General features: G+C 39.8%; 6 protein-coding genes across 14 annotated transcripts in view; 3 read left to right on the forward strand and 3 right to left on the reverse strand.

Moving 5' to 3' along the window:
- The first annotated feature begins 25,899 nt into the window (after positions 1 to 25,899).
- On the forward strand, positions 25,900 to 31,098 carry znf414 (zinc finger protein 414). Of its 4 annotated transcripts, XM_053427724.1 has the most exons (6): positions 25,900 to 26,075; positions 26,302 to 26,412; positions 27,000 to 27,105; positions 27,199 to 27,740; positions 28,703 to 28,777; positions 30,619 to 30,739. In XM_053427724.1, exons 1-5 carry the CDS (start codon positions 26,027 to 26,029, stop codon positions 28,747 to 28,749), a joined length of 855 nt encoding a protein of 284 aa, XP_053283699.1. In that variant the 5' UTR covers positions 25,900 to 26,026; the 3' UTR covers positions 28,750 to 28,777; positions 30,619 to 30,739. The 4 variants fall into 4 exon arrangements, with proteins under 4 accessions (XP_053283699.1, XP_053283628.1, XP_053283547.1 ...); XM_053427653.1 differs by lacking the exon at positions 30,619 to 30,739 and having other exon boundaries at positions 28,703 to 29,157; XM_053427572.1 differs by lacking the exon at positions 28,703 to 28,777 and having other exon boundaries at positions 25,901 to 26,075; positions 30,619 to 31,098.
- A 1,484-nt stretch (positions 31,099 to 32,582) lies between these two features.
- mtch2 (mitochondrial carrier homolog 2) lies at positions 32,583 to 47,250 on the reverse strand. Its single transcript, XM_053427914.1, has 13 exons — positions 47,095 to 47,250; positions 46,015 to 46,099; positions 45,290 to 45,396; positions 42,734 to 42,760; positions 41,492 to 41,548; positions 38,229 to 38,286; positions 37,970 to 38,021; positions 37,827 to 37,886; positions 36,234 to 36,327; positions 35,568 to 35,615; positions 35,427 to 35,494; positions 34,404 to 34,479; positions 32,583 to 33,405 (listed from the first exon to the last, which is right to left on the reverse strand). Exons 1-13 carry the CDS (start codon positions 47,179 to 47,181, stop codon positions 33,319 to 33,321), a joined length of 906 nt encoding a protein of 301 aa, XP_053283889.1. The 5' UTR covers positions 47,182 to 47,250; the 3' UTR covers positions 32,583 to 33,318.
- A 2,219-nt stretch (positions 47,251 to 49,469) lies between these two features.
- Positions 49,470 to 53,302, reverse strand: LOC128445172 (hatching enzyme 1.2). The gene is made up of 9 exons (XM_053428004.1): positions 53,234 to 53,302; positions 53,041 to 53,129; positions 52,592 to 52,666; positions 52,313 to 52,468; positions 51,578 to 51,698; positions 51,313 to 51,491; positions 50,937 to 51,018; positions 50,671 to 50,795; positions 49,470 to 49,549 (listed from the first exon to the last, which is right to left on the reverse strand). Coding segments are annotated over exons 2-9 (810 nt in total). The 5' UTR covers positions 53,111 to 53,129; positions 53,234 to 53,302; the 3' UTR covers positions 49,470 to 49,547.
- Positions 53,303 to 63,117: 9,815 nt separating this feature from the next.
- On the forward strand, positions 63,118 to 67,595 carry LOC128437457 (low choriolytic enzyme-like). Of its 4 annotated transcripts, XM_053419636.1 has the most exons (10): positions 63,167 to 63,295; positions 64,107 to 64,137; positions 64,218 to 64,283; positions 64,572 to 64,724; positions 65,209 to 65,326; positions 65,478 to 65,656; positions 65,907 to 65,988; positions 66,486 to 66,610; positions 66,791 to 66,848; positions 67,257 to 67,595. In XM_053419636.1, exons 1-10 carry the CDS (start codon positions 63,191 to 63,193, stop codon positions 67,261 to 67,263), a joined length of 924 nt encoding a protein of 307 aa, XP_053275611.1. In that variant the 5' UTR covers positions 63,167 to 63,190; the 3' UTR covers positions 67,264 to 67,595. The 4 variants fall into 4 exon arrangements, with proteins under 4 accessions (XP_053275605.1, XP_053275620.1, XP_053275628.1 ...); XM_053419630.1 differs by lacking the exon at positions 64,107 to 64,137 and having other exon boundaries at positions 63,118 to 63,295; XM_053419645.1 differs by lacking the exons at positions 64,107 to 64,137; positions 66,486 to 66,610 and having other exon boundaries at positions 63,118 to 63,295.
- Positions 67,596 to 82,407: 14,812 nt separating this feature from the next.
- LOC128437484 (hatching enzyme 1.2) lies at positions 82,408 to 87,695 on the reverse strand. Its single transcript, XM_053419664.1, has 8 exons — positions 87,611 to 87,695; positions 85,534 to 85,608; positions 85,255 to 85,410; positions 84,520 to 84,640; positions 84,255 to 84,433; positions 83,879 to 83,960; positions 83,609 to 83,733; positions 82,408 to 82,487 (listed from the first exon to the last, which is right to left on the reverse strand). Coding segments are annotated over exons 1-8 (810 nt in total). The 5' UTR covers positions 87,681 to 87,695; the 3' UTR covers positions 82,408 to 82,485.
- A 9,992-nt stretch (positions 87,696 to 97,687) lies between these two features.
- LOC128454843 (low choriolytic enzyme-like) overlaps positions 97,688 to 102,046 on the forward strand; it is a 4,478-nt gene continuing 119 nt past the window's right edge. The window contains exons 1-10 of one of the 3 annotated variants that reach the window (XM_053438521.1): positions 97,737 to 97,865; positions 98,677 to 98,707; positions 98,788 to 98,853; positions 99,142 to 99,294; positions 99,779 to 99,896; positions 100,048 to 100,226; positions 100,477 to 100,558; positions 101,056 to 101,180; positions 101,361 to 101,418; positions 101,827 to 102,046. The exon at positions 101,827 to 102,046 is cut by the window's right edge and continues 119 nt beyond it. In XM_053438521.1, coding sequence (XP_053294496.1) covers positions 97,761 to 97,865; positions 98,677 to 98,707; positions 98,788 to 98,853; positions 99,142 to 99,294; positions 99,779 to 99,896; positions 100,048 to 100,226; positions 100,477 to 100,558; positions 101,056 to 101,180; positions 101,361 to 101,418; positions 101,827 to 101,833 — 924 coding nt within the window. In that variant the 5' untranslated portion in view covers positions 97,737 to 97,760 and the 3' untranslated portion in view covers positions 101,834 to 102,046. Of the gene's footprint in view, positions 97,866 to 98,676; positions 98,708 to 98,787; positions 98,854 to 99,141; positions 99,295 to 99,778; positions 99,897 to 100,047; positions 100,227 to 100,476; positions 100,559 to 100,751; positions 100,891 to 101,055; positions 101,181 to 101,360; positions 101,419 to 101,826 lie in introns of those variants that run through there. The other 2 variants (XM_053438448.1, XM_053438598.1) reach the window with 2 other exon arrangements.

Genomic DNA, 102,046 nt, shown 5'->3' on the forward strand with positions numbered 1-102,046 from the left:
TGATTTCCCTATAGATAAATGACAGACTATTTTTACAAATAGTGGCCAGGCTTTTTGGAAGACATTGATTGATATAATCTGGCAATTATTTATATATTCATATTACATTCATTTGTAATGCCATCAATTTAACAAAGGCAAAAACGTATACTCAAAGTAAAACCATATATTTGTTTACTGTTGTTTAATGTTTCTTAAACATTTTAAGGAAGGGATCTTTGTGTGCTACAGAAATAATGTATGCGTACATGTACTTTTGTGTACGCACAGCATGTTTGTGTGCCTTCAACTTACCATTATTCAACAAGGTATTTATAACATTAACATTGTAACATTTGTAAATGGTTTTAAATTTATATAGCGTTTTTCTAGTCTTGATTACCACTCAATGCGCTTTACAGTACAGTTTTGCATTCACCCATTCGCACACACATTTATACAGTGCATCTATTTGCAGCACTTTGTTATTCTATCGGGGGCCGTTCGGGGTTCAGCTTCTTGCCCAAGGACATTTCGGCATGCAGATGGGTCAGACTGGGGATCGAACTGCCGACCTTCAGTTTGGAGGACGACCACTCTACCCCTCAGCCACAGCCGCCCAGTGATAAAAATGTGGAGTACACTACGTTAATTTGTGGTAACATGGTTACAATTTTTTCTTGGTAACCTAGATACAGGGGGTGGCTCATAGTAGCCACTGGTTTGACTTATCCCGTTGTCCCCTACTGTAAAGTGCTTTGAGTGTTCATCAACTAGAAAAGTGCTAGTTTTTTTTTTTTTTTTTTAACAATGTTTTTTTATTTATTTCCAGTACAAAACACAAAACAATACAAAACACATTGACACATACCACACAAGTTGCACAATGAAATGCAGGTGAACTTCACTGCATACACATACATACAAAAAAATTAATAAATAAAGAAACACGCACACAAACTTACATACCTACGTAAAATAATAACAATAATAAATAAAATAAAATAAAAAAGGAAAAAGTCACACTCGATATCCCTACAGATAGATATAATCTACCGTTGCCTGAGAAAGTCCATTAAGGGTGCCCACACTTCTTCAAATTCCTGTGCTTTACCCTTGATTACATAGGTTAGCTTTTCTAATGTAACATACATTGCCATCTCTCTAATCCAAGATTGTGTAGACGACACTTCAGTCTCTCTCCAAGATAAAGCAACCATCCTCCTGGCCTGCAGGAGGCCAAAGTTAAGCAATCTGGGTATATCCCTAAAATACAAAGTTTTGCTACGCAGGGTATCTGAATACTTGTGATTTTACTTAGAGTTTGAACAACCATTTTCCAAAAAGACAAAAGACATTCCCATACACAATGGATCAAGGTACCTTTCTCAGTCGAACAATTCACGCAAGTATCTGGAATGCCAGGGGACCATTTATTAAGTTTCTCAGGGGTTATGTATGTCCTCATTAACCACTTGTGTTGTAGAAGTTTCATGCGAGTATTAATGGTTTGTGTTTGAGCTTTTATACAAGCTGTCGCCCACTCAGCTTCTTCGATATCTTCCTTAATATCTAAACTCCATGCCCTCCTTTTGTCATGACTAGATTCCTCATCATGTGAGGCAAGTACTGTATATAATATAGAGATTTGGCGTTTCCCATTCATGTGTTTTAACACAATATCCTCAAGGCAGGACAGCGGCGGTTCTTTTGTGTTCTGATGACACTTTGATGAAATGAAGTGCTTCAATTGTAAGTATTTAAAAAAGTGTTTCTTTGGAATTGAATATTTCAAACAAAGGTCGTTAAATGTTAGTAAAATGCCCTGAACATATAAGTCTCCAATTTTTTGCACCCCCCTGTCGGCCCAAACCTGAAAACCACCATCTGCCCGGCCAGGAGTGAACTGCGCATTACTCCAAATAGGTGAAAATTGAGAGATGGGAGGTGTATCACCAACATGTCTATGAGCTTTGAACCATATATCAATAGAGTTTTTAAGGAAGGGATTTGTAGTTTTTTTCTTTAAAGTTTTAAAGTCTGCTGAATATAAAAATAGGCTTAGTGGGAGCTTAGATATTGACGCTTGCTCAATATGAACCCATGCTGGAGGGGAATGTGTGACAAAATAAAACATAACACTGCGTAGCTGAGCGGCCCAGTAATACCACTGTAAACTGGGCATCTGTAATCCACCCCTATCATATGGCAAATACAGTAATCTGAGTCTTAATCTAGGTTTTCGATTGTTCCAGATAAACCTACAGAATGCATTATTAATTTCTTTAAAAAAGGATTTTGGCAGTGGCATTGGAAGTGATTGAAACAAATATAAGAATTTCGGCAAGATAGTCATTTTAATTATGTTGATCCGGCCAATCAATGATATTGGCAATGTTGTCCATTTTTCAAGTAAATCTTGTATCTCTCTCATCAACGGGTCATAGTTTGCTTGAACAACTGTATTAATTTGGGGGGTAATCTTAATTCCAAGATAGGTAAAGCCTTCCCTCGCATTAGAAAAAGGTGTAGTTATAACTGGATTAGTTCTTTCATCCTTATTCAGGAAAAGTATAGAAGATTTTGCATTATTGATACTGTATCCAGAGAACTGACCGAATCTATTAATTAAATGTAATTTGTAAGTTTGACAGAAAGACAATCACATCATCTGCATATAACGATATCCTATGTTCTTGATCACCGATTGTTATTCCTGATAAATTGGCTTCGGCTCTAATGGACATGGCTAAAGGCTCAATGGCCAAAATAAACAATAGTGGGGAGAGAGGACAGCCCTGACGAGTTGACCTCTCTAGCGTTAACGGGTTTGATAAGTTGTTATTCGTCATTACTCGTGCTGTAGGTTTGGTATATAATAATTCTATCCATTTCAAAAACTTTCCCCCGAGTCCATATCTTGGTAACAAATTGAACAAATAATGCCACTCAATTCTATCAAACGCTTGTCTAGCATCTAGAGATAACAGCGCTGTATCCCTGGTATTATTTTTAGAGTGGATTATGTTGAGAACCCTTCTTATGTTATGAAATCCCTGACGAGTCTGTACGAACCCATTCTGATCACTGTGCACCAAAAAAGGGATATGTGGATCTAGCCTTTTAGCCAGAACTTTACACAATATTTTGATGTCCACTCCCATAAGACTAATAGGTCTGTATGAGGAACAATCAGTCGGTATTTTCCCAGGTTTCAAAATAAGGATTATTGTAGCGAGTCTTAAAGTTGGTGGTAATATACCATTATTAAATGACTCGTTAAACATATCCAAAAGTGGGGTCAGCAACTGCTTTTGGAAGGTTTTATAGAAATCTATTGGTAGGCCATCAGGCCCTGGAGCTTTGCCTGAGTTAATACTTTTAGCGGCCTGCAATAGCTCTTCCATTGTTATGTCCTTATCCAGGTCCTCTTTAACCTCTTCTGTGAGCGTTTTAAACTGAAGCTGATTAAGAAAAGTATCTCTATAAGTGGGCGTGGGGGAGCATTCTGACCTGTACAGTGATTGATAGAATACCTTAAATGTATTATTAATATCTTGAGGATCGTTTGATATTTCGCCTGATTGAACAGTTATGCCATTTATGGCTCTTTCAGATTGTATTTTTTTAATTCTCCAAGCTAACAGTTTGCCGGCCTTTTCCCCCTGGTCATAAAAGGCTTGATTCAACCAGAGTAAGCTTTTTGCTGCTTTATCAGATGTAAATTTATTGTATTCCGTTCTTAAAATTAGTAACCGTTTTTGTTTTTCAGGATCATCTTTATTATTTATATCTATTTCCAAAGATTTTATTTGCTTCTCTAATTCATTAAGATCTGCTTTTTGTTTCTTGTTTTTAGTACTAGTAAAACTAATTATTTGCCCTCTAATATACGCCTTGAAGGCTTCCCATCTTATGCATGTGTTTGTTTGGTTAGTGTTAGTCTGAAAGTAGACGTCAATCTTATCTTCTAGATATTTAACAAATTCAGGATTTTTAAGCCACCTCATTTGTAGACGCCAGTTAGGGGGAGAGTGTTGAAGTTTCTCCAATTGAACAGACATAGAAATGGGGGAGTGATCACTAATGACTATACAGTCATACCAACAATTCTTAATTTTGGATACCAGTTCTTGTGATACTAAAAAATAATCAATGCGAGACCTGGACTTATGTATTCCTGAATAGCATGAGTATTCCAAATTATCTGGGTTAAGTTTTCTCCAGATTTCAGATAGGTTTAAGTCCGTGATATATTGTAAAATTGTTTTTCTAGATTGTTTTTTGTGGGGATCACTTTTTGTAGAGCAGTCTACCGACGGGTTCAAAGTGCAATTGAAATCCCCACCAACAATGTTCAGGCCATACAATGAAGACAAGGTTAAGAAGAAATTATCAAAAAATTTAGGGTTGTCCTCATTAGGACCATATATGCTGACCAAATTCAATGCGAGAGACATGATCCTACCCTGGGCGATTACAAACCTCCCTTGGGGGTCCTGGATTGTATTAGTAAGTTGAAAAAGAATTGTTTTGTGGATAAGAATTAGTACCCCCCTAGCGCAATTGTTATATGTGGCATGTACAACTTGACCAGGCCACCTACGTTGTACTTGTTTAATTTCAGTAACTGTTATATGAATTTCCTGAAGAAAAATGATTTTAGAATGTAGGTTTTTAAGTCTGTTCATTACCTGTTTCAGTTTAGTTAGCTTATTGAGTCCCCTGACATTCCAGCTTGTAAACCTTAAGTCACACAGTTTTGAGCTTTCCATGTTGTTACAACTAGTGCAGTGAGATACATGACCATGTTGAGTGTGACAGAAAATAAAATAGAATAAATGAAAATAATTACAACTGAACTAGACATATAAAAACACGTAACCTTTGAAATCCCGCCCCCCCTCCCCTTACTTAAACTAAACGATGTGAGGACAAGAACCATTCCACACTAATGAGGAGTGGTTTAACTGTAGGCACTTCCCTTAGACAGCCCACATACTCCCCCCCCCCCCCCCAGCTCTGCATCCCGAACATTCAAACACTTACTGTCCTAGAATGATAAATATGAAGCATAATATTATAAACGCTTCTTGGTTTGACTGCCTCAGCAGCCTGAGTCAAATAAACGAGCACATCAGCCTATAGTAGGTGCATAAAATAAAGTGTCCACCAAATATGGTAGTAGTAGCTCTGCAAATAATTAAAATAAATTAGAATATTACAAAATGTATATAAAAATAACTTAACGGAACCTGTAATAAGCTACAGTGCACCTATATTGTTCATATCAGACCTTTTGTAGTTATCTATACTCCACGGTGTTTAGAAGTTTAGGAGTTTGGGGAAAACTTCTCAGCTTCTTCTGGTGTGGAGAAATGGATGATCTTTCCATAATGTAGAGCCCTCATCTTGCAAGGCCGTAGGGTGAATCCCAGAAACGTTCCAGCTTCAATGAACATTTTCCTCGCTGCATTAAATGGGCTCCGTGCTTTCATGGTTTCCGCTGATACATCTTGAGCAAAGAAGATTTTGTGACCATCGTGAGTGAGCGAGCGTTGTTTGGATGTGTTGAGGACAAACTCACGGTCTTGAAATCGTAGGAAACTAATGATTACAGCTCTATTCTGATCCGGTCTTGGTCTTGCCAGCGTGCGGTGCGCTCTCTCCAAGGTGAGCGATTTGGCGCCGTCAAGTCCCAACCAGACCGGCAGCATGTGCTGGATGTAATCGATCATGGGCTGGGTCTTTTCAGCGTTTTCGGGGAGCCCTACCAGCCTTAAGTTCTTCCTCCGGGCACGATTTTCCAGATCTTCCGTCTTGGACTCCAAATAGGCGATGCGTTTAACGGCGTCAGTCATCTCCTTTTTCACACTCTGCAGGCCGTCTTCGGTGTCTCCTATGCGCCCTTCGGCCTCCACGAGCCGCTTAGCATTGGTGGTGATATCTTGTTGGAGGTCCGCAAAACTCTTTTGCACAGCATCGACAGAGCTATTCATCACAGCTATGCGTCTCTCCACGTTATCGAGTTTTGCCCCGAAGCCATCAAGGGTGCTTATCTTGCTGTTAATCGCGGTGACAGTGGTGCGAAGTGACTGTAGCTCTTTTAGCACCTCAGCTAGGTCACTCTGTGGGCTGCTCGGCTCGTCTGCAACATCGGTTACCGGAGTAGCTTTGGTTTTCTGAGAGCCACGGGATCTGGAGCTGCTCTTGCAGTCGTTAAGCGTCGTTTGTTTAGACATCTTTTAGAAGTAATTAGAAGCGTTAATAACTAGGACTTTGTAAACTTTTAGCAGAGCTGTGAGGAGACCCCACTCTAAGCTGCCATCTTGGTCCGCGGCTCCACCAACCGAAAAGTGCTAGTTAACGATTTTGCTCTCTATTTTGAAGGTGACGGCTGGAAGTGTATTTTCAGTGATATTATGTGGGGCTTGATGGTTGTGTATGTAAATGTTCAGCCACTGTACATCAGAGCAGCAAGTTAGACGTGAGATAGGAGAGAAGCCCCCGATACATCGAAAACATGGAGGACGACCTGGTGTCTGAGGACGATTTCTGTAAGTAACGATGCCAAAGAGAGCTCGTGCGTGCAAATGAGTGTTTGTGTGTCTGTATGTGTGTGTGCGTGCGTATGTGAGGGGTGGGGGCGCACTGCAGTAAGATGTCCCTGTTGACCACTTTGGGAAAAACGGCATACAAAAGCCATGTATGTGGCCTGTATTCCACTATTGTTTCCCACTATTGTATGCCTTGTGTTGTGAATAAAATGCTAGATACCAATTCTGAACAACAATATTCAAGTTCTGTTAATCGAACAATTACCAAACACGGTTCCTTCGCGAAGGAAGTTTAAGTTTCCTCAGTGCACGACAAGCTGACTACTACACCAACGTGAGGAGCTGCATCAACAACCAGCAAACATCTTTTATGCACAATATATTTGTGCTTGACTTTTGGGGAAATTGCCCAATGAAATAGTAGTGAAGGGTAATAATTGTTGTGTAATAGTGCTTAAAAGTGTTACCATAGAATGGTGTGCCTTTAGGCACTCAATCAATTTGGTTATCAAAATAAAATGTAAAAAATTAATATTTAAAATATTAACATTAGATCATAACTTTGGTTGGTTAAAGTTCTCGCGGGTCACCACCCTTCAAAGAAGGGAAAAGATAGCCAATTTATTGATTAAGATCAGTCTCATTTAGATCTAGTCCAATTAGAAATCTCAATATTTACTATTTAAGATTATATAATGAACAGTGAAGGTTATGGAGTTCTTAACAGTGTAACGGTTGGCAAAATTCACTTATGCAACATTAATGACAGAACATTTGTGAAAGAAAACATTTATTATGAACATAATAAAGTATAAAAAACACAAATTACTAAACAAACTTACTGACTAACAAGGATCATTTACCTCCTGTTCCATGGCTTCTGTGCTCTGACAGGCAAGGTTGATTTGCCTGTGGAAATTTAGAATCATACATCTTAACAATGGACCCTTTGATGCTGTGTGTGCATCACACCTGTCATTAAGTAGAGAATCTATTTCTTTATTACACTCATTGAAGTTCAACTTGTTGATGAATTCAGGATAGCCAGGGGTCAGGCTCGGGGCTAGGGAAGAAACAAATTGTTCTACACAGGGGTTCTCCATTGCTGGATCTGAAATCTAAGGATTAGATTTAAGTTTATAAATCAAAAACAGTGTGGCTGGCTTTAGTGTTGCGATGGCAGACACCTTGTAGTGTGGATTTGATCATACACTAGCCTAACCAAAACCATGGTGAGTAAAACAGTTCACCAAACTTTTAATCACACTAATTGATATGCAGGTCAGTAACAGTTAGGGGTTGTATAAATTCACAGGGCTTAATTCAAAAGCATTTAATCGTTACAGGCAATTTTGCAGCTTAACCAGTTGACCACAGGGGCGGCTGTGGCTGAGGGGTAGAGTGGTCGTCCTCCAACCTGAAAGTCGGCGATTCGATCCCCAGTCTGACCCATCTGCATGCCGAAGTGTCCTTAGGCAAGATGCTGAACCCTGAATGGCCCCCCATAGAATAACAAAGTGCTGCAAATAGATGCACTGTATGAATGAATGTGTGTGTGAATGGGTCAATATAGAACTGTACTGTAAAGAGCTTTGAGTGGTCATCAAGACTAGAAAAGAGCTATATAAATACAAAATCATTTACCATTTAACATTGAATGTGATATTCAAATGTTAAAAGAAATTATTAAAATTTCATCAAGGAACATTCAACTAGAATTATTAGCAACTATAGCATATTTTAGGGTAACACTATGGGGACTTAAAATGGTAGTTCTTAATAATTAATTATGAATAAACATTTAATTTATGAGTAAATTAAATTCCACCAAAATGCACTTGTTTGTAAATACGGTTGAATGTCTACTCCGGTGGCAGACTAGTGGAATTGAATTCAAACCTTTGGCTTGACTGAAAATTCCAAATTCACTTATTTCTGGCATTGGCCAAAAATGAAAAACACATTAACATTGCATAGTCATGAATTTTTGCCAACTGTACTCTGCCTCACAGGGGTTGTACCATTTATGTTGTGCAATTGTGCTTAAAAGTGTTACCGGACTTCCGGCGTTGACACTGGCGCGCACGGCCGCATAAACAACACCTCCCGGCCGGTCGGAGTTTATTCCCCAATTTTACTTCGAATAACTTTTGAAATTGGTGCTCAATAATGATGGAAGGGGAAAAACACAAGAAGAGCAAGGGAAAGCCATACGGAAAAGTGGATAAAGCTTGTAAAACAGCGACCGAAGGGGCCGCCACGGACGAACACCGAGAGTGTCATGGCGGACGCAGCCTAAACACCGAGCTAACACTAGCTGCGGAGGACATGGAAGGTAACACCGCCGCCACACGTGAAGACTTAAGAAATATGGTCACGGAGATGAAGTCCGAATTGGGCAACTTCCGAAACGGAATCAGAGAAGATTTGAAAAATGAGCTAACTGACATACGAGAGGAAATTCAACAGAAGCTGGGCGAAGTGGTAGCCGACCTCAAAGCCACAACTGACAGAGTGGGTGAAGCAGAGACGCGCGTAGCCGACCTGGAAGAATGTCACGCTGACTTCATGGAGGTGCTGAGCAGGTCACTACAAACTCAGGAACGTTTACAGGTGAAGCTTACGGATTTGGAAGCTCGCTCGAGGCGTAACAATGTTCGCATTTATGGCATCCCAGAGGGGACCGAGGGAAACAACATCCAGCAGTTTATTGTTAATTTCATTAAAAAAGAGTTGGAGCCCCTCGCCGAAACTGAACTTGGTATACAGCGATGCCACAGAGCGCTCGGCCCCAAGCCACCCAATGATGCGCAGCCCAGGTCGGTGATTGCATACTTCCAGGAGTTTAAAACTAAAGAACTGGTGTTACACTCTGCATGGAAGAAGAAGGAGATCTACCACAGCGACAGGCGGATCTACTTCGACCACGATTACCCTGCTGAAACTTTGGCAAAGAGGAAGGAGTATGCGCAAATAAGGAGAATTCTTCGGGAAAAAGGAATACGATTCCAAACACCACCGCCAGCCAAGCTACGAGTCTTTTTCGACGGTGGGCCGATAACTTACGGGAGCGCGGCAGATGCGGCACGGGACTTAAAGACCAGGGGAATCTCCGTCGAATTGGAGAAGCCTGCTGATGAGTTTGAGATCCCGGAGAAGATGAGGAGGACCTGGCAGCGAGCAGGGACTACACCCAACCGACAGACCCGCCATGAGCGGATTAAGGAGAAGCTGCGAGGTTTTCAGCGCCCAAAATAGAGAGACGGGGACGGGGGGTAACGGACTGGCACACGTCTGCTCATATTAAACGGCAAAGAATCGGGTAAGCAAGATTACTGCCCAGTTATGGACATTTATTAATGTCTTTTGTTGTAAGGGATGGAACTGTATGCCCTTGATGTGCCTGCGTGGGGGCTGTCTGTTGCTTCCCCTTCAACCTCATCCATCCTACTAAGAGGAATTTATTTTTCCTATAAACAATATAAGATCATTTTATTATTTTTCATTTGAATTACATTGGCTCGCCCTTAGCTTATAGAGTGAATATAGTTGACCGAATATGGGTAAGGGATCTGCTAACACACAAAGTGCACAAAATACACTCATTAAGTAGGGGTATTATAGTTTGCACTGAAGGGGGGCCCTGGGGGTTAACTAGACTACTCCCCCCACCAAAAGAAGTGGTTTTCTACTTCCAAATGGAGGTCTACCTGAGTTTTGTGATATGTTTGTTTGTTTTGTCTTGTATTCACGAGTTGAGTTCATTCTATGGTTCAAGAATAGTTCAAGTTTGGTCACTAATGGTACATAACTCTTATGTTAACAGTGGATTAAATGCAATGTCAGGAACAGGGGCGTCGTTAGCCCTGGGCGTCCGGGGCTTTAGCCCCGGATGTTTTATGAATAGCCCCGGATCAATTTCGCATCAATTTTTTTTTTTTTTTTTTTTTTTAATTATAGCCCCGCGATAACATTCGCTGATTATAAAGCAAACGTTTTTCCAAAGCAGTCATGTATGTTTTAGAAAATTTAGATGAATTGCTCCAGTTTCTCCCCTGGCCATAGAACGGGCAGCATATCCACATTGCGTTGGCATAGATAGCAACCATCTCTAAGTGAGGAAAGCTGTGAAAGTTGTATGCTAATTTGCGGTGAAATACCATACTGTATCTGATGATGCTATAACAAACCAAGCCAGGTAAGGCAAGATAAGCTAGGACTGATGCTCTCTTTTTTAGCAACTGATTAAGTAAAAGACAAAAAAGCAGAGAGACATGACAACCACCGTTATGTGGTTTAGTTAGCCTACATGAAAAGCTAGCCTAGATTTTATGCAACAAAAAAAGGAAAACAGACACAAAACAAAGACAAGCAGGAATTCATTGAGTGTGAGGGTGATGAAAGGCGGTGTGTGTGTGTGTGTGTGTGTTTGTTTGTGTGTTTGTGAAAAGGGCTTTTAGGTCCCGCTAGCTTCAATGCTAACTTACAATGCATTCTCAATGTACAATGCTGCCGCGATTAGCATCGCCGAATTTAAGCTACAATTAAACATTCAGAAAATTAACAAACATACTTGCTATGCCACAAAAGTGATTTAACTCCTTTAAACATAAATACTCAGGGACTGAGACTCTCTCAGGACAACAAAGATGAGAATTAACTGACATGCTGTGCTCTCTTGCTCAAACTAAACTAAGGTAACACAGGAGGGTCAAAAAACACAAATCACACATGCAATGCAGTTTTTAACCACCAAGCGTCTACAGCAAAAACTAATTGTGGTGCAGAACAGTAGTTCAAAATCATTTACTAGTATTTGGAAATTTTCACTTTAAAATAAAATAAGATTGAAATTAACTGGTGTGGGTAAATGTAAAAAGCATTGGACTATACTTTTAAGCAAAGCCAAAATTGTAATAAATGAATAGATAAACGACCCTCTATCTAAGTGTGTATTAAAGTATATTTGTCAATTCCACATGGAGTTTCAGGAAAGTGTCAGTTAATGTTGAAATGTATTATGATAAAATAATTTCAAGCAGTTTAATAACAGTTAACTTTCATTCACAGTTAGTGTCGTCATGAGCAAGAGGAAAGGTGGAAGTGACATTCGTCACTTTTTTGGGCAGCCCCAGAAAATAAGAAAAGTAAGTTGAGAGCAGTGAGAAAATGTGTAATAGGCTTATGTTAGAAATATACAGAAGTGCAAGAGATGAGTTTATTTAGAGTGATATAATAATCATTGCTGTTTAGTTCAGAAATGCCATTTTGACGAGACAAATCACTTTGATAAGATATCTTTATTGTTCACTCTGGTATGTTCAGAGTAAAGAGAGAGAGGGAGAAGGAGAGCTCGATGATGATGAAAGGGCAGGACGAGCAAGTGAGGTGGAGGTGAGTGAGAAAAAGAGAATTTGATTGTAAAGTCTGAACAATGACACAACAACACTATAGTAAGTAGTGTATCTTGTGTATATTTCAGATAATACAATCAAGCAGGGAGAGTGAGTTTGAGGCAGAAACAGAAACACACACAGAGAAAGGACAGGCAGTTGAAGACGACAGAGAGGGAAAAGACAGGCCAAGACTTGCCCAAATCAGGAAAAGACAGGAATGACAGATTTAGGAAACACAGAAACAGGTCCTAAACAAGTTAAAGATATCCAGTTCCCCTTTAGACAGTTTGGACTTCAAAAGAGGTGCTTCCAGAAGGGCTGGTACGACGCTTTTAACTGGCTAGAATATTCAGTAAGCCAAAATTCAGCGTTCTGCTTTTGTTGTAGATTGTTCAGCAATCAGCTAGGTAGGCAGAACAAAGATGGTCTGGCCTGCACAGGCTACACAAACTGGAAGAGGGCTCTAGATTCCTTTAGGGACCATGAAAAAACTTCACTGCACAAGGCCTCAATGGTGGCATGGACAAGCTTTAAAGCCACCAAGGTCCATGGGGACATAACTGAGCAGCTACAAACTGCAAGTGTAGTGGAGATAACTGAAAGAAGGCAGTATCTCCAACGCATTTTGTCAGTAACTACCTTTCTGGCCAAACAGGGCCTTGCTTTTCGTGGCCAAAACGAAAAGGAGGACAGCCCCAACCGAGGGAACTTCCTTGAATGCATGAACATGCTGAAGAAATTCGACCCTTTCCTGCAGAGATACGAAACTCCAGCCAATACAACATACCTCTCACCTTCTTCCCAAATTGAATTGATAAAATGCTGCTCTACCGAGGTCACAGCCCAGATAATTCAAGAAGTGCAAGAATCAACCATGTATGCAGTAATGGCAGACGAGGCTAAGGATGGGCACACAGAACAACTCTCTGTGTGTGTGCGTTATGTTGCACCAGAGGGTAACATCAAGGAGCGATTTCTGAGCTTGAACAAACTGGATGGCTATGGTGCCGAAGCAATTACAAACGCGGTGGAGCAGGTTCTCGTGTCAAACAATATTGCTAACCTGAAAGTTGTGGCACAAACTTATGACGGTGCGGCGGTTATGAGTGGATCAATTCGAGGGGTTCAAGCCCGTTTCAGGGAAAAACACCCAGAGGCTGTCTATGTGCATTGTTATGCACATGAACTGAACCTTGTCCTTTGCCACACCTGCAAGGCGATTCCTGAAGCAAGAGATTTTTTTGATCTGCTGGAGAACCTCTACGCATTTTTTAGTGTGTCTATAATCAACCACGATCAGTTTGCTGCTGTTCAGAGAGAGCTCAACATCGTGCAGGAAGAGCTTGTGCAAATATCAACAACCCGATGGTCATGCCAGTTGAACTCAGTCAAGGCCCTGCTGAAGAATTTTCCTGCAGTAGTAAAAACGCTTCAGATAATCAACACGCCAACAGCGATAGGTCTGCATTCCAAGTTATGCAAACTGTCCCTGGTCTACATGTTGGCTATGTTCAAACAGTTGCTGGGCATCACTGAGGGGTTCCACAAGTTTCTTCAAAAAGAAACTGTCGACCTGGCGCATGCAATTCAATACAAAAGTGCTGTAAATGAGACCTTGGTCAGCCAGCGAACATCACAGGTGGCTGAAGATATCTATTCCATGGCAAAGAATATTTGCCAAGAGAACAACATCGAGGAGCCCTCTCTCGGTCCCAGAAGGAAACAGAAGAGGATGGAAGACTATGTTGTGGAGGTGTCATGTGGGTCCAGCTCAGACCTGCTTGAAGAATCATCAGAGCATCTCAAGCAAAGGCTCTTCTACCCCTGCATTGATCGAATGACCAGTGAGCTGGAGAATCGTTTTTCCAGTGTTGGGAGCGATGTCATGATTGGCATCCAAGCATGTCACCCTGCCTCCAACACCTTTCTGTGCATGCAGTCCCTCGACAAACTAGCCTCGCATTACAACATCCAGCTAGCCTCAGAAGAGGTCTTGGTGGCGAAAAGCTTTTTAAGCAGGAAGGGGCCAGAAGCCATCCCGGACATTCTGAGTGTGTTTAAGCTTCTAGATCCCATGATGTTCCCATCATTGAAGGCGGTCTTGCAGGTGGCCCTTACCATCCCAGTCAGTAGCTGCAGCTGTGAGAGGTCATTCAGTGCTCTTCGCCGGCTACACACTTGGCTCCGGCGCACCATGGGCCAGGAAAGACTCAATGATCTGGCAGTGATGTCAATTGAGAGAGAGTTGGTGGGAGGCATCAATGATGACAAAGTGATCGACCGATTCGCCAAACTTAAATCAAGGCGCCACACCCTGCTGCTTCCTCACCAGAGAAAATAGAACATATTGTACTGTTGCTTTTCCAAAGCCTTAGCAAACAAGTAGGTTTCATATTTGCTAAAACAGCAAGAAACACAAAACTGTCAAAGGTCATGAGGTTGTTACTTTAAAATTATTGTACAGTGGTCAGGTGATATCTTAATGGCTTTTTGTCCAGTACCATGAGTGTTTGTTAGTTAAGTGTTCACAGTGGAGCAACTGTTGTTTTTCCGGTTTGTGATCAGCAGTATGAGATGTATAAAAAGATTGATTGCATGTAAAGTTGTGCTGCATCTAGAGGGAGCTGGTTCCTAATGTACCTATAATTCCTTAAATTGAATTTGACTGTATTACTCACCTGCTTCACATGTTTCTTGAAGGAGAGCTGTGAGTCCACAGTTATTCCTAAATATTTAAAATGTGAAGCAGGCTGGATCTTTTCTCCATTAACAATAATATCAGGCTGATTTCCATTTGTTCTATTTTAAAAGTACATGCATGCTGTTTTACTGATGTTGAGTGTCAGGCAGGACTTTGAGAGCCAATCAGTTAATTGATTCATTGTTTTTCATAGGCATATACGAGATAACACAAATATGTAGACTGCATTTAATTTTCTATTCCAATGTACCTTTTGTCTCTTGGATGTTTATTAAAGACAAACTGTTCGATAAAGCTGCCAATATATATTTTTTTTTAAACACGGTTTATCACAATAAGGGGAGAATAGTTGGCACAGCCTGTACCCTGTATATGTACACACCCACACCCAATGGTCTGCATCCAATCAGCAGGCATTTGAGGACTGACATTTTTATTTTAACTATTCTACTGCACCAGATTGATGGATTTAACTAACTGACGTGCAAAATTTTCTCCGGGGGGGCAACCCCCCCGGACCCCCCTTAGTCAATGTTCGCCCCTGGGCTAAGCCCTCGATGTCTCATGATCCTAATAACGCCCCTGGTCAGGAATATAGGGTAATTACCCTAAATGTAAATGGTCTACACAATCCAATAAAGAGGGGTAAGGTAATTGCAAAGATGAAAAAGGAAAAGCTGCATGTAATGTTCTGGCAGGAGGCTCATCTTAACTACACAGAACATGAAAAGTTAAAAAAACTAGGGTTTAAAAATACTTTTCATTCATCTTATAAGAAAGGGAAAAGGAGAGGGGTGGCGATACTGATCTCAAACAGAGTAAATTTCAAACTGGTCTCTAAATTCTGTGACGCTGAGGGTCGATATGTCTTTGTTAAAGGATATCTTGACCAGAAAGAAGTCACATTAGTCAATGTGTATATTCCTCCAGGGCAGGATAATTCTTGTATTAGGGAAATTTTTGATCTGATAGCTTCTGAGGCCTCTGGTGTTTTGATATGTGGAGGGGATTGGAACATTCAGTTACAACCTAAGCATGACTCTTCTAATACACTTAAGAGCCTTACTCCTAATGCCAGGATAACAAAAAAAATGCTGATGGAGCTGGGACTGATCGATGTATGGAGGGACTTCCACCCAAAAGAAAAACAATTTACATTTTATTCAGCAAGTAAAAGGGTATACTCAAGAATTGACTATTTTTTTACTTACAACTCAGACAGACACAGACTTAAAGATTGTAGGATAGGGGTCAGAGACATATCAGATCACTCAGCTGTTTATTTAACTATGCATCTGGATAATAAAAAGAAAAACATGCTTTGGCGACTTAATACAAGCATCTTGAATGACAGGACATGCAAGGAATATGTGCAGAAGGAACTTAAAGATTATATGGACAATAACAATAATGGAGAAGTATCGCCAAGTGTTTTGTGGGACGCTGCAAAAGCAGTGATTAGAGGAAGGCTTATAGCACTGACCTCACATAGAAAAAAGGAAAGATATAAAAAACTATCTGAATTAGAAAAGAATCTTAAAGTTTTAGAGAGGGAACACATTGAAAGTAAGGAACCCAATATTCTAGACCAAATAAGAAACGTCAGAAAAGAAATAAACAAACTATGTGAGGAAGAATTAGAGAAAAGAGCCAAATTTGCAAAGCAGAGATATTATGAGAATGGACCAAGGGCCCTGAAGCTTCTGGGATGGAGGTTAAGGAAACAACAAGCAGACAGCTCCATATATGAAATCAGGGACTCTGAAACTAAAAAAGTATGCCATAAATTAGAGGATATTGAACATATTTTTGAAAATTACTATAGAGACTTGTATAAGGAACCAAATACAACTAGCCCTCAGGAAATAAATTCATTCCTGGAGTCATTGGATCTACCCTCTATAGGTGAAGAACAGAATAAAGCCCTGATGGCAGAGATTACTATGGAGGAAATAGGGAAAGCAATCACTAGATTAAAAGCTAATAAAGCGCCGGGTACGGACGGCTTCCCAGCCGAGTGGTACAAGGCCTTTAAGGATCAAATAGTGCCTATGCTTTTTGAGTGCTTTAACTATACACTTAAAAAAGGTGAACCACCAGGTACATGGAGAGAGGCAATTATTTCGGTTATTCCTAAGGAGGGAAAGGATGGACTAGAATGTGGCGCATATAGACCGATTTCTGTACTCAATATAGACTACAAATTGTATGCGTCAATATTAGTAAAAAGGTTGGAGCATATAATAATAGAACTAGTGGATCCAGACCAAACTGGCTTTGTGCGTGAAAGACAGACACAAGATAATATTAGACGGGTGCTACACGTTATTGACCATGTGAATAAGGAGAATATTGGAGCCACATTGATTAGCTTAGATGCGGAAAAGGCGTTTGATTCGGTTCGCTGGAAATATCTGTACTTGTTGTTGAGAAGATTTGGTTTTAAGGAAGATTTTATTAACTGTATCAGAACTCTATACTGCTCACCAAATGCCAGAATAAAGATTAATGAACACCTCTCTCAGGTTGTCCACTTGGAGAGAGGCTGCCGCCAAGGCTGCCCCCTCAGCCCCGCCCTCTTTGCTTTATTTATAGAGCCCCTGGCACAGTTAATCAGGGATGATGAGGTGATAAGAGGAGTCATGATTAGAGGTTCAGAGCAGAAGATTTGTCTATATGCAGATGATGTTTTGCTCTTTATTACGACACCAGAGGTCAGCATTCCCAGACTGATGTCCTCGCTAAAAGATTTTGGAACTTACTCTGGATATAAATTAAGCGTGCAAAAAACGCAAACTCTAAGTTATAACTACACCCCTCAGAAAGACATGCTAAATAGATTTGGTTTCAAATGGAACTCCCCAGACATTAAGTATCTGGGAATTCAAATACCTAAAGACATTTCCAAAATATATGATCGCAATTATGGCCCCATAAGTAAAAACATCAAGGCAGATATCGACAGGTGGTCCCAACTGCCCTTAGAAATGCATAATAGAATAGAAACGATAAAAATGAATGTACTCCCCCGACTCTTGTACCTCTTTCAATCCTTGCCGGCTGTAGTACCACTGCAACAGTTTAATGAATGGGATAAGTGGATATCAAGATTCATATGGGGTGGTAGAAGACCAAGAATTCAATTCAAAACACTGCAACTTACCAAAGAAAAAGGGGGTAGATCATTACCATGTTTGACAGACTACTACAAGGCGGCGCAATTAAGACCACTAGCATGCTGCTGTAACCCAGTGTATATAGCAAAATGGAAAGATTTGGAAACTTCACAGCTAGATATACCGTTACAATCCATATTGGGTTGCAGAATCTTGTACGAGCAACATGTTAAAAGTTTAAATCAATGGACAAAAGTTCCTCTTAGAATCTGGTTTAAGGAATGTGGATCACCACTATTTGAAAGACGGTCTAGACTGTTGAGATGGGTCGCTTTTGACCCGGACTTTAAGCCGGCGGGGATTGATGGGAGGTTTAGATATTGGCATAGAATTGGCATCACTTCTTACTGTTCAATTTCATCAAAGGGAGAACTGGATAGTTTTCAGAAAATGTCAGAGATGTATGGTTTAGAAAAGCTGGATTATTTTAGGTATTTACAAACCAGGTCCTATTTTAATGATGAGATTAAATCCAAGGATAAATGTGGTGTCAATTTAATTGACATATTTATTGACATGTATAAAACAATGGACAACAGGAAACTTGTTTCAAAATTATACTCAAGTATGCAATCCAATAGAAAACACTCAACAGATAAGGTTAGATTAAAATGGGAGAAAGAATCTGGACTTGTCATTTCGGAGGAGGACTGGTCAAATATGTGCTCTATGCAGTCCACTTCCACCAGCTCGGGCCTTTGGAGGGATTTCTGTTGGCGTAATCTGTTTAGATACTTCATAACCCCCAAATTAAAACATGCACAAACAGGTGAGGCAGGAACGGGTCTATGTTGGAGGAAATGCGGAGAACAGCTGGCAGATCATTTCCACATTTTTTTTGGAGCTGCCCAGCCATTGGGCCATACTGGCAGGTGGTAATACAAGTAATAAAGACTGTTTTTGGAGATGGATTTGACTGTTCCTTTTCTACAGTCTATCTGGGCAACATCGCAGCTCACCTATTGGTGCAGGACAAATATTTGGTAAAGATACTGTTAGCAGCCAGCAAGAAAGCTGTAACACGAAAATGGCTACAGACCGAACCTCCAACAGAGACCGACTGGACAGATATTGTAACTGATATTCAACATATGGAGAGAATGACTTTTTCGCTGAATCTACGGTTTGATACATTTTTGTGGTATTGGGAAAAATGGATTGTGTTTGTGACCTCACAGGATCATCACTGATCTTCTACTGTGTAAAATGACATTTACTTCCATCAGTGTACCAACAGTTTATAATGTATAAGTGACCAACTTTCTGTTCCCTGTATGTATGTATGTATGTTTCAATGTATCTTTGCTTCTTTAAAAATAAAGTATAAAAAAAAAAAAAGTGTTACCATAGAGTGGTGTGCCTTTAGGCACTCAACAAATTTGGTAACACTTTTAAGCACTATTGCACAACATAATAACAAATATTATTAATCATAAAATTATGATTATAATTATGATCATTGTTGTTATCATTATTGTTATATAATAATAATAATAATATATAAAACATACATACATACATAAACACATGCATAAAAACATAATCAGGAAAATAGACAGAACTCAGCAAGAGTTTGTTGAAAAGTTTGTTGAAAAATCTACAATTGTACTTGCTTAAACCAAATTCTTGCTCCTCAGGAGGACCCATCAAGGTTTTCTCTTAGAAAAAAAACAGCACAAAAGAGATGAAATAAAAATTATATGAACGTGAGACAGATTCCTTCAATAAACAGCTGTTGTGTGTCCCCTCTGAAGACTGATGGTAGGAGGAGTACTACAGCTTTGACAATCTTGCCTGAAAGAAGCAAAGACTTTGCAAAAGACAACGGTGATATTCTCAATAAAAATAGCCATGGAACAATAATGTAAATTCATTTATATATATATATATATATAATTTTGTTTTGATAATGATTACTTACCCTTTCTTGTTAACTGATGCAGCTGTGCAGACTGCAGGTCAAACAGCAGTGCAGAGCTTCAAGCTCCTCCATGATCTGCAGTAGTAGTGATAAATTCTCGAATAGTTCATTACACAGTTAGAGCAAATCTGGCAAGAAATCACACTGATAATTATTATAACAATATAATTGTAAAATATAACACTATAATTGATCTTATTATAGTACAATATGCATTTGCTGTTCTCTGACAATAAAAACAACATAAAATAAGGTACTCACAATTAACTGAGAATCCACCACAGATAAATAATTTCATCACATTGTTTGACTGAATTTAACGTGACTATAGATGCAGACCTTAGGGCTGGAAACAGACAAAATGGCAACGTTAAATTCTTCCTCTCTCCAAAAAAGTGATTTAACATGAAAAGGTTCTTCCAAGGACCAAAAGTGGACTTACATGTGTTTTGAAGAACTCTTCTCTTGAATTCAGCTCCACAAAGAACCATAAACAGCAAAACAAGGTTCTTTAGAGAGAAAAGGTCCCCCAGAGCACTCAAAAGTTCTCCAGAGCACACAATTATTGATAGATTGTATAATATTGTATTGACTTAACCTTATGTAGAGTGCCTTGAGATTATATACATTATGATTATCATGCAATGATTTGCAAAGCTGTACAATACTTTCTATATTTATCTTCAAGGTGCAATGTACTAATGTTTAGCGCTTCATTTCACTACAACCCATAATATACAGGTGTAATGTTCAAGTCTTACATAGCAAAATCAGGTTACAATGAAGTATCATTTCTTTGAGGTTTCTCCTGCATGTACAAAACCTGGGGCCTGTACTACAAAGCAAGTGTAACGTACCCAGGATATCTTTCCAAGATCCTTCTGGACTTAACCTAACAATCACAATCAGGCTAAGCGGTCACACGAAGCTGTTTATCATCTCGATAAGTCAACCCAGGTTTTCCTTATCAAGATCTGAACTCATGCACATAAAATGGGTGTTTTTTACTGTATATGACCAATCACACACATGGACAAGTGAACTGGCAGCAAAAACGCATTTTTAACAGAGAGGATCAAACTGTTGTATAATATAAATAGTAGAAAAACATCTCATTATCCAGGCTGAAGGAAACACAGTTACAGCTGCTAAATTCAGGAAGGACAGCTGATTGTGTGAATGTGTATATTACGTAGAGCCCCCGCTGACCTTTGAGGTACGAATCTGGGATTCATCCATATGTTCGTACCTAGATTTGTTCGTACTCGAATAAATTTAGAACTTCCTCAGACCATGCGTACGCACAGATGAAGGCCTGGCTGTCCTAGAAAATGTAAACACACACCCTTTTAACTAAATTCATAGCATAGTAAAACTCCATTTATAAAAAAAAAATGGTAGATAGATAGCAATAATTTAAATTATTCATGCATTGACCAAATCTATTACAAACCTATGAAATTGACGCCTTTTCACACTCATCACCTCTATAAAAACCTGCTGAATTCATATTAATGTTTATGGATAAACGTGGCGTCGCTTTTTATGCAACAATTAAGTTAAAACACTGCGTTAAGTCGTAATCTGCGGGAGGAACTCTTCTGTCTGCATGAGCGTGTGTGTGTGTGTTCGTCTCTGTCCCTATTTGGTTATTAATCCATGATGTCGATTAATGTCTTCGGATCGTTCAGTCACTACAACCCGGATGTCCTGACTGTGCGCATCACGTTACGTCTCGTGTTGTGTAGCATGTTTAAACATGTGCCTCATAAACCCTAGAGGGAATCAAGCAAACACAAAGTAAACATCAGTCCTGTTCATGTCCTAATTACTTGTGATCAGTGATTGTGTTTATTGTTAAAGTGTAAAGTGAGCAGAGGGAGTGAGGAAGAAATAGACGGAGTCAGACAGAGACACAGGACGACCAGACCTTTAATGTGTGTCTGTATGATCCTGAAGCAGCGGTGTTATAATTGTAGCCGAGCGTTTCTCTCGCTTATACTGTAAGACATCAGCCGAAAGAGGACAAGAGAAGTGCTTATTGAATCGGGACAACACACCCGTTTATTTTCCTTCCCTCGTGAGCTCTCTTTTGATAGATCAGAACACACTTCCGTTAGAACCCATTCATAACAAGAGTCCCAACCTACACCCTGCTTATAACAGGAAATACCCACCAACCTTCCAAAATAAAACCACTAAATAAAATAGCTTTTATCTTGATGTCCGTCGCCGCTGGGGTCCGAGGGAGTGGTACCAGCTCCGATTCAACGGCTGACAATAACTCCCCCAAATGCATGACTTCTCTTTGCGAATAACTGGACGTGATTATGAGTATGAATGTGTCTCCAGCCCCGGTCCCCAGAGCCTGCACGGCCGCCTCAAACTGTCGAGCCCAGCAGGGGAAACTTTATTTTCCTCACCAGTGAATGGTAGCGGGAGCTCAATCCTGACGTTGCTTGCTAAGGACAAAAGTATTTAACTATGTCTAGTTATCTCACCGCTAACACACAGTACATAAATATCAGTAAATCCCACAAGTAAAGACACATAGAATGCTGCAGACAGTCTGTTGTTATGTTCGGCTCGAACAGTTGACAAGGGTTTATCGTTCCCACTGATGGGAATCTATATCTTTCATTAAGATACTCATCAGTGTAGGTAAAACGATTTGTGGGTTTTGGAAGACCCTTGTCCTCCTCAGAGACTCTTACAATCCACACCAGCTCCAGGGGATCCACTAAGAACGGTGATGTCATGTTTCAAAGCGATTGATCAGGATGAATTGATTAGTCAGTGGGCGGAGCTTTTATACTGTTTGACCCCTTATCTTCAACTTAACCTGCTCTGGACCAGGTTAGCCGTTCAGCATAAGTTACCATGGTTATTTAATATGGTGAATGAGCTTTGTAGGACTTGAGACCCCGATATTAACCTGAAGTTACCCTGTTAAGTGCAAATCCAGCTTCGTAGGCCAGGGCCCTGGTATGCACATGGAACAAAACTTACAAATAAACCAATTGGAGCCAGGTCCTAAACCCACCAGGAAGTCAGACATTTCAAAATTAGTCTTAAATGTAGCTGCAACTGTAACTTTTCATTTGAGTCAACGTTTAGAGGTGTCCCGGCGGTCTCCGCCTCGACGATCGGCATGTTTATGCGGCCACTTAAGGCTAAAGTATGCCTCTCCGAGTCCGTTACGCGCGGACGGATCAGACATACTCTTTTTCATTTATGGTTCTACGAGCTGTTTGTGCTGAAAACAATTCACCGCCAGAACAGTAGTTGGCGCAACGAGCCCACCAGGAGTTGACCAAGATGAGACAAAATAAGATTTGTCTTATTTTCTTGGTGCTGTCACCTAATCCCTTCTTACGCCGGGTTCACACCGGACGCGGAAGCGACGCCGCAGCGTGGCGTAAGCGCAGCGCCAAGCCTCTGGCTCCCATCCACTCCCATGTTAAACCTTTGTGCCGGTCACACCGGACGCTGAAGCGCTGCGCCACGCCGCGGCTGCCTAGCGCCGTGAAGCGATCGTTTCGGCGTCGAGTCTATTTTTTCCGCTTGACGCGAGCGTATCGTGACAGGAAACAGACTGAAAAATGATTTTAAACGATATAGATGACATATTTTATATGATATAAATTATCAAATATGCATCCCATACTTTGAATTCCCCTTCTGTTGTCCTGGAGTTTCAATTTTACCACTTTTACCATTATTAAATGTCCCCCTCTGCCCATCCACTACAGCCACACAAGCAGTCATAAAGATAAAAAAGAGAGGGGGGGGCTACGTATTCTCCACATAGGCTTGAGTGAAGAATACGTCATTTACCCTCGACACCCGACATTTACCGGAGCAAACAGCGGAGAAGTTCTTCAACATGGATGACATTAAATTAATAATTGAAGTGGAGAAGTCACTTGAGTTGTATGATTCTCAGCATATGTTGTATAAAGACAACACCAAAAAAGACACATGTTGGGAAGCTGTTGCAGTAAATGTTGGAGCAACAAGTAAGTATATGCTTGAAAAAAATTATTAAATGCCGTTTATACTGCCGGCTGATAGCAGCAGAAGTATGTGATATTATTAGTAATGCGCGGCGCTTCAGCGTCGCTTCTGCGTCCGGTGTGAACCCGGCGTTATGCAGAATTTTTGGTGTATACAGAGGGCAGTATACTGCATGTACAGCAGCTACTGTGTATAACCTGTCTCTTTGACCAGTCAGGGAAGAAAGCTCTTCATCTGGTTGCTGAACATGGACAATTTGAAGTGGTTGAGTATCTGATGGAACACACACACACACACACACACACACACACACACACACAAACAATGTCAAATCAGTAGTTGTGCTCAAATCAAAAGCAGACACATTTTATTTATTTCAGTGTTTAATCATTAGGCTGCCATGCCCCCACCTTGGACAAACATTGCACGGTGTTTAAATAATAAACAAATATCATAAACCAGGATGTACTTCTAGAAACTAACTCAATTTTTTTTTTTTTTTTCCACTACTGCTTGGCTAGGGTAAAACAGATATGATAATATCCATCACATGACCAAACTGAAATTGCGACTATGCCAGTCAAGATGGGATATTTCGGTTCCATACAAATTGACCTGTAGTGCAGTGATCGTTATAAGATCATGACTACACAATGTCATAGTATCACAATACAGTAATACAGAAAAATCTCAATTATGATTTTTTTATTTCACAACACGTAAGGCTTGTATTTCCACATTATGCTATACTTCAGACTTTCACTCTGATATATTTCAGAGGTTAAACTTTTGATCAGCTGATGAACAGCCTACTTCAGTTAAATTGTTGTTTTCAATAAATTGCCTGCTTACAATTTTTGGTCTCTTGTTCCCATTTCTTCTTTTTGCATTTTGAAGCTCTACTTAGAACCTTCCTAAGATCCAACAGTGCAAAATGCAAATTCATGCAATTTTTTAACTGGTCTTAAGATTTTGATCAGGAGTGTATCATCATACAGAAATCCTCTAGAGTTAAAAATACAAATTAATGGGTTAGAGTGGAGTATCTCTGGCATTGCAAAAATTTTAGTTTTGATTTGATTTATTTGAAACAGAATCACTTCATCCTTGAAAGAACCAAAACTGGTCCTGATCTCTCTTTCCCCCTCGCTTCGAATTACTCCTCTCTCTCTTCTCTACCTCCTTTCCACCAACCTCCCTGATTGTACATGTTTTGCATGTCTTTTTATGGCTTCATTCACAATTGAATTGGGTTTAAAATAATTGCATGATGTGTATTAATATCATTTCCTCCAAAGTACTTTAACAAAGTAATGACACAGGTATTTATAATGCTTGAAAAATGTAGCGGATTTATGAATTGTGTTAGGCCTATAGTTATGACATTTAACATGAATTCCCCATACTCTGAATATACACCATCAAGAACAGAGTGTGCATGTTAAAATGTTTGCTGTCAAACAGCCCGAGTATGTATGTGTAGGGTATACATCTAAGGCATGGTCAATTTATGTGCACAAAGTCACCTTTAAAAAAAGTCTAGCAGGTCCCAAATGTATCACATGTATTAGAAAATATAGGAAAAGCAATAAGGAAAGTGGAAAAATGGTCTTAACTTACATACATCAAGCTATCAACAAGCAGGTCTTGATACATTATGTTCACTAATAAATGCTGAGAAGCTAACATAATACGGTCAGCTGGAGATGGTAAATTAATTTAAGTATCATGCTTGATAACAAATATACATGGAAAGTATATCAACCATCTAGAGACAAAAACTGTGTGTTTATCCCTGAGTTCAAAGTATCAATCTCCAAAAGAATATTCAAGCATCTATCTGTATTCACAGCAGAGATAACAGCAGCCATTATTTGGCTACAGTGGGTGTAGGTGAGACCGGACAGGGTGGTATTAGGCACCGACTCAGCTGCTGTTTTAAAAAGTATACAATCTACAAGAGAACATTTTATGAGATCAGAAGGAGAGAGAACAAGAGACATCGGGAGGCAGCCTCTAATTTGTTATGACAATGTGCTGATTTGAGAAATTTCGTAAGTTACGTGTTGTGATGTCATGTTAATCACACTTGTACAGTAGGTGGCGGTATGCACCTTAATTTGTTTGCAATCTGACAGTAAATCGAGAAGAAGAAGAAGAAGAAAAAGAAGAAGAAGCGTGTGTACGTGTAGGATGGTATTCGTAGTGCATTGTGGTTCTTGTAGTCCTTCCATAACCTTCCTCCATCGTTACTGCTGGGAACCTACTCTACGACTGTAATGTCTTCAGGCAGCACAGTGTTGCAGGCATCTGAAAAGGAAAGTGGAGGTTTGTAATTAAGCTCAGATAAAACAGATTCACGCCAAAGTCATCACGCACTTTCATGCTGACGTATCCTAACAACATAAGCGATGTGGCGAAGCTAGCCTGCAAGCGAGTTAGCATGCTAACTACAGTGCCGTTCTGTCGTGAATTTATCATAATTTGTTATCCTACAGATGTATTATTAATACACGTACGTGCAACATGTTCAAGTACCGTTCATTTCTTTCAGGGAACAAGAGGACGTCGTGTCCGTATCCCGGCTGTAAGAGAGTGTACACAGACACTGGTCCCCTTGACCGTCACATCCAGGACCATGAAATCCCTGCTCAGTCTCTCCCTGGTGAGATTCTCTGTTATGTTGTGGGCAGCGAAAAAGACACGTTGGCGTTAAATGAGTACTTATGTCACAGAGGATTATTTCTCTTGCATTATTAAATACTTGTCCAGGGCAGGCAGGGGCAGATCTTTCATCTCAATGCGGGGGACAATAATCAGAAATGTCTCAAGAGCCATTCCTAGAGGGGACAACAATGGGGACCAGCTAATGTACTTATAAATATATATATATATATATAAATGGCATAGGTATGAGTAGATAATGACTGAATTTTCATTTTGGGTGAACTATCCCTTCAAGGGAGATTTTTGCTACCGAAATTTGACTAGACCTTGTCCTTGAGTATAGGTCCCAGACAAATTGTTCACCTATCATTTCAAAGTTGTTTCAGGCTCTATGTGTATCAGTGTGACATCCCCTATAAAAAAGTAACAGCATTATGAGTGTTTATAATGTTAATATTGGAAAATTAAAATTTTCACCAAAGTTAGTTAGTTTTTACTGGATATACATTTTAGTCCAGGTGTGAAGAGGAGATTGTAAGATGTGGTCCAACACATGACATTAGGGGAACACTGTTCTCTCTTTAGGAAAGATCTTGCTGTGCTCCACTGTCGGCTGCAGTGGTTCCTTCCCTAACATGCAGAAACTGATGGAACACATGAGACATCATCACAAACCAAACATCTTCTACTTGTGAGTGGGTCTTTTTTTTACTCGCAGCTGAGATGCATGTACACATTAGTAAATTATCCTTAGAGTAATGCAACATTGCCTCCCTTTATGAAGGTGTGAGAGCTGTCGCACAAAGTTGCGATCCTACCGTGGCCTCCTGACTCACCTGCATACCTGCTCCAAAGTACCACGGGGGAAAACAAAGCCAGCTGAACAGACAGCCCCTCAGCTTGCTACCGTGATCAACCCAAACATGGTCTCCATTTCCATGGACCAGAAACCCCAGTGGAAGGATTCAATGTCTACACCCCTGCAACCTTCTTCTCAAATCCAAAACCAAGAGGGTTCCTTCCACATTGCTGTTCCTGAGCCAGACTCTGCTGTTCACCCTCTCCTTAGTCCTCCTTTCTCATCTCACCAAGATCCCCGCCCTCCTCAACTACATACAGAGGCAGTTCCCCAGTCATTGCTAAAAGATGGAGCCTTTAATGTGCCTCTAACCCTTAACATGGATGGCCCATCAGCAGCCCCTGACCTCTCTGAGGCCCAGGGTCAGAACCAGACACAGAGCAGGTCTCCCGAGCCCATCCACCATGCTCCTGTATCAACCCCGTACTCTCCTCCTGGGTCATCAGCAATCTGGAAGAAGAATCAAGGTGAGCCTTTTCTTCACCTACCTTGTTTGGGACTTAATGATTTTCAGTTGAATCCAGACAGAACAACTTTTCAAAGGTGGCTTGGACAAGGACTGCACGATATGAATAACGCGATTACGATAGGACGCAGAGATCACAGGACTTGACTGCCCGAAAGAGAAGGCGCACGCATGCCCAGCGCCACTAAGTGCACACACAGTGTTAATTTTGGTACTTTTCATACATGTTTGGACCTTGTGAAGTTATTGTTTTTACAGTTTTCAGCAGTTCACACCCCTGCCTGTGACTCCATAATTTAAGCCTTGCACTGCGCCAACTGCATCAACTGCGCTGCCATCTCCTTTAGTTCGACATACAATAATTAAGTTTAGAGATTCTGCGGTTTTTAACCGGTCTGAGGTTATACACATGTCCGATCACACTGTGTGTGTCATTGGGAGAGAGAGAGAGGTCAAGAGTGAGCGGGACGGCTGATGAATGCGTGCGCTGCTCTGATGAAGGATTGAACAAATCAAAGTATCTATTATAAAGTGATGATCAGTGTTGATATTGTAGCTACAAGCAAGTTTCCACATTAGAATTTGGTCTGGAGGAGGCACCGCTAGAATTGATCTGTCGGGTGTGTGTGAAATGTACTCTTTTGTAAACTTTTGGAATCAGTCCATTACGTCACCATTGCTACATTTTCCTATCGGGCAATTGTAACAGATTTTCCACAAAAAGTGCTATAATATAAGGCTTTACATTTTATTCAGAGGTTGTCTGGGATGCATGTGGTGACAGCCTCTCACCCGCTACAGTTTCACAATGAATTAAAAGTAATTTTACTCTTCTCAGGGCCATATAGTTTCTTTGCAGTCAACCCCACATTAACAACTCTGACGATTATATTTCTCTTATTATTATTATTATTACAATTATTTGTATAGACTCCTTTAATAACTGGAAGAAACCTCTGGCAGATCCAGACTCATTGTGGGCGGCCATCTGCCTCGACCGGTTGGGGTGAGTGGAGAAAAATGGGGAAGAGAGGAGAGGTAGGTGGAAAAGAAGGGAGAGAGACCAGTAGCAGTTGTGTAACCATTAAGATTCCGCTCTTTGATACAGCTTTAATTTGTAAATCATAAAAAACAATATAAAATATATTGTTATATATTATATATATGAATTATAATAAAATTGATTTGGGAAATCAGTGGCAATACCATGCCCTAATCATGTACTTAAAGTAAAAGTGCACAATAGGCCGATTTCAAAATAATAATTGACAGGTCATCAACACAGAAAAGGATTAAATCTACACTTTATTTTGTTTTAAAGGTAAACCTTATTTTACTTGAAACGAGAATTTTATTTGATTATTAGAGTACCCTCAAGTTCAGTGTGAAAATTATTAATAAACTTGGTTGAAATATTAGTGAAATGTACATACTTTATTTTATTTATAGTTTGTCAGTTTCTGACTTCAAACAGACATTGATAAACTACTAGGCTGCTAACTTGAATTAAACGCAGTGTTTATAAACATCCAGATTGTTACTTGAATTTTACTTTGGTTTTCATGTCTTTTGTTGTTGGACAGCTAACTAGATAAATATATTCTATTATATAAAAAATCATTGTAATATTACTCTAAACATTTTTTGTTAGATTAATTGATAAGTACAGCCCCACTTTATGCACAATGTTCTTATGTACAAAAGTTTTTTAATTGATCGTACAATCATCCTGTGCCACTGCCCTTCTAAGACATTTCATACAAACCCCTATAGAAAAAACGTTGTATAAAATGTACTTAGTCGCATTACTCTTAAGGTCAACAAGTGACTCTGCTCCTATGATGTTTTCTAATCACTCATTCGTAGAACAGATTTGTACAACCTCCTGAATTCATATTTACGTTCCTGGATTTACATCGCTTCTCCCTTCAACAAAAAGTTAAAACACTGCTTTACCTCATAATCTGCCAGAGGAAACTTCTGCTTGTGTGCGTGTGTGTGTTCCCATACAAACAGATAAACATGGGATAATCACCATCTAGTCCTATATTGTAAAATTGTTATTAATCGATGATGTTGGATCATGACTCCAGATCGCTCCGTCGCTTTAATCCTCATGTCCTGGTTGTGTGCACCACGTTAAGTCTTGTGTTGTGTAGCAGGTTCAAACATGTGTCTCATAAACGCTAGATGGAATCAAACAAACACAAAGTAGACATCAGCACTGTACATGTCCTAACAACTTGAGATCATTGATGGTGTTTATTGTTAAAGTGTGAAGTGAGCGCAGGGCAGAGGGAGTGAGGAGGAAGCAGACTCTGACACAGGACGACCAGACCTGCTAAAACATTAAACGTACGTCAAAACATTGATCGATTTTGATCAGTGACTGTATCAATGAGTTGTTCACCTCTATTCAGGAGCCCAAACATGAGCATGTGTGCTGCTGCTCTTCCTCCTACACTCTGTGCTGCGTGCGTCACCTAACTTGACTTGGATGTAACTCTATTCCAGCCACATGATTGGTTTGGTGATGCGCTGTTCTCATTAACATTGGTTGTACGTGTTGTCTGTCAAAGAAGAGTAGTTATGAGTAGATAATGAGTGCATTTACTCACTGAACTATCCCTTTAGTAATATTAGCAACAGTAGTGGGAGCTGGTTCCACAGGAGAGAAGCCTGGTAGCTGTAGTATCTACCCCCCATTCTACTCTTACAGATTGTTAGAACCACAAGAAAACATCTGTTTTGGGAGCGAAGTGATGTATTTGAAATATATGGTGTAATGAGCTCTTTGATATATGAAGGGGCTCATAGGTCATGATCTTTTTGAAATGATTCCTTTTGTTGAAAAATAAATTTGCCTTTTCTTATGTTAGGTAGGGTGTGCAATAGACGCATCCTTTGGGAGCACACTAAAGGATGCTACACGTGTGTGCAGTGTGGTGTCACATCATTCAACCGCAAGGACATGACTCAACATATCAACGATCAACACAGCGGAAACAACCATGCAGAAGATTCTGGAAGCTCAGCCAACAATACATAATGAATAAATATGAGACTCTTCTCATTTGTCTGCATGAAACTTATGATGGAAGGGACAGGTTTAACCAAACAATGATCATGGTTTATATTTAACCCATCATTCTGAGGGGAGAGCCTCCAGCAGTTAGGTGTTCACTGATTGTTGGTTTTCATTATAAACATTTAATTAAATTGTTCTATTGCTGCCAGCCCCAAAGAGACTTTAATTTCACAAACCTGGATATACTACCATTAAAATGAAATACCACAAACAAACATAACATGTAAAATTATAGTGTTATATTTCAATAAATCTTGATATTTTATATGTCCATATGTTTCATGTATATTATGAACTTGTTTACTTTTATTTCCAATCGACAAACATGGTTCAGGTTCCACCCCATTGCCGTGTGTGTCAAGGTCCCTCCATAATATGGTAAATTCACCCATTCACAAACATTCATACATTGCATCTTTGGGTAGCACTTTTTTTCTGAGGCTATAAAAAAACTTTGAACAAAAATAAATAAAAGGTATATTTGGTAGTTGCTAATTTTACTAGCAGGTATGTGTAGTCAATGCATCATGTAGTGAATATAAATCATAAATTCAATTTAAATGTGCTTTTTAAATGTATTTAAAACTATATTACCCGTTTACTCCACTCTGCATCTGCCAATCGGCTTGTAGATCCCTCATCAGGTCAGCAGCAACTCTACACAGCAGACTAAAGACATCTCTTCAGACTATACCTTGAAAAAAAACATAAAATAACTCCCATAAAAGTTAAGATTTAGTAGCACTTTTATGGCATTTACCTATTTTTTTGAAGGAAATTGCACTTCCTTGATTCTTCTTCTGGGTTTGTACCCTCATAGTTGAATGCACTTATTGTTAGTCGCGTTGGATATAAGCAGCTAAATTAAATTTAAAAGGGCAACAGCTTCCACAATGTTAATTGATGCCACAACTAAAACAATATCACGACATGACAGTGTCATTTTATTTTAATGTTAAATTACAGGGAAAAAGCTCATTCGTAAAGTGCTTCTTTCTCTTGCTACTAAAGTTCACACACACACTTCACTTATACTTTAAATTAATTATTTTTTTCTTCCAGCTCAGCCACTGCTTTGATTCTAGTTCATAAATGCATAATTACGTAGTCACATGGAAAGATTTTAATTCCTGAGGCAACAGGGACAAATAGAAATGACCCCAAACATACCAATAAGTTGTTTTTCCGTTGATACTGGACCACACTGGTGCTGAACTAAACACAGGAAACAGCTGCAGGAGGCAGAAGCCAAGCGGGCCAGAATAAATAATCAGATCAGTGGTTCCAAACATGCAGTTATCAGTTTCAAAACCAGTTTGTGATCTGGGCAGCATAAGCACTGGTTTATTAGGCTAAAATAATAAAGACGACATGTCAAGAATGAAGGGCTGTGTCTCAGCTGTGTGTACGGCAATAGTGTACTGTGAACCGCTTTGAGTTGTCCAGACTAGAAAATCTAAAATATATATATAAATACAGAGCATTTAGTCTGTAGTATACGGATTAGAGGATGAGGCTGATGTAACAATGTGTCTCCTATCAACATATCCAGCAAAATCCTCCAACAGTGTGTGAGTGAGATTGTGACGTGTGAATAAAAGTGACACTCATGGTTGGCTCTGTTGACCGTAAGAAACAGAACCTCCCCAGTCCTTCAGCTCATTGAACATCTGTACCCAAGCAGCTCTCCACATAGTACCCTTGTTTTAATAGTCTTCCAAAAACTACATCAAACACCTTTACAAGAGAAGCAAGTCCAAAAAGCGTATTTTTTTATTTGGGTCAGTCAGGATGAGCTTATACCAGCACTTAAATGTTCAGTGTCAGAGATTTTGGTCAGTATAGGCTCTTCTCCATGCCCCTGTACAAGAACATATGCTCCTGGAAAACCTCCACCTCAGAGTTTTCACCTCCTTTTCATAAGCATTACAAGCCCATCCAGCAATAAGCTTTAGAATGACTAACACAAGAAGACAATACCACATGACAAGAGGTCCCACTTGATCATTAGTGTGAATTTTAGAAATTACCACATGCAGACTGAAGTGCTTTTTTTCAACAAAACAATCCCATCACACGGAGGAAGGGGAGTTAATGATATATCACTATAGATAATAAAAACATGGGGGATAACACATTGGTCTGTCATAACAGTATGCATGGGTTGTTGCAACTACAAGTCATCCTCCCATTTTTTTAAAATTACATGTGGGTTTCAAAAGAAGAGATCCTGATCCATCTCACTGTATAATGAGCCTGCAGTTTCAATCCGTTAATACATTTCTATTAATAAAACAACCTGATAGAGGTAAACTGGAAACTTTATATTTTTCTTTAATCACAATGTGGCCAGTTTTAGGGAAAAAAACCTCAGAGTAAACAAGTGCATACAAAGAATAACGTGCCGACTGTCCAGCACGAGTTCAGGCATTGTTGATTTTTTTTTCTGTTACATTATCACAGCTATGTTCAGCTTAGCTCTCTTGAGGCTTCAAAAAAATCTCTTCTGTTCAATTGCGTACATCTTTCCTGCAGGACGTTTCCGAAAAAATAAACTGTTTCCTCTGCTCATGTTGCCCTGGAATGAAGAGAGGAAACAAGTGTTTAGTGGTGATGTTACAGTGTACATCTATACTAAAGGCCAATCAGTCTCAGGTCTGTAAATCATGAAAAAATAACTTTGTGAAGGCATATGAGGAGATGAACAGGCCTTTTAACCCCACATTTGAATAACTGAGTGCATCAAATTCATAGTTACATTAATGTATCATAAACTTGATTAGTTGATTTTTTCCTTTATCAGACCAGTGCCTTGAAGTTGTACATTTCTGGATAGAATACCCTAGTCCAGAAACCCATCCCTTCGTGGCTGAACTTCACAACTGACCAAAACCTGATTTTAATTATCCTTCTTTGATAGCACAGTAGTCAGGACTACAGCTAACATAACACCATAAATATTCATACAAATGACACACCAAACAGATTAGGCGTGAAAGCACTATCGCATACAAGATCTGGTCTGTACATAAGGGAAGTACTATTGAATTTGAATTCCTGGACAACCTGTGGTTATACTGTACTGCAGGGGTCTTCAACGATTCTCAGGCTAAGGACCCCCAAACTGATGGAGATGGAGCAGGGACCCCCTACTATACATATGTGTGCATTGCAGACTGAAAGATTACATGTTCTGCCTCCATTAATCCGTTGGCTACAATATGTAGGATTCATGTTAATCTGTATTTAAAGTGATTTAAATGTGTTTTTTTTATTACAAATATATAAAAATTCCATAATCAACCTAAAATGTCACCACCCCCTGTTGAAGACCTCTGCTGTACTGCATAAAAACACAAGTTACAAATCATCATTACAGAAGCTAAATTGACAACTTTTATCTTCTTAAAGTTTGTATAATCTGATGAGCTTAAATTTAGACTTCTGAACAATAAAATTGTAAAGTGAAAACCATGTACAATGTGAAAAGTACTGAAGACGATAACATGCATTGATTTATGTGATGGTTGTATCTGGAACATCTCTATCCAGCTGTTTTGTTTATGATGCAGTTACCTCTCTGCTTAGATGTCTCCAGCAGTCCACCCAGGTGGGATATATTGATGCATAGGGAGGCAGGCCTCCAGCGAGCCTGAAGAACAGTGGAAATGTAAGGCCCAATTCCATTTCACCCTTTCTCCCTACCCCTTAAGGCCGGCGCATGCTTCTGCAACTGCGTCTGCGGCTTTTCACACAGCTGTGTCGAAGCACTCGTTATCATTCATGCTTCTCAAACCGTTGCGCGTGTTACAAAGCAATTCCCCGCCAGAACACTAGGCGGAGTTACCTTTTTTGTTGAAGACTGTTAGAGACGCCTTCTTTCTTCTTCGTCGACTGTTTATTTACATCGCCACGGCGGCTTCTCTTTTTCTTTCTTTTTCTGGCGGACAAATCCGCCAGTTAGTGACGGGTTATACAGGTGAACATACTTTCGGATCTCTTCTGCCAAACGCTCTTCTATTTGGTCCATATTCGTTCTTCTAAATCTTCCGTTGTTTCTGCCGGTATTATGTGGCATGAAACCGGAAATGCGACTCCGGAAAGGATGTAGTGAGCAGACCAATCACAGCCTTGTGGGCTGCGTGAGGCTTACGGAGCTTTGTCTATAGTTAAAAAAATTGGGCGACGCACGTAAAAAGGGATACATAAGCACCTAAGGGGCCCGGAAGGGCTCTTGCGCTTGCGGGCCCGTGAAAACGCAGAAGCATACGCCGGCCTTTAGCTTTCCCTATTGGGATGGAGGGGGAGGGCCAAGTGTTAAGGCTGAGATTATTCAGACCCACACATCAAACCAAGTGCTATGAGAATTTCCCAGAATACCTTGTGAATCACCGGCAAAATAGGAGATAGACCCATAAATGTAGTATTTTCTCCATTAATAAGGAAACTTACGCTAATATTGTATATATATATATTTTACTTTCTATATATATATATATAGAAAGTAAAATCGTGGAGTGACGGGTGCGGAGAAAGGCGAGTCCGGTGTGAACAGCCAGGCGTTATTCTGTTTGATCGGACAATATTATGTGAACTCACCCGCAGTTATTGACAGCCATGAGGTTTGACACCAACACAAAAGGGTATGTGAGCATACTGGCAAAGAACTGAAAGAAAGAGCAGAGATGACCAAACAAGCTTCAAACAGGTGGACTAAGATCATGCACGTGTCAGACTCACCCCTGTTACAGCCTGGGAGCAGTTCTTAATTTCGCCTGTGTGACTCATCTGAGCAGAGGAACAGATTCATTGTTATATATATATATATATATATATATATATATTCAAGTTGAAAATCATGTATGAGGTACATTGGATAACTTTGATACCAAAATAACGTAATAACAGTCAATGGAAACGCAATCATCAACCTAATGAGTACTGGATAAAAAACCACAGAGAAAATCTAAGTAAAAAATTTAAATCACGAACTGTTCCAACTCATAATGTGATTCAGTAAAGTGTATGGCAAGGGTCGCCGCTAGAAATATTGGGCCCTATGAAAGAATATAATACTGGAACCCCCTGACAAACCGAAACCACCCACCAGCATGGAAAAACATTTGATAATCCCTAGTTCGTTAATAAAGAAAAAAAAACTACAACAACCCGACATGAGCATACAAAATCCACATTACCAAATCTCCATGTATCGTCCATCTCAGGTTACATTGTTTTATCTCCTGCATTATAGTGGGAAGTGTTTCTGTGCATTTACCCTTCATGACAGCCCTATTACTCCAAGTGCTGCCTGACAGTTTGATCACAGGGCAATCAAGTCCTTAAAACCTATCCCCTACAGAATACAGAGCCCCTAAATGATGTGATATACAAGAAGCAGCATACCGAGTCATCAATGGCATATGTATTGATGAGGTGTGCCAGTAGGTTGCAAATCCACAGGGACAGCACATCACCGAGCAGGCGAGGAATCAAACCACTAGGGTAAAAAAAGCAACATAATATCTGATCAAAGAAACTTACATACTGGATAAAAGATCGCAGACAAAGTTTAGGTTACAATTTAGTTAGCCACTGATCCGGTTCCCCGCCAGGCTTTCTTTCCATGTTATGAGACCTGCCAGGTTAATTTATACTCATCCCATCGATCTCATGTGTTCAAATTTGATATTAAAATGTGTCCTGAATGTGACAACTTGAGATCTAATGCGACTTCCCTATTAAATATGCAAATAATAATGTGTGGAATGTTTGTTCACGAAGATCAAATTATGTTGTTTTGACCCAGTCTGAGATTACAGATGTGTCCAATGACATTGTGTGGGTAGCGTTGTGTGTTCGCGAGAGAAAGAACATTATGCATTGGTCAGTATTGATAGTTTGACAATGGCAACAAACAACATATGGGCACTGAGAAGTACAAAAAATACTGATAATACTTTCTTTTTATTGTGAAACTGTAGCAGGTCAGAGGAAATCAGCTGAGTCGGCAGTGCTTCATATGTGGCCCATATGCATTCTGCCGATATTCACATAGAAAAAAGAATGTGGCCACATCCATCCCAGAGCACCTCAGAATGTGGTTTCAGGGATCAGATCAGGACGCACTCAGATGAGCACTTAGCTCAGATCATTTGTTATCAGATCACTCACGATGTATATTAATACAGACCACAATAAATAGTGTTCCACAGGCCTGTCAATACAATTGGCCCATCTGATGGAGGCCTGCTGCCGTAGATAATAAATTCTAAGATATTGAGATCATTGTCGGAAGAAGAGAATAAAGACAATAGAGAGAAATGAAAAAATGTCTCTCTATTGTCTAATTATTCTCTTCTTCCGACAATGATCCGACAATAGAGAGAGATGAGAATTTTAAAACAGAGACTTGATGGTATATGTATGTAGAGCTGGAGGAGATGGCGGTGCGCTCAATTTAGTTTGATGCAGTGCACAGCGCGAATGATGGAGACACAGAGAGGTGCAGCAAATTACTCAGAGAGCCACTAAAAACTGCCAAATAATGAAATGTTTGCATTTCAAATATGTATGAAAAGTCCACAAATTAACACTGTAGGTGGACCTAGGCCTAACCCTGTTTGTTTTCTCCATTAATAAAGATTTCAAAATTAAGATAATGACTAATATCTCAGTTTAATATAATTTCAATATTTTATGGTCAGTTTTTCAAAACAACCTTATAAAAAAAGATTGCAAGCACACCAGGGTAGCATGACAGTGATAAAAGAATAACATTGGTTTTAGGATCTCAACAATGTTCTTAAAATGACATCTCTGGCAAACTGTGTCGTCTGTTTACATCGACGACTACTGACGATTGGGACTCCCTGCTTGTGTTACTGGAATATAAAAACTATGTTGATGGGACATACTGAGCTTTTGTACTGACTCACTGGACTCAACTTAAGGTTCACCATTAAAGAGGAGAAAGAGAAAAACGAGTGTCAAACTTACGCAAAGAAACCCAGTACGCCTTCTTCTCTGTAGACTGTGATGATGGAGTCAAACACACCACTGGGAACAGATGGAGAGATGAAAAGATCTTTCAAGTTTGGCTCCTCTCATTGTGACATTTGTCTACAATGTCAAAACATTACCTGTATTTTGTTTCTCTCCCAATAAACTGGACCATACACCGCAAAGTAATCACTGTAACACAAGTCAAGGAAAACATACTGACATAAGAATTATCTACCCACACAGATACGTATGCTAACATTAAGAAAGTAAACACCTGAATATCTCACAACTGAACCACATCATTGCTATCATACATCCCTACACATCTAATGAACACAGTTGAAGTGAGTCAGGTAAAAGCATCCGTTTGAGCTGTTGCACATATTCATGACATACCATGAAAGGGATGTGTGACAATCGTGGCACAGGAACGAGCTATCATTTCTTTAGTTGTCTGTGGAGACAAAATGAATTTGTCAGTAACACTTAAAACTAAAATGTTATGTATAACATATCGGAAAATAGTTTACGCATATTTAATGTAATAATGAAAGTTTATGTTGTTTTTGCAAAGACATTTCGCATACAAAGGTAAAAGGTGCCCTCTGGAGGTTCCTTATACACAAACAAGTTCTTTTCACATTCAGTATTTCTCACTAAAACACAGTATCCTTGTTAGGGGTCATGCGTTTTAAATACCATAAATGGTGCATTATTTAAATCCAGGTTTTCTAGCCAGTGCTTACATCTTATTCACCGTCAAGTGACTATGCATATTTCTAGTAGTTATGACTACACACCATATAGATACCATTTTGAACACCATTTATCACAGTTGAAGCAGTCTTTGGCGATTTGTTCATCGCACATGTTGATATCGCGATGATACATTTTCGATATATTGTGCAGCACTAGGTTTAACAAGCATCCACTTTTGGGTCAAATTAGTCTTAAGTCGACAAAGGTTATTATTAACTCCGGCTCAGATTTGCAGTGATGGACAGGTGACACCCAGGTGTACATGCTCATTTGGCAAGACAGCTAGGTGAGACTGACTTCGGCTTTCGGTGTGTTAACCCTCGTGTTGTTCTTGGGTCGAATTGACCCAGAGAGAGTGAGTGTGTGTGTGTGTGTGTTCAATCCCAAGCCCTGGCTGTTCAGGTATGGGGTAAGGGTAACCCAAGGATTGTTATTATCCAATTCTCCTGGGTGTAGTTGAGACAAATGGATTGTGATTCTCGATTCTTCTGGGGGGGCCAATTAGACCCCCAGGGAGGACACTGGGGTGCTGCAATGTGGGGTCAGTCAGACCCACACCTGATTCCAATTGTAATCTAGAGGGGTTTATAGAGAAGCCAGTATCCCATTCACCGCGTGCCACCCTCCCTAACCATGCCACGATATCACGTCGGCGCGTTTGCACGATTGAAACAGCTATTATCCGAGGATCCCTCCTCTGCTCCCGGAGAGGACGCAAAAGAGCCAGACCTAGAACGGACGGACAACCAGATGGAGTAGCAGACCGGGAAGAAGACAGACGACTTTGAGGACGACGTGGAGGACAACTTGGATGATAAGGTAGAAGACAACGTAGATGACAAGGACTACGACCCAGTGGGTGATGCTTCTGCAGATTTGTCATCCTTGGACGAAGAAGAGGGTCAAGACCACGGCTGAACCACCACCCCCACCCCCACCCCCACCGGACGCTTGGAAAGATGGACCTTCAAGTCAAGAAACGGGGAAATAATGTGGCATCGCGGGAGGATGGCCGAGAGGGGAGCCGCTGCTCCTCCTCCGCCGTTGATGCTGCTCTCAGCGGGGTTTGTCCGGGCCCCATGATGCAGACGGTAGAGAACATCATCCTGGAGGTGACGAACCGGGAGGGTCGTCGGAAAATACGGTGACGCATGGAAAGGGATGGATCAGACCGACCTGCGTGCATACGTAGGGCTGCTGATCTTAGCGTGCGTGTACAGGTCCTGGGGCGAGGCCGCCACCAGCCTGTGGCACCCAGAGAACGGCCAGGCGATATTTCGTGCCACGATGCCCCTAAAACTCTTCCACACGTACTCCAGACTGCTGTGCTTCGACGGCCACGATACGCTGGAGACGAGCCACGGACAAATTGGAAGCCGTGCGAGGAGTCTGGGACACGTGGGTGGCGCGGCTACCGTGTCTCTACAACCCGGGGCCCGAAGTGACCGTGGATGAGCAACTGGTTCCGTTCAGAGGTTAGTTTTTATATTAGATTATAATTATTATGTTATGTTATGATGTCATGTACATAGCGGCTGCTAGTCCTCGTCTCATCTCCTCTTCTTCTTCTTACGCCGGGTTCACACCGGACGCGGAAGCGACGCCAAAGCGTGGCGTAAGCGCTAATCCCTGGCGCGCCGGCGCTTGGCTGTTCACACCGGATGCGGTAGAGACGCCGAAGCGCCACGCATTACTAATAATATCACATACTTCTGCTGCTATCAACCTGCAGTAAAAACGGCATTTAATAATTTTTTTCAAGCATATACTTACTTGTTGCTCCAACATTTACTGCAACAGCTTCCCAACATGTGTCTTTTTTAGTGTTGTCTTTATACAACATGTTCCGAGGATCATACAACTCACTGTACTTCTCCACTTCAATTATTAATTTAATGTCATCCATGTTGAAGAACATCTCCGCTGTTTGCTCCGTTAAATGTCGGGTGTCGAGGGTAAATTACGTATTCTCCACTCAAGCCTATGTGGAGAATACGTAGCCCCCCCCTCTCTTTTTTTATCTTTATGACTGCTTGTGTTGCTGTAATGGATGGGCAGAGGGGGACATTTAATAATGTGGTTGGTAAAAGTGGTAAAATTAAAACTCGAAGACAACAGAAGGTGAATACAAAGTATGGGATGCATATTTGATCATTTATATCATATAAAATATAGTTTAAAATCATTTTCCAGTGTGTTTCCTGTTGCGATTCGCTCGCGTCAAGCGGAAAAAATTGACTCGACGCCGAAGCGATCGCTTCACGGCGCTAGGCAGCCGCGGAGTGGCGTGGTGCTTCAGCGTCCGGGGTGACCGGCACAAAGGTTTAACATGGGAGTGGATGGGAGCCAGAGGCTTGGCGCTGCGCTTACGCCACGCTACTGCGTCCGGTGTGAACCCGGCGTTATCCTTCTCCATAGGCCAGTGTCCTTTCCGTCAGTACATGCCCAGCAAGCCGGCAAAATACGGAATCAAGTCGTTTGTGACCTGGGATGCAAAATCCAGCTACACTTGAAAGTTGCAAGTGTACACCGGAAAGCCGGGAAACGGACGCCCAGAACGGAACTTGGGGTTGAGGGTAGTGCTTGATGTAACGGAGGGACTACACGGTCGTAACGTCACATGCGACAATTACTTCACCGCCTACGAACTCGCACGGCAGATGCTGGAGAGGAAGATCACCTAAAAAGGCAAGAAGTCAGTTTGTTTACCCGTATTTAAAACACATCTGAGTATACCTGTTAATTCAGGGTTTAAATAGGTATAGGTGACATTCATAGTTGTCCCTGTTGTGGGGTCCCTGTCAAGTTGGAAGGTGAACCTTTACTGAGGCCAAATAGTTTAATCTTTGTCTTGGTGTGTTTCTTGCCGGCAACATCTCATATCTGTACAAGGATCTTACCTCATTAACAACATGCTGAAGGGAGCCCTCCACCGCCTTCTGCTGGATGCCCAGTACCTGGGTAGAGACAAACCTTATGATTATCTATCGTTTGTGTTTTTTCCAACTTAATCTTTTTCAGAAAGAAAAACTAGACAGATGACATGAATTTAGGGTAGAAAGACTGGGGGAAGGGGGCAAAATGAAAAAAACAATTATACACGTAGACGACACAAAAGAAGATGTTAAGAAGTATCTGGATGCTCCACCTCTTGCCTTAATAATGCAATATGTTGCTCTACATAACATGACAGGGCTCCAGAGTGCGAAACTTTTGGTTGCATGTGTGCAACAATTTATTTTCCTTGGTCTCACTGGTGCGCCAAACATCAAGACGAATCGGCTTTCTCATCTCATTAACTCTCATCTTCTCTGCAGAGTTTACAATTACACACACAGGCCTCCCCTCACTCACCCACACACAGAGACAGACAAACGTACAGTGAGGTCGAGATAAGAGAGGAGACTTCAGCAACGTGAACGTGTATTTTTCAAACAGTGGCGACAAACTGTTTAATACAGGGTTTTCATGACGGACCACTGGAGCAAAACAATTAGCATTTCAGAGCAGAAGCAGCATTTGGTTTGTACACTCCTGTTTCATTTAAACATATTGAAAAAAAGTCCTACAAAGCATAGCCATCCCATCCTGTTTGAGCCGGTAACATATCCTGTGACAAATGTTTAATATTGTTGCGTTTGGTTAATTTTGTTCATGTATTAAGGATATCTTAACATTTCTTATTGTAATTTGTTGTCATGACAATCTAATAATGTACCAAGTTAGAGGTTTACTTGCACCTAGGGGTGGGTGACATATCAAATATACTCAATGTATTATAGCTTTTCCACGTGCACCCCTTTCACATCGGACATCTCACCCCCCTGCCCATCCAAAGAACTCTCCTGCACCCATACGTATTTTTGTATCAGTAGAGGAGGGAAGAGACTCAGAGCATGGAGAGAGTTCAGAGACATGTTCATGTTCATTGTGAACGCTGAACCAAACGAATCAGTTTACAAATGATGAACCGGAGCGACGTTCACTCCAGCAAGAGTGGATACATTTTGTGTGTGGGTCTGTGCTTGGAGCAACTTGGAGTTTACACAGACACATAGGACCTGGGGCTCTGCCCCCACTCACTCGGCAACACAGTGAGATACGAGGCGTACAAATGATGAATAAGAAAAAAAACATCTTACCTGAGATGTGCCTTGTTCCTGACACCACTGTAAGACATAAGCAGTTCACATTTTAAAAACTTGTGAAATAACAGTTGGCGAGTTCTATTTAGATACATAGACATATAACCCTTTTAACACTACTAAAATGCATCCTTAAACAAATAAAACCAGATGTGAAGACACCAAAGACTATCAAGGCCTGAGTCAGTAGTTGTCAGGTGTAAACACACATGTGGAATCTAATCTCCAATAGTACACATTACACCCACTTCTATTTGTGTTGCCATATTGCATGTTGAGCTGCTTCTTGCACAAAATACACTGAATTTGCCTAAAGTAATAATTCATTAAAGCCCCATCAAACTAATGATCTGTATTGAGTGACATTAAATAATGTAAGACATGCAATCATAGAAAAAAACAACTCTTATCTTTACCACAACATATTCAAGCCGAAGCAAAATGTGGAGATGCAGCCCGGCTCATAAGGCCAACACAAAACAGCAGACACACCATCAAAAGTATATTGACTAATCCAAGTGGAGTGTGAGCCATCAGTGTCGGGTGTGTGTGTGAGTGAGTGAACATGATCTGTTGCAAGGTGCATGTAAACCAAAGGGTAATAATCCAACTGAAGACAACTAAGGCTGCAACATAACCAACCGGGGGCTGCAGGAAGGAGATGGACAGGGAGACTGTTAAGGCCGGCGCATGCTTCTGCAACTGCGTCGGCGGCTTTTCACGCAGCTGTGTTGCAGGACTCTTTGTCATTCATGCTTCCCCAAGCGTTGCGCGTCTTACAAAGCAATTCCCCGCCAGAAAACTAGGCGGAGTAATGTTTTTTGTCGAAGACGACCTTAGAGACACCTTCTTTCTTCTTCGTCGATTGTTTATTTACATCGCCACTGCGGCTCCTCGTAGCCTTTTTCTGGCAGACAAATCCGCCAGTCAGTGACGGGTTATACAAGTGATCATACTTTCGGATCTCTTCTGCCAAACGCTCTTCTATTTGGTCCATATTCGTTCTTCTAAATCTTCCGTTGTTTCTGCCGGTATTATGTGGCATGAAACCGGAAATGCGACTCCGGAAAGGATGTAGTTAGCAGACCAATCACAGCCTTGTGGGCTGCGGAGGCTCGCGGAGCTTTGTCTATAGTTACGAAAATTGGGCGACGCACGCAAGCACGTAAGAAGAGATACATAAGCACGTAAGGGGCCCGGAAGGGCTCTTGCGCTTGCGAACCCGTGAAAACGCAGAAGCATACGCCGGCCTTTAGCTTTCCCTATTGGGATGGAGGGGGAGGGCCAAGTGTTAAGGCTGAGATTATTCAGACCCACACATCAAACCAAGTGCTATGAGAATTTCCCAGAATACCTTGTGAATCACCGGCAAAATAGGAGATAGACCCATAAATGTAGTAGTATCTCCATTAATAAGGATTTAAAAATTACGCTAATACTGTGTATATATATATATATATATCTTAGTTTAATATCATTTCAATGTATTATAGTCATTTACTTTCACAACAACCTTATATAATTATCTTTACAAGTTGCACCCCCCCTCTTTGAAGATACACAATGCACTTAATTTAATTAGCATATAGCAGCGATGTTACTGAACTTAACTGCTTTTCTAATATCAAAGCATCCTGGCATGGTTGTCTACAAAGGGAAGACACTTGTGAAGACCATCATCATTTGCCCCAGAACATTGAACGGCGCATCCAACAACCAGCGGAGAAAGTAGAATCGTGGAGTGACGGGTGCGGAGAAAGGCGAGTCCGGTGTGAACAGCTAGGCGCTATTCTGTTTGATCGGACAATATTATGTCAACTCACCCGCAGTTATTGACAGCCATGAGCTTTGCCGTATAGTTAGAAAAATATAGCGACGCACGTAAGAAGAGATGCATAAGCACGTAAGGCCTGTGAAAACGCAGAAGGATGCGCCGGCCTTTAGTATAGGCCACACTTAATAGACTGTGGACACTGGGTCCAGCTCCTCCCACCAGGAAACCCACGTAAACACAGGAGAAACTGAGAGGGAGGAACAGGAGTCTTGGAAATATCTCATTCAATTCAGCTTTTCCTGCATAAAATCGCATTTTAATTTCTCAGTGCGCCTCATGTTTTCCGTCTCTGTTTCATATTCTTGCCTCATCTTGCAAGAACAATCTGCTTATCTTTCACACCATCTAGTTTTAACAGAAACAGCTCTTTCTGTGGCTCAAAAGTAAGCCAACTCCAAGCAGTACCAAGTAGGACGGACGTGTCTGTCTGTCAGACATGCAAATCAGACATTTCAGTGTGTCAGAATCCCCTGGCCTAAAGAGATGTGGGAAACAGTGATATAGTCAAATGAGTCCTTTCCACAAGTTGTTAAGTACATGTGTGACATACACTAAGAGAACAGTACAGACATGAATTACTGAGAGTTTTAGAGTTAAATAAATTGTTTTCAGGCAATACCAGTTGCACTAAACATCATTGAATCCCTGTATTAATCTGAGCAAGAAGCTGTGGGTGTAATCAAATATATACATGGAGAACTCAATGTAGTCAGACCTACCTGCAAAACTTTGCTGTGCACAACAGTGCCAATGGTGCCTGCACAGAGCCTTGGACCAAGTCCTTTGAAGAGCCCCGCTTTTCCATCAATTTGGATTATGTGTTTTGCTAAAAGATTCAGAAAATAGGATAGAAGGATGTTAAAAAAGTTAGTTAAAAAACAATGTGATGGGATTTTAGTTAGATAAAAACTGTGACCTAAGATCTGAGCTGTCACTGTAAGAGATATACAACACAAAGTGGTCAAATACAAGTCATACAATATTTTTTGGACTGGTACACAAGTAAACAATTTGTGTTTCAACGCAGTTAACTGCAATGCTGAGAGTATCTAACAGATACTAGAAAAAGTTACTTGCATTTCTTAGAACCATTTTCCTATTAGCTTTGTAAATCTTTAAATATGTTGTTTTCTTTCTACCTTGTCCACTGACATAATAGTACACTATGATAATTTACTAAGAGAGCTGAAATTAGCTCAAAATAGCTAACTCGTCTTAATGAAGGACACATTTGCACTGATTTAAATTGCAGCATTTAAAGAGTGTTAATGACAACATTATCCCGGCATTCTATGTAGTGTGCTCAGGTGAAGGTTTATCAACATTCACAATTCAACATTAACCATGATCAGATCTGCAAAACATCTACTACTGCCTTCTTAGAAGCATTGAAATAAATACAAATACGGATTTCAATTGTGAAAAGGCCTCGAGTCAGACTCACCATAAGCAAACAGTCCAGGCAGCTGGTAAACTTGTCTGCCAAACAAGTTCCTGCCCATGGTGGGAGGGAGCGGCTCATGTCCTACCTACCAACACACACCATAGTAACAAGTGAAAGACGTGTACAGTAAGAGATCCGTGTAGCTGCTCATTGAATGAATCTTCATCATATCTCTGCACACTGTGACTCTCCACTTCCCCCTCTCTGTTTAGTTAACTTTGTAAGTTGCAGTTCATTCCACACGTTTGCCTTAAGATGCTTGTGTTAGCTAGTTTAGTGGGCCAAAGGTGAGAGAGGCCCGCAGGTCCCCATATACAAGGCTCTTAAAGAGAGATTACAAAAATGTATCGCTATGTAGGATTAACGGCTAAATTTGCATAAAGACAGAAGGCAAACCGCAGACTAATAAGACAACTGTTCATACAAATAAAAGCTAGCGAAGGGAAATGTATCGATTCCTGACCCTTCACTATGAGGGGACAGTACGAATCACTTCATGTCTTCATAAGCGGCGGCAGCCACACTGAGGCTGTGAGGGCGGACAGCAAGACGGAGCTGCTAAACTGTCAGCTAACTAGATCTCATCTCTAGCAACTATTACGCTTTGACTCGCTAGACACAATGAAACCGTTTACGTGAATATGTCTCGGGGCGATTGATTGTTGCTCAACATTGTGCATACACACATTAAAAGACACAGCACTGCATTTCGGTGAGAACTTCAAGAATGCGTTCAACCGCGTCGCTTCCGCCCACTACAGAGTGTTTTGGAAACAGAAGGTCATTGGGACAAGAGCCGCAGTATAATGTAGTTAGAATTTGTGCTGCTGTTGTTCACAAAGATACTGAATTTAGCAGTCTGTGATTGTGATTCGTTAACAGCCTTAGGCCATTGTACGTGCTTTTAACGATAAGCGGACCAACATTAAACTGCGGTATTTTCGATGGACTTTGATACTCTCCTCTTGCTAGCTTACTGGCTAGTTGAGTTATATAGGATTTACAAAGGCGAGCAAACAGTTATTAAATTAGCTCCTGCAACGTTAGCACGAATATTCCCCCCCCCCCCCCCCCCCGTACCTGGATCAGGACTTTGATGTACATCAGAGGCTGGGAGAGGACGGTGAACCCTGATCCCAGCAATACTTGGCCACACGTGTCCGCCATCTTTGGAGAGCCAGGGGAGACAGTCAGGAAGCTCTTCTGGTTCTTCTTGCCGCCGAGAAGCCCACAGCGCCTATGTTGCGTCTGATTATAACGGTACTGCCATCTAGCGTTTACAGGCAGACTCACTCACTGGCAGAACTTAAAATGAACACTCACAACGATAACATAAAGGTTAAATAACGTGAAAGTGAGAGTACTACCTCTAAATCAGAACATAGTGGTGAAATGATTCAACCAACCCGAAGACCAGTTATTGTATCTGTGGATCTCTGCCTTGTTTTTTTTACCTTCCTGATTTATTTCCAAAACAGTATTTTTTGTGTCAAGATTCTTGCTTTATCCATCAGCTGCCATTCACCCTGCCTCTGCTTATTCAGCCCCAATCAGCCAGCCATTAGAGAAGGAACATCATAGAAACCACTATGACATAAAACCAAATTCATTCAGTTGTGTCCATTCATCCTGCTTTGTGTTAATCAATATTTAGCTTTTTAGCTACTCCTGTGTTCCCCACCAGTGTTCAACACATTGAGTCCGACATTCTACCATATTAAAAAGCCTGCAATATGGAGAGGCAGTGGCCGCTGAAGCTGTGTCCTGAAAAAGTCTTAGAGCACAATATGAAAGAGTGCATGGACCATTAAGCTGCAAACACACCACTCGTCTTCATCAGCATTCCAGAGACATTTACCAGACATTTAAAGTCACCAGGAGGTTCAGCAGCTTTGCATCCAGATCACGCCTATGTCTGAAAAGCCTAATCAACCTCTGCACTTCCCACAGTATGCAACCTCATGATGATGATGGTTCAAATAATGAATGGTGACAAAAATAACCAACAACAAAAACAAATCAAATGACAGTTTCAATGCACTGATTAATATTGAACAATGTATGTAGGCTCTTCATCAAGTTATTTAAATCCTTATCGGTAGGGGGTCCCATTTAGCCAATTTATAATGAGTGACATAATATTATCTTTTTTTTGGAAAACAACTTGTGGTGTACATTTAAAAACTGGCTACAGAATGACATGGATACATTAATACATGATTGTTACTACATGGTTTATTGTTGTTAATAAAACTATACTGAAGGCAGATAGAAAATTGAGATTAGTCAGGGAAACATCCAACCTCTGTGCTATCTATGACTTCCAGCACCAACTTTTTGGATGTGTAAAGTAATTTGATAATTCCTGTCACGGGTCAGTCTAAATACTACAGAAACACTTGTACATGTCAATACAATACAAGACATGTCGCTGTATGCACTATATGAATGTGTGTGAATAGGTAAAAACAACTGTACTGTAAAGCCCTTTGAGTGGTCATCAAGACATTAAAAGCACACAATAAATACAGATCACTTACATTTACTCTGGTAGTCAAAAAACATTCGGTTTGGGTTAATTGGAAACTCTAAGTTGCCCTCAAATGTGCATATGAGTGTGTACGTCTCTTTATGTTAGTCCTGCAATACACTGGCAAACCTTTTGCCTGTTGACAACCAGGATTTGCTCCAGCCACCCTTAAAGGATAAGCAGTATAGATAATGGATGGATCGATGTAATGTGTTGATTAGATGTGTAATCTATATCATCTTAAAATTTGTTTGAACTGAATGTGAATACTGAATTCACTGTTGTGCATTCTACCACATTGTGAATTGCAACATTGGAACCATGAGAATGTTTTTTTTAAAAGCAACACCCTCTGAAAGAGGATATGTGTTTGAAAACCATTTTATAAATTCTCGCTGAGGTATTATTTTTTAGAGTGGAAATTCTTTAAGCTATTCGGGTATTATGTAAATCAAGTACAGGGAATCACAAAAGCCAATCACATGTAACAAAAACATATTCTGGTCTATGTCAGGGTGAAGTCAGGGTAAAGGATTCACAGGTAGCTGTTATGTGTCATTGTGGCCAAGCATCATGGCCAAAGACAAGACAAGTAGGAGAAGAATGTCCCCCAGCCAAAAGAAATGGGGAAATGATAAAGATAAGCTGATGTGGCCGTTTTGTTTGGACAACCTATACTCCTGTGAGAAGAAGTCTGGTTTTGATATGACAACCCATTTGTTTTTTATGGGAACATTTTTAAATATGTTCATCTGAATGTCATCTATCAACTTGAGATAAGATAATGTTAACATTTCATGTGAGATAATGCTAGAAATGCAACAAGTTGGTGTTATAAAAGAGTAGATGATGAATGAATGTGCCTCATTTAGTTGAAGCAAAATTAAATGGATGCTATGAAAGAATGAACGCAGTCTGCTGTGAATCAGTCTCAATACATTTATTAGGTGATGATTGAATGTTGTGCTGGTGTCAACAGGTCTATAGAACATCTGGGCGTGCTTCCTGTAAAACAAAAAAGCAAAGGCAGCAAGTGACATTTTATTTCCGCTGCATAGGTCACGTGATTATATTTAAAGAACTCCAACACCGTTGTTAGCTCTTATCACCACAAACTCTATTGACATCATATTGAATCCAGAGGGTGATTCCCTGCTGTGTTCTCACATCAATTTTTTCCTGGATTTCTATAGACTTTATACTCTGAGGTCAGGTGAAGAAAGTCCGTAGAAACATGTGGAGCATCTCATTCTGACATTTGCGTTCACACATGGACTTCCTCTGGAGAAAATACGGAGGATATGCAGAGTCTAGTGCATATCTGAGACTCACAGCCAGGACAGCAGTGTTAAAATGACTGGATCGATCTCGATTAATGATCCAGCACCATTGATTATTAAGTAAATAAATATGGTTTTCAGTTTATCAGTCTCCCCTTCATATCAACCAGTGTTCCAAGACTTAGACATATTTTCTTAATCAAAACACTGATTATTGTAAAAAGGTTTAAGTGATGAATGAAAATAAATAAATGGGATTCAGCAAATTTTGGCCTAATCTGTAGAATATGCCAAACTTTTCAATACCTCTAAAAAGAGGGTTAGACGTAAAACCCTTAAAAAATCATATCTTTCTGAGCCACTGGTGTGGATTCCAGAGTAAATCCATAGAATATACAATGAACACCAAATGGTTCTTGATAAATCCCCTGGGTGGATTCCAGATTAAACCTTCTGAATAAAAAGGGGTATCATAGAACCCCATATTTTAGTTCCACTTGAAATTCTTGATTTAAAAAGGATCCTCAAGCGAGGGTTCTTAGTGGAGCCATGAAGCCATAGAAATGTTATCTGTAAAACCTCACATAGGGTGAGTCTCTGGGTGGAACCTTTCACAGATGGTTCTAGGTATAACCTTTTATGATGGGTTTTTGGTAGAAACCTTGGAAAGGGTTCTAGGTTGCACCTTCTAAAAATATTCTACCAGGGAAAAAAATGGGTTCTCCTGTGGACAAGACAAATCACCATTTATGGTTCTACTTAGCACTTTTATAAGTAAGAGTGTGCAACATGTGGAAAAGTATTCAACACAAACTGGAGACTGGCACTATGCATTTGGACACTCACAGCACTTGTAGAGCGTGTTGAGCCTGGCAATGTCATTGCGGCTCATCTCCCTGGCGTTGCCAAAGGACACATTGGAGTTAGGGATTGGGACCATGGTGGGCTGGTTGTTCTTAGAGAAGGCAGTCCTACAACAAGACAGCAGCAGTTAGGTAGTTAAACAGCATCTGCTGCACACACACACACACACACACACACACACACACACCAGACACACACACACGTATAATAAAACATGACAGGGCTGATGTTCAACCAGTTGTTCTCACTTGTGGTACTGCATGACTGAATTGTAATCGTAGGGAGTGCCCTGATTGAGGGTGGCAATCTTCCTGAAGTTGTGCTCCATTCCTGAAAATGAAAAAGGTTGAAGATTATCTTTGTTAGAAACCTGAAGTTGAACAATGAGCATCAGTATCATGTATGATTAAGATTCTCTGATCTTTGATTTCAAACTGTTTATTTCTTTGACTGGATTATACAATACCAGTGTATACTTGGCAGCGTTGTCTATCATCAGTGTTGCTTACCAGTTATTTATTCATGAAGTGCACATTATATCTGAGTTTATTTGAACTTATCAGTTTGCAGTTTACTTAGTTCCCTCTCTATCTCACCATTGGGGAAAATGAATAACTCCATTACCAGACTGAACATTGTGCAGCAGGACTTTGATGTGGTTGTCCCTGTCAGAGCGGGTTTGTTCATGGTTGAATCCCAGAGCATGGAGCAGCTCATGCTGGACGGTTCCATGGTAAAGGCATCCGCTACGGGCCAGAGACACCACCTGCTTACCACCAGTACGTCCAACAAAGGAGTAGCAGCTGGACAGGATGAGACATAAGTTGAAGATCAGTGAAGTTTGACAACAGCTTTCAAGTCAAACTCTTCATTTATATCAATTTCTTACCCATTCTGGGACTCAATGCTCAGCCAGTCACGGTCGCTGCTTCTGCTGGGCCTGAAGTTGATGCAGGAGAAGGAGGAGAAGGACTCCAGTCCACGGGTGATGATGGCCTTCTCTCGGGAGGCTGGTAGTATGGTACCACAAAGCAAGTGCAAAAACTCTTAACAAATGATCATAACATAATCACATTCGAAATAAAACAACAATGTTTACTATTTCAGTATGTAGCTCAGGCACCACGTAGATGCAGGAACATTTGCTTTATGATTCGGTCCACCACCCAGTAGGTACTGGCTGTGTAGGAATTTCAAAACTCAACCCTCCTTATATGTTGAGAAAACTTTGTCTGGGTATCTCACTATCAGGATGCTCATATTTGGGCTAATAAGGTATATGTTTAAGGTATTGGGACACTGACCCGTGTTACAAGGATCTGCTCAAAATTATACTTAAGAAAGCTGTTTTGACAATTGCTTAACACTGTAATTGACAGTTTTTCATTATTCCTTATTATATTGTCTTTTATCTTGTGCTGCCTACTGTTTGTATTTTAAATCATAATTTTTTTTTAAATGTAATCATTCAAGTCATGACTCCAGAGGATGAGAGTGATGCAGGAGTTTACAGTTGATAATTGGCAGCAAACATGTTTGACGCTGGTAAATGAACTGTTTGATCTATGGTCAATCTAACTCAAACCTTTTGACACTGCAGTTCTACTTTTCATCTGATACTCACAGAAGTGATTAGTGATGTAATAAGGAATGTAGACCTTCCCGTCAGTCCACTTGCCCCACATGCAGCCTCGGCTGGTGCAGGGGTCAGCATTTTTCTCTGCCTCGCTGCCAATGGCAATGTCTCCTCCAATCAGGATGGGATCATTGTTGGAGCGGACTAAAACACATCATGTAACATGATACAATTTCTTAAAAACCTGTTAAAGTATCACTAATAAATAATGAGTTGAAGAAATTTAAGCATCAACAGTCTACATAAAAATCATCAGCTCAAACTCACTCAGATTACTGTTGGCTCTTTCTAGAAGTTCAGAGACAGAAAGCTCCCCTGAGTCCACCTCTGTAATCTCCTCTGCTCAGTGAAATCATCAACAGCAACACAATTTTATTTTGCAGAAAAATACAACAGTCCTAATACAGTGCATATCAATACAATAGGTCTGATTGTACATACCTGCCTGCAAATAGGAGAGAAGAAACAAACATGTTAAGTTATTAGAAAAACAACATGGAATTACAGTCAACAAACTAACTCAGTCAAATAACCCCAAAAATGTGTCTTAAAGATGTACATTCACGTCAAAAGTAATAAAGACAGGAGGTTAAGAGATGCCCACTTTGCATTATAGAATATAAAGTTATTGTACAGTTCAACAACAGTCTAGAGAACCAGCATTTAACGAGTAATAACATATATACTGCGATAAAATGGGCCTTTGGATGGGCTTACCTCATTGCTGGCCCAACAGCAGGCAGACAGAAACAGTAGAGTCAGAGCTGAGACCTTGACAACAGACATGTTAGACCTCCTAGCAGACCTAAAGGAAAAATAAAGCATTGAGTTTCTCTTGAGTGGAAAAACCGAATCAAAACCAAATAATCAAACTTTGATTCTGTTGTAGTCATTAGCAGCCTAGCTCACCTGTGATCCTCTATGTGGACTTGTGTATCTGTGGTTTGGCTCCAGGTTTTTATAGATATTCAGGTTTGTTGGTTGGACCAAATATGGATTGTCTGAGTACAGTCAAACCTGTAGAGTCAGCAGAACTGGCAGGCTTATCAGTCTCATTACAAATAGACAGATATAGAGACAGAAATACCCCAAAAGCGTAATCAGTGGGAAAAATAATGTTTGTTGCATTTGCCCTCATAACAGGTGGAGAACTGGATGAAAGTCACTGATGCCCTCAATGTTTTCTCAGTATTCTTATTTAACACAGTGTGATGCGTGTTTATATCTCAGGGGACCTCGGGTATTTTATACTTTATTAATGAATCCATATTCATGTGCTTTAATCAAAAAGATAACCATATAGTATGACACTGAAATTATACCAACATATGAAATACAGCTTCTTTCCATTTTTCCACCTCCTATAACGGGACTAAGTAAAAGAAGAACTATATAATCTAAGGCAGTCTGTTACAAGAAAAACTACAAACTGAATTGTTATTTAATACATGGCTCATTCCATAAAGAATGCTTTACTGGATACTATTTGTAAATTCAAAATATTTACAGGATTAAAAGGTGACTTGTTCTTACAGGTGTGTTTGTTTATGTGGCCAGAAAAAGGCTTATCAACCACAGTGCTACATTTGATTACTTGTCTTTCTTTACCCAGCAGCTGCAGTCGGTTCTGTTAATGAAGGCCAACAAGCTGAGAATGATAGAAAACGTGGATTTAGCTGATAACAGGCTATAGTTTACTCTGAATTCCATGTTGAATTGTTATCTTGTTTTCTGATAATAATAAAAAAAAGTTCAAATCGTGTTGGGTTTAATGCTGGTATATCACCCTAATCTTTCCACATTAAAATATGTACATTTAGTGGCACACAGAAACAGACTGACAGGGTTAGGTTACTTGGATATGCCACTTAATCAGTTTAAGCCTTCGATCAAGCTTGATGGATGTTTTTAATGTAAGTGAAATTATGATGATAGCATTTCTTGTAAGCGCCACATAAAAGTCAGGAGTCACAATGAACAACATACATAATGAACTTATAGTTCACAACATCATCATCTGTTCAAATGTTCTCCACTTAAATATAAGGATTTCTCCTCGTATATTCCCCACATTATTAGATTATTTCAACATTTGAGTCATGTATATTTTATTTCATTATTTTAAATTAAATCAGTTTAATGTTATTTCCTGAAAGTAAGTGACAATTAAATTTTTTCTCTGTATAAACTGAAAACGTATTTTCTCCGGACATGTCATTCTGTTTTAAACAGGAACCTTTATAACTGAAAGCACACAGCCTATAGCACTCTACATGTTGTGCTTCTCTTCTTTTATAAATAAGGTTGTATTTAAAAAAAGCCAAATGTAAGTGTATCGGATTGTCTCTGCACCTTGGTTCTCCTTTTCTAACTCCTACATTAATCAATCAAGCAATCTGCAAGATCAATTGATTCATTAATGTAAGTGCACGTAGAATAGGCCAAAGCTAAACTTGAATTATAGTCTACACATGCACTCAATTTCTTATTACTCACTGATAATGAATTAAGAGATTCTCCCCAAAGTACTTGGTCATTCGATGTCTGTGTATGATAGTGTTAGATTGTATAAAAATTAGTGTATGTAAGATATTGAGTGTAAGCAAATCAGGATGAAATATAAAAACACATCAAGTGATCTGCATTAATACTTTCCATCATTACAGTTTTACAGTTTCTAAATGCAACTGGATCCACTTGATCATCATCACAGCATTTTTCTCTTTTTCTTTGGGTTTACACATTCTAGACCGATCTCATACAAAGACCCAAAGCTCTATTGATTTAAATGTGCTTAACCAAAGGAAAACATCTAAGTTGCACATTGTATAATTCATGATTCATTCAGTATGAATATCTGAACCAGCAGTGTGAAGCTCCTTATTCAGGTATCACTGTGTCTTTATCCACCTATAAAAAGTTTTATGGAGGACCATACATGACTTAAGTATAAATAAATAAATAAATAAATAAATAAATAAATGTATAAATAAATACATAAATAAATAAATAAATAAATGAATAAACAAAAAAGGAAATAAATACAGAAATAAATAAATAAATACAGAAATGTATAAATAAATGTCTTGAATATATTTCCACATTTAGTTATTTCCACATTTCTGTGTCCGTATGCTAATTGGAAAGGCGGGCCTAAGCGCAGTCTCATGCAGGATTGGTCACAGGAGTGTAATGATCCAGCCCTTCTACCTCTGCCTCTCAATGATGACTGGTGTCCAGCATCTGTTTGCAGCGTCGAGCCAGTTCACACTTAAAATGAACTACTTCAAGTTCAGAGGGTTAGTTAAGGTTATTTTTTATTGGGATGATTTAGGTGTCAGTAGTTCTGATTGTGAGCGCCACGTCTCGTGTTCTACTGAGCACAATGAGCGAGCCGAGAGGAGGAGGAAGAAACAGAAACTGCAGCTCGGTACAAACCACCTGCAGCTTCTGATCTGATCATGAAGCCGCTGATCTCTGAGCAGATGTGACCAGAGAAACTCTGTGTTTCCACTGTTCTATGTAAAGACATTTATTTATACATTTCTGTATTTATTTATTTATTTCTGTATTTATTCATTTATTTCTGTATTTATTTATTCAATTATATCTGTATTTATTTATACATTTATTTATTTATTTATAAGCTCACACTCACTCAGAGTACAGTTGGCTCTTTCTAGAAGTTCAGAGACAGAAAGCTCCCCTGAGTCCACCACGCTCAGTGAAATCATCAACAGCAACACAATACTGTATGCCTTGGAATTCTCATTGATGGTTTAAGTACACTATTTGTCACTTTTTCGCGTATACACCGAGATTTCACTAAATGTTCGGTCATGGAAATTTGGTTTAAAGTTATTGAAAAGTCATGGAAAAGTCATGGAAATCCATTGGTCAAAATGTGTATGAACCCTGGATCTCCTATTCCAGAGCCAGAAAGAGTGGAGGTTGGAAGTCATTTGTGGACTGTAATGGGGAGAGTCCGGTGGTGGAACTGGTCAGGTAGTTGTGGGAATACTCCACAGGAACTGCCTGAACCAGGATGAGGAAGTCTAGAAAACCAGGCAACACAGGGCCGTCTGCAACTCCTGGTTGACTCGTTCCGTCTGAATATATATTATATTGAGACAAGAGGAAAGACTGACTGTGGCCCTCATAAGGGCCCAGAGTGCCAAGAACTCCCTCCAGACGTGGATGTGAACTGGGGTCCCTGGTCATAGGCCATGTAGACTGGGAGGCCGTGGAGATGGAAGACATGCGGCAACATGAAATCAGCCATCTCTTTTGCTGAGGGAAGCTCGGGCAGGGTCACGAAGTGTCCATAGGATGGTTGCGGACCGGTAACAAGCTCTTTTGTACTGTATTTCAACAGAGCATCTAAAACTGTAAAACGTGCAGGAGTAAAAAATAGAGATCATGCAGTGATATGCCTGTTTGCCTTTTCTGGCACAAACTATAAAGACAGTAAGTCTGACTGATTTGTAATTATTTTGTAGTTTAGTATAATTTGTGAAGGTAACATGTCTGTCTTATGTACAGTTCAGGGGGAAACTGAGTTTTTGATAAGAAAACAAACATCTCATGTGTAGTTGCAATCAATATTAAGATAAGAATTTAGAGCAGAATAAAGTCACTGTTTCAGTAAAAATACGATCCAATCAAATACCTGAACATTGATGCTCTTAAATGTTTGATGATGATCACATAACGTCCTTCTTGTTCTCATTTGGCACTTTAACAGCATCGATCCTGTGGAAAAAAATATGCATTATATGTAGGTCTGCTACTAAACATATTTAACTATTTTTATACTGCAGATGACCTGCATCGCATAAACGCCTCTTTGATCTGGAACAGCTTCTGAGTTTTTGATCAGAATGATATTGATCTGATATTGATCACATGTTCAGCATCACTGATGGAACACATTGAGTGTTCCGTGGCATAATGGCGAGACACAGTTTGACAGTGAGGACATTTCTCTGATGAGTGGCATTAGAGACGTCTGGTCCTAGAAGTTGTCAAAGAAACTGAATTCACTCAGATGAGAATGTATTTGTTTCATTTATAACCTTATTGAATCTATATATTTAATGCAGAAGATGATTAAATCTTTGTTTCATATAGAACATGATTAAGAGGAGACCAGTGGATCTTTAAATCCTGCAGATGGAGCATCACAATCCTCCGATACCAACTAAGATTTAAGATGGCGGTGCCTACATATAGTACGACCGAGTTAACTACAAACAATGCAGCGTAAATTGCCATGGCATCATATTTTGGTTAAACCTAACCTCCTTACATAGTACCAGTTAACCATGAAGTTACTCCTGACGTCACAGAGCTACCCTGATGAGCCAGTAACATTGCTTCGTAGTTAAGGCCAGGAAAACAAAACTAACAATTTGGTGAATGAGAGTAACATGCTAACATCTAGAGCTAGCCAAGGCAGACAGTGAATGGTTGTAAAGGGACTAACTGAGTTACACCTGACTGGGGAGAAACCTGAACAACATAAAAAATGGTTTCTCCCTTTATCATCTCCCAAAGATGTTCAGTATTCAGGGTAAGCACAGCCGAAACCCCAATCAAAACGATATGTTATCAATCCCCACTAACTTAGCTAAAAGAAAAAAGAGAAAATTTAGTTGATCATACTTGCTTTGTAGAACTATTTACAACATGTACAATTATTTACAGAAACAGAACAGGATACTCAAATCTGCTAAATCCACTAAAAAACTATCAAACAACAAGACATGGTCAGTGGTCAGAGAAGCAAGAAAGAGAGAGCTGACATTTTTTTAAGTTGGCGCCATCAATTTCTAGTCCAGTCTCCAGCCGCTAAAGCCTGGAAGAGAGCAGACGACAGTTAAACAGTACAATTTCTATACAGCTTCCACATGGGGTCAGAAGGAATAAGATGAGGATCATGGCAAAGTGTAACCTTCTTGTAGTGATACAAAATTGAAATGAAAGTTAAATTCCAATCTGCATTGCCATATATGTTCAGAATAAATGGGACGGGTCCATAAATAGACAATATATTAATTTCTCACAAATGGTAAAAAATACTGAAAGAAACCGTACCAATTGTGAATTAAAGCTATAAAGTAACAAGGTTGGAAACGTGCATGATTTTGTGAATGATTTTGTTGTCATTAAAAGCAATGCATATAAAGGTGTATTTTTTATGAATGTTTGTGTGAATGGGTGAGTATGACTTGAACTTTAAAGGCCTTTAAGTAGTAGCTAAACAAACCAGTCCATTTACAGACACAGATTTCTTAATTTTTGTAGAAGGATGTTCTCATATATTTTTTCCTATTTATAAATCCAATGCTATTAATCCTATATTTACATCTATAACACTTACAAAAATGTTTATTAAAAAGTATTTTGGTTCACCTGAGTAAAGAGAGAAGAGTAGGCCTTTGAATCAAAACAGAACATATGATGCTGTACTGGGGCAAGGTCTCAATAGTTCTTACATCAATAGACATGTCGAAACACAAAACCACAGTGTCTCTATTTAGTAATTTCTTGGTCTCATCTTGAAATATGATGAAGATATGTTGCAGCAAGCTCACATGAGATCTGCAGTGCTTGAAGAAGTGTGGTCTATAATACAAGGCAATGACATACCTATGGTTCCTGAAATTAAAATGTATTATCAAGTTAGTAAGCTAATTTACTTAATAGGAATTACTTTTATAAATATGTGATATAGTACCTATTTTGTTTGTTTCTAGGTATCTACTTACAATTGCACATAGCCATCACATACTTCAATAGATAACAGCAGATACATATTTTATTTCTTTGCAGTACATTTAAAGTGTTCGTCAGTCCTCATGTCGAGGAGTCTGTCAGTCAGAGTAAAGATTCTTGTAATAGTTTTTAATGTTCATACTTATTAGCTTGAGTTTGCATTAAGACGGTCTCAAATGATGTCAAACACATGGCTTTACGCAAAATCTAAATGCAAAGCAATTGAGTTTCTTCTAGTTTTTTTATTCCTTTGTTCCTTTTTTTGAAAGACTTTGCAAAACTGTGTATACCTACCACATAATGCAACTGTGTGCAGTTTGGAGAAGTTGTAACACATAAGCTTTTGCAACTCTTAACGTCTGCTTTTATTCACACTGGGTTTGTGTAAATGTGCAAATCTTATTTTAGTAACAAACATGAATGGAAATAATTTAAATTACTTTAATTTAATTTATGTTGTAGTCTGTACCTGTAGATGTTTTGTGTATCTCAGTTCAGTTGTGCACCACTTTATAAAGGTTAAAATTCACATAAAAAGTTACATACTAAAAACATAGAGCAGTTCTGAAAATGTGAGCTTTGATTTGTGATTTGAACATTGTGAGATTAGTGCATTCTCGGATCTGTTTAGGATGAGAGTTCCAGAGGGAGGGGGCAGCTACGGAGAAGGCTCTGTCGCCCCAGGTCCGGTGCTTGGTCCTGAGTGGATGAGACAGGAGGTTAGCATCAGAGGAGTGGAGCCGACGGGATGGAGTGTGGTGGGGGGAGCAGGTCGGTGAGGTAGGGGGGAGCCTGGTTATGGAGAGCTTTATGAGTGAGGAGAAGGTCTTTGTACTGGATGCGTTGTGGGATGGGGAGCCAGTGGAGATAAACCTTAGAACTAAATGTAGCACCAGATTCTTATTTAGACAACATTTCTACAATACATTTTTCTGAGCTGACTTAACTAGTCCCTTCGTCTAAACAATCCAAGTTTTTCCTTTAATCACCAGTTTTACTGTATATTAAATCTGATTAACTATCTATGTAAGGTAGCAGTAATTAAACCGCTGCTTAAGAGGCCCTTTCTTGACCTAGATGTTTTTTAGCTAAATATAAACATATATCAAACCTTCCCATAATTTCTAAAATCCTTGAATAAGCTGCAGCTAACTCGTGATTATTTTCACAAATTTTTTTATTTAGTATCCATCACAGTAAAGAAAAGCATTATTGTAAGTCAATCTACTTGTCTCTATACTTGTATAGAGGAGGAAGCATTTCTTAGTGCTGCATTTGACAACGTAGGTCACAAAATTTTGTTACACAGACTCAAACAACATGTAGGGATTAAACACTAGGCTGGTTTAAACTGTCTTTATCAAGTAGATTACAATTTGTTAATCTTTTTTTTTTTCATCTTAACAATGACTCCTCCATGCACACAACAGTTATCAATCAATCAATCAAATTTTATTTGTATAGCCCATATTCACAAATTACAATTCATCTCATAGGGCTTTAACAGGGTGTGACATCCTCTGTCCTTAACCCTCAGCAAGAGTAAGGAAAAACTACTAAAAACCCTTTTAACAGGGTAAAAATACGTAGAAACCTCAGAGAGAGCCACATGTGAGGGATCCCTCTCCCAGGACGGACAGAAGTGTAATAGATGCCACGTGCAGGAAAACATCATCAAGATTAAAGTCTTCAAGATTAAAGTCTCTAGCAGCATTGATGAGGGTAAACATCCCGAAGGACAACCCCAACATGACATGCCAAGCAATCCCGCTGCAATCACAGTCCATGGTCAGCAACCAGCAGGACCACCAGGACCACGATCCACCATCCAGACCAGGACGCCACTCCAGTCCTCAGTCACCGTCCACCGCCACCCACCACGAGCCGCCGCCGCGGTCCTAGTCCAATGCCCGTACCCGATGCCAACGCGACACAGGGTCCGTCACCACCACCACGATCAGCCCACAAAACACAGAATCCGCCACCCTGGATCCACCACCGCGACCCCCGGTGCGCGATCAACAAACCGCAATCCATGGTGCGGCCACAGAGGCCCTGGATCTGCGGGTGATAAAGCAAAGGGATTCCGGGGAAGGGGGATAGGGATGGAGAAGAGGAAGGAGAAGCTGGAAAAAGAAGCTCCGTTTGTCATGTGTCATAAAATAGAACAAGTAACATTCTGCCGCACTAATTAGCTCTAACTATAAGCTTTATCAAAAAGGAAGGTTTTGAGCCTACTCTTAAACGAACAGATGGTGTCTGCCTCCCGAACTGAAAGTGGTAGTTTATTCCACAGCAGAGGAGCTTGATGGCTAAAAGCTCTGGCTCCTACTCTACTTTTAAAGACTTTAGGGACGACAAGTAGGCCTAAATTCTGGGAGCGGAGTGCTCTAGTGGGTTTATAAGGTACTAACAGCTCTTTAAGGTAAAATGGGTTCCAAAATTCTGCATTAGCTTGGCCTCCAGGTTTACCTCTGAGGTTTACCTCTGAGCTCTCTTTAGGATAGCCTTCATCCACCTGCACAATAAAAAGAAAATTAAAAACATTTTATCTCAAAGAGATGCTGAGAAATCCGCCCATGCTTTTGTTCTCTTGACTAGATTATTGTAATTCTTTTGTCCAAAATGCCAAAATGCAGATGGCAGCCCATAACAGGTCTGGTTCTTCCAGAGGTTTTTTCCCCCAACAGTCGCCAAAGTGCTGCTCCTTGTTGGAACAAATATGCAACTTATTAGATATGATATTTTAATGCTGTAATGAATGGTGTTGTTCATTAAGAAATCATTTTTGAATTCAGTTTTATTACACCGATTATTTGTGATAGTATGAAAAAACGTATTAATGGGTTACAGTTTCCGATAAACATAAGTCATCTGGATGTATAATTTAAAGTATTTAAGGCCGTTTGTTTTAGAAAGTGAGATTTTTGTGATTTACTTATAGTAAACTCTGGGTGCTATATAAAAATTGTGAAAGTGCTCAATCAATGGAGAGATGCACACAAAATGTGCATACCGAGACCAGTTCATGGCCAGGGGGTATGCTGGAGTTCAGGTGGGATTCTGCCCTTCACATACCATATCGTATCAAAATTAGATTGAGGATGAGTACTGTGTAATGGTATTTGAACTGATTTGCAATATATCTTAAAATATTAAATTTAAATGTCCATGTGCAAAACACTGAATTCTCAAATTGCCCGTGATGGATATGGCATCCCTTTGTGAATGATCTGTGGTAGAAAGAAAAAAGCTGCATGTAGAAGCACTGTATGAATGTGTGTGTGAATGGGTAAATGTGAACTTCTATCCAAATCCCATCTGACATTGAGTGAGTGAATGTGACTTAGTAGTGTAATGTAAAGTGCTAAATCACTGCAGTCCATTTACCATTAACTGACCATAATATTGCATGTTAAATAAACATATTTTATATTAAAGTGTATTCTAGATTGAAAGTGTTCACAATATAATCCTTATGGATTCTGTAAGTGTTAGCTTAATTAAGGGATTTTTCAACAAACATTATCTCTTCTAATTAACTCTGCTATGCAAATGAGCATAAACTTGAACCCATTGTGTGTTCTGGTGCATTTTTGAGTAACTATGTGAATTTTCTGGGCTCTTAAGTGTGCAGCAGCAGATGTTTTAATATTTGTATTGTAAGGCTTACTACGGTGAATTAGTAGGACAGGCAGATTCGTCCATTTATTCAAGTCAAGTTTTATATAATTGTGTCAGGATTGAAATTTCTTTAAACATCCGTTAATTTACTGTCACAGTCATGTTTTTGTGTTTCCATTTTACTTTTCCCCATTTGACTCTGATAACCTTAATCACTCAATATCCAGAAATATTGTTAAGCAAAGGAGGTAAAAAGCAGCATTTAGCGTATTAATTGTTGAATTTGACCTTTTAATATCAATGCTGCTCACAAAGACAAACAGCAGAAGATAACATCCACGTCTTACACAAACCAAAGTCTGTCTTAAGTAATAACTGCCACTTCCAGTTGAGGTAAATTTGCCAATATGTCTGTTGAGCAGTTGACTGGTCTTCCCACCTATATATGTTTGAACACTCCTTCCAATGAGCATTTTCTTGGTGCGCAGCTGCTGCCTTCAACCAGCCATGATACTCCAGACTGCTGGTCTCAGTGTGTTCCTCTGCTCTGTCTACAGCTTCACTATACAGGTAAGAATTTATAAATGTGTCCATGTGAATATGGACAGATCAAGAGTTTATCTTTTCATCAGAATTCAATTTAAAGTGTGCACTCCTTGTAATATCTTGCCCAATTTAGGTTTTGTTAAAAGGTTCAGTGTGTACAATTTTGTCAATCTAGTGTTGAAGTTGCATGTTGCAGCTGAAAACCCTCACCTCACATTCTCCTTCCAAACATGTGAGATGTGTCTTCAATCATTAAAACCACAAAGGTGTTTAGTTTGTCCAGTCTGGACTACTTTAAAAACATGGCAGCTTCCGTAGAAAAGAGTATTTAAATATGAAGGGCCCATTCTAGGATAAAGAAAACAATAATTTATATATTTTACATGATTACACACTAGCTAAAGCATCACTAGGATTATTTTATATAAAATTTCTGCCAGTAGATCCCTTTCATCTAAATCATACATACTTGACCTAAATATATATATACACTACATATATGTATGTAGTATGTATATACCTCAAAGAATAAGCTGACTTATCTCTTAGCTGTAAGGAAATTGAATTGGAAAAAATTAATTACATTATATTTGATACCTATTTCCAGAGTTCATTACAATCTATTTTGATGCCAGAGTGTAAACAATAGAAAGGAGAAAAACATTCACACCATGCCCTGTGTCCCTTTACATTATGTATACAGGACCTTCTCTTCCCATGAAATTAAATTTCTGTGGAAACTTAACTGTCTCTCTGAACCTATTTCTGATAATATCACCTTGGTTCCTCCTTCACTAATCCAAATCTAACAAATGTTTACACTGCCTTATTATAGGCTTCACTGGAAAAGACAGATGAATACTCTGGTAAGACTTAGCTACTTTTCATAACTAAGGTATTAGTTTTGTCTAATGCAACTGATACACAAACACATTTTTTTCCACAGGCAACACCATTGCAGATGATGAATTCAGCATTTCAACACTGTTAGAGAAGGCCAACTCTAATATTGGTAGGTTCATGTCTACTGCATGTCAACCGGCATACTGTATGTACTGTATGTATATTGAGAACCTGACAAAAACAATCAAACCATTATAAATAGTACTAGATATTCATTAAGATGTAGCATAATGCTGGTATTACTAACTTTGAAGTATACAGTAAAGATACTTTCAAATAGAACCCTCTGTGTGGAGCTTGTTTCAGACCCAGATATGATCTGCCCTTAATACATCACAGCTGTCAAGACAATGAAATATAGAACACAAAAAAAGATCATCCTTTTGGGGTTTTGTAGGAAAGAACTTGGATGAACCTCTGGTGATGTTTGGAGACATAGCAGTGCCGACAGGTCTACAAAATGCTGATCCCTGCACAGCACGCGGCTGCCTGTGGCCTAAATCCTCTGATGGCAATGTGTATGTACCGTACCGCATCTCAGGACAATACTGTAAGTTTACGTAAAACATGAAGGACTTTTCTTTTGTTTCTGTAGCAGTGAATATAACTGACTAAGATTCACATAATAATAGCAGTACTATTAAGGTTGTGGTAGCAGTAAATATCTGGCTAGTAGCAGTCACTGTAGCAGCTATATTGTAAAATAATTAGTTGTAATGCTAGTGATGGCAGTACTTACTTAATATAATTAATGGTAGTAATAGTTGTAGTAGGCTGGTATAAGTTGCAATAAAATTGTTAAGAGCAATAGAAATAGTGACTACATTAGAAGTTGTAGCAATAGTGCTGTTGCAAGGCAGCAGTAGCAGCAGTAGAAATAGTAGTAATGGTAGCAGTGGTATAGTGGTTATAATGCAATAATAGCAGTTAGTATTAGTACTATCTAGAAGTGATGGTATTTTACTGCTAAACACATTATATTTAGTGTGATGATAGAATGAATGCAAGTCACAACATTTTTTTTGTCTCTTTAGCCCGAAGAGAGAGAGATACCATTATTGATGGTCTGAGGTCATTTGCTCAGTCTACCTGCATCCGATTCACTCCCCTGCAGAGGCAGAGGGACTTTGTGGACATCAAGTCTCTGTCAGGGTATTGACCACACAGTGCATTTACCACATATGCATACATGACTACACTTATAGACCCTATTAACACCTAAGGATGACAGGTGTTTCAGGTCAAAGGACACAGTGTGGGATGTTCTCAAAAGATCCTTTTTTTATTTACTGTTCACACTCAGGTGTTACTCATATGTTGGGCGTCGTGGTAATGCCCAGACAGTGTCTTTGAGTCGCCGGGGGTGTGTCTTCCGTTCAGTTATCCAACATGAGCTGCTCCATGCCATGGGCTTCAACCATGAGCAGACCCGTTCTGACAGGGATGACCATGTTCGCATCCAGTTGCAGAACGTAATTCGGGGTTGGTAATGTTCATCAACTATTTGAAATTGTTTTTCATAATGCAGAGTACAACGCATACAATATATAAATTCAACTATCATACTTCATACTTATTTCGGCAGGTAAATGTATATGTGAAATATCTGTAGAATTGGCAATCATCTACAGAAATTATGACATACCTAATTCCCTGCAGATTTAAGTCACAGGTCTGACAAACTGTAATGAAAACAGAGATGTATTATGATTGTCCTTCGGATCCCCTGCAGGAATGGAGCATAATTTCAGGAAGATCCAAACAAGGAACCTTGGTACTCCCTATGACTACAACTCTATCATGCACTATACAAGGTAACATGTTAGTTCTCCCTCTGAACCTACTAATAATATACATAGCACAATGCAATAATGAAATCATGTGATATATACAGTTTAGCACAACTTAACATTATAAAGTCTCATAAGATAGCACTAAAAGCACGTTTATAGTTCAATTTGGCCATTTATCCATTAGGACAAATTCATGCATTGCATCTATTTGCAGCACTTTCTCCGTCACAGATAGCTCATACACTGCTGGCACAACTGTCAGGGGCAATTGGGGTTTGCCTGAAGACTCTTTGGCATTTGGAATGGGGAAGATGGTGATCTAACTGTTCTGTTTAGTGGACAACACACTGACTGTGAGTGTAGCTGCTGCTGCTATTTTTTAAGCAGGAGTTGAGACAAAAACAGAGGTAAAAGGAGAGTGGCTGCTGATATTTTAATGATGAAGTGGACAAATGAGCAATTAGGATTTATGGTGAACTGTTGAAACCTCTCTTTGTGACTGCTGTTTTGTACCATAGGTATGCTTTCTCCAGGAACAGGGAGCCAACCATCGTTCCAATTCCTGACTCCAATGTAGCCATTGGCAGGGCCAGCCAGATGAGTCCCACTGACATCATTCGAGTGAACAGCCTTTATCAATGCAGTACGTAACATTTTTACGCATTTAACCGACTACCCCACTTTGTTATACTCTCTCCCTACTGTACTGACTAAATGAATAAAAGTATGAACACAGACCTATTTACAAAATGCACATGATAGCGGTGCCATAAAGAAACCAATCAGCTTTTACAGTTTTGCTGCCTTTTGGAATTCATTGCAGATTCAACTGTCTCCAGACCTGGTGTGCAACCTGTGCAGAGAGACCATTTGAAATTAAAGTAAGTGGATTCAGAAAAATATGTATATTAAGTTTTCAGATTGAAGTTTCCACCCCTTTAATCTGTACAGATACAGCTACAGACAGGACACACAGGAAAATAATGACGTCAATTTATTGATATGCAGCGAAGGGATAGTTCACTGAAAAAAGAAAATTCACTCATTATCTAATCACCACTATGCCGATGGAGGGCTGGGTGAAATGTTTGAATCCACAAAAAACTTCTGGAGTCTCAGGGGTAAACTTTGTTGTAGCCGAATCCAATACAATTGAAGTAGCTGGCGACATCTTCTTCAGATTTAATTTAACAACAGAAAAAACATGCCTCCATACTGCTAGTGTGTTTCTGTCTGTGTGTGTGTACATGTACCTAAGCATATTTATCAAAATCTCTTTTTTCCCACAGGAAATGAAGCAGAAAGGAAAACTGATGCAGCTTTTATCTACAAGCAAACAGTGACGTTTGTGCTTGATGAACATGCTTTGAGTCAGAATACGATCTAATCATAGCTTTTGTGCTGTTCCAATAAGAAATGAAGAGAGTAGCAGCTTTCCAGTGTTACCATTATATTAACCCTTAAATGAAAAACTGCTTACCAGCTTGATTGAATGCTAAAAATTATTAAAGAGGCATATTCACATATCTTAATCATCTCAGCCTATTGCTGTGTGTCACTACATGTTAACCTGGAAAAATAAAGGGGATGTTCCAGTATTTGACTCCACAGAAAAGGATAAACATTTATCTTGAAGTTGGTTGAGTTATTTACATTTCCTGTTATTTTCACATTGTTGCCCTTCATGAACCGGGCAAAGCGTAGCTGTTTGGTACACAAACACAGGTGATTAAACATGGAACGTTTACTGATAAGTCTTTTTTTGGCCTTGCTGGATGCCAGATTCAGCAAACAGAGTTTGTCCCCATAAACAAATACACCTGTTAGAACAAGTCACTTTTTAATTCTTTTTTGTCTGCTTTAATGAACATTTTTTTTTTCAAAATCTTCTATTCATTCATAACACCACGGGATTTTCTAGCATGATTTCACATTTAATATTGACACTTTAACACTGCACAAAGTTGAGCCAAACTTTGTATATTGGTGACCTTGATACTTAATAATAATGATAACTTGTCAGGACTTTACAGGCACAAAACGTACGACATTTTAAAGGAAATGGGGATATAAGTCACATTGTCATTATTAATATCGTTTGTCATGTATTTTCATCCCAGAATGACATAAGACACAAGGGTTAGGGTCTGAGAAAAAAATTTGAGGGATTACATAAGACACAGTGTGGTTAAATTTTTTACAGAATTCAATAGAGAAAACATGGAGGATACACTGGAAACATACTTCTGTTGATGGTGGCAAATAGATAATCTTTACCATAAAGACATTTTGAATATCCACATCAGTGATTCAAAAGGCAGTATTTAAGTCATAAAGTCATCAGATTTAAAATACAATTAAATTAAAAGAAACTTAAATTCAAGCATGATTGAAATTAATGAGTCAGCCGACTTAATTTCCTCTACCAGATTGTTAAAGAGCCCTGAAACCCTGATAGTAAACATTCCGTCCCCTATAGTTAATTTTTTTAGCTTAAGATTGGGACAGATAAAGTCTTCTGCTTGAGAATGTCAAGATATGAACTGGTGAGTAGGATACTAAAAGATGTATAAAATGGAGACAGGCATTGAAGAGCCTTACTGTCAAACAAGAAGCAAAGATTCCTTGGAGCTGCCTTTATGTGTTTTACTAGGGAACCATGTGGTATCATTTGTTTTGCCGTTTGCTGTAATACTATGTAGTTCTGTTTTGCCTGAGTTAAGCTGATATTTTTATCACAGCCGCGTCACCAGCTATCGAAAGGTCAATAGTAACCTTCAGCAGGGTAGTCTCATTGCTATGGTACTTCCAGAACCCAGATGGAATCTGAAAAAATAATGATAATTTTTTTTATACTAAACATACAGTTGTAATCAGAAATATTCAACCCCCTCACCTCAAAAGACAATATAGAGTTATGTGGATGAAAGATAATGACAATAAAATGACAAAAAAACAACAAAAGATAAATTATTGATATATATGTAACATTGAAGTTCAAATGAAAAATGTACCTCTTTTAACACATGTGCATGAGCAGTATTATTCAACCCCCAGCTTCAGTACTTTGTGCGCATCCTTTAGCTTTTATAACTTCTAACAAACGTTTTCGGTAAGTGCGGACAAGCTTCTCACACCTCTTGATCAGAATCTTTGCCCATTCTTCACGTGCAAAAGCCTCTAGCTCAGTGATGTTTGATTGCGTCTTTGCTGCAACTGCCTTTTTTAAATCCCAACAAAGGTTTTCACTCTGATTTGAATCTGGTGACTGTGAATGCCACTCCAGGACGTTCCGGGATCTTTTTCTCAACCAAGCTTTGGTTGACTTGGAGGTGGGCTTTGGATCATTGTCTTGCTAGAAAGTCTAATGATCACAAAGGATTAATCTATCAACAGAAGGCATCACATTCCTCATTAAAATAGCCTGGCATTTCTGAGAATCCATGATGCCAGGTACATGATCAAGATTGCCAGTCCCTGCAGCAGAAAAACAGCTCCACATCATCAATGACCAACCTCCATGCTGGACTGTGGGGATGGTATTCTTCTGGTCATAAGCCTGGCCTTTCGCACGCCAGACATACCGCTGGTCCATATGTCCAAACAGTTTCGAATTTAGTTTCATCAGTCCATAGAACTGTCACCCTAAACTCAGTCGTCTTATCCAAATTCCTCCTGGCATATTCTAGTCGACTTTTGATGTTCCTTCTGGTCAAGAGCTGAGTGAGTCTTGGAGTCCGGCCATCAAGTCCTTGTTTATTCAGTGCACGTCTTATAGTTGCCACTGAAGCACTTGTACCAGCCTTCATCAGGTCATCCTGTAGGTGTCTTGTAGTCACACAGGGGTTTCTCTGAGTTGTTCTGACTAAGTTGCTCAGGGCCCTTGATGAAATGTTGGGCTTTCTTCCACGGCCAGGCAGGTTTGCAGCTGCTCCATACGTTTTAAAATTCCTTATAATGCTCCCCATGGTGTCTCTTGGAATATTATATTTTTGGGAAATCTTCTTGTACCCAAGGCCCTTCAGCTGTGATGAAATAATCTCTTCTCTCAGCTTTTGTGGAAGCTCATTTGTCTTTCCCATGATGCAACTCACCTGGAATACATTCATGGGTGGGGTTTATTTGCATCACAGCTGAAGCAAATGAAGGATCATTATAGAGTTCCCAAAGGCTTAATAATGTTTCAACTCCACTTTAGGCCATAAAAACTGTCAGACAGCTTTAAAAACAATGAATAATTGTATCTTAACAAAATATACTGTTAAACGCAAATACTATATCATGCATTTTTTGTGTTGATTTTATCTATTAATCAACTCATAGAGAAGTCATCTGAAGCAGAATCTTGCTCTTTGAAAAAACTTGAATTGATAAATCCTTAAAATCTTTTGGGGGTTGAATATTTCTGATTGCAACTGTATATTGGAGATAGGTGCATAGTTTTTGCTCCCTTCATCTCTGTCAGACCGTCTTTTGTATTGATACTTTGAACATTGATACATAGAAACTGAATGCTGCTTCTCCATGTCTAGTTTTGTCTGTGGGGACAGAAAGCAGACCTGTTCCAGACGACCTGAGGAGGATCCAGTGTTAAGATTCACCTTCTTTGTGTTAGTGAGGACTCGAGCAGCAGCATTTTTAATTAGCTGCAGCTTTTTGATCTAAACAAACCATTACAGTAGTCAAGTGACATGATGACATTCTCCAGTGCTAAAAAAGCTATACAACTGCATGCATTGTGTTAACACCAGAATGCATTACATTTAGTCTGCCCTGTGCACAACCACTTAAAGACAAATGTACTGCATCTTTTCTCATGAATGTTGTAAATATTGTTATTTTGTTGACATGGGCAGAGGATGTCACAATTGGTTAAGCCCTATGTGACAAATTGGATTGATTTATTGATTGATTGATTGATTGATTTAGAATGAGGGAGGGGTCTAGCCCTGTTTTTTAACAGTTGGTTCTATCAAGCAACCAATACATTTTTCTCTTAAACATTGTTCAGAATTTGGAGACACTTTGGCTTTTAAGGATCCAAGTGCACATTGAGAGAGAAGGAACAGTATTGAGAGATAGTGATTCACAGATAATAGCAATCATTTCTGATACAGGCATGTTCAGTAAATCCACAGTGGATATTTTTACAAGGTACAAGGTCCGATGTATGTCCACAGTAATGTGATGATCTACACACATTCTGCTTAAAAGATGTAGTAATCTATAAGTAGTGTGCAGGATAGATATTTTGATTAATAACTGAGAAAAATCCTGTCATGATTTGAAATAAGAAAATATAAAAATCCATGGACTTGTAATTACGAGGTGCCGGAAGGTTTTTGAGTGTGATAAGTGACAGCAAATACGGTTGGATGGAGACTGCCACATTTTCGAGGGATAACTTCAAAGGATAAAAATTGGTCTCAAGGTGATTGGGTCTCATTCGCCAACTGTTCTTAAGATGGAATATCTTCTTAAAACCCACTTATGGAACAAGTGAATTATGCCACCCACTCTTTGAAAAAGGCTTGGGAGGAGGAACTGGGTCTCCAGATTGATGACATTGTTTGGCAGGAGGGTCTCAGCAGAATCCAATACTGTCAAGCTATCTAGTGTTTGTGCAGCTTCCCTGCTTGAAAGGGATTGGTACAGACCGTAGGAGGTTTAACTGGGTTCCACTCATGCAATGTCCACACCGTTTTCCTTCTTTAACTCCTCTTTACTTTTCTTTTTGTATTTTCACAGGTACAGGTAAGTTGTAGCAGGTAGGTATTGTGGGTACAGTTGTAAGTGGGTTGCAAGTGGTAAACTGCTAGGTATACTGCAAGGTAAAAAACCTTTAAAGAAACCAAAAATAACTACAGTAAATGCAGTGCAGAATGAAATAGTAAATACAAACATGTTTTTCATATATGCATTTAAATACTTATAAATATAAATATATAAATATATAAATATAAATATTATTAATAGTTTTCAATGTCTGAGCATATTTTCATGAATTCTGTTTTAAATATATGAAACCATTTTCAACTGCTTTAAATATCAATTCATTTTTAAATGCACAAATTCATCTTAACTGGGTTTTTTTTATATATATATAATCACTCATTTGAAATGTAAATATAAATAGATCAATAAAGTCAAATAGAAATAACTTTAGCAGTATTCAGATAATTTCTATCAATCTACAGATCAAAATATAAACCCCATTTGTTTTCAAACAATTTGCAGTCAAACAATCATGTGGCATCAAACACCAAACAATTGTCCACGCTTAAACGCACGTTTTAACGTGTGCTACAAGCGATTGCGCAACTTTACAATCCTTACGCTAACAAAATCTTTCTCTTACCGGCCGTTTCTCCAGACTTTTTATGGCTGTACCAGCGCTGCTTTTTCCACGTTTTCTAGCGCAGCTTTGCTGCTGCTGGACAGAACGCTGTCTGATTTGTTTGCCACTGGCGTTTCCTGAAAGAGTCTCTCTTCCCCTTTCTGTCCTTTCCGGTCAGGTGACGCAATGACGCGGATTTCCCAGGTAACGCTCTGAGGAGGGATTCCCCCAGCTGTCAGTCGGCGCTGCATATTAACCCCTTCATATCCAGCGGGGATTTTCCAAGTTGACTTCACACCTCCCACTCGACCTTCCAGTGGAGACACCTGGGAGGTCGCATGTTACAGGTGCAACTTGGGTCAGATGTTTAGTTCTGTTCTTCGGTGGGAAGCAAGACCACTAGTCGCCTTACGTCTCTGTGAAGAACTGCTGCTGGGATCTTTTCTTTGAATTTCTTAGATGTTCGGTGATTTACTTTTGCTCCGGTAGGCCTTGTGACAGGAACGGGGTAGCTTGGGAAGGTTCTGACATTGACGTCCCTCACAACTCCTTTGCTGTCCGAGTTGACGCTAACCACTCTTGCAATCCTGAACTGACCCCTAAGGGTTTTGGTCCGCCATCCAGACGATGTCCCCGACTGCGACATTTCTCTTGGCGGTATGCCATTTGTTCCTTACGAATAAGTTAGGACCAGCAAGTTGACTCCAGTTCCTCCAGAACTTGTTAACTTGCGCTTGCATTTCTTTAAGCCTTTTGTAGGGATAGTCACTGAAGTCGAATGTTCTGACATCTCCACCCTGTGATGCTCGTCCGAGCAGGAGACAGTTAGGAGTGATGAACTGGACGCTGTCTTCTCGGCTCTGTGTCCTGGCGTCAATTGGTCTTTCATTTGCAAGATTGGCAGCCATGTAGAGAGTTGTTTGGAATTCACTCCAACTTAGGCCGGACTCTCCTCCAAGACTCTGCAGTGCTCTCTTGACAATGCGCACAGCAGCTTCTGCGGCACCATTCCGGTGTGGAGAATCGGCTGGATGAATCTTCCACGACCATTCTGTGCCATCCTTGGCAGCTCTCTCCTCCAGGGTAGCTTTGTCAAGATTGGCAAGGAATCGGTACTGTTCTTCTAGGACTGGCTTAGCCCCAATGAAGTTGGTCCCAGGATCTGACCAGATTTTCTTTGGATAACCTCTTAGTGCTGTGAACCTCTGGTAGGCAAACAGAAAACTCTCTGTGGACTGAGAGTTCACCAGCTCGGTGTGAATAGCTCTGGAGGCCATGCAACAAAACACAATTCCCCAAACCTTCAGTGACACTCTTTTCTTTACATCATCCCTGACTTGGTAGGGTCCGAAGAGGTCGACTGTTGTGTAGTGGAATGGGGCAGCTGGTTCTGTCCTCTCTGGAGGTAGATCACCCATTATTTGCTGGCATCTTTTTGCTTTAGTTTTCCTGCAGAACATGCAGTTTTCGACCGCTTTTTGAGCAATTCTCCGACCTTTCACGACCCATGCTCTTCTTCTCATCTTGAGCAAGGTCCCGGCCACTCCATCGTGGTTCTCCTCGTGGGCTTCTCGTGCTAACAGTGTCGACACCCAGGCTTCGTAAGGCAAGATGGGGACAGCAACTTTATCTTCATTGAAGATCTGCACACGACCCCCACAGACCAACAATCCAGTCTTTTAGGGCGTCTTCCCTCTCTATCACTGAGATGACTTTTGAAAACGACACTGCCTCCCACTTTGGATTGTTTGCAGTTCGCTTGTTCCCTTTCATGAACATCCTTGCTGCTCTCCGGATCCAGGCGACTGTTTTGACAAGTCAGCTTAGGTTACTGAACCGCTTGACATCCACCAGTTCTTGGACAGTTGATCCTGCTGGTGGCCTCTTTGGTTGTGTTTGGGTCTGAGTTGGTTCCTGGTCTTGCTTTAGTTCAGAAGGCTTCTGCGTGTCAGTATCCTTTGGATCCGGCAGCAGTTGTGCCTTGGCTTATGCTCGGGTCAGTGCAGCAACAAACGCTTTCTTCTGTAATCTGTTGACACCGTCTCTGGCAGCCATCACCAACTCTTTGGCAGATTTAACTGGCCACTCATCCACTGGTAGCTTCAAGAATGTTGGTCCGTTCTGCCATTCTGAACTTTCATCCAGGTCTTGAGGACTGGCCCCTCTGGTTATGATATCAGCAATATTGAGAGGAACAGGAATCCACCACCAATCTTGGGTTGCTGTTGTGTTCTGGATCTCGCCGATCCTGTTTGCAAAGAAGGTTTGATAACCATAGCTCTCTCTTTGGATTGCACCGAGAACTGTTTGGCTGTCAATGATATGGAACCACTTGTCAACTCGGCTCTTGCTGTGCTGTTCGAAGTACTTTTTGAGCCGTGAGGCAAACACTGCTCCGCACATCTCTGCTTTGACAGCATCACCTTTGTGGTCTAAAGGAGTTAGCTTTGCCTTGGACTCCACTAGAGTGACGACTGGGCCCTGCTCAGTGTTCCACCGGATGTACATCACTGCGCCGTAGGCCTGCTCGCTTCCATCTGAGAATGTTATTGCCCAAGGTTCTCCACTGAAGCTTGGAAGCATTATGGCCCTGGTGAATGTAATCCACCCGAGTGGCACATACTCTTCGAAGAGCCGGACTGCATCTTCTCTGAGGCTGTCTGACAATGCTGTGTCCCAGGTGTCTTTGACAGGGCAGTTGACACTCTTTGCCTCCTGGAATGCTCTCCGCACAAGGATGGCACCCTTTTGCTTGGCAGGAGTCACCAGGCCAACTGGATCATATAACCCTGAGACTTGACTCAGGAGGTCCCTTCTTGTCAAAGGGTTGGGGGTCTGCGCTCTTACTTGGTCTAGTCGAAGGTCTTGGCCAAGTCGCATCTTCTGCTTTCTCTTTGAGAAGTTTATGGATGACATGACATGGAGCTTATCCTCTTCCACGAGGTAACCTAGACCAAGTGCTTTGTTCTCGTCATCCCTCATTTGATTCGGGAGAACCATGTTGTTACCTTTGGTCTTGCTCGCATCGTCTTTCACCTTCCTCCCACTTTGGCCTGAGAAGACCCAAGGCTTCAACAGGAAACCTCCAGCTTTCAGGATTAGCTCCACATTCGCTGTGATGGTTTTCAGTTTCTCAAGGTCATTGTGAGATGTTAGGATGTCGTCGACATAGCTGTCATTCTGATGTACTCCTCGCTCCTCTTCGAGGTGGGCAAAGGAAGGTAGGTTGGCTGTTTCTCGCATGGCGAGCTGTGCAATGCAGCCTGCCGGTTTATCACCAATGTTGACTCTGGTGATAGCGTACTCCTCCATCTCCTCCTCTTCTGAGTCTCGCCAGAGGAACCTGTGGAGGTGCATCTCACGGTCTTCCAACCATACTGAGTTGTACATTTTTGTGATGTCCCCTAAGGCAGCGTTGGTTCCCCCTCTGAACCTCAGGAGGACAGCACGTATCTGGTTGAGGACGTCTGGCCCCTTCATCAGTAGGTCGTTCATGCTGGATCCTTTGAACTTTTGACTGCTATTCCAGACGAGTCTTACCGGGGTTGTTACAGAGTGTGGGTTTGGTGCTATAAGGTGACTTACAAACCATACTGGTCCCTTCCAGTTAATGATCTGTTCTTCAGTCAACTTGACTGCAGCTCCTCTTTCCACCATGTCATGCACCTGAGCTTTGTAAGCAGACTTCCACTCTGGTGCTTTGGCTAGCTGCTTCTCTGTCCTCAGGAATGTTGCTTCCACTGCTCCTCTGTTGTTCGGCAGTGAGGCTGGATCCTCTAGCCAGGGATACTTTGCGTGCCAATGTGGTTGTCTGCTGTGATCATCGCTCATGACATACGTGAGTCCTTCTTTTACCACCTCAAGCTCCCTTTCTTCTGCAAGGGTCATTTCTTTGCCACCGGGCTGGCAATTTCCGCAACGGCAGCCGCCGCATCTGGGCTCGCATGCGGCGCCAATGCTATCCCAGTGCCACCACTCCAGGAAGCTTTGTTTGCTGGTTGAAGCGGTTGATCCTTGTGTTTCGAATACTTCTTTGTTTGAGATGTTCTGTTCTGGACTGTAAGTGAGCTCTTCATATTTCACAGCTGCCGCTCTCATTGATCTTGCAAAATGCGTCTTTGACATGTGGGCTGACACTTCAACCTCCTCGCACAGTTTGGGGTGGGTTCCTCCAACCGTTTTCCCGAGGGGTCCATCCCACAGTACAAGGTCCCCCACAACTTTGACTCTCTGTGGAGCTAGCCGGCCTTCTCTGTGGCTAATGAGAAGCTCCACCTCTTTGGGCCTCACAAGCTCATCAAGAGGTACATCTGGGAAGAATGGCTGCAGTTGTCCAGGTGTTACACTTTTGTGGACATCTGCGATGTTCTCAAGCCCATAGCAAACCAATTGATGTGCTCTCAGTGTGTCCTTGGAAGTGGATACACGGATTTTGAGGAGATAGCGCTTTGTCTTTACTTGGACCTTCATTCCGGCTACTCCATGGACAATGAGTATGATGTCTTCACTCTTCAGATTCAGACGGCTTGCTGCTCTGTGAGTGATGTAATTGGTGTCAGATGCTAAGTCGATGAGTGTTCCGACTTTCTCTCCGGCGTTAGCTGTGACGACGAGTAGCATCATGATCACTGGAAGCTCCTGCATCCCGTTTTTTTCAAGTAGACCTTGCTGGTCATTTGAAGTTGTGAAGACTCTGGAGGCAACGTTTGAGAAGACCTCCCTGAACTGCTTTGCTAGGTCGGGTGGGAGATTTTTGATGAAATCCTCTTGACCCTCTGTGTACTTCCTTCTGCCTTTATCCTTTTCCGACTTGTCAGACTTCTTTGACATAGATTTAGGACAGAGGTAGAAGTGATGCTCAGCCTGTTCTTCTCTGCAGTCTTGATTTTTGCATAGAAAGCCAGGTTTGCAGGATGACCGGTCATCGTGAACCTCAAGGCATCTTGTACACGCTCCCAACTTCTTTACTGAAGACTTCCTTTCGGCTGCAGTCAGAGCCTTGAATTGCTTGCAGAAGTAGAGTTTTCTCTTGTGTTTGGCATCACCACAGACTACACAGCCTTGGTCATCAGCTGACTTTGTAGACTTGGTTCTTGCACTTTTCTGCTCAATCCTGTTGTCTCTCCAACTTGGCTTACTTGGCTCCTCATCTCGTAGCTGCTCAAGCTCCTCATAGATAGCTTCTTGCTTCTGGAGGAATGCCAAGAGATGATCAAACCGTTTGTCTGGCGTTACTCCATTATTTGGATCGGCTACATAGACAAGCCACTCTTTTTTGAGGGAATCAGGGAGTTTACTCTCGATTGCTTTTGTTACAAGGGGATTCTTTATGGCGCCTGTGTCTCCGAGGTCACTCAGGTCCCCGAGTGCTTTCTCCACGGCTTGAATCAACTCCACAATTTTCCTTGGTTGACTACTTTTGACAGATGGCATCTTCTGTAGATCTTCCACTATTTCAATGGTGATAGCCGTTCGATTTCCATAGCGGTTCACCAAGACGCGGAGAATGTCATCTGCAGTGTTATAGGTGGTCAGGCGAAAGTCTTTTTTGAACTTGTCATCGAGACTGTCGAGTAACTGTATCTTTTTTACTTCTTTGGCGCCGGTTACTTCTCCCTGTTTTTGGAGCGACTCCCAGTCCCTTCTCCACCTGTGAAAATCACGCTTGTAGCCAGAGAATCTCGGGAGAGCTGTGGGTTTCAGCCTAATGGTTGGAGTAAAGTTGTGATTGCTGGCAGTGTCAGTTGTGTTTTCCGGTAGTCTTGCCGTTATGAAGTCAGCCTTTCTAGAGACCAGCCTGGTTGACTGGTGTTCCAGCTCTTTCAGCCGACCACGGAACTCTCGTTGGTCTTCCACCGGAACCCACTGCTGCCATTTGCAGTGCGCTTTCTTTGCGGAAACCACAAGTGTTTTCAGGTGAGTGAGCCTAAATTCATAGGCGTCAAGGTTGCTGTCGGTATGTACTCTTCCAACACGCTCAGCTTCAGCTTCTGCTAGTTCTACAGCTGTGCGCAGTTCATCTCCAAACTTTGTCCAGAGTGCTTTTCCAAGTAGCTCTTCAACTTCCTTCAGCTTCTGATTACATTCACTGATGGTCTTAGCTATGTCAGCGCTTTGCTGTTCGGTCAGCTTAACTGATCCTCCTTCATCCAGCTTTACCTCCTCTTCTTCAATGACACCTGCCATGACTTCGTCATTGGTTTCCATGACTTTCTCGGCTGCAATGGTGATTTTACTGAAGCTATCTCGGAGCTGGTCTTCTGACATGCTGTCGTGAGTTCTGATGATATTGTTCCTTAGTCGTGTGAAGGATCGTTTGGCTACTGTCCGCTCACTTTTGAGCTGCTCAATGGTTTCAGCCATGTTGGATGTTTTTGGGTCCACCTGCTGTTTGCAGGGTGCTTTTATTTTTTCCAGGTCACTGTTTTCACTGTTCCAGCTTACAGTCCCGTTTTTTTTTTTTTCACTGTCTTGCTGTTCCAGCTTACAGCGGTTTTTTACTGTCAAGCTATCTAGTGTTTGTGCAGCTTCCCTGCTTGAAAGGGATTGGTACAGACCGTAGGAGGTTTAACTGGGTTCCACTCATGCAATGACCACACCGTTTTCCTTCTTTAACTCCTCTTTACTTTTCTTTTTGTATTTTCACAGGTACAGGTAAGTTGTAGCAGGTAGGTATTGTGGGTACAGTTGTAAGTGGGTTGCAAGTGGTAAACTGCTAGGTATACTGCAAGGTAAAAAACCTTTAAAGAAACCAAAAATAACTACAGTAAATGCAGTGCAGAATGAAATAGTAAATACAAACATGTTTTTCATATATGCATTTAAATACTTATAAATATAAATATATAAATATAAATATTATTAATAGTTTTCAATGTCTGAGCATATTTTCATGAATTCTATTTTAAATATATGAAACCATTTTCAACTGCTTTAAATATCAATTCATTTTTAAATGCACAAATTCATCTTAACTGGGTTTTTTATATATATATATAATCACTCATTTGAAATGTAAATATAAATAAATCAATAAAGTCAAATAGAAATAACTTTAGCAGTATTCAGATCATTTCTATCAATCTACAGATCAAAATATAAACCCCATTTGTTTTCAAACAATTTGCAGTCAAACAATCATGTGGCATCAAACACCAAACAATTGTCCACGCTTAAACGCACGTTTTAACGTGCGCTACAAGCGATTGCGCAACTTTACAATCCTTACGCTAACAAAATCTTTCTCTTACCGGCCGTTTCTCCAGACTTTTTATGGCTGTACCAGCGTTGCTTTTTCCACGTTTTCTAGCGCAGCTTTGCTGCTGCTGGACAGAACGCTGTCTGATTTGTTTGCCACTGGCGTTTCCTGAAAGAGTCTCTCTTCCCCTTTCTGTCCTTTCCGGTCAGGTGACGCAATGACGCGGATTTCCCAGGTAACGCTCTGAGGAAGGATTCCCCCAGCTGTCAGTCGGCGCTGCATATTAACCCCTTCATATCCAGCGGGGATTTTCCAAGTTGACTTTACAAATACTGTTCTATTAATACCAGACATCACTTAATCCAGTTTAAGGTTATGCATAGACTCCATTATTCGAAAACCAAACTACATAGAATATATCCTACTGTCTCTCCTTTGTGTGATCGATGTAAATCTGCTGACGGATCCTTAACCCACCTTTTCTGGACATGTTCAAAACTGTACGACTTCTGATGTGCAATATTTAAGTGGTTTTCTGAAATGTACAACTTTGTGTTCAAACCTGAGCCAGAGGTGGCACTGTTTGGCTTCTCCCTGTCTCTTTTGCCTCGAAGTATTCCAGTACAGCACACCATCATGTATGGAATGTTAATTGCAAGGAGACTGATTCTAAGGCTCTGGAAGTCAGAAGCAGTGCCACTCTTCAAGACGTGGCTATCGGAACTTTTTTCTCTATTACATATGGAGAAGATCCGATATAGTTTGACAAACAATCTTAAACAATTCTACAAGATCTGGCAGCCATTCCTGGACCATCTTGCTCAATTTGATGGAGATCTAGGGCAGCTATGAGACTCACAATAGGCCATCACCTCTTTTGTTTTTTTTAATGTTTTTAGTGTACTAGTGATGCATCAATACATTTCATTGTCTTGAGTTGTACGCCCTGTTGGTTGGTTTTGTTTGTTTGTTAGTTCTGTTCTGTTTTTATGCCTTTATTTTATTTTATTTGAATTCACTTTTTTTTTCTTTCTTTCTCTGTTCCTTTCATTTTGGCATAATTTATTACTTATTCCTAGTATTTGTATGTTTGTACTTCACTACCTGAAAAAACCCTAATAAACATATTGAACAAAAAAAAAACCCCAAAAAAACAATTATGCAGTTATTACGAAGATTCTGACCTTCACCAATGTTTTCTTATCTATAATTGGTTCTTATGTAAGAACAGGACCTATCCACCCTGAAGAGTACTCTAATGCACACTTGACAACTGACATTTTTATGTACAAAACTCTGTTATTGTGTTATTTACTTTCCACAGTTGTATAGTAAGATTTAAATTAATACCATATTTTATCATTTTTATCTAAAAAAAAAGACATATGATGTTTTTTTTAAACGCCTGGAGATGTTGAGGAGAAAAACACACAGAATATTTGGTCTATACTGCAAAAGATAACACTTTTAAAATATTTTAAAAGATGTTCGGATGACATATTCAAGAGAAGAATATAAAAAAAATTTAATATTACAAAAATTGTCATCCATCTTTAGGTTTTACACCGTAGTGTTTACAAAAAAATGGTTTTGGTAAATGGTTTTGTATTTATATAGCGCTTTTCTAATCTTGATGACCACTCAAAGCTCTTTACAGTACAGTTTAACATTCACCCATTCACACACACACATTCATACAGTGCCTCTAATCGCAGCACTTTGCTATTCTATGGGGGGCCATTCAGGGTTCAGCATCTTGCCCAAGGACACTTCGGCATGCAGATGGGTCAGACTGGGGATCGAACCGCCGATCTTCAGGTTGGAGGACGACCACTCTACCCTCAGCCACAGCCGCCCCATGAAAAAAGTTTTTAGAAAATTTGTTATTTGCCAGAGCCATTAGCATTGTTCTTAATTGCAAACACTCATCTACCCCCACTGCCTTCTTATCCTTAGACGGGTTGATTTTTGTTATTCTCTCAGTGATTGCATTTCCTTAACCCATTCCTCTGAATTAAATTAGTTTACAGCTTACCGGTATTGTTGTGGGGCATTTCACATTAATCTGTAAAAAGAATCTGTCAGTCAGAACCTAGGATATATTCATTAAAATTAGCTGGTTTCCTTCTTGCTCTAGAATGATATCTTGTAGGCTCATGATTGGCCTCACTTTTCTGTGCTGGGCTGCTCACCTCAGGCATATGTGAGGGTTGACAGCTAGGAGTTAGAGCCCCACCCTGGTAGGTGGGATTGGAGAGCTCCCTGCCTTTATACAAGAGATGCAGGACATTACTGCCTCTCTACTGATGCCAGGAAGATGGTGACTGCTGTGTTTGTTCAGGTAAGGGAGACTGGGAGATATATGTTTTATTTACCCGCTTGAAATCTAATGAGGTGTCTTATATAAAAGCGCTATATAAATACAAAACCACATAAATACAAAAACATTTATATATTCAGTTGAATGGCTGTGTCTCGACCCAGATTTCTGTGGCCCCATGGTTGATTGAAGATTCAGGGTTCGCATCTCCCCTGTTTGAGCCACAGTACAGAGTCAGCCATCCATGGTCCCTGTAAAGTAGGGCCCCATATTAAGCAAGGTTATATTTAATAGCAACGTAAAGGGTGATCCCCTCTGATGTATTTGGTTGCAATTTGATGAATGAGAAGAAGTCTGGTTTTGATATGACAACCCATTTGTTTTTTATGGGAACATTTTTGAATATGTTCATCTGAATGTCATCTATCAACTTGAGATAAGATAATGTCAACATTTCATGTGAGATAATGCTAGAAATGCAACAAGTTGGTGTTATAAAAGAGTAGATGATGAATGAATGTGCCTCATTTAGTTGAAGCAAAATTAAATGGATGCTATGAAAGAATGAACGCAGTCTGCTGTGAATCAGTCTCAATACATTTATTAGGTGATGATTGAATGTTGTGCTGGTGTCAACAGGTCTATAGAACATCTGGGCGTGCTTCCTGTAAAACAAAAAAGCAAAGGCAGCAAGTGACATTTTATTTCCGCTGCATAGGTCACGTGATTATATTTAAAGCACTCCAACACCGTTGTTAGCTCTTATCACCACAAACTCTATTGACATCATATTGAATCCAGAGGGTGATTCCCTGCTGTGTTCTCACATCAATTTTTTCCTGGATTTCTATAGACTTTATACTCTGAGGTCAGGTGAAGAAAGTCCGTAGAAACATGTGGAGCATCTCATTCTGACATTTGCGTTCACACATGGACTTCCTCTGGAGAAAATACGGAGGATATGCAGAGTCTAGTGCATATCTGAGACTCACAGCCAGGACAGCAGTGTTAAAATGACTGGATTGATCTCGATTAATGATCCAGCACCATTGATTATTAAGTAAATAAATATGGTTTTCAGTTTATCAGTCTCCCCTTCATATCAACCAGTGTTCCAAGACTTAGACATATTTTCTTAATCAAAACACTGATTATTGTAAAAAGGTTTAAGTGATGAATGAAAATAAATAAATGGGATTCAGCAAATTTTGGCCTAATCTGTAGAATATGCCAAACTTTTCAATACCTCTAAAAAGAGGGTTAGACGTAAAACCCTTAAAAAATCATATCTTTCTGAGCCACTGGTGTGGATTCCAGAGTAAATCCATAGAATATACAATGAACACCAAATGGTTCTTGATAAATCCCCTGGGTGGATTCCAGATTAAACCTTCTGAATAAAAAGGGGTATCATAGAACCCCATATTTTAGTTCCACTTGAAATTCTTGATTTAAAAAGGATTCTCAAGCGAGGGTTCTTAGTGGAGCCATGAAGCCATAGAAATGTTATCTGTAAAACCTCACATAGGGTGAGTCTCTGGGTGGAACCTTTCACAGATGGTTCTAGGTATAACCTTTTATGATGGGTTTTTGGTAGAAACCTTGGAAAGGGTTCTAGGTTGCACCTTCTAAAAATATTCTACCAGGGGAAAAAATGGGTTCTCCTGTGGACAAGACAAATCACCATTTATGGTTCTACTTAGCACTTTTATAAGTAAGAGTGTGCAACATGTGGAAAAGTATTCAACACAAACTGGAGACTGGCACTATGCATTTGGACACTCACAGCACTTGTAGAGCGTGTTGAGCCTGGCAATGTCATTGCGGCTCATCTCCCTGGCGTTGCCAAAGGACACATTGGAGTTAGGGATTGGGACCATGGTGGGCTGGTTGTTCTTAGAGAAGGCAGTCCTACAACAAGACAGCAGCAGTTAGGTAGTTAAACAGCATCTGCTGCACACACACACACACACACACACACACACACACACACACACCAGACACACACACGTATAATAAAACATGACAGGGCTGATGTTCAACCAGTTGTTCTCACTTGTGGTACTGCATGACTGAATTGTAATCGTAGGGAGTGCCCTGATTGAGGGTGGCAATCTTCCTGAAGTTGTGCTCCATTCCTGAAAATGAAAAAGGTTGAAGATTATCTTTGTTAGAAACCTGAAGTTGAACAATGAGCATCAGTATCATGTATGATTAAGATTCTCTGATCTTTGATTTCAAACTGTTTATTTCTTTGACTGGATTATACAATACCAGTGTATACTTGGCAGCGTTGTCTATCATCAGTGTTGCTTACCAGTTATTTATTCATGAAGTGCACATTATATCTGAGTTTATTTGAACTTATCAGTTTGCAGTTTACTTAGTTCCCTCTCTATCTCACCATTGGGGAAAATGAATAACTCCATTACCAGACTGAACATTGTGCAGCAGGACTTTGATGTGGTTGTCCCTGTCAGAGCGGGTTTGTTCATGGTTGAATCCCAGAGCATGGAGCAGCTCATGCTGGACGGTTCCATGGTAAAGGCATCCGCTACGGGCCAGAGACACCACCTGCTTACCACCAGTACGTCCAACAAAGGAGTAGCAGCTGGACAGGATGAGACATAAGTTGAAGATCAGTGAAGTTTGACAACAGCTTTCAAGTCAAACTCTTCATTTATATCAATTTCTTACCCATTCTGGGACTCAATGCTCAGCCAGTCACGGTCGCTGCTTCTGCTGGGCCTGAAGTTGATGCAGGAGAAGGAGGAGAAGGACTCCAGTCCACGGGTGATGATGGCCTTCTCTCGGGAGGCTGGTAGTATGGTACCACAAAGCAAGTGCAAAAACTCTTAACAAATGATCATAACATAATCACATTCGAAATAAAACAACAATGTTTACTATTTCAGTATGTAGCTCAGGCACCACGTAGATGCAGGAACATTTGCTTTATGATTCGGTCCACCACCCAGTAGGTACTGGCTGTGTAGGAATTTCAAAACTCAACCCTCCTTATATGTTGAGAAAACTTTGTCTGGGTATCTCACTATCAGGATGCTCATATTTGGGCTAATAAGGTATATGTTTAAGGTATTGGGACACTGACCCGTGTTACAAGGATCTGCTCAAAATTATACTTAAGAAAGCTGTTTTGACAATTGCTTAACACTGTAATTGACAGTTTTTCATTATTCCTTATTATATTGTCTTTTATCTTGTGCTGCCTACTGTTTGTATTTTAAATCATAATTTTTTTTTAAATGTAATCATTCAAGTCATGACTCCAGAGGATGAGAGTGATGCAGGAGTTTACAGTTGATAATTGGCAGCAAACATGTTTGACGCTGGTAAATGAACTGTTTGATCTATGGTCAATCTAACTCAAACCTTTTGACACTGCAGTTCTACTTTTCATCTGATACTCACAGAAGTGATTAGTGATGTAATAAGGAATGTAGACCTTCCCGTCAGTCCACTTGCCCCACATGCAGCCTCGGCTGGTGCAGGGGTCAGCATTTTTCTCTGCCTCGCTGCCAATGGCAATGTCTCCTCCAATCAGGATGGGATCATTGTTGGAGCGGACTAAAACACATCATGTAACATGATACAATTTCTTAAAAACCTGTTAAAGTATCACTAATAAATAATGAGTTGAAGAAATTTAAGCATCAACAGTCTACATAAAAATCATCAGCTCAAACTCACTCAGATTACTGTTGGCTCTTTCTAGAAGTTCAGAGACAGAAAGCTCCCCTGAGTCCACCTCTGTAATCTCCTCTGCTCAGTGAAATCATCAACAGCAACACAATTTTATTTTGCAGAAAAATACAACAGTCCTAATACAGTGCATATCAATACAATAGGTCTGATTGTACATACCTGCCTGCAAATAGGAGAGAAGAAACAAACATGTTAAGTTATTAGAAAAACAACATGGAATTACAGTCAACAAACTAACTCAGTCAAATAACCCCAAAAATGTGTCTTAAAGATGTACATTCACGTCAAAAGTAATAAAGACAGGAGGTTAAGAGATGCCCACTTTGCATTATAGAATATAAAGTTATTGTACAGTTCAACAACAGTCTAGAGAACCAGCATTTAACGAGTAATAACATACAGTGCCTTGCATAAGTATTCACCCCCTTTGGACTTTTCTACATTTTGTCATGGTATAACCACAGATTAAAATTTATTTCATCGTGAGTTTATGTAATGGACCAACACAAAATAGTGCATCATTTGGAAGTGGGGGGAAATATTACATGGATTTCACAATTATTTACAAATAAAAATCTGAAAAGTGTTGAGTGCATATGTATTCACCCCCTTTACTGTGAAACCCCTAACAAAGATCTGGTGCGACCAATTGCATTCACAAGTCACATTTGCAAGTCACATAATTAGTAAATAGGGTCCACCTGTCTGCAATTTAATCTCAGTATAAATACACCTGTTCTGTGACGGACTCAGAGTTTGTTGGAGATCATTACTGAACAAACAGCATCATGAAGACCAAGGAGCTCACCAAACAGGTCAGGGATAAAGTTGTGGAGAAATATGAAGCAGGGTTAGGTTATAAAAAAATATCCAGAGCTTTGAACATCTCTCTGAGCACCATAAAATCCATCATAAGAAAATGGAAAGAATATGGCACAACCGCAAACCTACCAAGAGGAGGCCGTCCACCCAAACTGAAGAGTCGGACAAGGAGAAAATTAATCAGAGAAGCAACCAGGAGGCCCATGGTTACTCAGGAGGAGTTGCAGAGATCCACAGCTGAGGTGGGAGAATCTGTCCACAGGACAACTATTAGTCGTCTACTTCACAAATCTGGCCTTTATGGAAGAGTGGCAAGAAGAAAGCCATTGTTGAAAGGGATCCATAAAAAATCCCGTTTGGAGTTTGCCAGAAGCCATGTGGGAGACACAGCAAACATGTGGAAGAAGGTGCTCTGGTCAGATGAGACCAAAATTGAACTTTTTGGCCTCAATGCAAAACGCTATGTGTGGCGAAAACCCAACACTGCCCATCACCCTGAGCACACCATCCCAACAGTGAAACATGGTGGTGGTAGCATCATGCTGTGGGGATGCTTCTTTTCAGCAGGTACAGGGAAACTGGTCAGAATAGAGGGAAAGATGGATGGAGCCAAATACAGGGAAATCCTTGAAGAAAATCTGATGCAGTCTGCAAAAGACTTGAGACTGGGGCGGATGTTCATCTTCCAGCAGGACAATGAGCCTAAACATACAGCCAGAGCTACAAAGGAATGGTTTGGATTAAAGAATGTTAATGTCTTAAAATGGCCCAGTCAAAGCCCAGACCTCAATCCAATAGAGAATCTATGGCAAGACTTGAAGATTGCGGTTCACAGACGGTCTCCATCCAATCTGACTGAGCTTCATCTTTTTTGCCAAGAAGAATGGACAAACCTTTCCATCTCTAGATGTGCAAAGCTGGTAGAGACATACCCCAAAAGACTTGCAGCTGTAATTGCAGCGAAAGGGGGTTCTACCAAGTATTGACACAGGGGGGTGAATAATTATGTACCCAGCAGATGTCAACTTTTTTGTTCTCATTATTATTTGTGTCACAATAAAATTAATTTTGCACCTCCAAAGTACTATGCATGTTTTGTTGATCAAACGGGAAAAAGTTTATTTAAGTCTATTTGAATTCCAGTTAGTAACAGTACATAATGGGAAAAAGTCCAAGGGGGGTGAATACTTATGCAAGGCACTGTATATACTGCGATAAAATGGGCCTTTGGATGGGCTTACCTCATTGCTGGCCCAACAGCAGGCAGACAGAAACAGTAGAGTCAGAGCTGAGACCTTGACAACAGACATGTTAGACCTCCTAGCAGACCTAAAGGAAAAATAAAGCATTGAGTTTCTCTTGAGTGGAAAAACCGAATCAAAACCAAATAATCAAACTTTGATTCTGTTGTAGTCATTAGCAGCCTAGCTCACCTGTGATCCTCTATGTGGACTTGTGTATCTGTGGTTTGGCTCCAGGTTTTTATAGATATTCAGGTTTGTTGGTTGGACCAAATATGGATTGTCTGAGTACAGTCAAACCTGTAGAGTCAGCAGAACTGGCAGGCTTATCAGTCTCATTACAAATAGACAGATATAGAGACAGAAATACCCCAAAAGCGTAATCAGTGGGAAAAATAATGTTTGTTGCATTTGCCCTCATAACAGGTGGAGAACTGGATGAAAGTCACTGATGCCCTCAATGTTTTCTCAGTATTCTTATTTAACACAGTGTGATGCGTGTTTATATCTCAGGGGACCTCGGGTATTTTATACTTTATTAATGAATCCATATTCATGTGCTTTAATCAAAAAGATAACCATATAGTATGACACTGAAATTATACCAACATATGAAATACAGCTTCTTTCCATTTTTCCACCTCCTATAACGGGACTAAGTAAAAGAAGAACTATATAATCTAAGGCAGTCTGTTACAAGAAAAACTACAAACTGAATTGTTATTTAATACATGGCTCATTCCATAAAGAATGCTTTACTGGATACTATTTGTAAATTCAAAATATTTACAGGATTAAAAGGTGACTTGTTCTTACAGGTGTGTTTGTTTATGTGGCCAGAAAAAGGCTTATCAACCACAGTGCTACATTTGATTACTTGTCTTTCTTTACCCAGCAGCTGCAGTCGGTTCTGTTAATGAAGGCCAACAAGCTGAGAATGATAGAAAACGTGGATTTAGCTGATAACAGGCTATAGTTTACTCTGAATTCCATGTTGAATTGTTATCTTGTTTTCTGATAATAATAAAAAAAAGTTCAAATCGTGTTGGGTTTAATGCTGGTATATCACCCTAATCTTTCCACATTAAAATATGTACATTTAGTGGCACACAGAAACAGACTGACAGGGTTAGGTTACTTGGATATGCCACTTAATCAGTTTAAGCCTTCGATCAAGCTTGATGGATGTTTTTAATGTAAGTGAAATTATGATGATAGCATTTCTTGTAAGCGCCACATAAAAGTCAGGAGTCACAATGAACAACATACATAATGAACTTATAGTTCACAACATCATCATCTGTTCAAATGTTCTCCACTTAAATATAAGGATTTCTCCTCGTATATTCCCCACATTATTAGATTATTTCAACATTTGAGTCATGTATATTTTATTTCATTATTTTAAATTAAATCAGTTTAATGTTATTTCCTGAAAGTAAGTGACAATTAAATTTTTTCTCTGTATAAACTGAAAACGTATTTTCTCCGGACATGTCATTCTGTTTTAAACAGGAACCTTTATAACTGAAAGCACACAGCCTATAGCACTCTACATGTTGTGCTTCTCTTCTTTTATAAATAAGGTTGTATTTAAAAAAAGCCAAATGTAAGTGTATCGGATTGTCTCTGCACCTTGGTTCTCCTTTTCTAACTCCTACATTAATCAATCAAGCAATCTGCAAGATCAATTGATTCATTAATGTAAGTGCACGTAGAATAGGCCAAAGCTAAACTTGAATTATAGTCTACACATGCACTCAATTTCTTATTACTCACTGATAATGAATTAAGAGATTCTCCCCAAAGTACTTGGTCATTCGATGTCTGTGTATGATAGTGTTAGATTGTATAAAAATTAGTGTATGTAAGATATTGAGTGTAAGCAAATCAGGATGAAATATAAAAACACATCAAGTGATCTGCATTAATACTTTCCATCATTACAGTTTTACAGTTTCTAAATGCAACTGGATCCACTTGATCATCATCACAGCATTTTTCTCTTTTTCTTTGGGTTTACACATTCTAGACCGATCTCATACAAAGACCCAAAGCTCTATTGATTTAAATGTGCTTAACCAAAGGAAAACATCTAAGTTGCACATTGTATAATTCATGATTCATTCAGTATGAATATCTGAACCAGCAGTGTGAAGCTCCTTATTCAGGTATCACTGTGTCTTTATCCACCTATAAAAAGTTTTATGGAGGACCATACATGACTTAAGTATAAATAAATAAATAAATAAATAAATAAATAAATGTATAAATAAATACATAAATAAATAAATAAATAAATGAATAAACAAAAAAGGAAATAAATACAGAAATAAATAAATAAATACAGAAATGTATAAATAAATGTCTTGAATATATTTCCACATTTAGTTATTTCCACATTTCTGTGTCCGTATGCTAATTGGAAAGGCGGGCCTAAGCGCAGTCTCATGCAGGATTGGTCACAGGAGTGTAATGATCCAGCCCTTCTACCTCTGCCTCTCAATGATGACTGGTGTCCAGCATCTGTTTGCAGCGTCGAGCCAGTTCACACTTAAAATGAACTACTTCAAGTTCAGAGGGTTAGTTAAGGTTATTTTTTATTGGGATGATTTAGGTGTCAGTAGTTCTGATTGTGAGCGCCACGTCTCGTGTTCTACTGAGCACAATGAGCGAGCCGAGAGGAGGAGGAAGAAACAGAAACTGCAGCTCGGTACAAACCACCTGCAGCTTCTGATCTGATCATGAAGCCGCTGATCTCTGAGCAGATGTGACCAGAGAAACTCTGTGTTTCCACTGTTCTATGTAAAGACATTTATTTATACATTTCTGTATTTATTTATTTATTTCTGTATTTATTCATTTATTTCTGTATTTATTTATTCAATTATATCTGTATTTATTTATACATTTATTTATTTATTTATAAGCTCACACTCACTCAGAGTACAGTTGGCTCTTTCTAGAAGTTCAGAGACAGAAAGCTCCCCTGAGTCCACCACGCTCAGTGAAATCATCAACAGCAACACAATACTGTATGCCTTGGAATTCTCATTGATGGTTTAAGTACACTATTTGTCACTTTTTCGCGTATACACCGAGATTTCACTAAATGTTCGGTCATGGAAATTTGGTTTAAAGTTATTGAAAAGTCATGGAAAAGTCATGGAAATCCATTGGTCAAAATGTGTATGAACCCTGGATCTCCTATTCCAGAGCCAGAAAGAGTGGAGGTTGGAAGTCATTTGTGGACTGTAATGGGGAGAGTCCGGTGGTGGAACTGGTCAGGTAGTTGTGGGAATACTCCACAGGAACTGCCTGAACCAGGATGAGGAAGTCTAGAAAACCAGGCAACACAGGGCCGTCTGCAACTCCTGGTTGACTCGTTCCGTCTGAATATATATTATATTGAGACAAGAGGAAAGACTGACTGTGGCCCTCATAAGGGCCCAGAGTGCCAAGAACTCCCTCCAGACGTGGATGTGAACTGGGGTCCCTGGTCATAGGCCATGTAGACTGGGAGGCCGTGGAGATGGAAGACATGCGGCAACATGAAATCAGCCATCTCTTTTGCTGAGGGAAGCTCGGGCAGGGTCACGAAGTGTCCATAGGATGGTTGCGGACCGGTAACAAGCTCTTTTGTACTGTATTTCAACAGAGCATCTAAAACTGTAAAACGTGCAGGAGTAAAAAATAGAGATCATGCAGTGATATGCCTGTTTGCCTTTTCTGGCACAAACTATAAAGACAGTAAGTCTGACTGATTTGTAATTATTTTGTAGTTTAGTATAATTTGTGAAGGTAACATGTCTGTCTTATGTACAGTTCAGGGGGAAACTGAGTTTTTGATAAGAAAACAAACATCTCATGTGTAGTTGCAATCAATATTAAGATAAGAATTTAGAGCAGAATAAAGTCACTGTTTCAGTAAAAATACGATCCAATCAAATACCTGAACATTGATGCTCTTAAATGTTTGATGATGATCACATAACGTCCTTCTTGTTCTCATTTGGCACTTTAACAGCATCGATCCTGTGGAAAAAAATATGCATTATATGTAGGTCTGCTACTAAACATATTTAACTATTTTTATACTGCAGATGACCTGCATCGCATAAACGCCTCTTTGATCTGGAACAGCTTCTGAGTTTTTGATCAGAATGATATTGATCTGATATTGATCACATGTTCAGCATCACTGATGGAACACATTGAGTGTTCCGTGGCATAATGGCGAGACACAGTTTGACAGTGAGGACATTTCTCTGATGAGTGGCATTAGAGACGTCTGGTCCTAGAAGTTGTCAAAGAAACTGAATTCACTCAGATGAGAATGTATTTGTTTCATTTATAACCTTATTGAATCTATATATTTAATGCAGAAGATGATTAAATCTTTGTTTCATATAGAACATGATTAAGAGGAGACCAGTGGATCTTTAAATCCTGCAGATGGAGCATCACAATCCTCCGATACCAACTAAGATTTAAGATGGCGGTGCCTACATATAGTACGACCGAGTTAACTACAAACAATGCAGCGTAAATTGCCATGGCATCATATTTTGGTTAAACCTAACCTCCTTACATAGTACCAGTTAACCATGAAGTTACTCCTGACGTCACAGAGCTACCCTGATGAGCCAGTAACATTGCTTCGTAGTTAAGGCCAGGAAAACAAAACTAACAATTTGGTGAATGAGAGTAACATGCTAACATCTAGAGCTAGCCAAGGCAGACAGTGAATGGTTGTAAAGGGACTAACTGAGTTACACCTGACTGGGGAGAAACCTGAACAACATAAAAAATGGTTTCTCCCTTTATCATCTCCCAAAGATGTTCAGTATTCAGGGTAAGCACAGCCGAAACCCCAATCAAAACGATATGTTATCAATCCCCACTAACTTAGCTAAAAGAAAAAAGAGAAAATTTAGTTGATCATACTTGCTTTGTAGAACTATTTACAACATGTACAATTATTTACAGAAACAGAACAGGATACTCAAATCTGCTAAATCCACTAAAAAACTATCAAACAACAAGACATGGTCAGTGGTCAGAGAAGCAAGAAAGAGAGAGCTGACATTTTTTTAAGTTGGCGCCATCAATTTCTAGTCCAGTCTCCAGCCGCTAAAGCCTGGAAGAGAGCAGACGACAGTTAAACAGTACAATTTCTATACAGCTTCCACATGGGGTCAGAAGGAATAAGATGAGGATCATGGCAAAGTGTAACCTTCTTGTAGTGATACAAAATTGAAATGAAAGTTAAATTCCAATCTGCATTGCCATATATGTTCAGAATAAATGGGACGGGTCCATAAATAGACAATATATTAATTTCTCACAAATGGTAAAAAATACTGAAAGAAACCGTACCAATTGTGAATTAAAGCTATAAAGTAACAAGGTTGGAAACGTGCATGATTTTGTGAATGATTTTGTTGTCATTAAAAGCAATGCATATAAAGGTGTATTTTTTATGAATGTTTGTGTGAATGGGTGAGTATGACTTGAACTTTAAAGGCCTTTAAGTAGTAGCTAAACAAACCAGTCCATTTACAGACACAGATTTCTTAATTTTTGTAGAAGGATGTTCTCATATATTTTTTCCTATTTATAAATCCAATGCTATTAATCCTATATTTACATCTATAACACTTACAAAAATGTTTATTAAAAAGTATTTTGGTTCACCTGAGTAAAGAGAGAAGAGTAGGCCTTTGAATCAAAACAGAACATATGATGCTGTACTGGGGCAAGGTCTCAATAGTTCTTACATCAATAGACATGTCGAAACACAAAACCACAGTGTCTCTATTTAGTAATTTCTTGGTCTCATCTTGAAATATGATGAAGATATGTTGCAGCAAGCTCACATGAGATCTGCAGTGCTTGAAGAAGTGTGGTCTATAATACAAGGCAATGACATACCTATGGTTCCTGAAATTAAAATGTATTATCAAGTTAGTAAGCTAATTTACTTAATAGGAATTACTTTTATAAATATGTGATATAGTACCTATTTTGTTTGTTTCTAGGTATCTACTTACAATTGCACATAGCCATCACATACTTCAATAGATAACAGCAGATACATATTTTATTTCTTTGCAGTACATTTAAAGTGTTCGTCAGTCCTCATGTCGAGGAGTCTGTCAGTCAGAGTAAAGATTCTTGTAATAGTTTTTAATGTTCATACTTATTAGCTTGAGTTTGCATTAAGACGGTCTCAAATGATGTCAAACACATGGCTTTACGCAAAATCTAAATGCAAAGCAATTGAGTTTCTTCTAGTTTTTTTATTCCTTTGTTCCTTTTTTTGAAAGACTTTGCAAAACTGTGTATACCTACCACATAATGCAACTGTGTGCAGTTTGGAGAAGTTGTAACACATAAGCTTTTGCAACTCTTAACGTCTGCTTTTATTCACACTGGGTTTGTGTAAATGTGCAAATCTTATTTTAGTAACAAACATGAATGGAAATAATTTAAATTACTTTAATTTAATTTATGTTGTAGTCTGTACCTGTAGATGTTTTGTGTATCTCAGTTCAGTTGTGCACCACTTTATAAAGGTTAAAATTCACATAAAAAGTTACATACTAAAAACATAGAGCAGTTCTGAAAATGTGAGCTTTGATTTGTGATTTGAACATTGTGAGATTAGTGCATTCTCGGATCTGTTTAGGATGAGAGTTCCAGAGGGAGGGGGCAGCTACGGAGAAGGCTCTGTCGCCCCAGGTCCGGTGCTTGGTCCTGAGTGGATGAGACAGGAGGTTAGCATCAGAGGAGTGGAGCCGACGGGATGGAGTGTGGTGGGGGGAGCAGGTCGGTGAGGTAGGGGGGAGCCTGGTTATGGAGAGCTTTATGAGTGAGGAGAAGGTCTTTGTACTGGATGCGTTGTGGGATGGGGAGCCAGTGGAGATAAACCTTAGAACTAAATGTAGCACCAGATTCTTATTTAGACAACATTTCTACAATACATTTTTCTGAGCTGACTTAACTAGTCCCTTCGTCTAAACAATCCAAGTTTTTCCTTTAATCACCAGTTTTACTGTATATTAAATCTGATTAACTATCTATGTAAGGTAGCAGTAATTAAACCGCTGCTTAAGAGGCCCTTTCTTGACCTAGATGTTTTTTAGCTAAATATAAACATATATCAAACCTTCCCATAATTTCTAAAATCCTTGAATAAGCTGCAGCTAACTCGTGATTATTTTCACAAATTTTTTTATTTAGTATCCATCACAGTAAAGAAAAGCATTATTGTAAGTCAATCTACTTGTCTCTATACTTGTATAGAGGAGGAAGCATTTCTTAGTGCTGCATTTGACAACGTAGGTCACAAAATTTTGTTACACAGACTCAAACAACATGTAGGGATTAAACACTAGGCTGGTTTAAACTGTCTTTATCAAGTAGATTACAATTTGTTAATCTTTTTTTTTTTCATCTTAACAATGACTCCTCCATGCACACAACAGTTATCAATCAATCAATCAAATTTTATTTGTATAGCCCATATTCACAAATTACAATTCATCTCATAGGGCTTTAACAGGGTGTGACATCCTCTGTCCTTAACCCTCAGCAAGAGTAAGGAAAAACTACTAAAAACCCTTTTAACAGGGTAAAAATACGTAGAAACCTCAGAGAGAGCCACATGTGAGGGATCCCTCTCCCAGGACGGACAGAAGTGTAATAGATGCCACGTGCAGGAAAACATCATCAAGATTAAAGTCTTCAAGATTAAAGTCTCTAGCAGCATTGATGAGGGTAAACATCCCGAAGGACAACCCCAACATGACATGCCAAGCAATCCCGCTGCAATCACAGTCCATGGTCAGCAACCAGCAGGACCACCAGGACCACGATCCACCATCCAGACCAGGACGCCACTCCAGTCCTCAGTCACCGTCCACCGCCACCCACCACGAGCCGCCGCCGCGGTCCTAGTCCAATGCCCGTACCCGATGCCAACGCGACACAGGGTCCGTCACCACCACCACGATCAGCCCACAAAACACAGAATCCGCCACCCTGGATCCACCACCGCGACCCCCGGTGCGCGATCAACAAACCGCAATCCATGGTGCGGCCACAGAGGCCCTGGATCTGCGGGTGATAAAGCAAAGGGATTCCGGGGAAGGGGGATAGGGATGGAGAAGAGGAAGGAGAAGCTGGAAAAAGAAGCTCCGTTTGTCATGTGTCATAAAATAGAACAAGTAACATTCTGCCGCACTAATTAGCTCTAACTATAAGCTTTATCAAAAAGGAAGGTTTTGAGCCTACTCTTAAACGAACAGATGGTGTCTGCCTCCCGAACTGAAAGTGGTAGTTTATTCCACAGCAGAGGAGCTTGATGGCTAAAAGCTCTGGCTCCTACTCTACTTTTAAAGACTTTAGGGACGACAAGTAGGCCTAAATTCTGGGAGCGGAGTGCTCTAGTGGGTTTATAAGGTACTAACAGCTCTTTAAGGTAAAATGGGTTCCAAAATTCTGCATTAGCTTGGCCTCCAGGTTTACCTCTGAGGTTTACCTCTGAGCTCTCTTTAGGATAGCCTTCATCCACCTGCACAATAAAAAGAAAATTAAAAACATTTTATCTCAAAGAGATGCTGAGAAATCCGCCCATGCTTTTGTTCTCTTGACTAGATTATTGTAATTCTTTTGTCCAAAATGCCAAAATGCAGATGGCAGCCCATAACAGGTCTGGTTCTTCCAGAGGTTTTTTCCCCCAACAGTCGCCAAAGTGCTGCTCCTTGTTGGAACAAATATGCAACTTATTAGATATGATATTTTAATGCTGTAATGAATGGTGTTGTTCATTAAGAAATCATTTTTGAATTCAGTTTTATTACACCGATTATTTGTGATAGTATGAAAAAACGTATTAATGGGTTACAGTTTCCGATAAACATAAGTCATCTGGATGTATAATTTAAAGTATTTAAGGCCGTTTGTTTTAGAAAGTGAGATTTTTGTGATTTACTTATAGTAAACTCTGGGTGCTATATAAAAATTGTGAAAGTGCTCAATCAATGGAGAGATGCACACAAAATGTGCATACCGAGACCAGTTCATGGCCAGGGGGTATGCTGGAGTTCAGGTGGGATTCTGCCCTTCACATACCATATCGTATCAAAATTAGATTGAGGATGAGTACTGTGTAATGGTATTTGAACTGATTTGCAATATATCTTAAAATATTAAATTTAAATGTCCATGTGCAAAACACTGAATTCTCAAATTGCCCGTGATGGATATGGCATCCCTTTGTGAATGATCTGTGGTAGAAAGAAAAAAGATGCATGTAGAAGCACTGTATGAATGTGTGTGTGAATGGGTAAATGTGAACTTCTATCCAAATCCCATCTGACATTGAGTGAGTGAATGTGACTTAGTAGTGTAATGTAAAGTGCTAAATCACTGCAGTCCATTTACCATTAACTGACCATAATATTGCATGTTAAATAAACATATTTTATATTAAAGTGTATTCTAGATTGAAAGTGTTCACAATATAATCCTTATGGATTCTGTAAGTGTTAGCTTAATTAATGGATTTTTCAACAAACATTATCTCTTCTAATTAACTCTGCTATGCAAATGAGCATAAACTTGAACCCATTGTGTGTTCTGGTGCATTTTTGAGTAATTATGTGAATTTTCTGGGCTCTTAAGTGTGCAGCAGCAGATGTTTTAATATTTGTATTGTAAGGCTTACTACGGTGAATTAGTAGGACAGGCAGATTCGTCCATTTATTCAAGTCAAGTTTTATATAATTGTGTCAGGATTGAAATTTCTTTAAACATCCGTTAATTTACTGTCACAGTCATGTTTTTGTGTTTCCATTTTACTTTTCCCCATTTGACTCTGATAACCTTAATCACTCAATATCCAGAAATATTGTTAAGCAAAGGAGGTAAAAAGCAGCATTTAGCGTATTAATTGTTGAATTTGACCTTTTAATATCAATGCTGCTCACAAAGACAAACAGCAGAAGATAACATCCACGTCTTACACAAACCAAAGTCTGTCTTAAGTAATAACTGCCACTTCCAGTTGAGGTAAATTTGCCAATATGTCTGTTGAGCAGTTGACTGGTCTTCCCACCTATATATGTTTGAACACTCCTTCCAATGAGCATTTTCTTGGTGCGCAGCTGCTGCCTTCAACCAGCCATGATACTCCAGACTGCTGGTCTCAGTGTGTTCCTCTGCTCTGTCTACAGCTTCACTATACAGGTAAGAATTTATAAATGTGTCCATGTGAATATGGACAGATCAAGAGTTTATCTTTTCATCAGAATTCAATTTAAAGTGTGCACTCCTTGTAATATCTTGCCCAATTTAGGTTTTGTTAAAAGGTTCAGTGTGTACAATTTTGTCAATCTAGTGTTGAAGTTGCATGTTGCAGCTGAAAACCCTCACCTCACATTCTCCTTCCAAACATGTGAGATGTGTCTTCAATCATTAAAACCACAAAGGTGTTTAGTTTGTCCAGTCTGGACTACTTTAAAAACATGGCAGCTTCCGTAGAAAAGAGTATTTAAATATGAAGGGCCCATTCTAGGATAAAGAAAACAATAATTTATATATTTTACATGATTACACACTAGCTAAAGCATCACTAGGATTATTTTATATAAAATTTCTGCCAGTAGATCCCTTTCATCTAAATCATACATACTTGACCTAAATATATATATACACTACATATATGTATGTAGTATGTATATACCTCAAAGAATAAGCTGACTTATCTCTTAGCTGTAAGGAAATTGAATTGGAAAAAATTAATTACATTATATTTGATACCTATTTCCAGAGTTCATTACAATCTATTTTGATGCCAGAGTGTAAACAATAGAAAGGAGAAAAACATTCACACCATGCCCTGTGTCCCTTTACATTATGTATACAGGACCTTCTCTTCCCATGAAATTAAATTTCTGTGGAAACTTAACTGTCTCTCTGAACCTATTTCTGATAATATCACCTTGGTTCCTCCTTCACTAATCCAAATCTAACAAATGTTTACACTGCCTTATTATAGGCTTCACTGGAAAAGACAGATGAATACTCTGGTAAGACTTAGCTACTTTTCATAACTAAGGTATTAGTTTTGTCTAATGCAACTGATACACAAACACATTTTTTTCCACAGGCAACACCATTGCAGATGATGAATTCAGCATTTCAACACTGTTAGAGAAGGCCAACTCTAATATTGGTAGGTTCATGTCTACTGCATGTCAACCGGCATACTGTATGTACTGTATGTATATTGAGAACCTGACAAAAACAATCAAACCATTATAAATAGTACTAGATATTCATTAAGATGTAGCATAATGCTGGTATTACTAACTTTGAAGTATACAGTAAAGATACTTTCAAATAGAACCCTCTGTGTGGAGCTTGTTTCAGACCCAGATATGATCTGCCCTTAATACATCACAGCTGTCAAGACAATGAAATATAGAACACAAAAAAAGATCATCCTTTTGGGGTTTTGTAGGAAAGAACTTGGATGAACCTCTGGTGATGTTTGGAGACATAGCAGTGCCGACAGGTCTACAAAATGCTGATCCCTGCACAGCACGCGGCTGCCTGTGGCCTAAATCCTCTGATGGCAATGTGTATGTACCGTACCGCATCTCAGGACAATACTGTAAGTTTACGTAAAACATGAAGGACTTTTCTTTTGTTTCTGTAGCAGTGAATATAACTGACTAAGATTCACATAATAATAGCAGTACTATTAAGGTTGTGGTAGCAGTAAATATCTGGCTAGTAGCAGTCACTGTAGCAGCTATATTGTAAAAGTATTAGTTATAATGCTAGTGATGGCAGTACTTACTTAATATAATTAATGGTAGTAATAGTTGTAGTAGGCTGGTATAAGTTGCAATAAAATTATTAAGAGCAATAGAAATAGTGACTACATTAGAAGTTGTAGCAATAGTGCTGTTGCAAGGCAGCAGTAGCAGCAGTAGAAATAGTAGTAATGGTAGCAGTGGTATAGTGGTTATAATGCAATAATAGCAGTTAGTATTAGTACTATCTAGAAGTGATGGTATTTTACTGCTAAACACATTATATTTAGTGTGATGATAGAATGAATGCAAGTCACAACATTTTTTTTGTCTCTTTAGCCCGAAGAGAGAGAGATACCATTATTGATGGTCTGAGGTCATTTGCTCAGTCTACCTGCATCCGATTCACTCCCCTGCAGAGGCAGAGGGACTTTGTGGACATCAAGTCTCTGTCAGGGTATTGACCACACAGTGCATTTACCACATATGCATACATGACTACACTTATAGACCCTATTAACACCTAAGGATGACAGGTGTTTCAGGTCAAAGGACACAGTGTGGGATGTTCTCAAAAGATCCTTTTTTTATTTACTGTTCACACTCAGGTGTTACTCATATGTTGGGCGTCGTGGTAATGCCCAGACAGTGTCTTTGAGTCGCCGGGGGTGTGTCTTCCGTTCAGTTATCCAACATGAGCTGCTCCATGCCATGGGCTTCAACCATGAGCAGACCCGTTCTGACAGGGATGACCATGTTCGCATCCAGTTGCAGAACGTAATTCGGGGTTGGTAATGTTCATCAACTATTTGAAATTGTTTTTCATTATGCAGAGTACAACGCATACAATATATAAATTCAACTATCATACTTCATACTTATTTCGGCAGGTAAATGTATATGTGAAATATCTGTAGAATTGGCAAGCATCTACAGAAATTATGACATACCTAATTCCCTGCAGATTTAAGTCACAGGTCTGACAAACTGTAATGAAAACAGAGATGTATTATGATTGTCCTTCGGATCCCCTGCAGGAATGGAGCATAATTTCAGGAAGATCCAAACAAGGAACCTTGGTACTCCCTATGACTACAACTCTATCATGCACTATACAAGGTAACATGTTAGTTCTCCCTCTGAACCTACTAATAATATACATAGCACAATGCAATAATGAAATCATGTGATATATACAGTTTAGCACAACTTAACATTATAAAGTCTCATAAGATAGCACTAAAAGCACGTTTATAGTTCAATTTGGCCATTTATCCATTAGGACAAATTCATGCATTGCATCTATTTGCAGCACTTTCTCCGTCACAGATAGCTCATACACTGCTGGCACAACTGTCAGGGGCAATTGGGGTTTGCCTGAAGACTCTTTGGCATTTGGAATGGGGAAGATGGTGATCTAACTGTTCTGTTTAGTGGACAACACACTGACTGTGAGTGTAGCTGCTGCTGCTATTTTTTAAGCAGGAGTTGAGACAAAAACAAAGGTAAAAGGAGAGTGGCTGCTGATATTTTAATGATGAAGTGGACAAATGAGCAATTAGGATTTATGGTGAACTGTTGAAACCTCTCTTTGTGACTGCTGTTTTGTACCATAGGTATGCTTTCTCCAGGAACAGGGAGCCAACCATCGTTCCAATCCCTGACTCCAATGTAGCCATTGGCAGGGCCAGCCAGATGAGTCCCACTGACATCATTCGAGTGAACAGCCTTTATCAATGCAGTACGTAACATTTTTACGCATTTAACCGACTACCCCACTTTGTTATACTCTCTCCCTACTGTACTGACTAAATGAATAAAAGTATGAACACAGACCTATTTACAAAATGCACATGATAGCGGTGCCATAAAGAAACCAATCAGCTTTTACAGTTTTGCTGCCTTTTGGAATTCATTGCAGATTCAACTGTCTCCAGACCTGGTGTGCAACCTGTGCAGAGAGACCATTTGAAATTAAAGTAAGTGGATTCAGAAAAATATGTATATTAAGTTTTCAGATTGAAGTTTCCACCCCTTTAATCTGTACAGATACAGCTACAGACAGGACACACAGGAAAATAATGACGTCAATTTATTGATATGCAGCAAAGGGATAGTTCACTGAAAAAAGAAAATTCACTCATTATCTAATCACCACTATGCCGATGGAGGGCTGGGTGAAATGTTTGAATCCACAAAAAACTTCTGGAGTCTCAGGGGTAAACTTTGTTGTAGCCGAATCCAATACAATTGAAGTAGCTGGCGACATCTTCTTCAGATTTAATTTAACAACAGAAAAAACATGCCTCCATACTGCTAGTGTGTTTCTGTCTGTGTGTGTGTACATGTACCTAAGCATATTTATCAAAATCTCTTTTTTCCCACAGGAAATGAAGCAGAAAGGAAAACTGATGCAGCTTTTATCTACAAGCAAACAGTGACGTTTGTGCTTGATGAACATGCTTTGAGTCAGAATACGATCTAATCATAGCTTTTGTGCTGTTCCAATAAGAAATGAAGAGAGTAGCAGCTTTCCAGTGTTACCATTATATTAACCCTTAAATGAAAAACTGCTTGCCAGCTTGATTGAATGCTAAAAATTATTAA

This window comes from Pleuronectes platessa, chromosome 1 (assembly GCF_947347685.1).
Source record: "Pleuronectes platessa chromosome 1, fPlePla1.1, whole genome shotgun sequence".
Classification (NCBI taxonomy): Eukaryota; Metazoa; Chordata; class Actinopteri; order Pleuronectiformes; family Pleuronectidae; genus Pleuronectes; species Pleuronectes platessa.

Excerpts from the sequence above, each read along its gene's own strand:
- LOC128437484 (XM_053419664.1), bottom strand. The coding sequence starts at position 87,680 with ATGTCTGTTGTCAAGGTCTCAGCTCTGACTCTACTGTTTCTGTCTGCC. Across the intron at positions 85,411-85,533 it reads AAGAGCCAACAGTAATCTGA|TCCGCTCCAACAATGATCCC; the intron begins GTGAGTTTGAGC and ends GATGTGTTTTAG. Across the intron at positions 83,734-83,878 it reads TCAGTCATGCAGTACCACAA|GACTGCCTTCTCTAAGAACA; the intron begins GTGAGAACAACT and ends GTCTTGTTGTAG.
- znf414 (XM_053427572.1), top strand. The coding sequence starts at position 26,027 with ATGTCTTCAGGCAGCACAGTGTTGCAGGCATCTGAAAAGGAAAGTGGA. Across the intron at positions 27,106-27,198 it reads AAACCAAACATCTTCTACTT|GTGTGAGAGCTGTCGCACAA; the intron begins GTGAGTGGGTCT and ends CCCTTTATGAAG. Across the intron at positions 27,741-30,618 it reads AATCTGGAAGAAGAATCAAG|GTAGGGTGTGCAATAGACGC; the intron begins GTGAGCCTTTTC and ends TTCTTATGTTAG.
- LOC128445172 (XM_053428004.1), bottom strand. The coding sequence starts at position 53,110 with ATGTCTGTTGTCAAGGTCTCAGCTCTGACTCTACTGTTTCTGTCTGCC. Across the intron at positions 52,667-53,040 it reads CTGTTGGGCCAGCAATGAGG|CAGAGGAGATTACAGAGGTG; the intron begins TAAGCCCATCCA and ends GATTTCACTGAG. Across the intron at positions 51,019-51,312 it reads GCTGCACAATGTTCAGTCTG|GAATGGAGCACAACTTCAGG; the intron begins GTAATGGAGTTA and ends TTTCATTTTCAG.
- mtch2 (XM_053427914.1), bottom strand. The coding sequence starts at position 47,181 with ATGGCGGACACGTGTGGCCAAGTATTGCTGGGATCAGGGTTCACCGTC. Across the intron at positions 42,761-45,289 it reads TGCACAGCAAAGTTTTGCAG|TGGTGTCAGGAACAAGGCAC; the intron begins GTAGGTCTGACT and ends TATGTCTTACAG. Across the intron at positions 36,328-37,826 it reads GGCGTACTGGGTTTCTTTGC|TGGTTTGATTCCTCGCCTGC; the intron begins GTAAGTTTGACA and ends TTTTTACCCTAG.
- LOC128437457 (XM_053419630.1), top strand. The coding sequence starts at position 63,133 with ATGTCTGTTGAGCAGTTGACTGGTCTTCCCACCTATATATGTTTGAAC. Across the intron at positions 63,296-64,217 it reads TCTACAGCTTCACTATACAG|GCAACACCATTGCAGATGAT; the intron begins GTAAGAATTTAT and ends TTTTTTCCACAG. Across the intron at positions 66,611-66,790 it reads GAACAGCCTTTATCAATGCA|ATTCAACTGTCTCCAGACCT; the intron begins GTACGTAACATT and ends AATTCATTGCAG.